The sequence below is a fragment of the Chroicocephalus ridibundus genome, chromosome 2 (genome assembly GCF_963924245.1).
Source record: "Chroicocephalus ridibundus chromosome 2, bChrRid1.1, whole genome shotgun sequence".
Lineage (NCBI taxonomy): Eukaryota > Metazoa > Chordata > Aves > Charadriiformes > Laridae > Chroicocephalus > Chroicocephalus ridibundus.
In genome coordinates, this window is record NC_086285.1 from 97,386,135 (window position 1) to 97,502,076 (window position 115,942).

A 115,942-nucleotide genomic window follows, 5' to 3' on the forward strand; every position below is an offset into this window, starting at 1 on the left:
TTAATCAATTCACGTACATCAAAGCCACAACAGAAAACAGCAGCTAGAAAATTCTTCCTGTTTTCACTGAACTTGAAACAAGGCTTCTGCTCTGAAACAACCCAGATCTCCTCATCGTGCAGCCAAGGCAACTACAAAACTTATTCTCAAATTCTTTGGTCTGAATATTTCCAATGCTGAAGTTGCCGCAGCAATGAGGGCTGGGCTCCTTTCCCACTTCCTGGGGACTGGACACGGACTCAACAGTTTTTCTTGGACCACTTCACAGGATAGGTGCCTCCCTTTGCCAAAGTTCAGTTTGTAGGAAAGGCATATTTCTCGAATTTAAAGGAAGCAGTGGTGAAGTCTCTTAAAACACTGGTTTAACCTCCTTTCTATCAGCAGTTCACTTTCAGCACGTAAACTATACATGGACAACTGGTTATAGCCCCAGAGACAGGGAAGTAACATAGCAGAGTATCTGAACAGTAAAGATTTATGATCAACTTTGAAATGCACAGTGAAAAGATGAGAGGCAACAGACAAGTTGCAGGAAAGGAAATTCTGATTTGGTATTGGGGGGGGGGTGGCGCGGGGCGAAAAATACAGCTTCACCATGAGAGGTGTCCAACACAAACAGGTTGGCCAGAACATTGTATTCTGCAGTATCTCCTTCTCTGGAGATATTCAAAACCCACCTGGATGTGCTCCTGTCCAACCTGCTCTAGATGACCCTGCTTTAGCAGGGGGGTTGGACTAGATGACGTCCAAAAGGTCCCTTCCAACCCCTACCATTCTGTGATACAGAGAACTTGACCGGACAAGGCCCTGAGCAACCTGTTCTAACTTTGAAGTCTGCCCTGCTTTTGCAGGGGTTTGGACAAAATGACTGGCAGAGGTCTGTCCCAATCCAAGTGGTAAAGCAAAAGTGGGAATGTCAGAAACTTGTGACTGAACCAGTATCCTTAACTACTGAGAAAGAAGTCCAACCTATTTCAGACAGCAAAATAACCCAAACTAGGTGACTTCAACAGCACACAAGGAAAGAAAGCAAAAATCTCCAAATTCAACCTAGTGCAAACGGAACAAAGAATTCCTTCTATAGTCCTGTGTTATAAGCCAAATGTTCAGAAGACTAAAATGCCACTGAGGATCACTTCCTGAAAACATTTACTTAATGCACTATTAGAATGCATAATGGATAACATAGAAAAAAAGCACATCTCTAATGGCAATATATGAACTCATCAGTACCTTAAACACCATTATCCAATCTTTGAAAGAATAAAAAAAGATGACTCAGAGAAAGGTGATAACAGTGAGACAGAACTCCACAAGAGAAGAAACCAAAAAACTTTTTTGAAGAATACAAATACAAAGCATGAGTAATACCAAGGTTATTCGAGAACTCCTGAAGATATCCACCTACTGAAAGCAAGCTGGTGCATTTAAAACTGAACAAAAGGAAGTGCTTCTGTGTGACTTACTAGTTGCTTCAGAGGCAAGGAAACCAGTAATGCTCATTTCAGAGGCAGGTTACTGTCTATGCCCTGACCCAGTGCTATGGCAATTGCTTGCTTTATTGTCAGAAGTAGCAGCTTGCTTTCATCTCAGAGTTCAGTTTTGATACGAAGGAGCATCACCTGGTTGAATGGCTCGGCATGGTAAGGATCAGATGATTTTGAAATCAGCATGAAACGCAAGCAGAATGCCACAAATGCAGTCCCCAAGATTCAAAAAAAGAAGCAAACAACGTAGTGACTTAGTTTTCATCTCCATGTCATAATTTCTAATTTCTAGACAACCTATTAGCTCTGTGCCAATTTTGCTTTCTACGTTAAAAACTTTTATTACACAAAAAAGTACTATTTTGTTATTCAAAGTACTGTACACCACGTACATCACCTTCACATATCACAACTATGTCAAGCTGAACAATTCTCAATTGTTAGTGTTTAGAGCAAGGCACAAACTTGGAAACTATTTGCTTCAAGACGATTGTAAAACATGTTCTTACAGACCTGAGAGCGAACAACATGCTGACATTGTGCAAGTTTGATCATTTTAACTTGACATATTCCTGCCTTACCCTAAACCTCTAGTATTACAGTTAAGTTTAAATAAGATGCTATTAAGAAGCTATTAAAATCTATTCTGTAACAATTACATTTTCCCACACTTCTTCATTTGAAAGCACGGAGGCATTGTTAATGTGGTGAAGGAAAGCTTTGAGAAACTATTTCTCAGTCAACCTTCCTTGCACACTTGCACCTCTTTCCTTAGCTTGAAGGGATAATACGGCAGAATAAATCTGCAAAGGTTTTTCTCATCTCTCTGAATGTGTTACCTTACTTGAACAAATGCAGCAACTAAGAAGCATTCTCCAGAGTAAGAATTTGAAAGACTATCTTACCTTTGCTGCTAACTTGTAACATACAGATTCTCCCTTTTGCTTACAGTACATATCTCAGCTTAGGAGCACTGCTGTGATAAAATGAAAAGTGACTAAGCCCTTTTGTATAGTACTACCATAAAAATAAAGCTACTAAAACACAACTTAATTTCATACTGATAAAACAATCTGGCAGATTGAGATAAAAACATTCACAGTTGTACATACACACAGATAACTGGTTTATGTCTTTCAGTACCTAAACAGACTGAGGATGTCAGACCTGGCACAGCGTAGTTACCCAAAGTTCATACCACAATATGTAATATACTTCAACTCCGTTAAAAGGCACTGCTGTTTCTCAATAAATGTCTTCACGCAGGCAAATGAGAAGAGACAGAGAACAGAACACCGTGTCCTTAGAGCATGCATAGGAAATTTATGCTAAACACATTGAGCATAGGACAGAAGAAGGACAAAAAGAGAATTTACCAATTCTCTTCAAAATGCAACTACTAATTTTTTTTCACTTACGCTGCTTGAATTTGCTATCAATGTCAAATAAGGCAGAAGTGGTCTTCCCCCCCTCCCCCATCTCCTACAGTTGATCTGAACAATGCAGCCATAAATGCAGAGGCACTGGAGAGCAGAGTGGGATTTCTAGTAGAAATTATTCATATGCCTAATAACACAGCTATGGTACCCAGTAAGAAAAACACAATGGTTTGGGGTTTTTTCAGAACAGGTTAAATAAAGATAGCTACAGAGGTTCTAAAAACTCCAGCTGAAGACTTCAGTATGGGACAGCAGGTTAGATGGAAAGGAATTAAGTATGCTTGTAACTCAAAGGACAGAGTCAACTAATATTCCTATTCAAAGCTGGGGCATAGAAGAATTATGCCTGTAAGTGGAGGACCACCACCGTGAGACTACAGCTAAACCAAGGCGCCGAAGAAGCTCACTCAGAACAGGGAGCTCTGAGAACAGCCCCCAACACTTGTGATAGGCAAGGGAAGCTAGAAGAAAACCATGTGGGGAAGCTACTCTGTGGCCACTTTTGAAAGATGCCTAACAGAGAAGGCACATTACCAGAGGGACAAGGAATCTTTGCAGAAGCCCTCTGTTGCCCACCAACGCAGCCTGTACAGCTGCTGAGCACGTGCCGTGGCCAGATGGGCAAGCTAAGAACAGCCCACTGCCAGCCAACCAGCACCAGTTACCCCACCATGGGACTGGCTGAGCTACGGGGGTTCGAGCCAAATGCCTGGGGGCTGCAGGCACTCTCCAGCCTGCCGCTTCCCCTCCCCACATTCAGCAGGGGAAGGGGCTACCTTTGCAGGTAAAGGTCAATACGGCACAGGCTGGAAACCAGATTGCTACTTTCCGAAGCCGACAACTTGATATGTGGGTTTTTAGTTGTGTGATGATTTTTACTGCAGTTTTATGTGACCAACATACGAAGTGACTGGTTGAATTAAGAAGGGTCACAATCATAGTAACGCTGAGGCCTGCCTACAGGTTTAGTTACATTATGGCACAGCACTTAAGTTTTGCTAACAAGATATCACAGCAGTAAGCATAAAAGGTATAGAGTGAAAAAAGTATTTGTGTGTGGTCAGTGATGTGCCATATACTTCTGAAGTCTGAAACACTAAATAAGAAATTTTGAAAGCTTACAGGAATTTTACACTGCATTTCTGATGCTCCTGCTTCCACAAAAGGTTACCCACCTCTGATTTAGAGCCTCTTTGCCGGCAATGTTTTTAAAGGGATGTATTTTGAATTTGGGAAATTGTTTCTGAACTAACACATAACATCACTGTTATAAACCACCCTCTGCTGCTCCCCCGACCCCACCCCAAAGTGCTATTTTGCTAAGATAAACTAACATAAAATCCAAAACACGACCCAAACCATCATTCACTGGTACATAGCAGAAAAATAAAAATGGCGTTTCGGTGGCTAATATGCAGTATCAGACAACCACAAACAGTACTTCAGAAACCGTATAAAAGCAGGAGGGACCACAGAATATCTGAGGAGCAAGAAAACGTATCAATTACAAACGATGACATTGTCACCTGTCCCATCCTCTTCACTGACCGTACCAAAGGAATAAGTCTTCTCACATAACCACTAAGACAGATTGGGTTTTAAGTCATCCTGGCATCCTTCAATATCTTACTGAAATTTGTACCATACCATTACTTTCATAAATCCACTTTGACCTCATAAGATTTGCAGGGCTATCCAAAAAGAGGGGCCAATGACAGACAGCTAGATATTTAGATGCTTTATGTGATATTAATCCCACATCATCTCATCCTACGTATTTTTAAAGCAGCAACATAATACTGAAATTTGTTAACGTTTCCCCTGCTTTGTGTATGAAAACTCTTGTGTACTGCTGCAGAAATAACGGAGATAACACTGACTAAGCAACTTGGAATAGCAAGTCTAAAATGGCCATAACAGCCAAATATAATTCCACACAACTTTTGCATGAGTCTAGGTTTAATTTGCTTTACAGGACAGTTGGCCAAACAGTGACATTTATCATAAAAATATCCTTTCCATTAAGCAAATCTCATTTTTCTTTCCAAAAGAAAATTCAATGTATACTCTGAGCGTTCAGTGGCTCATTTTCAAGATCAGCCCACACAGATTTTTCTTAACAAAACAAAGCAATTCAGTTAAAAAATGCAGACCAATGCAATGACATAGTCATACTGCTTTTGGCTATGTTAACTTTAAAAACCATGCCAATTTAGCTATTTTTCTTTAGGTTTTATTAGAAAAAAAAAAAGCAGCAGATCAACATTACAATTCAGAGTCTAATCTAAATATGCACTTGACAATGAAGCACATCTGAATATGAAGTGAAAAAGGATTCCAGAAAACCTTCAGTTTTGCCAATCTCCTGCTACCCAAATCACGTATCTTTTCTTCTGGCTTTCTGATGACTGAAATCAAACAAGGAACAAAAGATTTATTGCTATGAAAATAAAACTGTAGTACAGTAGTATGAGTCTTGGGTGCTAAGCGTATTCCGTCAAGTTAACTTAATTTCAAAGTGTACTTAAATCTTTTGTTTGGCCACAAAAGTCCATAAGCTGACTGACCCAAGTATAAACCGAAATGGCAGGTCTGGACAGAAAAAAAAAAGTTAGACAGCATGTTAACCTCCAGTTTTCAGACAGTAATAAAGAGATACAATTCCAACAGCCAAGAAATTAAAATAAAAAAAATGAAAAAAGTTGATCTGACATCCAAGGACTAAGTTTATTCTTATACTCATTTCGTTTGCGCCCAAAATAATTTTAGACCCACCAGAAAAAAAAAAAAGTATTTATGGACTATCACACAATTGAAAAAGAGAAACAATTGCCTTTTGACTTGGTTATTTTCCCCCACTGAGGTATAAAATCTACATATAAATTTGATACTTCACTATAACAAATTGTACTTCTCATAGTTCTGATTTAGTTTCCATTAAACCCTGTTTACTTTTTGTTTTTAAACCACAGAATTCTTATTTTGTGTTACTGAATCTGGTTTCCAGCTCTCTCTCATTTATTTGTGGATCTATATTTAGTAGCCTGGTTACCACTGCTAACCAGGAAAAAAAAAATAATTCTTGGAACTTTCTTCATTACAACAGCACTTTCAGCAGAGGTTCCTGATGTGCAAGCAAACTACAACGATATGCAGCTCTTCAGAGAGACTATTTCACTGATTATGTTTCCACTGTCCAAACGTTCTCTAAATTATTTGCTGGAAGAAACTCTTTCGATCTTGTAAACATCAGTGGGCGCAGTTTCACTAGTATGTGTGGTAGTTTCACATCCTTATAGAGGAAGGCTGGTTCGCAGCTACTGAGAAGCTGCAGGAGTTCTAACAGCTGACGAACTGTGGATTCTGCCGAGCAGAAGTTTCTTCTGTTGCTACTTAACAGTGTAGCCAAAGTATCAGCCGAGGTAGCCCAGTCAATCCTTGCTTTTCTTTAGAACCTCTCAGAATATTTCTGGAAGGGTGACATTGCGAAGCAGCCACTGCTGGGAGCGGCTGCCGTTGCAGTCTCTGATGCTGGGTACCTGGCTGTCCTCTTCGGTGGCTTTGTCCAGGCACTGGTTACTGTTCACATGCAACAGGGTTAATTTCTTGAAAACAAAATAGAAAGAAATTAGTTTTTACAAAAATCACCAGGCATACGCTAACCAAAAAGTTTTAGTGGCCATTAAAATTGTTCCATAGGTAAGTACAAACTGGACAAGACCCCCTTGATTACTGACTCCAGATCCCCATCCTAAAGAACACTTAAAATGTGCTACTAAATACTGAAAACATTGCTTCACAAAAACCAAAACAGTCAGAACTTTTACATATTAAAAATAATAATAAAAAAACAGTGATACGACTTTTTAATAGCTAAATATCTACGTGTTCTCTTTATAAAATACTCATCATTATTATACTGGCAAGATTCTTCTTCCACAAATTGCCTTGCAACTGTCTTTCGCAATAACTGATTTTAAATTAACAAGCTTGAGAACTATTTTTTTCGAACTAGCCGTGCCATAAGTCAGAGTTCTTGGCTACACTACTCCATCACAAAGTTGTTTTTAGAACTTGCAAATCAAATTAATAATGAATGGATCAGTGGTCAATGATTTCTAGATCTGGCAGTTCAACATATGAGCTTCAAAATAAATTTGAACATTATGTACAAGAAAAAGAATGATTAAAATAAAACTGTTCTAGGCATCTCTACCTTAAACATACCACAATTAGAAATGTAAAATATTCCTTATAAATTTGTGATGATGATTTCTTAATCAGAAAATTGTTTCCTTTTAACCTTGTGCAAGGTAAGACACCAGGTGCAGAATTTGTCACAAGATCATTAACATTATCTTTTACTGGTCCAGTAGATACCTGGAATACTTTTCCATTGTTGATCTCATTGTAACACGACACTACACTAGCAGACTATCCTTCTCCAGAGGATCCAAAAGCACATTGAAAATATTCTTTTAAAAGCTCCTGCAAAACTCACGAGGTAATTAAAATCAATACAGGTGTCCATTGAGTCACTGCACCATGAATTAATAACAGAGGGAACATAATCCTGACTTTGTTTCCTGTTTTGACTGTCAAATAGTAGTCCCACACTGGAATTTGTTGCTCTGTAGGCTCACGTAAAAACCCAAGTTGTCTCATTTTAATGTCACAAGTCATTAGAAGACTTACCACTGGATCATATTCCCAAAGTTGGTTTCCTTTTAGATGGTGGCACTTGAGCATCGTTACTGGGCCATTAAGTTTGGATACATCTAAACACAAATCATCTGTTCGAATTTCTTTGTTGGCAGTGTATGAGAAGACCTTGAAAGAAAAAGAATGAGAGGTATTGAAAAAAAAGTTTAACTAAAAGATTAATTTCTGGGGCAAGGGGAAGGGGGAACGTTTGTGCATTACTTCATTAATACCCACTAATTTTTTTTTCTTCTTCCCTTCAGCATGTATAAAAAGATTAATTTTTTTAAAGGAAATATAAACACTATATGAACAATTTCTTCACTTAAAATTGACATTTTTTGAATTGCAGACTGCTTCCTGCATAGAAACAGGTAATCTCTGTATATTGGAAAACAATTCATCAAGAATTACTAACAAAGTAGAACAAAAAAACAGATGTAAACTGAATTCCAGAACTAAACTGCAACGACTTTACTGCAACGAGGCCTCAAAAACATACAAATGACAAACCACCACCAAATCTTCTAATGCATTTCTTCTTACAGGCATCTTCTTAAATGAGGGTTTCCTAAACTCTACAACTTAAGTATATTTTAAAGATAACTACTGAAAGAAACGAATAATTGTCCTGATGAGAAACAGTGTTCCAAATAATTCAATACTTTAAGATCATTTAAAAAAAAAAGTCACCTGATTGCCACCCATTCCATGGCAGTTAAAGATTCCAACTTTCTCGTTTTCTTTTCTTGCCATGTTATCCAGACATTGGTTTGTCTCCACGTTTCTTATCTGGGAGTGAAAAAGAGCACATCACCAAAGGCTGTTACGTTTAGAAGAGAATTAGGTCCACATCAAACCACACTGGGACCAGTTCTCTCTGTTATAGACCAGAAGTTATGTGAAAGAAGTGTAAAATATAGGAATCATACTACAGTGAGACACCACTGTCCAAGACTCAAGCTCCCAAGCAAATGTTCAAGTCACCATGTTACAGAACCATGTTTGTTTCTTTGCTTTCTTTCAGGGATCTTTCCATCTTGGGGATTTCTTTTTGCTCAAAGATTCAGCTACAACAGAATGGACACAATTGAGTCTCCAGCCCAAAACCTCCAGAAGTTTTAAAGCACTCTCCTAGGCACAGTGGGTTTAATTCCCTTCAAAATCACGGGTGACTGGGTTCAGTTTCCTCACTTCTTGAGTTACAGCTTTAATCCCTGTGTTACTATACAGTAAGTGGGTATGAATATCGAGTCTCCTGATAGTCATGCAGCAGCATGAATGAATGCCTGCTCCATTTTGTTAAAAGGATTTCTTTTAAAAAATAAACAGTACAAAATCACCCAACAGCAAGCTCAATATGTGTCTCAACATGACTTGTAGGGGAAAGTAGGGGCCTACTTATTTAGGATAGCGTCCACTTATGAAACTTTGAAGAAAAAAAAAAAAACAAAACAAAACAGAGAAATGCCCAGCAAGGCTTAGGGATTACTGAAATTTGCTGGTCATTGATGAGGGTTCTGAAGGTAAATTTCAGAGCAGTTTTTAAGCAAAGTCCTTGTTTGTCCCGCTCTAGTTTAAGCAAAACTCTGCTCATACTCTACATAGAGAACATTATACAGAAAGTCATTCTTAACTATGTGTTTCTGAAGGAATATTTCTAAAGCCCTTTCATGTGACATTTAGTACTATAGTAAAAAAGGGAAGACATTCAAATTACAGTACTGTACACTAAAGTTCAGTTTTCTGTCCCACTGAGAAGCCAGATGTATCATTTTTCAGGAACACAGGTGCAAGATATTGAACTTTGCTGGAGATAACTTGTTTGCACTACTCAGTTCAGAATACAAACAACTGGCTGCACAATGTACTTTACACAGGGTAGATAAATACATAGGGTAAAATCTTACCTCTCCCAGAGAAAAATAATGGCGTGGAATTTGGGAATCAGGATAAACATTCTCCAGGTACCAGGAGAAAGGCTTGCACTGGAGCTTGCGTCTTAGTCCAAGTCGTGTTGATATGTCCCCATAATCGACTTTAGTAACTCCTGTAGAAAAAAGTTTTATTCCATGGCTGCTTATAAACGCTATATAATTCCACTTAATAAAAAAGTCACCAGCATAACACACTGCTTGCATGAAAGGCTTTCTCTTTAGAAATTCATCTGTACACAAAGCATTATTTTTTTTCATATAGCATTATGCTGTTTATATTCTCAGAGAGGACATACCAGTCACTACCTGTGACTTTTTTTTCCCCAGGTAATTATACCAAAGATGGAATCACTACATCTGTGCTACACATAAGAATTTCTTACCTGTGGTTTGTGGAACAATTTGAATGCAGTTGCTTGCTAAATTATCAGAGGAGAATGGCTGAAACTGTAATAGTCAATAATGCTATTCTATCCCCAGTGGCAACTGGGGTGCATATCTATGCAGCATAACATAGCAGTCTCCTTCTGTGCAGATAGGAGAATTCCATTTAAATTTAATTCTGTAAGACAGGTACCACCTGCTGGACCCTTTATCATCTAACAGCACAAAGAAACAGCCAGAAAGCAGCCTTCATACAGGGAACTAATCCTTTAATAATTCAGTATTTGTTCAATATAACTGCAGCATTTGCAGGAAGTATGTTCACCATTAGGACTGTTATCTTTTTTTGTGGTATTTTGCTCGCCTTTTTTCTCCTTTGCTCCTCATTTATCAAAGTGCTCATTCTTCCTGTATCTTCCCACTCCTTTATGGTTGTTTTAACTCCTTCTAAAAATTAATTTGTGCAAGTGCCATCTGCAGATGGGTCAAGGAAGGTATGCATGATCAGTAGCTATTTTTGCCTCACCAGAATTAAGCACTACTGTTATTAATATTCCAATAATATTAATTAAGGGTAGGATAATCTCTATTTTTCAGCATCACATTCTTTTTGTATTTTCCATGCTACACTCCATACCACACAGGCCAAAAGTAATACACTACAAAAAAACCCAAACCAAATAAAAACCCAAACCACAAAAGAACAAAACCAAGTCCTAGCAATTTAAATTCCCCCCACAGACCATAAATATGGCTCAACTGGCTGCCACTATAGACCTCCAGCTGCATACATTTTTCAGAAGTCTCTCCCATTTAAGGACTGTGAATTACCTCTAAAATTGTTGACTTTTTGGAAGTTTGAGGCATTTCTAAGTTGGCATGCTGTGTTATTAAATCGACCTGCCAGCAGATGGTGTATTTCAGACAGATATCTGCATAATTGCAGATAAATGTTTCTAAATATCAATAAAAAACATTAGTAATTTCAATACTCCAGAAAGAAAAATGCTAGACAGGCTTTTAGGCTTTAAAAACAAACAAACAAAAACAAAAAAAACCCCAAACAACCAAACACAAACAAAACATCTAAAGACTTTTTACCAGTATAGTTCTCTGGCATTTTTCTTAAGGGAATGAAAGTAAAGAAAAGCTTGTTTTGCAACGAAATTTTGAATAGTGTTAATGAAATTTAAAAACCTCTTGGAATAGAATCCCAGAAAACTTCAGTCTGGGCTTTACAGTCACAAAATAAATCCCAAAACCAAAAAACACAAGACCAAAAAAAAAAACAAACCCCAAAACACTGCCCTATTTCACCAAAGCAAATATTTGCTCTACACCACAAGTACTCCTCTCTCAAAAGATGATGAAGTAATAAGAGAAAGACTGTACCAACCACAGTTAAGTATGGACTTCTTAATTTTTCAGTGATGAAAATGCAGCTGATGGATGAAAGGATGAAACAGTTATCATGCCATCCTCACAAGAACCTGACGGCACTCAGAACTCATTCATGAGAATTTGCTACACTGACCTTCACAAAACAACACTATTAAGGCTTTGTCACATCACTGAATGGCAATAAGAATTAAAGTCACAACCACAAAGAATTAAATGCAAAGTGACACTTAATAGCATACAAGTGTGCTGTTTCTTAAAGCAGTTTTAAATGTCACCAGAAAAAAAAAAAGTGCCAGTGATTTTCCCTCCGTTACAGTGAAATAAAAAGCGTGTATTATGTTCCATTTAACCATTTTCAGTCTGAAAGAGTTTTTAAAAAAATCCTCTCTGAAGTTAGGTCTGCACCAAACTGTGTACTGGGACACAGACTACCATTAGCATCAGGTTACCAGATGGACTGAAGTGCAGAACCAGTATAGCTGTCTTAGGGGTGTCCTCTAACAAGGCGGAATTACTCTGTTTCCCAGGTTCCTAGTACCTTACCTATATTACTCAAAATTAGCTTGAATGTTCCTATACATTTGTACTATACAGTGCAGTGGCAGCTACTTATGGGTAACAGTTCTTTGGGGGGGAAAAATGGAAGCAAATTAGGAAAATGGCAAAATATGAGGCATATCAAAAATTATGTACATGTCTAAATCATTATTTCCTCCTATTTTTTTTATACACATAACAGTGACATATACCTTCCAGTGTTTTTGTACTTGTTTTTAAAGAGGCTCAGCTAAGAAAACAAAAGACAAACCAAACCACAAACCCAGAATTAGATCAAATCTTCCTCCAAGGAGACAATTATGCCAGACTTTATAGCTATGTGCAACATGAGGAGGACGATCATGTCCACTAGTTGTTCTTTCAAATATTTGGGTCTGGTTCATTAAAAAAAAAAAATAATCAGAAATAGTATTCACAGTACTTGCCACTGTTGTCTTTACTTGACCATGCAATATATTTTTTCCTCAACCCCTAATTACATTAAAAGTTTGAACGTCCCTGATGATTCCATTTGTCACACAACTTGTTTGCTGTGGGACAACCGTATGTCTTTTCCACACATATACTTAAAGACATACTAAAATATAAACGTTGATAAGGCAAGAAACACCATATTTTTTCTGTCACACCCTGACCAGTTCTTTCATACAAACATAATAGTGATCTTAGCTCTAGCTTATGCTGTCACTATTCTTGAAGAAGTTTGGTATGCCGTACCAAACTACTCTGACTAGTAACATATAATGGCCTTTCCTTATACCTTTACAAAAACATACATATAATGATGTCTATCAGTAGAATACTCCTTCAGTTTAATTTTCTTTGCAACCTTATATTTAAGCTTCCCATCAGCCATGTTGCAACAGTTCTGACACCCTCAACATTTCAAAAGAGCTGAATATTCGCTTGCCAAGCTCCATGTGTGGCAATATACTTACGCTAAACTGCTTTGAAAAAAAAAGTATGATGTTTTCATCATGATTATAAATTGCTCAATCATTTTCAAAAGCACAGTATGAAAACCGTTTCATCTAAAACTAGTCTTCTGTTAAAAATCATAGAACTTGTTTTTATTTAGTATTAGGAAACTCGATAACCAATAATAATTTAAAACCAATTTGAGTAGCTGCATTATTTGGATTCTCAATTAAAGTTAATAGGGAATACTAGCTGAAAACAAGAATATGTGTAATTGCTCAGTACATACTTTGAGCACAGGCTTAGCTACATTGCAAGATCTACCATTGTGGATTCAGCCCCTTCTCTGTCCTCCCCATCACCCATAAATAAAAATGTTATCCATGTACATACCATACCTTGACTTACCATGCTTGGCTTGAGACAAGCACATACAGTGATTAGAAAACTAGGCCTACTGATCCAGTTTTCAGGATAACACGTCTATGTCTATGTCTAGATGGCTTTTGCTCAAGTAATTTTGCAGTGCTGTCTGTTCAAGCCTTCTGCCTGTCCGCTCAGCCCCAGTGGAATGGAAGATACCTTCTGGGCAAACTTTTGGTCAACAACAAAATTAATTTCTGCACAAGCTAGATGAGGTTCTACCCAAGCTCAACGGAGCTGCATTTTGGGATGCTTTCAGCTCCCCATCTGGGATGCGAGAGACTGCTGAATGACAAGGATGCACGCTGGATAAGGAGCAGGGGGCCAGGTGTAGGAGCTGGAACCCAGACTCACAAGCAGCATGGGGAAACCACACGGTCTGAAAGTATCCATTTCCTTTAGATTAAGGATACCAACAAGTTCTGCAACTGTCAGTTTATCATTAATTAGCAGTTAGGAGAAAGTTAGGGGGAGGTAGCTGTGGTCAGCCAGACAAATGCTTTGCAGCTGCTGCTGTGAGAAGGGGCAGTTTTCCCTTGCTCAGCTTCAGATTCCTGCTGCACCTCCTGTGCTGACACAGGTGTTAACTTAACCAGTAGAGAGTCAGCCCACCAAATAATCCTGACAAGTTTGGCAAGTCAAGTCAGTTGACAGAGATGAACAATCAATAAACTGGGGAGGCGAAGCCCTATCACCTGCCATGAAAAGCAAGGCACTCTTCTCACAGCAAGCTGTTTGACTGGCATTGCCATCCCATGAAACCTTACGTTGGACAATCTAGTCCTGGTATTTTAGACTGGAGAAAGGGACGAAAGGCCAGCACTAGAAATAAAGAAGCGGCAGAGTCCGCAGAACAGAATGACCGGAGCCAAGAATGAGACTATTCACCTGCACATGCTGGATCCGTTTTCTGAAAGCCTAAGAGAAAACGGCCCGGGAAACAGTACCCTGCTGTAATGCATGTCTGTGAGGAAAACCATCGGCTAATGAGAAAAAGACTACAGCCAGTGCCATTACTGCCACGGAGAATAGCTGGTGCACGCAATGAGATAGGCTTGATTTTGGCTAGAGCAGCAGCCGCTGCAACACTTTCCTGCCCGATCTCTGCACCTAACCACTTCCAAGCAGAGAGATGGCTTCTAAAATGCACGAAAGCTTAAAACAGACAAGTAACAATTTCTACTAGGCTGTACTTATTAAAGAAAAAAGGATTACAGGCTTACTTTTCAAGAGGGCAGCTTTCCATTTAACTACATTACATCAATAGTAAAAGTCTCTTGAGTTCCTATCATTCGAGCAGTAAGCCTTTTTTTCCAGACAACACAGATTACATGAAGTGAGAAAGCTACTTAGGAATCTTAGGTTTGCTTTCCTGGACCAATCCCTCTGTGATTCACTATCTTAGGGGAGCACAAGAAAAAGCATATAAAGGAGGAAACAAATTTCTTGTTAGCTAGGCTCAATGATGCCTGTCAGTATATTACCTCCTTCAAAATCCAATTTTCTCATCCGTGTCAACTAATGAGGAAAAAAAAATAATCAACAGGTGCACAGGATTGCCTGTTTTCCTTGCTCATCTGCACCCGGGCTTGCAAACCAGCATCAGCTTAAAAATTCTCACCTCGCTCCTTGCGAGAACTCATGGCACTGTCACTATAATATTAAAAGTACACATTGTACTAGCACAGAGTTTGACAGGCGGCATACTCCAGTCTGCTAGAGGGTCACTGCCACCGTCATTCTCCAAGAACTAAACATTTAAGTTTTGATATTAGAAGGATACCTGGAAAAGCGAAGAATGGCTAAATGAGCCAACATAGCAGAGATTCACTGAGGTCCTAAGACAACAATTGGCCAGAAAAATTACTGAAATTTACATTGATGTTATTTGCTGTCAACAGGTAAAATCAGGGTCTGCAAAACTCAGGTAAGATTGGTGATACCAAAATAACAACAGTAAGGTTCCCAAAATAGTAACCCTTTCTGGTTAATACCTACTGGCTCTCACAACTTAAATGGATCTGGGAGACGAGAGGTATGAGCAGCACCACGTACATTTCTGTGTTCAGGAATATGTGTAATACCTGTGTTCTCTGAACAATAGGTATTATATCATAGCTAAGAATGAACAACAGTACTAACCACTCTCTTCACAGCCCCAGGCAACAAACCGATTTCAGAATAACCCAAAACTTATTCAGGTACTATATGATCCTATTCTTGAAACACCTGGAAATTCTAGTATAAAACCTTAGCGCAGTGTCAATACAGATATGGGTACACAAATGAGATTGTGTGCCAGTCAGCAGGTGCAGATGCTCTAAGAGGAGCTTGGCAAGAACACATCCCTATCCACCAATCATCCAGGCTATTAGCATACAAATTATGCAGACATGCATCTTTTGAAAGGAAAGAAGATGTACAATGCAGTTACAGATAATTGCTCAAGTTACTTTCACCATTTCAAGTTTTTTAGGGTATTCTATTTTAAATTAAATTTCTTTCATTTATTTTCTCCAGCAGGAGAATGCATGCATATTCCACAATACTGCAAAGCTATGAAAACGTTCCTACCAAAACAACAATCCTACAAAATTCAAACACTATAGCTCCTTTTGTAGCTTACAGTTACCACACGAAATGGAAGATTTCCATTTCATGGAAGAAATGGAAGAAAAAGAAGATTATATATGAAGTAACAGAGCCTTATGATGGTGTTCATTAATTTACATTTATTTTTAAGAATTAGGTTTGGTTTTTGTTTTTTTTTTTTTTTTTACAGTCAGGTGTTCCAGCTACTTAGTACGTTTTAAAATCTGTCTCGACAGGTATGCATAAGAGGAATCTTAACCAAAAATGATTGTGCCTATTTATATACAGATTTCTGAATGATATATCTATACATGTCATGTTTGAATTCATAGTGCTTCATTAATAACAACACAGGGCAGTAACCATAAGCTGTTAAGCTTTTGATTTCACCTAAAAAGCTTTGAGTAGTAGCAAGAATTATTTTTCTTTAGTTAAAAAAACCCTACATAGCCTTATTTGAGTAATGCACTCTCTTAAGAGCAAAAAAACCCACCATAAATCCACAGTCATTTGTTCTTACAAGTATTCTTAAAACCTGTAATCTAAAATTTGACACTGTTCAGAGTCATACTATAATGTATTACAACTTTTAAATTTCAATACGAATGCAGGCTTAACAAGCAAGTCATAAGGAAATATTAGTTTTATAGATAAGTCTTTGGAAAAGCAGATGTGGCATACAGAACTACCACTTAGTATTTAAACTGGATGTCTCTAATGTCTCAAGTATTTAGAGAGGATGTCCATCGCTACCCAAAGTTTCTCTCTTGTTTGGTTTTGTTTTTAAAACAAAAAAAATATCTGGTAGTAGAAAGCAATAATTCAGTGTTTCCCAGGCTTCATTTCTTTTCCTGAATTATTTTTTTTTTCAGAAAGTTTGAGCTCATAGGAAATTGCTCTCATATTTTACATTCTCCTGTTTTGTTAACATGCATTTTAAGAAACATAATAAATACCATTACAGTCAAGTATATTGGCAATTTGCCCCCATATAGTGAAGTGCAAACACTACCAAGCCAAAAGATGTTCCCTTTTGCCACTCCTGCTATACAGGCTTTCATTTAAATTACTTCTGACCTATTCAACCTGGAATGCCTCAACACCGAAGCCAGAGGCCAAACTCCACACATTATGAGATGTATTTGGATGGCCAGTTTTCAGCACTACAGCTGAGCACTTGGACATTTAACTGAGCTTTAATTCTCTTGCACATGAAGATCATTCATAAATCATGTTCACATTTTAAAAAAGAGAAAAAAAGAAAGAAAAAAGACTTCAGGGCACATCTCCGGCTAACAAAATTATTTTTCAATTAAGACTTTCCTTTTTGTACATTTTATGTGAGCTTTGTCTGACAAACTACAAAGCAATAGCATTTGTATTTAAATACTCACGTTCTTTCCCAGCAGTAATAAAATTTTAATTCTTAATAGGTATTTCTTATAACCAAAGGCTTGCTCACCTGGGGAAATGATGTAAAAAAAGTTTTTGAATTCATCCATCCAGACTTCTGCAAGCCGCCTGTTGTTTTTGTTGATTATCTGCCCTGTACCTCCTGGAAAAGTGTATGGTGTTGCTTTTCTGAACACATGCCCGACATGTGAACAAGTTACAATTTCCAAAGTGCCACCACACTGCCAAATCTGAAAGAGACGGAACAATTATTGCATAGCTTCAAGTCGTTAAAAAAAAGTTTAAAAATGTTAATCACTTGCTTCTGTTCAAGTTGGAGAAACAACATTAGTTGAGGTCTAGAACAAATACGTGGAAGACAAATGTATGCCTGTTTCCTGCCCAACAGATAACGATGTTCACAAGCCTGAGTAAGGTAGTATAAGAAAGAGTAAGCCAGGCCTCACAGCAATAAAGCATCAGCAAGAGACTGCTTTAGAGAACTGGACAGGCTGACAGCGAAGGAAGGAAAAGGATCATACGAATCACAGGTAAGTAACGGGTGGTGATCGGTCCATAAAAATCCGTTATAAAGTAGAACCTCCATGCAAAAACACCCATTCACTTCCCAAGTAAAGTTTCTGAAAATACTTTCAATTTTATTTTGGAACTCTGAAAATGGCAGATTCAGAAAGCTAAACTACTTCAGAAGTATCCACCTATATGCTCTGAGATAACTAAAACAAAAGGAAATAGTGCTATTTGGTAGGAATGAAAGTGAGAAGAGTGCTGGTTAGGTCCACATCCAAATGAACCCATGCAATCATTGAGCTGGAAAACAGCAAGAAGAGAGAGTTTGTAACAGAGGTGCTCACATTTCACTGACACATGAAACCACAAGCTGATGACATCACCCTTAACTTATGCTCCCCAATTAGCTTTTCTAACTGAACTCCTTTTAGCACACACGCATTCACTCTTCAGAATGACCATCCCAATCTCTCAACCACAAGGCTCTGCCAACTATTCACCACGCGCTTTTCACTGACACATACAGTCTTTGCCTATCTCCATTGGAAGAACGTGACAGCAAGCAAAGTGCTAACTGCAACAGGAGAGGACACCGACACAGGCAGCAGATCCGTATTTCACAGAACTCAGGATGCACTGTCCTGAGTAATAAAACACTGAAGAGAGAAGAGTTTTACCTACCCTGAAAGAAATTTCTAAGTTTTCTCCACCCCAAATATCCATTCCAGCATCGTATGTTCCAATTTCCTGAAAGTAATCTCTGTCTATTGAAAAAAGACCTCCTGCCATGGTAGGTGTCCTGGAAAGAAAAAAATAAGACAAAAATTAAGCGCCAGTCACTATGGAAACATAATTAATTACATTTCACACTTAGACTGATAAAATGTCTTTTTATTTCCCACGTTCCTAACATGTTCCTTCTCAGCAGGCTTCCAACCAAATTCAGTTACCACTGATGTACTTGCTAGCTCAAAACTTTCCAGAGATGGAACCAGTTAGTGACTGTTCTCCTTATTTCCTCACTTCAAATTGGAATCTGGACAGAGAAAAGCCACTAGAAAGCTGCTGCCATTCCTGCAAAGATGACTTCTGCCTCCAGTGCTGGTAACTCATGAAAGAGAAGCCAGTTTCTTATAGGAAATTTACATTCCTAGCAACTATTCTTGAAAAAGTTATGGGAGGCCATGAAATGGCCTGTTTGCTTTCACTATTATTGCTTCATACAAGAAAACTTTACAGTCAGGGTTACACGCAGGTTTTCTTTACAAATTCCTTATTGGTATAAAAAAAAACCCAAACAACAACTTGTGTTAGTTTCTCCTAACTTTAGCAACATCCCCCTTTTTTTTTTTTAAGTCAACAAATATACAATAGGTAAATTATGTATTAGGCTGACAATATAACTTTGTAGTTCAAATATACAAATTATTTACATTTTTAGTATAAAAGATTTTCTATCATTAGTAAGGTTCCTGAAACACTTTGGGCTTTTAGTGAAAGACACTTGAAATACAAGCTAGTTCACAATCTAACTAAAAATTTATGTGGCCTTTTCCCCCCCTAAAAAAGAAATACAGGGGGGTGGAGAGGAACACAATTAGCCATATCCTGAGAAAACCTCTGGATGTCTTAAATGAAAAACAAATAATAAAAAAAAAAGAGTAAAGGCCCTATCCTCAACTTTACGGTAAGTAAATATCGACCACTTCTGAGAACAGTAAGGCCAGAAATGTAAGTTTGGAACTGTTAAGAAGTACACATTACACACAAGTTATCTGTGTTTCTTATTACCTTTGTCATAACATCTACATGATATCCAAGTAAAAAATTCTCTTCCCATCCACACACTTTGAAGACATTAAGTTTATATGTGTCTGCACCCAAGTATATACATACATGTCAAAAACTATACATCTTTTCAAAATATTTACTTTGTTAAAAGATAAAAATAAGGCTCAATAAAAAAAGATAAAAATGAGCTTAAATAAAAACCTGTGCATCAGTATAAGAACTAGTAAAAGCTAGGAATTAGCTTCTGTAATTGACAGTAGAACTTAAAAACATTTCTGAAGCGACAAGCTGATTGCTTCCTTCACTGCTACCAACAGTTTACAACACCCAGTCCACGTAAAAACTTTTACGCTGTTCCTTCAACCAGACAAAAATGATGCCACAAGACAATTCATTAATTACAAGATTAACCTAGAAAAGATATAAGTAAACATTGGGTGAACATCTTAACCAATTTAATAATTTCTTATTACCTAACAGGAAGGGTTCGATCTCCTTTCCGCCGATCCATCTCTCTCTGAGGAACAGGATACCAACGGAAATTCAACTTCCAGTTGAATCCACCATAGGTCATATCAGAACCTGCCATATATTCAAAGGTGTCATCGCTAATTACATCAATGATGGGACACACTACTGTTCTCCTAGAAAGAGGAAAGAACCAAAACCTATTAATTACAGTGTCAAAAAAGGTTGGGTTTGTTTGGTTGGGGTTTTCCCCATTTTGTTTTTTAACACATATGATTTAATTTTCAAATACCATCTCTTAACAACAGTACTCAATAGATTGCTACCATGAAACATATTCAGTTTTTCAGAATTTTCATATTCTGTTTTTTCATATTCAAATTGTGTTTTTCTGATGCAATTTTGGCAATACTAACTTTTTTTTTAAATAGTATTTGCATTACGAACAGTAATAAATATTCATCCGTCTGCAAATGGAAAAATTGATCATAGCTTTCTCAATGCTACACAGTGATTGTATAGAAAATATGAGCTTTCATTTCTAGTGAAGTGGTCAAAGTAACTCGCATGTTTTGAAATTAAAACCTGGTCATTAGCTCTGGGGAAGTATTCTTATATGCCCTAAGGACTAAGAAATGATAGTCATTGCCTCCAAAGTATAACTACTGCATCAAAGTCGACAGAGAGGGGCTTACTTGTCACTGTCCTGACATTAAGGCATAATACTCACAGAAACTAATTCTAATCATCTTAAAGATACTTAAGTAACTGTCCTCAAGCAGGCTTCCTCTCACAGAAAACTCTGTAAAAAGATTCAAGGGTTGCAACTAAATTCAAAGGACTTTGGGCCATTTGCACAAGTTGTAACAATTTATGTATCATAGTCCCACGAAAATGTGTATTAATGATAACTTAAACATTAGTATTATGTCGTAGCACATTTTTGAATAACGATTCTTTATTACTTGTGGCTATTTCATCATGTAATGCTGTATTTTGTAACATTAAATTTTAAAAGCGATTTTTATCTATAACCGTAAGAACATAACAGAGACCTGTAACACCATACTTAATATCTAGTCTATTTAATATGCTGTAGTTGCACAGTAGTGCAACAGAGTTACTGCTCAGATGTATGAATGTTTTATAAAGCAGACTATACTCTCACTTGTGGGTTTTTTTCTTTTTTACTCTCAAAACAATTTCCATCACACTATCATGGATATAAGTGTTGTGAATATTGACTTATGATAGAAATACAACCATATGTTATTGCACTGTAGATGAGCATGATTCCAGTAACTATTCTAAGTTTAGAAAATACAGCCCAGAAGACCAAGTCACAGCACAGAATTCCACAACACAGATACGTTACAAAATAAAGAAATCACATGGAGAAGCTGAAAACAGTAGGCCTGGCAGTTCTTGCTCCCAGTGTTGGTGTTACATGACATCAGGGCTCCATTTCTTCCTCAAGAATATCCTCCCAAATTCATGAAGGAGCGGGACAGCCTGCAGATGGAAGAACTCAAATCCCACTGCTCCTAACTCCATTCAGGTTCAGATCTCCGGCTATTTAACACATTATCCCATGCATCCTAATATAAGCTTCATTTTAAACTAAGTTTTACTTTTTAAAGGTTGTACTGAATTAGCCTTTTATCCTTACACAAATGAGGAGTACATAATTTATCCACCCCTTCAGAAAGTAGATATTTGCTTATAGGCTATATTGTAATACTTGGAACATTTCTTAATAACCAAAAAAACCAACATGGACCAATAGATGGGCAATTACCTGTCAGCTTTGATCCTTGCCAGCAGAGGTTCAAGCCAGCCGACTGTACATTCGCAATGAGCATCTAGGAAGGTGATGACCTGGCCTTTAGAAACAGCAGCCCCCTTTAATCTGGCTCTAATCAATCCAGAACGCTGCTCCATTCGAATCACATGAACAGGTACTTTTAATTTTTTCACATAATTCTCCAGCGGTCTTTTCAAGAAGTCTGCAAAGAATGATCAAAACCATGGAAACTGTCAGTTACAGGAGTTCAGCTTGTTTTTCTTCCCCCCCTCTTTTTTTTTTTTTCTTTAAGTGAAGAGACTTGAATTAAGAGACATTCCCTCATTTCTTTTCTATGCTTTTCCTACTTTCTCCGCTAGTTTCCTCTGCTGCTTATTCTACACTTCACAATATGCCCTTCCACATCTCCATGTGTTTCACTTGCCAGAGCAGGAAGTTCCTCCTCCTCTTCATTTCTTCATTATGGGAAACACAAAAATGCAGAGAGTGTAGAATGCTTAGACAGAAACCAGATGGGATGGGCAAGTTTTTATTATGGAGTAGATGCGACCCTTACTTTCAAAAACATATGCACATAAGTGTTCTTGGCCGTAACACTTCCCCACCAAGAAAATATAGAAAGTGATCCAACTAGCTTAACATAATGAATTACCTCCTACAGGAATGTAACTTACACATAATTTCTTTGCAAGCAGTTTAAAAAAAGATCAAATCCATTTTTCAATTGTATATTCTCTAGATTTTTCAGGCTAATATTTTTTGTATTAAATTATCACTATAACACCTAAAAACAAAAACAAAGACAAAATCAGCTATACATAAATGACTATCTGTAACACTACCACACCTCAGTTTACTAAGGAACAAATTATTCAAAATAGAACAGTCATAGCTGACTACCACATGCCTAGAGACTCAAAATTACTTGCATTACAAAGAGCTGCCAAATTAACAACTTCCCCATTGCCAGACACAGTTTTTGTCCATCATGAAAAATTAGGCTATGATGGATGATGATACAGGAAGAACAAAGAATTGAGGGAGAATGCCATTGACAATCACAGAAACAGACTCGGCAATAACTTGCAGATTTCAAGTCTGTAAAAAAGGCAAAATAGTCCTATAATACAGCTACAGAATATATTAGATTATGCACTCAAAACACATGGGAGCTGTACTACACCAGTGCAGAGCCTGTAGTAGGATTTAGCGTAAGTTAGTAAGTACCTCATACAAAAATAAGCGTGACACTGGGGGGGGGGGGGGGGGGGCGGTGGGGGAAGAGAACAGCATGAACTCTTAGTGGCTGTTTTGCAAATCTCAAGAGGCAGAGCTGACCGGAGGGTGATTACCATTCCTTACCACTGCTCCGGATGAATGAGTTTTAATTGCCTCCTCATTTTTTTCTGTGCATTGTTGGACTGTCACTAAAACCCACAGAAATAAATTCTGACACATCTTGAAAGCTGAACTGTGCTAGAAGAGCCTAAGAGTTTGATAGATCTTAAATATTTGTCTCCAGAGAAACTCAAAGTTAAGTCTTATTTTGCATATTAACAGAGACTCAAATGAATAAATGTTTATTAGTACAAAGCAAGTGTACATGCCTGAACATTTTGCAGCCCTTTTGGGGTAAAGCACAGAGATCATTTGGCTGACTGAGCCTGTAGCAAATATAATTTTATTTCTTCTCAAGTGTAGCTTTCCAAAGCTCCTAATTTAAAAAGAACTAGTATCATGGTAACGTTTGTAGTTTTCATCTGTATGGCTTCCACGACACACACAAAGAGAATACAACAGTGAAGCACTTCTGTCCATGCTAACCATCTCATGAGCAAGCCACACAAAGCAGCATGTTCCTCTGCACGTTTCAGGCGTAGTGCTGATAAGCCTTTAAAGTAGTTCTAACCACTTAAAGCTGAACGAATACGGGCTGTGACATTGGTCCTTGAATGCACAGTTACATTAACAGAATGGTAAAATTCTGCCAGGAGGAAGAGAGAAAAAGAGATTCAAGATTTCAATAATACAACTACAGCCAGTCAAGATCTAGCATAAAACAGGAAGTTACATTACAGAAAGTCATGGTCAACATATTGCATATAATAACGTCCTACCTACATTTTCTCTGTGAAGTATTTCAAGTTTCAATTTACCTTTTCAAGTACTTTTCAGGTTTTCTTCTCTAAGAAACACATCACAGAGATGTGTGCAGTTTTTTCACTATGGAGGGAACAGGGTTAAGCACAGTCCTCCTACCATGTTTAACCATGTCCATAAAAATATTCTTATGGACTACCACATTGTTGAAAACTTCAGAAGGGAGTATTCCCAGGAAGAAAACACTGTGCCAAACATTCAGTAACTGTGCCCTTAAAACATAACTAGAATTTCAGCAAAATAAGAAAAAAAGGTAAAGCTTGATGTCCCATCCCTCACAGAGGCACGGAAAATAACTCAGGCATCAAGATTCCTGGTGTTCCTCTGCTACCAGCAGTTAGCGTTAAATGCTGAAATCTAAGCCGTGTATTTTGCCTTTAGAGCACTGTCTCTTAGAGCAATACACATCCTTCACAATACACATCCTTCACAATACACATCCTTCACAATACACATCCTTCACAATACACATCCTTCACAATACACATCCTTCACAATACACATCCTTCACAATACACATCCTTCACAATACACATCCTTCACAAACCCCTCCTTTAGTTCAAGTAGCAAGAGTCTAGAGTTTTGGACTAGTCATCCATCCAGAAACTGGTGATGCCAGAATCAAGCTGTAGAGATGATTTTCTATACAAAACTTATGGGTCATATTTATACAAAATCCTATATTAAACACTCAAATGAACAGTTTTATGCATTACAGAGTCAGTTGTTTATGAGTGACCCAGGATGACAGCTGAGTAAGTTTTTAGCATTGCCTCATACACTTCATAGAGAGTGAGGTTTTGATAATATTAAAAAAAAAAACAACAAAACAAAAGACAAATACTTGGGAACAATAATAGTTCATGTATTTTCAGAGGTATAACTTTAGTTTCATTTAATTTTCTGCTGGATATTCCTTTCAAAGTTCTTCTGTATCAAAAGGACTACGGGATAGCTTAAAGAGCATTGTCTGTGGCAGTAGCAGAACTAAGACAGAAAAGCAAATAAATTAAGTTCAAGTAAGTGCATAAGTTGACACATACTTTGCCAATTCTATTACTGAGTTACCTTTATATGATTATAAATGAAAAACTAAGTTGCAAACCATTTTTTTTTTAAATTGAAATACGATAAAACACAGATTTATCACATATAAGAATGCAGACACAGTTTTAAGATGTATGACTACTTTTATAAGACATTATTGGCAGGAATTTAGTTTTGGTTACGTTGTTTTGTATCTGTATAACTAACTTCTGTGAGTGCATTCTAGCCTGATGCAATCTGCCTACCACGCTTGGCCATTCAGTGCTGACCTAGTTTTTAAGTACCGACTAATCCCTGTTAACTTTTTTTCCCCCCAATAGTTACCAAAGATCAATACTTAAAACACGCAATTCCGATCGGTAACTAGAGAGCAATGTTACAAATATGTCTTGTTCTCCAAAGGTTTTCTTTTCAGTGTAAATAAGCGCGTGATATTATGCAAATCCATTCTTCTAAGAGCGTGACACTAGCAGGTACAAAGTGTGCTTCAGGCAGACTGAATACTTACTTTATCCCAATTAAATTGACTCTGATGCTAGAATTCAAAATACACTACTCAAGCCGAACATTTTCTTTTTCTGGAAAAGTCTGCTGGTTTAGTTCAACACAAACAGAATGCTTAAGCAGCGTATGCTAAACCCTTCAAATTTTCAGGCACCATACCCTTCCGTTTTGTTTAATGTAAAAGCACACTTGCTGGAACCATAACAAGTTTTTGCAAAACAAAACACAAAAAAAATATCTTTCAGTAATTGTTGAAAATAACAACAAATAAAAGATGCCCGAGAGATCTGAAATGAAGATCACAGATTTCAAAACTAAATATTGGAACAGGTTCAATAACGCCACCAAAAAAAGTCTGAAATGCTGTATCTTTCAGCCTGGAATTAAGTTACCTTGCTTTTATTACCTAGCCCAAACCCAGTAACACAGAGAAGTTACATCGAGAAAGACACATGCTTTAACTGGACTGTAATTCCACTTCACAGTCAGGACATAAGTATTGCTATGTTAAAATTGATTTTTTTCTGAAAGAAATTGAAGAGGCAAAACATAAGAAATATTATGTTTATATTATTTTAATATTAGCTTGCTCTATTTCTAGGACATATTGAAAGCTGACCCGTCACAATTAATCATTAGTACTGATTTGAATTAGTGCCAAGGACTGTTTCAACAAATGAAACAGAGCGCACTTGCAATAAACTTAGTTTTCCTAGCAAGAGTCTGTGCACAAAAGCTGACTAACAAAAACGAATGTACTATCTCTGTTCCATTAAGGAAGTGTATACCTGCACAATAACCTAGAATAGGCACTCGGACTCCAAATATCAGCATCCATGTTAAAAAGAGGATTGTTCCCTGGGAACAACGCCAAGAGAGGTGAGCAGTTTCGTATGCATTAGAACCAAAAAAGAAAAATCTGGAATTTTTACATAAAGGTTGAAAAACTACAAGAAATTGTGGAGTGTAATTACAAATCCCCCAGAAGCAAAAACAGGGAAAATTTGATCTTGTGCCTTTCTAAAAGTAAAAGTTAATCACACCTCTCGTCTAACCTGGAACACATTTATGTGGTAGCCTTGCCCTTTGCATAGGCATTCCTCCTCTGCTGCCAGAGCATAACTGTATTTAAGGCCTCTGTCTCTTCTTCCAAATTGCACTGAAATTGGCTGAAGCAGGTAAAGTCAGTATCAGGTAAGAAAGTAAGAGCAAGCGAGCGTGCCCGAGAGAGGAAAGGAACACAGACTGATCCAAGTGCAAACACAACCCGAGTGCAGGAGCTATGCTTCCTTAGGAAAACAGGTTGCACTGTTGCTTCCTTAGGAAAACAGAGCTGATTTAGCCAACACAATCTTTCTGTAGGCCACGCAGCTACTCCACAGCCAGCTGTACTCTAGACCTACGTAGTTTGCAATAGGTCAGCTAGTATGCTAAGGCATCATACACACATGCAACCTGAAGAAACTCATTATATTTTCTACCACATTAGATACGAAGTGCAAAAATCCACTCCTAAAGTTCTTCAGCTACAAAAACTCCTGTTAACTATTGTAGTGGTTACTAACTATCATAAAACCCGCTGTTAACCATTGTAATCCATGCACCATAATGCTACTTAGACCATACAATCCAAAATCCAGTGTCTGTCTTCATACATAGATCTTCTTTGGACAGATCTTGTTGTTTGGACAACAGTCACCCGTCTTACTCTGAAGTTGGAATTACCATAAGCAGCATATGGTATGGATTTTGCAGCACTGGAATCAGAAGCATCGGGCTGAGATGTCAGCATGCTGGATGTAAAACCCTTGCATGACTAAAGCTTGGGATTTCCTGCGTATATAGATTCCTGCCTGCAACTGGTGGCTGCCAAGACTTTTTTCTAACGGCCTACTAGCTATTAGCCCTAGTGGAAAACTTTCAATGGAGAAATGATTCAATATAAAAATATAGAAGTGTTTTAAATGAAAAAAAAATAATAATACCCTCTCATCTCTGTTTACAAACACCAAAAAAATATCCCTGAAGTTAGATTAATAACCCATACCAGCAAGGAAGATTAAGCAACAAATAAGCCAAATACCAACTATTAACCAAAATGAAATATCAATTATTGTGTAGATTATTTTTATTTCTATTATACTATACTGTAGGTTACAAAAAATATTAAGAGAGTAAAATCTAGTTATTTTATTTTAAGCAAAAAAATCACCTTAAGTCTATTAATTGCATTACACATGGGAAGTTATCGTTCTGTAGCACTGGTTATTAAAAAGTGGAATCTCTTACAGCATAGACACTGAATTTCAACTTCCCAAGAATCAAAATTAATCCCTCTGAGCACCAAGTTTGATGGTGGTACTGATAGTAAATTTGGAAGTATGTGAGGAACAAAGCTGCCTATGCTATTATTCACCCGGCGGTTCAAGTTTTAAATGCCCTCAAGCTTTAGGAATGTGTTAAAGTTCTAAATGCAAAACATGAAAGCTGTAACAGGATAAACCCACTAGCAAACATAAACTCTACAACGTCAACAGAAAAGTAAACAGACAGACTGGCTTCCAGTGCAGAACGGCCCACCTGCATTTCAAACTGGGCACTGCTCATTGCTCTGCCTTGCCCTGGCCCAGCTGCTGTGTTTTGTTGAGGAGAGCTAAGCCAGTAGAACCTGAGTCTCGGTTTTTGAAGAAAAAAGAGCAGCCAGCTAAAGCACCGACGTCGTCATTACCTCTTTCACTGGCATCATCGACGAGGACGATTTCCTCCAGCATGTGTCGTGGTGACCGGTTTATCACACTGTGAACAGTTCGTAGAAGCGTGCTCCAAGCCTCATTGTGAAAAACAATGACAACGCTTGTTGTGGGAAGGTTGTCTGCGTACACCTTCGTTTTACACCTGTAACCAAAAAAAGGCAGGTATTTATGAAGGTCAAGCCTTCAGTTCGAACTGCAATTTTGCGATTTATTTCTGAAGTATCAAAACTAACATTCATGATGAATCAATTGTATACAAAGTATGACAAAGGAGGAAATGGTGCACAGATTTATATTTTTACTTAAAAACCACCCTGACTTCTATGTATACATCTATGTATCCCATCCTACCACTAAGAAAGCAGAACCTCAACCCAATAACCATCTCTAGAAATGAGAGAGACATCCATACTGCTAGCACACAGAGATGATAACAAATTAATTCTTTCCACTACCCCTGTTTTGTGATGAGTAGCGTGTCCAGATACAGTAATCCAAGCCCCTAATTTTGGCCTGCATTCCCCCAGAGGAATGGAAAATCCTCATGCTGTAATGGGGATTGAGGGAAAGCGAGAGACACACACACAAGATAAGAAATGGCAAACTTGAACTAGGAAGCAAATGCAATAAAAAAATACATATATAGAACAAACACAAATAATAACTAAAAGAGGCAAAGAGTTCTGGATACAGTTCACGTTTCATTACATGTATGCTACCTATAATACTGGTCAGTTAAGTATATTTCATAATTTAATGTGTTTATATCACACAAAGAGGGTGGTTTTCTCCTCATTGTATACGCGTTGGAAGTGCTATAAAGGTTCAAATTAAAATAGAATTATATTCACATTCCAAAGTTAGCATGGAAGACCACAGTTTAGTTCTCCTAATAGGATATATAGGACATTTATGCAAAATAGTACATACACTCCAAGTAACCCCACATGCAGCCAACATTTTACACTCTGCAATACTATTTTAAAGCAAGTGATATTTTCAGCATCTCCTAGAAAAATCAACATACTGTGCATAAAGTACTCCTAACAATTCTGAAAATACAATGCTACTCTAAAAAAGTAACCATGCAAATTTAAGTGTTCTCTGCACAGATCTGTTCCTCCTGCATATTCAAAGTCACACGCAGGAAGCTACATAAGATTTGATGGTACTAAATCCTTTAAGAAAGAATCAAAGCTAGAGATATATGCAGATCTCAAACACAAGGAAAACACTGAAGCAGAAAAAGAAACATATTCAATGGAGCTTCATTCCAACAAAAAGTTGTCATTAGATCCCAAATAATTGAGTCAACCCTAATGTAACCTGATCTAAATGCTATGAAAAGATGCTAACAGGTATTTGTGACTATCACCTTCACAGCAGTGGCCCTGTCTGAGGGCTTGAGAAGTACACAGTGCATATCCTCTACCATAAACATGTAAGAACAATACTGAAGGAACAACCTGCCGACACAGGATCATGGTGTCAACACCTACCCCCACCCTTTTTTCCCCCCGTTTGGAAAAACTGGTGACAGCTGGAACATCAGCCAAAACTGGGCTCCCAGCAGGAATATTTTATTTGCTGGATAACTTGGTTAACCAGAGCTCTTCTAAGCGAGAGCAGCTCTCGTAACACATAGAAATTTCAGCTCTGAAGTAGTGACAAAAGCCCAATGTGCACCAAGATCCCAGAAAAGAACAGTAAGTCCATGTACAATTGAAGAAATATCTGGAGGAGCTTCTGTGGAATCATGTTTCATTTATGAGAATTGAAGCACTAGGATCAAGCACTGTCTGTCTTCAATATTACACTTACTTATTATACAATTTTATTTAATTATTCACCACACAGAGGTGAACATCATAAAATCTTAAGGGAGAGCAGCCGTATACCCCTATGTTTTCCGATTTAATTAACATATTAAAAAAAATTGCAAAGCATGCCAACTGATAAAGTTATTTCTGTGGTATCACTTAAAAAATAAAATAGCTTTTCACAAAAATGCTACGAATTTCAGATGAAAAAATCATAAGCCAAATATTTTTTCCCCCATGTTTGTCACTTGTTTAAGCTATTTTGCTACTTTAAAACCAAATTCTCAATGTTTTATTCCTGTTGCTGCACTGCTCCCTAGATCAGAAAATAAGTGTCTGATTGTAGACTTTCAGCCACAGTGGTCATACAAATCCACCAATTGTTCCTCTATTTTTGGCAGAATATTTGTAAAAAAATATTGAGAAGCCTGTTAGCAGTTCTCTGTGAAAAGCAATAATGATATGCCATTCACCAGGAATATCTTGCTGGGATGACCACAGGATCCACTATTGTAACATGAAATATCTCATCTATAGCCTTGCCTCTTTTTATGGTTTTACAGAAGGTTTTATTTTACTGAGCTCAAATCAATTAATTGGTATAATAAAAGCCAGCCAAGTGATCAGGGACTATCATGTTTATAAACCATTACACAGTCCAAAGCATACATACATCAAAACATTTAAGATCCATCTTTGAAGAGGAACTTCTTAGCACTAAGAGCCAGGCATACAGGAGTTTTTTGTGACACACCCCCATCCCTCTTTTCACCTGCCTTTCTATATATACACTTTTTAGTACATTTGTACAAATTTTTGTGAATATATACAAACAAGAAACCCTGGTTTTAGTTTGGAAACACTGACATACACTCCTTCACCCACAGGAACATATTGCTGCAGAACAGAAGACAAATAAAATAGAACAGTTGACACCTGCAATTAGAGCATTAGCCTTCTATGTAAACCTCATGTTTTATCCTTACTAACAACATTTAATTTAAGAATCCTTTTTGTCTTTCTTTTTAAAACAAATTACCCGAGAAAGAGATTACCGCAGAATTTAAAATAAAGCATTCGTTTCAACCAAGAGTTATGCAACATTAGTAGCAGAATATAACCATGAGGGGAATGACACATAGGGTATGAATTAAGGACAATTTGAATTTTAATTCACTACTAATACATTATGTTCCTTTTGTTGGATCATGCCTCAAACAGTTTTAAAATTGAGTGCATAATATTAAGGAAGGCATACCATCTCCAGTAATTTAATGAAGACTTCAAACAGCAGCTGAGAATGTCTATTTCACATGGAATGCATCATCCTTTCCTCAATCTATGGTATTCACCATGCAAACTCTTGGCTAACGTGACTCCATATATTATTTAGATTGTGGAAACTCCCCAGAAATGTCAGACATTTTAAATGCAAGCAGAAACTTACTGCCCTCTTACCTAAAGATGCAGAAAAAGAATAGGCCAGATTGTTCAAATACGATCAAGACAAAAAGCTTAATTAGTCTACATGTACTCATTCCAATGCTTAAAACAGTAATGTTCTTTATTTCATAGCAAGACTCCTTCTCATGCACCAAAATTCACACCTTCAGCTGCATTATTCTTCCCTAATATTGATTTCTTGCTTTCATGTAATTAGGAAATAAAAAGGAAAATTAATTAGGAAATAAAATCAGTTATCCAAGATCTTTGATGCACCAGCAAAATCAAATTTCAGGAAAAAAAAAAAGTTTACAAGCTATACTTCTAATAGTTGTTTTACAAAGGAGCCATGGGACTCCCCTGGCCAGGCTGGATGGGTCTTTGGGCAGCCTGGTCTAGTGGGAGGTGTCCCTGCCCATGACAGGGGGTTGGAACTAGATGATCTTTAAGGTCAGTTCCAACCCAAACCATTCTATGATTCTGTCTATAAAGATGATCTATAAATACACGACTCTGCTCCGACCTCTATAAGATTATCATATACATTCTTCACAGAGTTTCATCTTTTTGCAATTTTGCATCGTATATTCAGAATATTTTGGTCCAGTCCCTTATAACTACATGGTTACTCAAAGGTCCATATCTCCCCAAGAGCACAAGGCCATGTAACAGGTTCAAATCCTTCATAACTTAAATTCAAGTTTAATGGACTAAAAGCAAAGGAAGGAGAACGGATCCTAGCATATATTTGCATAACATTGCTTAAGAACAGTGACAGCAAAATAAATACAGAATGCTGCCCCTAACACTCTGTAGCCTGATTTCAAAGTTTTAAGTCCATCACAAAAGTTTTTAAAATGGAAAGCCAAAAACAACTATGAGTTGTGTTATACTTCTCCATTATCACAATTTTTTGTGAAGGTGTTAATTGGGTCTTATATAGAAGCTCTGCAAGCTTGAGATAAGGTGATGTTAAAAAAAAAGATCTCAAAGAGAATTTTATTCAGTGGATTATGTATAGCTACTTGAAAACTACCTGATGCTACTTCAAATGCACCTGAAGAGCCCCTGAATAAACTGATTTCCTCTTTTCTCTTTCAACCCAGGGTACAAACAGTCCAGAGGAGACATTACAAAAATCAGAGACATCAAGTAAGGCAATTCTGTCCAAATAAAATTAAGCCATTAAATCTCGGAGTTTAATTGCTGCTTCAGCACAATCTTGCAAGGAAAGACGACAATTCTTCATTTTGTGCTTCCTACCACACCACAAACCATATACTCCCAACTCTCCTCCACATCTGGCAGAACTGGAAGCCTCTCTCTTCTCTCATGCCACTGAAGGAATGAGAAAAAAAAACGTACTTCACCACTGCAGGGACAGAAGAAATCTACCAGCTGATCTTACAAGAGCATTCATTTGAATTCCTCAGAAGGTAAAATTCTTCCGATACCTATCTGCTCTGCTCAGTGCCCAACTTGGAGATCAAAAAGGCTTATCCACTCTAGCCATTGGTACTTGAGATGCAGAGATGCCAGAAACTCAGGACACTGCCCTTCATTATCCTAATGCCACCTCTTTCAGTTTACTCTTGGGACTTTCACAAGCACTTCAAATATTACTTTAATAAAACGCAGTTGTGCAGCCACCTTATTACAGAATAGCACTTGGCATTCTATCAATACTAGGAAACTGTATTCATAGATCAATTTACTTGGAAATTATTCCTAAAACCCAAGATTGCGTGCTACACGTGTAATATTGTCACATCTTGAAAGACAAATATTTACAATGTTAGCAGTGATCTGTTTGCACACCCTTCAAAGTCATGCTAAATCATTTCTGAAAGTAATGTAATAAAACAGGATTTAATATCTTGATAGCTCTTAAATACTTTTGTTTCATAGACCAAACAATCACACCCCCAAAAAAAGCTACAAACAGGGTAGAGGTCTTGTAGGAAATCAATTGTACGCTACCATAACATTTATGCAGTGAGACACAATGAGGAATGCCCCATTCACTGAAGCAAAAAGTGGAAAAAAAAAAATTTAGGCCACTTTCTAGAAAGATGATGTCATAGTTATATACTGCATTAGAAATAAACGCTAAATTTCTAAATACTGCAGGGCAGATCTCTACCCTGTCTGATGCTGACAAGAGGTTATTCTCCACAGAGGAGCAATGACAGGACAAGTAACATCAGAACATTATTATTTTTTAAATATATAATTTTCAGAACAAGGCTGCTCATGCTTACCTAATCACAAAAATTAATAGACTCAGACACTACCTGAGCCATGATTTGCTACACCTGATATCAATTTTACTCCCAGATTCCACCAGCCTTTCATAGGAACAAGGCATAACCAATAATTTACAGTGGCTCAAAAACATTAACAGCAGTAAAACACACAGGCAATCCTTGTTTTCTAGGACAATGCACACAACCCAGAGCGCTCTGATAAAGGACAGAGATGGAACACAAGCAAAAGTGTCTCCTGTGCACGCAGCAGCTCAGCCAGGAAATCCCAGCGGAGCTCAGACCGGAGCTCGTATGTGCAGTGTGATAATGCAGTGCCAATGCATTATTGAAAGCTGTAGTAGCAACAGATTGGGGCAGGGAAACATATTTAGTCATCTTACAAATTTAGTACAATCTTTTATCTCGCGTACTACAAACAACAGTTATAAATAAAAGCTGCAGTTATAAATAAACTGCATCCCAGAACTTCAATTCAACAAAGGAATAATGCGAGTCTTGCTGAAAATCAGGTTAGAGATGAAGTTTTGAGGAAACACTACACAGCACAGCCCTCGTAATAAATCTGTTTAATATTACTGGTGCAGTACAAACACCATACTCTTCAGTATTAAAATATATTGGAGTCTCTGAGAAGTAAGCATTGGTATCCTTAGACTTGAAAATACACATTTATTTTCTATTGAGGTTACCAAAGTTAATGCCAGATCGATAGAGAAGAAAATCGGAAAATCTGAACTCCTCTCATGAAACCTCAGGCTTTAATTACGGCTATCTGATGAATATCGCCGCAGTGCCATAAAGTGGCAGTACTCCATTGTTTACCTGTCCATTTGCCGTAAGTTATAGCCTGCAATAAAGTTAATGTAACAAAGCAGAGGCACAGCTATACCCAACACGAAAACTCCTCTCTACTTAAATCATGGATGAAAACATGATTGAAGACTCAAGAGTCACCCTGAAGCTGCTGAGACTGACCTACATTTCCACCAGAGGATAACGCCCTGTAGCAGGGGTGGCAGCGAGAGTGTTCAAAACACTACGGCAAGAACCACCAGCACTCAAGTCAAGTGGTGTGTTTCTGGTAAACGCTGACTTAGTCTTTCCTGGATACGAGCAGCAGCCTCATAACATCATTATGAACAAGAGTGTTAACAAATCTGTTTCTGACATAAGTTTTTAGAATACCCCAAGCCCTCAAACTGGAGACAATTGAGCTGGGTAAAGATTTAATTTTCATACAGAAACAACACAGCTAAAAGGGCTGAAAGCAATACTTCAGAGAAAGATGGAATCACTGATTGTCATAACATGCCAAACCACTTTTCACTACACAGACTTTGCGAACAACCACAGTTTTAACTTGTGGCCACACAAAGAGAAAGCTCTGCAGATAAGGCTGAAACAAAACTTCACGCTACCCCTCAAGCTGCTGCTTCTAATCAAATCAGAACAATTTGGTTTAGAAAGAGGTCTTCATTTCTGTAATTCATCACAACTCCAATTAATCCTTCTGAACAGGTGACCTGAATGCAGGCAAATCCCTTTTTCTTATTTAAACATTTCCATCCAGCCTGCTTAATGTCTGCCTTCAATAGTATTACGTAATTTACCTGACATCAAGAGTATGAAATTTTCCTTTCTTCTGATCTCAAAGATTTGGATATAAGAAAGGTCGCATTATCTCATGAGTCAAGTGGAAATCTTCTTTAGACCCTGGAAACAAAATCCAAAATGGTCCTTAAAAACCATTGTGGTTACAGAATTCAAGCAGAATGTCACAAAAATAATTAGCCACAATTGACAACCTTCCTTATGCTGAAAGTGATCACAGGAAAGCATCTCTTGACAGAAGCGAAACCAAGTCTGTCCTCAAAGACTGAAATTGGACCTGAAGTTTTCTAGCCAAATTGTTTTCCATACTTCACCTATTAATTTGAATGAAGTTCAGGATATGGCCGCTCATCCAAAGTGGAAGACACTCATAACTAAGAATGACATTGCCAAGTGTTTTTGTGTATATATACAGACACACACACATATATATGTGTGCATGTATATATGTCTATATATATATATTTAAAAAAAAAAAAAACAGTTTACAGGAAGCAAGCTGATTTTTTCAGGTGACTTTTTTCCCCTCTAAACTTTCTCTAAGAAAGAGATTTATAGGTAGTTTCTTCCAGCTAACTCATTAAGTCAACATGAACATTTCCAAATGTTGATTCTACCAGTACCAAAAGGAGCCAGTACCAACAGGAGCCTAGCGTAACTGCTATAAACTCCACAACATTCATGTAAGTTAGATTTAGAAGAATGGCTTTTAACCCCGGGGAAAAAAAAAAAAAGTCTACTTCCTCCCAATTCTGAAAGTAAGCTTGGCAGCAGGAACTAAGCAGGGTAGTTTAAGTCAAAAAGCCTTCAATAATAACTTGAACTGACCACATTACTGTACTAGTTAAACATTATGGTCTTAGTTAGAGATCTGCATCTTGTTTTTCTATTAAGTGACTGAAGTCATAGTTAATATGAACTTAGATCCAGTCCACTCAAATATGTAGGGCCATCTGGATAAAAACTCTGATTATACCGTAACACTATCTATACCACTCAAAACTCAACATCCTGACCGCAGACAGTTTGAGAAAAGGATAGTTAAAAAAATCCCAAATGTTATGCAGAACTAACTGAGGTGTAATAAGATGTCTGATACCCTTAAATCTGGCAAAATTATACCAACTAAGGAACAAAAGACAAGGAAGATCTTTTATGCCAAGTTCTATGGAATCTGCAGCCTTGGAGAAAGGGTTGCTAAGGTATCCCAGAGCTATCCGCACTGTTCCTTGCTGCAGGTCTGCTTGGGGAAGCCCACCACCTTTCCAAGAAATCTCAACCTGCAAAATATGACACCTTCCTAGCGCTGCATCATAAGGTCCAGAGGGGACCAGAGCTTACATGAACAGCATCATTCCGTCCCACCTTTGCCTCCATTGCTTCCAGCCTTGGCCATTTGTGCCTGGAAGAGAAGAGCATTTTAAGATGCTCTTTAGTGTAAAAAAGTCAGAATTGGGTTTAAACTCTCACACCAGGGACCCAAACGTCTCCTTAAATTTTATATATTCCACAAATTATTAAATAACGACTACAGCCTGTAAAGCTCAGCCTTCGAACACAGTACTCATTCTTAATTTTACAAAGCAGCTTCCAAATTACCTCAAACAGCTTTGAGAGCAAAGACAAGTCATATGACACATACAAATTTCATGCATTTAACCACACCGCTTTCCAGTCTGAAACACATAGGCATAGCTAAACACCTATTTTAGTCATTGACACCTATTTTATTTATTGCCTCCCTCATCTTCAGCAAAATCAAGACAAGACTCTAGTGTTCCTAATCGCTCATCTTTTACTCTTTGCTGTCATGTCAAGCCCACAGCTGCATATTTTCCTGGCAACTGTGAATCAACTCCCACTGTGATGACTGATTCACAGACCAGAATAAGTCGTGCTTACGAGAATTATTCTATTAACAACTAAAAACCAATCTGTTACCCTCAGCTGCATGTTCCCCCATAACAATATCCCTCCAGAGGTCATGGTACTGTTTGTTATATTAGTTATGCTAACCTGCCCCAATCCAGATTCAGGAAAGTATCCAGGCTAAACAAATTACTTCTGGTTTAGTTTTTTCTGTTAAGCAAATAATTTGGTTGGGATAATGAGAAATAGAATAACATTCCTGCTTACAGTCAACAAAATGACTAGCAATTCATGCATGTGTCAATGATTTTAAAGGCATCTATGTGCCTCAATAATTTTGTGCCAAATAATAAAAATAAATATAAACTTGTTAGTACAACTGGGGCGCAGCTCAGCAGAACACAGATTTCAACTTCTGTAGATGTCTCATACTGAGGAGCTCCCTGAGCTGGAGAAGTGCCTAAAAGTTACTAAAACAGCTCACATTTTTGTTCTTCTAGTAAGGAAACAAAATTTCTTGGCCAAAACATAAATGTGATGCCCAGAGTGGGTCATCTATAGAGATTAACCTAAGAGCACCTGGAGACAGAAGTGCAAGAGAGAACACGTAACCCATGAAGGTACCTGCTGCCTTAAGGACCGAGCAGGTACACAAACGTGTCTGCCTTCGCACAGATGATGGTGGTTTGGCAGAGCTAGAAATGAATGTGAAGGATAATGTAGGCTACTCAAAAAGCTGCTCTCCAGCTGACAGGTTATGCCATTCCCCATTAAATACATGTGGCAAATTGGTCCTGGCACACCTAATTCCACCAGCTTTTCAATCATAGAATCATTTAGGTTGGAAAAGACCCTTGGGATCATCGACTCCAACCATCAACTCCACTCTACAAAGTTCTCCCTTACACCATATCCCCCAACACCACATCTAAACGACTCTTAAACACATTCAGGGATGGTGACTCCACCACCTCTCTGGGGAGCCTATTCCAGTGTCTGACCACTCTTTCTGTGAAGAATTTTTTCCTAATGTCCAGCCTAAACCTACCCTCTTGCAGCTTAAAGCCATTTCCTCTTGTCCTATCACTAATTACCTGTGAGAAGAGACCAGCACCAACCTCTCTACAATGTCCTCTCAAGTAGTTGTAGAGAGTGATGAGGTCTCCCCTCAGCCTCCTCTTCCTCAAACTAAACAGTCCCAGCTCCTTCAATCGCTCCTCATAAGATTTATTCTCTAGGCCCTTCACCAGCTTCGTTGCCCTCCTCTGCACTCGCTCCAGCACCTCGATATCTCTCTCATATTGAGGTGCCCAGAACTGGACACAATACTCAAGGTGTGGCCTCACCAGGGCTGAGTACAGGGGGACAATCACCTCCCCTACTTCTGCTGGTCACAGTATTTCTAACACAAGCCAGGATGCCATTGGCCCTCTTGGCCACCTGGGCACACTGCTGGCTCATGTTCAGCCGCTTGTCAATTAGAACCCCCAGGTCCTTTTCTGCCAGGCAGCTCTCCAGCCACACTTCCCCAAGCCTGTAGCGATGCATGGGGTTGTTGTGGCCCAAGTGCAGGACCCGGCACTTGGCCTTGTTGAAGCACATTCCATTAGCACTGGCCCATCAGTCCAATCTATCTAAGTCTCTCTGTAGAGCCTCCCTATCCTCACGCAGATCAACACTCCCGCTTAAATAATTAACCCTTAGGCAAAACTTTTAGAGACCTCTGTATTTCAGAAGAACTGACATGCTGGAGAATTACAGGACTTGAAATAGTCGCATTTTCCCCACCACCACATTAAAGGAAGCAACCCATAAAACCTGTGAAGAAAATAATTACATGGTTGAACAGCTAAGTGTGCCTTTGAACATATCCGCTTTTTCAAAACCTTGATTGAAAGTGCTACTGGCAGCTGTGCTGTAAGAACATAAATGTGGTAAGGAATGATTAGAAGTTACCCATTCTCCTTCTCCCCAAACTATTTCCATATTAGCAGGGATATAGATAGAACAAGTTATAACAGAAGCAACTCCACTAACACAGCAGAAAGTGTTTCTGACAACGTGAGTACATTGACTAATCAGCTAAATACTTTCATAAGACATACATACAACACCAGAACATATTTATAGCTTTCACAATTCTGACAAAGGCTACAGTATTCTTGGAAAGTAATATTAATCCACACATACAGATTAAGATCGCCTTGCATTGTAAACACATTATTGTTCTCAAATTTGCTGGGGAAATGTTAACACACTCCCCAACTTCTTAATTAGTGTGACCTTATAAAGTACACACTGAAAAGATGACAAAAGGAGGAGCTTTTCGGGGACCATTTTTCTCTCAATCTACTAAAAACGCACACAGCAAATAAATGTTAAAGATGTTGGCAGCAATTTACAAAAACAGAAAATCCAACTCTGCCCTGAGACCTTAGCTAAAATCTTATTTTAAGATTCCACTTTCACACGTATAGTATTGTGATAGTATTTGTGTCCATACAAATGGAAAAGAAACTACAAATGGAAGAGAAACAAACACAACATTACTAAATTTATAATTCATATTTTACTGCGTAACACAGTAACTGCAAAGCATGTCCACGTGTCCCAGACAAAAAATTCCTATAGCTCAACTCGTTTTTAAAATTATAACTTAATTTGTCTGCAAAAGCTTGAGTGATGCTTAGGTATTTGGATACACAAATTTATTTTCTTATTTTTGTACTTACACCATAAAAATGGTAGAACATATACATGCAAGCTTTCCAATACGAATGCTGATAAACATATGATGTTATTTAGTTTCTTCCATACTTCCTGTGTCTTAATGAAAAATTACTCATCTTTACCTTCCAAATAACCAACTGTTGTAACTATCATTTCCCCAAAGTTTTGTTAATTCCTTCCATTTAGCTCTTCCAGAAAAAATATACAGAAATCACCCCAAATTAGCATCCCAGCTTTGACAGAAGTCTCCAATGAAACTCATGATTTTCCTCACAGCTAAAACAAGTTAAAAATGCTACTGACAAGTTCTTAACCAGTGGAAGTCAGCACTTTACAGTAAGGCAGTTTCTTATTCTAGAGACAGTGCGATAAACAGGGCAGACACTACATACAAACCTGCACGAATGCCAAGAGATCCCATTACCAAGTTACAACCACAATCCGAGCAATAACATGAGAGGAAAGGGTATAACCCCCCCCCCCAAAACAACATCCGTCAGTTTTGGCAGAAAACCCTGCAAGTTCCTGATTTGTATTCTTCCACTATGCTGAGAAACAGGTAAGTAGTGACTATAAAATCTGACTAATAATATATATGAAAATCAATTGAAAAGTTACATTAATTCAATCTTATGGAATCATATTTTGAAGAATATATGGCTCAATTATTAAGAACACCAGCACTACCAGGAACTTATGCTACATAGAATCACATTCATTACAAAAGATTAAGGTACCAACAAACCAGCTCTTTATCACGCATTAAAAAATGAAAAGTGGACACAGCTTCATCTCATTCTTCTAATTTTACCTTCTGAGGTAAGAAATGAAAATAAATTAATCCAACAGCTAGGCCTTGTGCATACAGAAGCAACAGCAGGGCTTCTAAAGAAATGGGGTTTCTATAGCATCTGATTCTTGCAAGAGAATGCAGATAATTGATTGGAAAAATCTTGTTTCATGAGCTTTATTTAACTTGAGAGTCCCTTTCAAAACAAGAGGGGTTGGGGGTGGAGAGAATCATCAGCTACCCTGCCAGAGTAGCCCCAGGAGAGTAAAGCAATCTTAGTTGTATTTAAAACAAGGCTACAATTTTCTTTCTAATTACTTATGACTCAGCTATGAAAGGATCAATATTTCAGAGGCAAGATCAAAACCAAACCGGATGGATATTAGAAAACATTATAATGCAATCTAAATAAGGTTTTGCACATTTCATGAGGTAAGAAATTTTAAGTATTTCTTTCTCATCATCAAATCTTTTCTATTTCATATAATGCAGAATTTTAGTCTGCCTCATTACAAGCAGCACATGAATTTTTCAAATAAGTAATTTTTTCCTGAAATGCCAACTTAACTTTGTTCTCCCTCAAACAAATTAATTTCTATTCCCCGAACAAGCTCTATATTTGTAATCAGATTCAAAGTTAAATAACACTGAAGAAAACTTGTTTCTGCTGTTCAATCTTGTTTGTAAAATAAGTACCATATATAGAGGTAATCCTCCTACTTTTTGCTTCAACAGTAATATCTTACAGAACTGAACTCTTGTTTTGAATCACTCTTTGTACATTTTTCATTTGAGTACATTTTAATACAATATAAAGCACTTACCCTTCTAACCTGACATCAGGTAAAGATCTGTTGAGTGCAATCATTTCACTTGCCATTAAATTAAATTGATTTATTTTAAACATTTCTTTCATTTTTTCTTGCTCCTCTTTTGGAATGACCACAGGCTTCCCCATCTCTCCAGGTCCTTCATGTGGTTTTTGTATAGGTTCTGGAACTAAGAATAAATAAAATGTTGGTAACTACTTTTATGCTTGCTTTTGTTTGTTTATACTTTATTTTACACTGTAGAAGTGTTCCTGTTTAAAACACAGTTCTAAACACACCAAGTTTTGGAAGTGACAACTAATCGTCATATTTGGGAGTTTAACAGAAGTAGTTATGCGCTGCTCTTGGATACCACAACTCATTTGAAAGAACAGTAAGAGTTTAGAGCTATCCATCATCATGTCCAAATCAGCTTTACTGTTAAAGTTCTGGATCAAGAAACATTTATATCCCAGATTGTTCTTGCACACACAAGCTTTTCAGGAAAAGTTGAATTTTCTTTTACAGGGATTTTAGTAAAGATTAAAGTAAAATTGTAACTTTACATTTATTTCAACATGTTTATTTTAAACAGAACGACACTGGCATTCACATTTTAGAAATAATTTCTCTCGGTTTTACTAGCATTATTTTTAGTCAACACAATTACATTTTGGAGTTCAACGTTAGTACTCGAAACGGAACGGAAACAGTAACACTTGACATGTTTAAACCAAAGAAATCTTATATATCAAACTGATGAGGGAGAGAGGGAGGAGAAAAGGAATCCAGATTCTTGAATTATTTGGTTTTTTTAAACAAAAGAAATGAAAAACCAAACCATAAAAAAAACCTGTTAACATTTTTCTTTACAAATGCTCATTTACTTTTCTCCTGGACTGAAATGTTTTAAATGCTCATACACTGAATTTGAAATATATTACTACTTTACAAATTCAGTACAAATTGTAATTAAAAAATAGTAATTTAAGATCCAAACAGAGGAACAGGAAGTATTTTAAAATAAAGACACCAAAGCCTTCAATAATAAGCCTAGCTTCAAGTTGTCTTTAATTTGCATCTCGGACAGCACTGTATAGTTAGAGCTCATGCCGCGTGCAAATAGCCATTTAAAGAATAATTATTTTTTTAAAAAAAAAAAAACAAACCAAAAACCCAAGCCTTCTGTCCTTGCTGAAACACAGACTTAAAATATATACTTATTAGTAAGTGAAACATTTTCCTCATTTGCATTTAGCACTAATCGGTTACAAGCACAACGTGTTCCTTGAGAAACTTTCATTTTCAAGTCCCTGAAGCAACTGCGCCAGTTGCATTAACACAGTAACGTTTAGCAGAGAAAATCCTCCCACCACAGAGAAGCTCTCTTTTTACCAAACTCCCCTTTACGGCAAGTTGAGCTCTGTAACAGTAAGAGTTGCCAGCCAGTCACTCACGCGCTGAAAACTGATCGAATTAGTATGTCCAAGCAGATCCTGAGCAGACTGATTTACGCACGTGTTGGTTTTAACCCTGGGCTAAAGTGAGCACGCCGCTTGTCTTGCATCTTTGCCTCCTCAGAAAGTACGGCTGAACTCACATTAAAACCCGCTGATTTGCAGTTGCACAAGAAAAAAAGTTTAATCTTTTAAACTAGAATTTGTGCCTTTTGAGGGGTAAACAACAAAAAATTACGGTATATAATAAGACAATTATTTGGGCTTAATAATATATATTCAGCTTTGTTTCATTATGTAGGCTATCATAACTGTTTTTATTAAGTGTATAGCAATTTGTATAGAGTTTCACTTGAACAGTCAATCATTTTCTTCCCAACATACCAAAAATGATTAACCAGAAGCTATCAGAATATAGCTATATGCTAAAAAATTGTTCCCCATTTTTTCCAGCATTCTCAACAGCGAATATCTTGACCTGCCGTATTTGCTATTTAGAATAATAAATAATTTCCAATTTCATTTATACATCCAGTTTTTTCTTAACTTTGACTAAACCAGTTAAACCAAATAGTTAAATTAACTGAAAACTCATCTTTCCCATTTGAACATCTTGCTGTTAGATGCTAGTTTAGCACATCAGTGAGTTGGATCCAGGTGTACAAATTCCACAAAGTCATCAGTTGAATTTTTAAATTTCATTAGTAAATGTATAGTACTTGATTACAAATTTTACCTAAGTACTCCCTTCTCCTGCAAAAAAAAAAATAAAAATCCAGCAATAGCTAACTAGATCCACAGATATTTTACGGAACTGACTGAATGCAAAGACAGGCAAGCTTGGTGTGCAAGCACAGAGATGACTTTCCAAGAAGAGTTAACCATTTTCTCTCACAGTTTTCTGCATTTACAGTAATCTGTTTTCCCACAAAAGCATATAGTTTTCCTATCAACACAAACCAACAACATTCTTCCAAAATGACTAATACACATTGTTAAAAATTCAAACTGCGGTGCTCTTTTGTCAGTTAACTATGAAAAAAAAATTTCCTTTGAAGGACTGTAAACATGTACTGATGACATACTTCTAACAAACAGTAATTTAATTTACAGATGCAAGTTTCAGAGCTAAATGAACGACTTAATCATCACCTGATCCAATGGGAAATCTAGTAATGTTTTTGCAGACATTTCTCATTTTATCAGTAAACCATTAGTTTCAAAGAGGGCTTGATCTCTTCCAGAATCTTCGTTAAGAGTCAGGAACTCTTTATGGACTACGGCCCTCAAATTCCTTTGTACTAGGCAATATGCCTGATAAAAACCAGATATTTCAAAATCTAAGACCATCTAAAGCCAGAAAGAGGGGTGGATTATTCCCTGACACATCTTTAGGGGCCACAACGATGGTAAACTGACCAAAACACCAAGTCCAGTAACCTTTAGAGGAACTACCACAATTACAAGGAAGTTGTTTTGACAGGTAAAAGTTCAGAGTTCTTAGACACACCTCAGTCTTAATAGAACAAGACTGATTTATGATGAACCATTCATATTTTCAAAAATTAACTCTGTATTTTGTGTCTTCAACCTGCTCACTTTTCTTCTTATGGATTTTTTATGCAGATGAGAATATTCAGAACTGAGTCACAACTTAAATATTCCACCTTTACTAAAGAGTTCAAAATTCAAAACAGAAGGTCTTGATTGGTACTTCACAAAAATGACTGTTCCTAGTTTAAATTTGTCATTGCCCCAAGAAAAGAATGTAAATAGCAAGTAGCTGAGATCACAAGACTCTTATAAAACCAAACTGAGTACTGAAAGATTTTTTTTTTAATTTTTTTTTTTGCAGGGCATCTAATCATTACACAAGTGGAACGGCCCTTCAGGGGAAAAGGATGAGTTTGGAAGTTTATTTAGAAACTGCATCAAGTGCAAAAGCTGGAAGTTCCTTTGCAGTCATACCTATACGAAGACTATAACTGTAAGGAAGGACTCATTTGATCTTCATTTAAGTCAAGACGACAGAGCTAACATACAGGATTCTTGCAGAAACAAGAGCGTTACGCAAAAAAATCTTTACTAGTAAAACCACAGTACTACCTGGATTTTTTTTGTTTACAGGAATGGTCCCTTTTTGTAGTGTTAAAGAAAGGGTTCAAGACATTCTCTAAGTCTAGAGCTTATTTACAATAATCAGTAAATTTTATTCCAGGCTGTGAAATCTAAATTGCAACGCTGGATCCCCATCTGGAAACAACAGTGCTCAACTAGATACCCTACGCATTTCAGGTTTGGAAAAGACTACTACATAACATGGATGATGCTTAAGTGATTTTCTTTCTAACTCATAACAACCTTTAAACTTACAGCAACAGCCTTCCACCATCAACTATTACTCTTTGTGAATTTGACTGCTGAACCATCAGTAATTACAAAAGGGGAACCACCACCCAGAAGATGTGCTAATCGAAAGAACAACTGTGACAGTTTGGGTAAGGGATGTACACCATCCAGGTCAGATGGAGAGCTCAGAATAGGTGAAAATCTCAGAGCTGAGCACTGAGGAGAGCTTCCCCCTGACCTACTCCCCCCTCTCTGGAGCAGTCATGATGGGGAGAAGAGCAGCAGTATCAGCCAGGACAAGCACAGGCTCCTTCCCAGCTCCCACAGATGGATGCTGGAATCAACACTGCTATTTGTTCTGACCCCACTTCCCCTGGCTACCTCCTGAAGCTACTGCTGTCGTCTTCTGCCATGGTGGAGGGGGTAGAGCAAAGGCTTAAGCCTACGTCCAAATCATCCCACGCAATTACAGTCACTGGATTCCAACTATCCCTCTCCTAGTATCATTTTAGTTCCTCAGTCCCGTACAACGAAAACACCATGCCAGGCCCCCTTTTCCTAAATATCTCCACGCCAGCTCTCTTACTCACAGCCTGGCAAGTGCCTGTCCCTTTACCACTTCACCTCTTGTCCCCTCATCTCCACACTCACATCATTTTAACTACCAACCCTCAATCTCTACGACAGCAGACACAAAGACCTTTATCCCACTCATCTTACAGCTCACCATCATCATGTACACAGAATTTTCTACAGATTCACATTCCTTTATTATTTTCTTTATTATTTCTTATTTTGAGCAATTTGTAAAAAATAACAGCCATATACATACAATATTAGACACATAAGCTGAAGCTCACGATTTAAGATGCTAGTATCTTACACCATCAATATCAAGAAGAAAGATTTTTTCCCAAAGGCAATTTAGACCATGGCTCAGTCTCATTTTGAAAAAGAACTTCTAACTTCATGAAAGCCTAAACGGTCCAAAATTATCCTCAAAATCATTTGCTCCTGCTGAAATATCTAAAGACTAATTTTTCTAACTAGGCAAGCACAGCCTAAAATAAACTTACAAATTCTTCAGAAAAAAACTTACTCATATGTCAAGTAGGTTCATTAAACACCATGGAATTCTTCCACAAATTGCAAAGAGAAGCTATATACTAGAGTGACACGGACAGAGACCATTAAATTCAGAACGCTTACATAATTTATGCTGAATCGAGAAAACTAAATCAATTATGGAAATGAACAGGGGGTAAAAAAATGAAGTGAAAAAGCAGATTTTGAAAAAATAGCCTCGGTGTTATCTGAGGAGATTCTAGGCATTCTGAGTGGGAATAAATCCACTACAGACTCCAAATCACTAAACTACCGGAACAAGTAAGAATATCTAAGATCAGGCATGCAACTAGGAAGTGTCAGCTGTGCACAAGGAATTGTCAAATGTCAGCTATGGTTCCTACCACACATATTTCTGCACATACCTTACTACAAGTCAGTTGTTTAACAACAAAAACAAACAAACAAGAAAAATGTACAAAACCACATACAAAGTTTTGGTTGGTTGGTTTGTTTACAATCCAATAAGATATTAAAAAGATATCAGGAATTTTAACACACACAGGTTAGGGAAAGGCCAGAATGAAAACTGTACTCAAGTAAAACTAATATTGCATAGGGAAAGTCATAATACTAGTCTAAAAAAAAAAAAAATGCAAATTTTCCCTCATATGAAGGATTCCCCCAATGATTTTATGTGTAAAGTCATCAGAACTTTCAAAATCAACAACACATATCAAACCAAGTTTGATATTTGATTTCAATTGCTGTTTGCCAACAGCAAATTAAAAAAATAATCATGTAGAAACTTCATGGGAATCCAAAAAGTGGATCCATTCCTTGTAACCACAATATTAGTCATCATATTATCCTCAAAAAAATTTCCCAACTTTTGAAGACAGAAAAAAAAGACTGAGTTCCTATAAAAGACATACTTAATTCATAATTGATACATAATTCATTTTCTCGTCACTTTCTCTTCCACTTATTGAAAGAGAAACACAAAAGATGAAATGCAACTGAAAATGTAAGTCCCTTCTGCAAAACTCGGGTGAATTAGAACCTCTCTAAAATGTCTGCGTGCAGTTGTGAAAGCAACAGTTCAGAAGTACTAAGCACAGAATTTCTACATTCCTATACGTTGTTGTTCCCTGTGGAGATTCGAGGACCTGTTTTCATCATGGGGAGAAAAAAAGCAAACCAAAACTAACATTTCCTAAATATCTCCCCAGTGTTATCCTCTAACAGAGCACTATTGGTCTTAAAACATTTCATAAAATTTCCCAGGGAGGGTCAAAGTTGTCCACACCAGATGTCAACAGGTGAAAAAGTTTTTTGTGATGGAAACCATTCATGCATCTTGAGTACAGTTGGTTGATCAGATTTAACATCGAGCATTATTCCATAAGTTTCCTATAGCAGCAGTGAAACACACAGACACAGCCTTTCCAGTGGGTGAGACACCATACAACAAAATTAGATGTTTCACAAATGAACTGGAGGCAGCAGCTGCCTGCAGTTCTAAATGCCTGTGCTGAGACATTGCAGGGACGAGAACTCGCCTTGCACCAAGCCTTCCCTCCCATCTGATCAACTAACATGACCTCCTGAAAAGAAAGTTAGCAACAGGAATGGTACTGGCTTTCAAAAAAACCACACTGAGCTCATCTATCTGGTACCCAAAAACTAAGATGGCAGTAACGAAACTGAAAGCTTACCTGAAGAGCTTTAGTATTAAATAATACAGCTCTCGCTTCAAAGAAAAAGTTTCATACATAAGCACGTGCATATATGTATATACACCCACCCCACCCCCCATATTTGTCACTTTTGCATCCAAGTTTATTCTACTTATTTTCACAAATTTGTTTTCATCACAACATGCACCGTCCCTTATTGCTATGGTCACTGGCCGAATTTTGGCTTAGGTGGGGTTTTGGCTTTTGTTGTTTTTTGGTTGGTTGGTTTTTGTTTGATTGTTTTTGGGGGAGGTAGTTTGGTTTGTTGGGTTGTTTTTTTTTTTGTTTTGGGTTTGGTTTTTTTTTGGCAGAGGCAGGGGGACAAATAAGCTTGGTTGTTGGTTTGGTTTGTTCTACCACCAAGTCTAGTGAAATTAACAGTGCCTTTGCTTCCTCACTAGTGGAAACTTAGAACATGCTTTAGGCTATATTAACATAGCTTACAGTCCTGAACTGCTTGTTGTGTAGCTTTATTATTTTTCATATACATTAGTGCTTAAAATTCTACATCTTAAGTAAGCATTTAAGTCTACAACACACATCTCAGGCAACGTGCTTATTCCCTAGTCATTCAAAGAAACATTGAACATTCTGCATCATCTAAATGCTGATGCAATGCTATATTGTTGGGTGGAAAGAAAAAAAAAATCAAATGTTTAAAAGGAGTGCAGTTTTAGATGTGTATTAAAGATTACTCAGGCAGAAAACTTACCATCTCCAGCAGGGAGGCCTCGTTCTTTTTTCTCGTCACATTTGTTGCATTCACTGAAGTACAGCAATAGAAACATATCCAGAAGGACCCAAACCAAAGAGGTGGCAAGGACCACCTTGCAATATGCAAATTTTTTCATGGCACTTTAAGTCAAATACAAAAATAAAAAAAAGTATAAATAAAAACATCAACAGGTTTCTTTAATCCAGTTTGAGAGACCCCGTTCTATATCTGGAAAAAAAAAAGAAAAAGAAAAAAGTCACATAAAGTTACCTAAGGACAGCAGCTAAAAGCAGAAATTTTAACTACATTTTAAAGGTAACAGTTTAATTACCAAATGCTGTACGTATCAAAATGAATGCTCTATGCATTCCAATGAGACTAAGGGAACAGGATCAACTAAAGCAGCATTACTCCAGTCTTTCAATACGTTAACACTCATCACCAGAAATGATAAAATGAGTGCTCTGCAGAGCCACTGGAGAAGAGGGTAAGCACATCTAATGAAATTAAAAGGAACTCTGGACCCTCTGGAAATCAGAGCAAGGTAAATGAATGAAAAACAGGAACACCTCAGGAAGCAAGGTATCAATCTGTGCTGCGTGAAGCCCAAGGCTAACATTCCTCACGCTCCCGCCAGGTAGCACATGCCAATTGTCTGGGCCCATCAGCAGGAATGCTAGTCTACAAATGCCTGTATTTTACATAAAGTCCAACAGCACGTTACACCTTTGTCACAAAGGCAAATGCTTTGCTTTCAACAAACCAAAAATAAACATCCATTTTGGTAAAGTTAAACAGTAAGCAAAGTGAAGAAAGTACACACGAGCCACTGCGATCACTTACTAGGCATTCAAAGCTAAAGGTTCTCAACTAATAATTTGGATGCGTAAAGTGATTTTAACAGTTTAACGCTGGATTATAGAGCAAACTTTTCGATATTTTTCAACACATAAACATTAAAATTTTAGAATGCCAACCTTTGAAATTCTCTTTTATCCTACTCAAATTACAAGCAAATTTTGTTACAAGGACTGTTTATTTCCATGACTGACAATTGGGTAGGGCAGAATCAAGAACAGCTTTGGGTTTGGTCACTTACACTAAAATATGAATATTTTTGTTTATTTTTTTTTTTACCAGCAAGTTCCCCACCAGTGCACACATTTTTAAACGCAAAGTACTCCTTAAATATTTCCCAGTGAGAACAGCTTACTATTTAAAACCAGAATTGCAGATATTCTTAACTTATAAAATAAATGGAAAATAAGACACTTCAAAAACCCACTAGAATTTTAAAATTGACATACACAGTTTTTCTTACATGCTTTCAGCCTAAATTGAAGAACTTATTGGAAAGGAGAACTTTAATTGTAAGCCATGATTATGAAAAAAACTCACAAAAACACCTGTATCATTAAGACTACCCGTCCTTTAGTATTGCATTGTCATAATTTGATTCGTGCCCTTCCCCACCCACTCCCTGCCTTTTTGAGGCAAAATACTATGAAATCCCTCTTCTAAATTATTTCTTACGGGCAGCAAAGGCATTCGTGTCTCCACGCATCCCTAGACACTTAAGTGGCATAGGTTTGGATGGCATAGCAATGTAGGAGCCCGTGGCCTACCACCTCTGCAGGATTAGAAGGGCGTATATCCCTCTGCGTCTTGCATAGGTGTGCATCAAATGCCAAGAAAGTTTTGTTTGGGATAATCTCAGTTTGCATCTATACAGTTTTGACATACATGGATGACTATATAAAACAAAGAAGTACAAAAGTATCTGTAGTTAACAATTAGATGATAAAATACCAGGTGAAATTACCAAAATGAGACATTAAGTGAGGTATGTTAAGAAAAAAATCCTAGGGGTTGGTTGTTTTCTTTTTTAAAATAGACAGAAGGATGAGCCTGAATCCTTCTGAACTCCAACTGATCTTGGAGTTGCATTATAAAGCTCTCTAAAACCATCAGCTTAGTGATCAGCAGCAAAGAAAAATAATTTGTTACAGAATACTAAGAGAAGAACAGAAACCAAACCATCACTATGCCATTACACAGTATCCGCTTTCTCATCTTGAGAGCTGCATGAACATCCAGTCTTGTCATTTCAATAAGGATATAAAAAGGATTAGAAAGGACAAGTGAGAAGGGCAAAAGGAATAGCTTCATTATGAGATATAAGTGAAGAAAGTAGCATTCTTTTTGGCTGGAAAAGATGTAACCTCAATCAAGTGGCACGTCTATAAAATCGAAAGCTGCATGGAGATGGTAAATAGAGAACAACTGTTGCCTGTTACTCCTACTTCTTGTATTGTCAGAAATCAAGTGAGTTTAGCAGCAAGAGGTTGAAAGCCAAAAGGAAGGTACTCCCCACAATGTGTAGTTACGCAGGGGAACTGCCTGCCACAGTACGTTGCCAGTGCTGCAAATCTGTTCATCAGGTAATAAATACCAAGTCCTCGCCCCCTACTTCAGACAGTCCCTGACTGTGACCCTCAAGTCACCGCATGCTAGGAGAGTACAGCGAGGAAGTGTCATTATGTTCTCTTCCCTAGATATACACTATCAAGCACTAGCAGAAACAAATACTGCATACAGACAAAATCTGTCTGACATGGTACAACTGCACTTAAATTCTCCATACGAGAGGTTTCTTCTTTTGCTCTAATTTGAGACACCATAGAAGTGATCTGACAAAGAATCAAGTCATGCCACCACCCTGCTTGTACTTAAAGAAAACAAATGCTAATTAAAAATAACATGTTTTAAAAGAAAACTAAAGTCTTACAATATCAGACTTCTTGAAGTTCAGACTCATGAGATATTAGGCTATAAAAGAAAGCGTAAAACACACAGAAACACAGTGCTTAGGGGTCCTCAAATTAGCATGACACCAGGAGGAGAACCGCTATCTAGACTTTTTGTCCATAAAAATACCAACCATATGAAGTGTTTTAAAATGCACAGGCTGGCACTGTATCTGCTTCTAATGCAAGAAAATTCCATTGAGAGTTCAGTGAAATGTCAAAGAGACACTTTGTGAACCCTTTGAATCCTTTGAGGGTTCAGGGCAGCGATCACGAGACAGCAATGCAAAGTTCAGCGCACACCAGGCACCATCAATAAGACCCTTCACTGTACCTTTACACAAAGGCTCTCACACCCTTGGGCAGTTTACCATATCTCATGAATTAAAACCAGTGGTAAAAATACAGCATGACAGCACTTCCACTGTCTGCTTACCAGCAGAATTCAGGTAGCCCAGCAGTGAAGCAGAGGGACCCAGAAACTCTGTTGAAGCAATTGCTCTTAGAATACCAGAGCCTTGACCCAGATAGACCTCTGGAAGAGGGCTCCACCACCCAGGGCTTGGGCTGTAAGACATGCTGGGTACCCCTCTCTGGTGCTGGAACAATGGTGGTGGCCTCACCCATGGGAGAGGTGCTGCTTCTTCAGTGGAAGGAGCTACAGGACAAAGTGGGCAGACTGGTACACCGTGAGCAAGGGTACACAGTAAGTAGACAGCTCTTCACAGAGACCTTGCAGCGCCACAAGTCCCAGCCCTATGATGCACAGAAAAAGAGACACCTAGGAATTGCAGTCTGAGTGGATGGAGATTCCTAAGATGGGGGCTGAGTGAGGGACAAATCCAGAAAATTAGTGACTTGTGGCAACAGAAGGAAAGCCTGCAGACACGCATTTCCAGAACAGTTATACTGCCTGGGATGCTGTTGAAAGACTGATGAGTCTGCCCAGGTTCAGCTCTTAGACAACCACCCTTTGGCTATTCATTCATGTATGAATCCATGATACTGCCGGGTGTGAACCTGAGCATATGTGCAGTGACTGGAGATTCAGGCAGGAGTGCACACAGCCTACCAACACCTGGCTGCATGGATGGTGTCAAAAGGCAGGTTTCTAAGACCATAGGACCTGCTTTGAGGAATGAGGGGCTGCTGGCCAGGATCTGTGGGACAAAGTGAGGCAAGCAGCATCATGGAGAGATTCTTGCACTACTTCTGCAAAATACACAGAGGGTGGAAGCAAAGCTACTTTGGAGGAATATAGAAACATCTCCTGAGCACGTGGGGAGATACTCAGGGAACCCTGGAATTCAAGTTTGGAAGACCACTGCTCAGTGGGACAGCAGACCTGGTGACAATGGGTGTGGAAAAGCCTGAGATATTCAGTACCTCTTTTGCTTCCTTTTTTTATTGGGTGCCCCAGATCAGAGTCTGGTGGCAGAATCTACGGGAGTGAAACTCTATAGGCAGTACAGATGGATTGAGTCAGGGATCTCTTAAACCACTTGGACGTGTGCAACTCCATGGCACCAGATGGGAGGCATCTGAGGGTGCTGAAGGAGCAGACTGATCTGATTGCAAGGTCATTCTCTATCATCTCTGAAAGGTCATGGTGATCCAGGGAGTTGCCTTGGGATTAGGAAAAAAAGCCATCATCAAGAAGGAAAAGGAGGACCTGGAGAACCATCTGCTAGTCAGTCTCACCTCGGTCCCTGTGAAGATTATGGAAAAATCCTCCTGGAACCTACATCCACACACATTAAAAAAAAAAAAAAAAAAAAAAGGAGGCAACTGGGAACAGACAGTACAGATTCATCAAAGGGCATATGATACTTGACCAACCTGGCAGCTTGCTTTAAGGGGCAAGATCTGGTTTAGCGAGCAAGAGAAGAGCAGTGAAAGTTGTTTATCTTGACTTTAACAGGGACTGTGACAGTCTTCCAGAGTGAGAGTGACAAGTGCTCACTGTGAGAAGTGAGCAAGACGTGACCTGAAGAAGTGGGCTACCAGGTGGGTGGACTGCTGGCTAGACCCCCAGGCTCTATGGGTTTTGACCAGAAGTACAAAGTGCAGCTGACAGACATTCACCAGTAGTGTCCTCCAGAGGTCAAAATTGGAGCTGATACCGGTTAGTGTCTTTACTGAGAACCTGGGGGATGGGACCGAATGCACAGTCAGCAAGGTTGTGGGTGATACCCCACCGGGGGTGGAGCATGCAGACAATACCCTGAAACAGTAGTCTGGAACAGCCCTGGGTGGCCAATCCAAGGGGCATCCAAAGGCCAGAAAAGCAGGCAGGTTGAAAATCTCAAGTTCAATAAATGCAAGTACAAAGTCCTGTACCCAGCATGGAATAGCCTTATCCATATAAACTGGGTATCAATAGGCTAGGAAGCTGCTCTGCAGAAAGAAACCTTTGGAGCCTGATAGCAACTTTCACATGAATCAGCACTGTGTGTCCTTATGGCAAAAAGTCAACTACACCTACAAACAAGTCTAGTAACCACAGCAATAATCCCCAAATGCACAGGTTTAATAATTGCCTTTGCTAAGGAGTACTGTAATAAAACTGAAGATTTTTGCACAACCAGGTATTTTTCCTCCCTTCAAAATACTGGATAATGGATAACAAAACCTTTATACCATGGAAGTAAAAGGAGTACTAAAAACACCTTGGAAAGAGTAGAAACTGAGGCTGTAACTTATCAAGAATAAAGTGAAAGGAAGAAAAATGGGTACATTCGAGTCTTGTTACTTCTGAAGGTCAAGTGGTTTTCTTTTCCCCTCTGACAAAATCCATGATACACTTGACACTATAGCAAAAGGTCATCTTTAAAATTACTGCTCATATAAAGTGCATTGTTTCATTTTACCACCTCTTTTACGAACACAGTTGGCACAGGAAAGAATGCTTACTCTTTTCAGTATGACACATGACTATTCAGTCATTTTTATCTCCGGCCCAACTTCATCTTTGTTTACGCTAGTGATCAGTCTTCAATATGACTATGTGACAGATTTGACAAAGGACTTCATTGCTGTTACTCAACTAAATCAGGATTCTACACTGGATGTGGCACCTAAACAGACAAAGCAGATGTAAAGTTTGTTTTCAAAACTTTCAGATATGAATAAACAGTAGTTGGCACAAAGTAGGAGCTCATCAAAATCTGACACAACATTTGCTATTTCTAAGCTATTAATATCAATTTAAACCAAATAGAAAGTGATTAACTGAACAGCATCTAAGGAAAGATTGATGGCCTACACAAAATTCAATTTTCAGCTTCTCAGTCTATTTAGTAATGAGGGAGAAAAGACTGGTATACTCTAGGTAACATATTAGGCATACATATGGATTTTTGAGCAAACTTCTGAAAAATGAACCAAGCGCAAACTGTCAACACGAGCATTGTCTAAAACTCCATATATCTGAACTGTTAATGAGGCCTATCCAGTTGAGTGTGTCTTTAATTTGAAAAGAGAAGTGATACCAACGCTAGACTCAGGTTTCAGAACTACTTTTGCTACTGTGCTGTATTTTTTTTTTCTTTTTACTGGCCCACGCTCTGTTAAGTTGTTTTGAGTGCTTGTTTGCAGAGAGCTCATTACCATCAGTTCATCAGGAAATAGGCCAGTTTGAGGATAAACAAAGTGTTACCTAGTTTCAACATTATAAAAGCAACGGTAAAAAAATATTCAAATCAGAGGGTCAACCCATCACCTGTAGAAAACAGGTGAATTGCATGTCATCTTTACAGAAACATAAACACAGCTGGTAAACTTCATCAGGCAAAAAACATGCAGGCCCTTGAGTATGCCAGTGCTCTCTTCTGCTCAGAAGTTAACACAGAGAGAAGTACTCTTCATTGGGCTACACTTGTTTGACAGATTTTGAAAGCCATTCTGTCTATTCAAAAGTCATCTGTTCAGTACAATTCAGCAACAGTAAGTTCTGAACGAGCGATGAGAGAAAACAGATCATACTAGTCCGAGCAGTATGAGAGCACTTCATTAAAAGCAAACTTACTCGTCAGTAAAATCAATTTCCATTCTTCTTGCTCCGTGCAGGAAGACTACACTTTTAATTCATCAGAAGGGAATTTTCAATTCATAAGTCAATTTTTTAAATTCAAAAAAACCTATCAATTATTTCTATGAACCTGGTAGGCCTTGAAACGAAGGAAGAATAAAACAGAAACATAGTGGCAACGACTACGCTTGAAAAAACAAGGATGAACTTAATAGACAAAGGCAGAAGTTAGGAGTTCATAAAGGCTTTCCTACAGATAAATTAGAAAGCATAAATATGCTAATAAAAGTAGAAGCTCTTGTGAGATGAAAATCTGGCTCATCACATAGAAAAGCAATGACAAAAATGGAAGAACAGATACGTACTCCATCCACAATTTTGTCAAACTGTTTATAACTGTGTGGAACTTAGTCACTGTGCACTTGAACCTCTTATTCTCCTGATTTACTTATCTAAGTAGTCTTTACTTAACCTCTGAACTTCTATGATTAATTCTAATTACTTCTACATATATATAGTAAGGAAGTAACATTTCTAAACTGAGTAGAAACATTTTCAAAACCAATCTCAACCAGTTACTGCAAGAAAATTAATTTAAAAAGACATTGCTATTTGGTACTTTTCAGAAACATCTTAACTATAGTAATTTAATTTCTGAAAACAGTTTATCATTTTGCAAATTAGAGTGCTTCACAGTTTCTCAAATGAGTTTGTAAGCAGCATGTACTATTTTGATTAAATCTCCTCAAAATTTACCAAGAAAACAAGCAAGCATTCGGTCAACACTTTCAAGCAGTTCCCACTACTACACAGTCTTCCCTGATTCTCTTGCTAATCAGCGCTATTCAAATAAAAATGATCATTTGCAGATTAACAACTACCTACTATGGCCCAAATGTTAATTATACTAGAAATATAGTTTACCTTCATTTAAGAATGATTAAATATGTGAAAATTAATTGCAACAGGGTCAAGGAAACAGAAATGATCAACCCCAAGATGAAATAAAACCAACTGAGATTACCTACTCTGGCAAAACCAGGATGGCCCATATAATCCATTCTGTAGCACCCAGAAAGAACTGCCGTGTGAAATTTCAGAGTGCGATAGCAGAAAAGTCTAGTAATTTACTAGGCATACTACCTGTAACAGGTATAAATGCAAGGATGCTCAGAAGGACATCAAGTTGTCCAGACATACATGGTTATTTTTAATATATTAAAGTATATTAATACTGCATTAACATAGCGTACATCAATGAAGTTATTAATAGTATATAAATACAGACTGAGTGAATGATCAGGGATATAAGTAGATCAGAAGTTGAATAAAAAGCAACACAATTTTGATAAAATTAGAACAGTGTAAATTTCATTCAATCTACAACTGCCTTCAAAGTTACTGCAGTCAGCTAGTGCAAAACATTTTAAATGCAGGTCCCACAAGGAAAATTGTTATTTAAGATGAGGAAGATCAAGATTAATACAAAATTAATGTGGATAAACAAGATGATTACAAGAAAGGCTGTAAAGGCTTATTAAAAAAAAAAAAACTTAGTAGGCTGACAAGAATGCACCTTTGATAATCTGGCAATTATTTTCCTTGGTAATCTTGGTGCAAATTTAGATGGGTGATCTTGAGACCTGTTGCCGTCAAGAAGGAAGAAGTGATAAAGTAGGAAGAAAGACGGTTTTGTGGACTGGAATAACAGAATCGAGACAATATTTAATAAAATACATTCAATAATATGCATTGGAGTGTGTAACTTTGCTATCAGCTGAAGAGTTTCAATAAAGCAATGCCACTGTCACCCAGTCATGGCCAATAAGATTTTTGGATGCATCATTTAAGTATTTTCCTTAGATATAAAAACAGACACCATTGTACAATGCACCAGCATCCCACAAGGGAAAGGAAGAGCTATGCATTTGGCAAAGATGATGTTTCAAAGTTAATCCCTGTGGATTTATAAGAGCCCACTGCAGGGGACTGGACGCAGTGATTCAAGCAGCCCTTTCAACTCCCACTCTTCCAGCCTGGAATTCATACGAGAGTAATGAACACAAAGGAAAAGGTCTAAATTAATTGCTTCCAGAGGCAAATACAGATGCCAGATCTTTGTCATAAAACTTCTCCATACCAGCTCAGTATTGGGGAGGGGGTCGGTGCTTTTAAGCTGGTCTTTCAGAAGAAAAAAAACCCAAATATCCACATACAGGAATTCCCCTAATGCCAAATTCTCCCAATAAATTGTTTTTGAGAACAAAATAAAATATTATTTACAGAACTCCTCAAATGAAAGTCTTTGAAAGGCTTTCTTAAGTTACTACTTCTCCCCAGTCATAGCCAATACATTTGAGACTGACTTTAAGAAAGCCCTATCTTGCTTGCAGGAAGAAACTGCAACGGGCAAGGTTTCAAAGGACCGGATGAACAATACTTTAATCAAATAATAAGGGTTCAAAACCAATTTAATCCACAGATTTTTGGATTCACATTCTTTTTTACAACAATTTTTGCTATACAAGAATAAATAGATCCAGGAGGGAGACAAAAAATTCCCTATCAGAGTATCACTGAAAATATTACAAGAGTTCAAGAGGATAGCTAATATTTGGAAACCAAGAATAAAAGCACAAAGACTACTGCTGTCGCATAAACAGCGAAGATTCACTAGATTCCCATGACTTTATAGTAGCTTTCAAAAGGCTGAGGCAACAATTTAATTTTTCTGTCTGCTCTCCAGGTTGAATAAAAATTATCTAAAAATAGACAGATTTATTCAGGGACCCTACAGACATTTCCATTCTCTCAGCTTCTTTAAGATTTAAACTATACTTCTATTATGTCCAGTGAACAATTAGGGTACCTGACTTAGTATTACCAGTCCTATACAAAAAGACCTATACATCTTCTTTGAACGCTGCTTCCAATATTAGGAGTATATCATTAGTTCAATTTAATTAACAAAATGAATACACGGATATATAGTACATTGAAGCTCATAGCAGTAGGTTTTTGCGTAGGCATCCTGTTATTGGGTATTACGGTACTGGCAGGTAAGTTCAAACCACTGTTATTCAAGTCTTTTCCTTCTTACATCAAACAGCAGATATTGCCTCTCCTGACAGCTACAGAATAGGCGATCCTTTTAGGAAAGCAGATTTATATGTTGATAGACAGTTATTCCTTTTCCTGAAACAACTGCAGTCTTAAATTGGGCTACTGACACCTCAGATGCTGATGGAGAGCAAACATTCCTCTCCAAAGCCACAGCTACTTCACACACACACTCTGGGAGGGCTACTGAGCGTGCTTGACTTAAGAGTAATAGCCAGCTAGAGAACACAGAGAGTATTTTCATCAGCAAGTATCACAGGCAGCACGAAGACAATGAGCAATTCACGAGTGAAAAGCTTTTGTTATTAACAGCAGCAAGAGAGGATTTTAATGTCAGTGCTAGCAATGTATCAGGCTCATAAATCCCTGACATACGATAATTAATGCCTGAAGATGCCTCAGTAAGATCTCTTTGAGCCTTCTGCTACCCTTCACAGGGGCCTGAGGTGGGATTTTCTTCGGTTTTTCTTTTTGGAAGATTCACAGTTGGTGACACAGCACTTAGCTTTTTCAGTACAGGAACACTCCTGCCCATCAGTATCCCAGAGCTATAAACTGACACCAATCTTTAATAAATGCCTGAAGAGCTGCGCTAGCTGGTCTTCCAATCCCAACACTACAGGGCTGGAAAAGGAAAATCTGGGTCACATCAGCACAGGTGCTCTAGGTGAAGACCTCCATTTCCTCAAGAAAAACAATTTTGTCATGTGAGCTACAGACCTTGCAAGTTCACCATTACTCAGATGAAACAATTTGTTAAAACTAAGTAATTTTAGCTTCCCTAATGCTGGTCATGCAGCTAAATGCTGGTTCCAAGGCTATTTTAAGAAATAAAAAGCTGAACTACACAAAATTTCTATTACAACGGGATAGCTTCACAGCAGTCAAGATTAGGCTATTAGTATACTATTTGCTGTCTGCAACAAAAACCTGTAAACACCTCCACATGTTTTAGATATTCAGGCTTATGACACGATGTAACACAGCATGAAGACTTCTAGCCAAAAGCAGCATCACTTGGCCTTACAAGGCATATGTTCACTGAGACCAAATGCATGCAAGCAGTCAAGAATTTCTAATAATCAAGAAGTCACACATTCTAAAGACTATTTTAAATCATCTGACAAGTCCAAGATGAGCTATAAGTAGAACAGGCGAGCTGACAGGACTTCTTTTAAACTTAAAATTCCTGCTGAAAAAAAAATTAGATTTACTATTGTGAGCAATCTTCTTTAAGAAATCATATGCACTAGATTAGACTACGTGGAAGTAAAAACACAGTAAGCTGTTCCATATTCTCAATGCTCATATTTTCCATCTTCCTTTATTATGTTTCTGCATAGTCCAGAAAATCAAATTTACTTGCAAAAATTTTTAAAAGTTCTACATTAAAATGTGAAACTGCAAACTCAGTTTTTACCCAGCTGAGACTGAACTAAAATGAATCCTATCCTTATCAATAGATCACTCTTTATACAGATGTGTCAAATACTCAGTAGAATTTTCTGCAGATGATACTTTTTCCTGTCTGCACATGTCAACAGTTAAAAACGTCAGGTTGCATTTGCTTTTGAAGTACTTTGAGGAAATAAGCAGATTCTTCTTGAAAACAGTGGTGGACACAGACAAAGGGGGTTGGAATTTACTCTCTATTCTGCTATTAAGATAGAAGAGAAGAGAACTAGCAACTCCGGTGTCAGTATTAAAGAATCACAAATTTCAAGGAGAAATCTTTGACTACTTAAAGGTCAGAAGAATTCAGCTTCACTAGCTACACATTTTTCATAGACAAAGACATAAGCAGACTACGAACAATCAAATGAATAATTCCTTTACAAGGCAATCTTGAAACCTTCATACATTAGGAGAAATTGTGAAATCTAGCAAGCTAAGTCTCAAATGTTCTAAAATATTCAACCTCCATAAAGCTTCTGATTATTCTTTAGATATGTATCAAAGCCAAAAGCTAGAGTGGTATAAAATTGTTCATTAATTCTTCAAACACTTTTAAAGACGGCAGAAAATTACACAGGCAAATAGTCATCATTAAGGATGAATCACTAATGGGCAAGAATTTGAATTAAAGAAAAGCAGAGTCAGCTAATTAGGAAAAAGATTATAAAGGAGATTTCTGCAAACATAGGGTAAATTGCAGTGAACAGATTCAACCACGCTTATGTGAATAACTGCAGAAACCTCTAATCCTGAATACTTTCTATTGTAGATTACAAATCCAGAAGGGGAACTTGACGAATACCAAATACATTCAAAGAACATTTTTTTCTCTACCTTCATTATATGTGGAAAACATTAAAAAAATGTAAGTGTTCTACAAAAAAAAGCTTTGAAAACAATACAAGTAAAGAAAAATTGATGTTACATGCTGGGGCCATAGGGTGTTTATGCTAGAAAAGCTAGCTGAATTCTGACTAGAATAACTACAGAACCTGCTGACAAATCAAATACAGGCAGGTATCAAATTAAAAAGTGATGAATAGGAAAATGCATGTGAATAAACATGAAGACTTAAAGAATTAGGAAATATAATTTGACAAAATAAGGATGACAATCACTTAACTCATGGTGGGTTAAGTTATCTCAAGTAAAATGACGAGTGGTAAAGAATTCAAAGGTTTTGTTAACAGGTTTTCTTCTCATCCCTTTAATCTGTGATGACTGACAGTACAAGAGAATTTACAGAACTATCAGTACTGTCTATTTTGAACAGCTGCAAAGGGGACAGCTGTTTTGGGACATTCTCACAACAAAAGTCTACCCTCCCTTTCCTTTTCATTGTGTCTTCCTCTCTGATATTCAAGCAAGCAAACTATCCTTAACTCTCAGACAGGCAGCAGCTCTGACCAGTTCTGTTCCATACACTCCTTCCCCCACTGCTCTTACATCTACATCTCCTAGCTTGCCACCATACCAACAAAAATGAAGATAACAGGTGAAGCGGAGCCAGGATGAAAAAGTGCTTTTCTGTTGCTGCTTGAATCAAGACTTCATAATAAAAGGAGGAGGAAGGAGGAGAAGTTAAGACCCCACCTGCCTAAGAAATATACAGCTGCCCATATGTTCCAAAAAAAACGGAAGCACACAGTATTCACCTATCCACCAAATATGTCTTTCTGTAACTGTAAAAGTAAACAACTATGAATGGTGGACATAAGCCTAGAAATTTTAATTGACCGTAGACATACACCTAGCCCATTATAGGTTATCAGCAGGCAGAGCTTCCACATTCCACTAAGGGGAGGGGAAAGAATTCAGTTTGACCCACCCAGGTCATATGCCAGTCCTAATGCAAATAAATGAAACGGTCTTTACATTAGCAGTCCCTAGAAATATGAATACATGAAAAAGCTAGATTGGTAAACACCAAAAAAAAACAACCACAAAGCACAACTGAATAGTCATGAAAAACTGGCAGAAATTTGATGGCAAACAAAAAAAAACCCCAATATATGATCATCCAGCAGAATAAAATCACTTTTAATTGCAGAATACTGAGACTATATAGAAAAAAAACCCAAAGACTAAAAAGGACAAGAAATCCAGTCTATTAATTTTGTTGTGAACAGCTTTGTCCTCTCCTCCCCTGCCCCAAACTAGATATACTAGAAAACCTTATAAAAAAATATTTAGAAACCAAGACTTCATTTGCTAGTGTTTACAAACAAACAGAACACTTGCTACATTGAAGCCTTTTCTCAGACCCATCTCCAATACTATGGTAAATATTTTAAACCTCTTTATATTCACTAGAGTAGTATTTTCAAACAATTAAGCAAAAAAAAAAATCCACTAGGTAAACTTGGTTTGCTGAAACTTAAAAATACAAAGTATGAACGCTGAGACAACAAGGACTTTGCATTTAAATCCAGCCAAGTGTAACAAAGAACATCTTGGTTTTATACTTTTTCAGAATGAGCTTTCATTTGCACTCTGGACACACCATTATAAGAAGTATACCATTATTAATGTGAGAAAATGTAACAAGAAAGAAAAACGGTCTATATCAAACAGGTGGATATAAATTTAAAGAAGCTCTTGGGTAGCCCTGTCAAGTCACTGTAATCACAGCACTTGTGCAGGAAATTCCAGTTTGGATTTCCAAAGGTTAAACAGAACCACTGAGCATGCTTCCCAACTTTCAAATTCATCGAAAAATTAAAAAAACTGACATTCAAGTTCACATTTGATCAAAAGTACTAGTGTGGAAACGGTAAATTGAGTTCTGCAGAAAACAGCAATCCGGCTTTGTTAATGGCTTCAAAAATCTGTACTTTTTTTAAACAAAAACAAACCTATCATGTTTTGAGTTCCTTTGTAAAAGGAAGTGCTAGAAAAAACAAAAATCAATAAATCTGAAAAAAATCAGTTTTCACTTAGATCATGGAAGTATTTAAACAAAGTCATTTTCACAGGAAAACACTACATTTTCAGCATGCTGTAATAAATGCTTTTCCAAAGTGGCTGGATTTTATTTCTTAACTCTCTAGTAGAAAAATGGTAGATTCGCTCACTTGTTAAATTTCAAGACTACGGTCTTACAGCTAATGATTCCATCTGGCTTAACTTGCAAGTTTTCATCCTAATATGAGAAAGGCTTGACAAATTTAAATAAAGTGGCCATATCAAGATAAAGGTATTGCATCAGTAAGGGGGAAAGAGTAAATAAAATTTAGAATGTGTTATTTGTTGCACTGTGCAGTGGTCCAGAGAAATCTGAAGAGTGTGATACATAATTTAAGGCAGAAAGATTATTTCTTGAAAGAGTTCACTTTTAAGAGTTCACTTTTTTTTCCAGTTACCTAGAAGACTGATACTAACAAATTTCTGCACAGTGCCATAGAGAAAACAATCAGTATAACAATAGGTATGGCAGATATGTATTAAACTTCACTAAATTACTTAAGTTTCCTCGCATACTCATGTGCTTATTACTTTGCCATTTTTTTTTGCAGAAGTTGTCAGGCACTTTGTAAAAAACAGCTAATGTATTTAATTTGACGTATCACTTTTCAAGGTATAGAGCTGGTAGCAACTTAAGCTTTTTTTTACAATTCAAAATTCATACCTGACTAGAAGCCAAGAGAGAAACAGGTCACCATAAAAAAAGTTAATGCGTCAGAAAACATTAAGAAAGGAAATATGATGTAACTGTTTTGTGAATTCAGCTATACATGAATTGAAGACCTCGACATTTGAGTAATACAATCACTTTTTAAAATTTAAATTAAAACAGATACTTTAAAAATCTCATTTAGAATTCTGTGCTTCAATTAATTTAAAATTCCTTTTCAGTAACTTTTCTGAATTATTTTCATCTTCTTGTAAGATACTGGAATCTTTACAACGAGAGAGAGCAGATATGCTTGAAAAGCCATACTACGTGCTTGAAGTTCCACCAACACACTACTGCGTGAGTAGTTGGTACTCCAGGTTCTCTCTCATTCCAACATGCCAGACTTCTGCTTTGCCAGCAAAAATTTACACAGCAATGAAGAAACTCAATCAGCGAGCTGATATAGCTGAAAAATAACCAAGAACAATTGTGGTTTTTCAGCTATACCAGTCTCCCAGTGCAGACACAGACCAAATCACATATCCCCCCTAAGAGCACTCAAATCTGTTACCTCATTAAACTCACCATTATAGTCAACCACCACAGAAGAAGTGGCTGGGTGAGGGTAAAAGAAATATCAGTGGACGTACAGCTTGAGAGGCCATAAGCAGTAAATCCAGAAATAAAAAGTTTGCTCTGCTTTTTTTTCTTACCCTAATTTTTTTATTCTGAGTAGCCTCTACTATATTATTTAACCGTATTGGGTAGTACTTTTGGGTATATTTTTCCCCTCTCCCCTAAACTGATGCTTGTTCAAGCTGTACTTTTTAAGCACTGAGTTTAAGAGTACATGACAGATTAAGATCTTTTGAAGTTGACTGGAAAAGGCTCCACTTAGACCTGAAACGGGCTTCTCTCTTTCCCCCCCCACTGAACCTGAACTTCAAACTTGTCCCCAGTGAGCTCTTCAGAACTCGGTCTGTGAAAACTAACCTTATGAAAGGTGCTAACGGGTTTGCAGGAAAGACAAAAAAAAAAAATCAAGGTGAAAAATAAGCACAAAATGTCAATACCAAGGATATCAGGCAGAGGACAACATTTAAAACACTCAATACAACTGAACTAGTTACGAAGGAAACAGACCTGTCCTACCACATCCATCTTGTCCTGTTAAACATCGGTTCTCCACCTTGTTTCAATCAAACTTAAAAAAACAAAAACAAACAGTAGCAAGTGGGAGGTGCACACAGAGAGAAGGCTTGACATGAACTTAGTTGTTAAACACCTCATTGGGCTGCCAGTGACTACACACTCGTAGTTTAATAAGTCATCTCTTGTCTGACAAGGATGCCTTAAGGGAACTGTGTTTACTGTAGAAACACAGAAAATGAAAAACAGGCTTTCTTAGTTCAGCTGGATGGAAAACTGATCTGAATTCCAGCTGATTGGCCTAGACCACTCTTTTCCAAATGATATTATACTGAGTAAAGGTAAGTTTAGGAGAACTAAAACTGGGGTGCTTTACCCACTTGGATATTGTACGTTCCAATATCCTGAGACAACCACAGTAACCGATAAGTTAGATCTCTAAAGAGATTCTTATGGACACCTGTTTAATAGCTGCAGACAACTGAACTGGCCCAGCGGGACCCTGAAGGAACAGAAGAAAAGGGAATATGCAATGACAATGTAGTAGCATACATGCAGTATCCAAGTGCTCCCTTTGCTCTAAGATACATCCAAAGCAGACAGACCTGACCAAAGCATCAAAAACCCCTGGATCACATTTTGTACTGACCTCCTCTGCAGGTTTACAGCCATCTGGATGGTCCACTAGCACTGGTGGCAAAATCCCAATACATTGCTGTAGAGTGCCTGTGGTAGGAACCATAGAGCAACAGACTGGCCTAGGCCATTCTGACATGAACGTAGAAGCACAAGAGGTCTTCCATCCACAAGGTCTTAAGGCTGTCCTAGAAGAAGAACAGAAATTCAAATAAGTTCCCCACTCAATTGTGGCAGAGCTTGAGGTGGAAGGGGAACGGGAAGAAAGTTTTCCAGCATTTAAGACTTCAAAATCCTGTGCAAGGGAGAAGGAGCCAAAAGACTGCTTCTAAAAAGAGGCAGTGAACTAAGCCTGTGAGGAAAACAACATATGCAGGGTAGAGTGGAGAGGTGGAACAAGTCATCAAAATTTTTTAGCCTTTCAGATGATATGATTTAAGTGGGAGGACTGCCTGTCCTCCCAAATAAGCATTTATCTATTTTTGAGTTCTATATATGTCGTCCTCTATCCAATCATGAACGCTTAGCACAACAAACTATGAATTGTTCTTGATAAGGCTAAAAAACAGCCTCCTCAATGGCACACATTCACATGAGCAGCTCCCCAGATGATCATTCTTCTGGACTAAGTTTTGCCATACATATCCTAGTTTATAGATGCAGGGATTTTTTCCACATTCTTTCATCTCTCGCCCACAAGTTAAACGTTAGCATCTATAATGACAGCTTTTGTAAAAAAAAAAAAAAAGTGTTATTAAACTAACACAGACCTGATGCCTAAGTAATGTTTTTTCACTTCTAAAAAAAAAAAGTGACACCTGAAAAATGATGCCTGAGCCTTTCCCAGTGTTATCTGTTAACATTTTAGCAATACTGAATGCATTCCTTCAAATCTCTTCCTCTACCCTGTTAATACAGCAGTTTCTGAAGGAAATTCTGAGCAGCTGAGAAATAAACAAAATATCTTAACAGACAAGAAAGCAGATTTTTTCAATTTTTAATGCAACTGCAACTTGCCTGCGCTTAAGTAATATTTGCCATATATTATGAGCTTATGTGTTGAATTTGCTGTATTATATACGAGGCTACCAAGTTAATTCAAGTTTATTGCTCTACCTGTTTAAACTGTTAGCTTTATATATTACCTGTCCAGACGAAAAATTATGTACAAGGGAGGAGAAAAAAATAAGATGCCAACACTATGGTAACATGACAGTATGGAGGAAATACTTGGTAAGGAAAGCTAAGATTGGCAGTGATAGAAAAGATGTTTATCAACTGCTTATTCTGAAACAAATTATTACTCCAGTACTGAGGCAGGTGAAGTAAGTATAATACTTGGCAGTTTCTCATATTTTTTTTCCGTAACAAAGTAGAAAGGGAAAATGCCTCAACTCTTAATTTTTTGTTCTCCATTTGAGGATAGATTACCAAAATACTGATGTAGGAATAGTAAGCAGTTCTGTATCCACAGAAGTGGCTTACAGGCTGAATTTTAGAAGAACTGGCTAAGGATCTCCCTGAAATAATACCTATTTTTGCCAAATCTAAAAAAAAAAAAAAAAAGGAAGGTTTCAAAGGGCCAGAAAAATACGGATTCACAAGATGACCCAAGACATACCCAGGAGGACACCTAAAATAAATCACGTGATTGTTACCTTTCTGAAAGTTAAATATTAAGAGATCATGACATAATTCTGAAGAGACCCAACCGCCTTTATCAAAGCAAATTAGTCACAACCTTCAAGAAGGTTAAACGCACAGTTTTCTATGATATATATGACTAGGCTCTACACATTGCACTGTGATATGCAATATGAAAAAAAAATCAGTGTTGCTTATGTTAAATTAGCTTTTTTTATATCACTTTTCTTCAGTAAAAATCAAGTGCCTTACAGGGGTGGAGAACATGACCCATTTTTAACAGATGGGGAAACTAGTCCATTACTGATGAAGTGGCTGGTAAATCTGGGAGCAAGTTTTTTTCTAACCGCTCAAGAGTTTTAACTGAAGTGTCTATCTATACATCTCTCTGGTTAGATGAAGATCCACCTTTTAGCAATTTTGCTAATTTATATAGTTCTTCAAAGGATCCTAAGATGACAAGCTTTTTGTTCAGTGCTGTCCAGACACTGGACAGAAAGAGCTCTTATAAAACATACAAACAAAAAGCAAACAATGAGAGCAAGACACAGAGAATGGTCCATGTGGCCATTAGTAAGCAAGGCACATCTACCAAGGGCAGATGTTCGCTTTTTTGTAGTGAGCTTCCACACACTTAAAAGCTTATCGTTTCCCTTGATCTTTTCTTTGGGTTACAAAAATGCCAATTCAATCATTCTTTCTACACGTACCATCTTTTATAAATTGCCAGCCATTACCATTACCCTCTGGAGGCAAATTAACTGTGCCTACATCTTTGTTGAAGTACAATGGCCGAAACTGATACAGTACTTTGACCTTACAACACAGAACAGAGCAGAAGGTTCAACTCTATGTCCTTCAGATTATACCAGCATCTATTCATGCTAATACACACCCCCCCCTCTTCTTTCTGAACAATGCTGCACTGTTAACTCTCATTTCATAATCCATGGTTTGCCCTAGATCGAGGTGGCAAATGGGGTGGCAGGAACAACTTCAACAGTTGCTCTCCATCTTTTACTTTTATGTTATTTTGACCTAAATGTAAAGCATTTCACTTATTCTTCTACATCACTATTCTTTCAGGCCATCTTTCCAACGTTCAGGATTCTTCTGAATCCCAGTTTTGCATACCTGCATTTATTTCCAAGCGCATCTTATCTTCATATTTCATAACCATATGGTATTCCATTACCCAGTTCATGAACAAGAACAATAAGCTGAAACAGCTGCACAAAATCCCATACAATATGCTTTCCCTTGCTGAAAGTGAACTACTGAAAAATAAAACTCTGGCTACTGTTAACCTAATGATTTTACACACATCCTAAAATAGCTTTTTTTATCTAGGCCGTGTTTCCTTAGCTTGCTCTGTAAGAGTATCACATATGGCTTTCTCCAGTCCACAAGCTTCCTGTTGTAGAGGAAGTTAGATTGGCTTGATTGTGCGTTTCTGATCTTCACAATAAGCCTTCCAAATTTGCTTCCCTAAAATGCATGTTCAAAGAGCAGACTGTCTTACCTGTCACTACATCCCTCCAGTGTGTTTCTACTCTAGCTGTATTTTCCATTATATCTTGGCAGGAACACAAATTAAGGCACAGTATTCACACAGAACTGGCTGGTGATTTTCTTATGGTTCTGACTAAAAACAAAGGTCATTTTAGCCAGAAACAGGCAAAAACCAACCCAAACAAACAATGTGAAGAGGATGCACCGTGCCCTTTCATTTTCTTAGAGTGAATCTTAAGTAACCCCCAAAAAGTAACAACCTACACGCTGCTGATGTGGACAGGCAAGTGGGTTAGGAGACCTGGACCAATAACAGGATATGTAGGTGAACAAAAACAAGAAAGCATCTGCTGCAATAGCATTTATGACTACTTAGATTAAGGCTACCAGTAGCCATTAGCTTTCAGTGCTCCATACAATGTTACGATACTACACAATTTAAATTGAAGACTACTTCGGCTTTAAACTCTATATACAAACAGCCTACAGACTTCAAATGAAATTGTTGGAGCTAGGATTTTGGAATTTGGAATCCACGCAGCTTCTGTTAATAAGAAGTTCTCACATCAACTTCAAATATTTCACAGGATGAAAGTTAGATAAGGATGATTCTAGGCACAGATCTCCCTTGCCAATAATTTTTACTGTCCTGTTTTATACTCCATTACCACCAGCTAAATGTTCTGTCATCACATGCAGCAGACCCTCTGCACAGTGTGTGCTGTAGCTTTTGCAAGTGGTACCTAATAACAAAGACAGGTTTTTTTGGAAAATTGACTTCTCAGGGGAATCCAATACTCTGAGCTTTTATTTAAACCTGAACAAATTTTAGCCCGCCACTCTGGTATGCTGACCAGATTCACAGACACAATGTTTGCAGACTGCAAAATGTAACTGTCTTGTATTCAAGTAAGTGTCTATACTGAACAATTTCAATATTTGCATTCCTATTATTCAAAGAACTTCCTTCTGACACATCTAATGTTAATAACAGCAACAATCATGCAGAGCTTCTTATGCACAATGAAATATCTATTCCTAATTGTCACTTTTTATCCCACTTACCACTTTCACCTCTTCCTAAACATAATATGGATTGACTGTATGATTTTTTTTCAGTCATGCATTATCTTCCCAGTCTGTACAGTCGATTTCTGTTTACTCAGTGACACACCTCCATACACAGGCAATCATACAGCTGCCAACGGTACGTAGCCAACACCATTTCATCAGCTCAGTGAAGTGGTATGACCCTATACATGGTCAGAAACGTCAGAGCAAGGGAGTGAAGAAGAAAGAGTGAAAAGGAAAGAAAATTACTAGCCTGCCATGAAACTCCAGAGAAAACAGAGTTATAACACCGAGAAAACCACATCTTCTACCTGTTGGTCTTGAAGTGACCAACAATACATATAAAAAAGAGCATACAACAAAGCCACCACAGTTTTATTCCATAAGTCTCCATGGCTTTATCTTATACAGAAAGACAGCAAGGGAAATAATCATTTGAATAAGTCTTTGTTAATGGAGACAATCCAAAGTTTTTTTCCTGCATGCAATTTGTCAGAAAAAAAATAAGATTCATGGGCATAATTTATAAAACAATCAGCAAAACACAGGTATATGTTCGACAGGTGTAATGCACATACTGCTATCATACTGTCTCCCCAAAACTTATAAAAAATTGTCAAGGTAACAGTTATTTCAATCCACCTGACACCTAAAGTGTGTGCCCTTACGTTTATTTGCCTTCATCAATAGTTCAAGCAACAATTCTGGCAAGTGCAGCCATGCAAACAATGCAACCTTCCTCTCACAGACCTCCTGCCACCTTCTGGGGACACTGGCTTAACTCAACACAAGCCAACACTCGCAGTGTGTAAAAGGGACCAAGAGTGGTTGAACCCATGGTTTGGTGGGTGTGTTTTTTGGTTTGGTTTTTTTTTTTGGTTTTTGGTGTTTTTTTTTTTCCAAGACAAAAAAAAAAAGCTAATTTTCTGCTTTGCTGAGTACTGCGCTGCTGGAAAGCACAAGGAAAAAAAATACAAATACAAGACAATCTACTGCTCTGAACAGCAAAACGTCTCTACTATCATATTCAGCATCATTACTAAATCTCTTTGGACTGTAAGGAATATCTTTTTCATAATTCATTCAAACCATACCTACACAGAATTGCACAACTTGAAAAAGATAAAAGCCATCTTTCATAACCTTACTACTGCTCCCTAGAAAGACAAAAAACAAACTACAGTTCCGTAAAGCCGATGGAAGTCTTTCTTAACTATCACGATTTAAAAACATTAGTAAAGCAAACAGCAAAACCAGTTTATCTTGATAGCGTTAATGTACATCAGCCCTAAGTATGAGCATGGAGCATCAATGGTCCAGGCATGCTCGCCTTCAGTGGGACTATCAACAAAGAGTTGTGTGTTGACTGCTGCGAGCTGGCAGACACCCTCTGCACCTTCTCTTCAGCCACCAGGAAACACTACCCTCATTGTTTCACAAGTATGCAAAGTAACCAGCACGGATTCATATGGAGGATGTGAGCCATGCTGCAAAATGCATTAGACACCTCTCAGCTCCTTCAGTTAACAAAGCATTCACTATGAAGGAACCCAGAAGTCAAGAAAATAAGATGTAGTGTCAACTACAAGTTTTCCGCTCATTTTGTTTGTTTGTAAAGAGTGGGTAGTTTTTCAGTAATATTTCTATTGTAACAGGCTATTGAAAACTTAAAGACTGAGCTGTACGTCCCCCTCAAAATCTCCATCTTCCTATCCTATTCCACAGTAGTTTCCAATCCCAGTCTTGTCTTCTCTCCCCCTACTTGTGAGAGCTCAGGTTGGACCAGCAGCAGATGCACAATCCTTGACATTACAGACAACGCATCTCCTCTACACAAACCACTGACTTTGGACCTCACTGACAACTCTTCACCACAAGTCATGTGAAGGTCAGGAGACATCAGATAATTATTGCTTACTGTAACAGCTCAAATAGTTATCTTCCTCAAAAAATGTGTGTATGGCAACAGCCTTAAACCAAGCAGCAGCAACTAGGCAGAGTCACCAACTCCCTCCAGTGTGCCAAATGGCATTAACCCAGCCATCTATGTAGATGCGTACGTATAGAAAGTGGATTTCTCCATTTAGTTGTTATGGATATGGCTCAACTTCCACTTTCAGAGTAGTGTTGTTTGCTAGAAAAAGTGTACATGATGTACATAATGTACATGTACATTAACACTGGCAACAAACATAGGATCCCTTTAACCGAGAAAGACAATGCTTTCTATTTAACCTTTTCTAGTCTTCCCTGACTCATCAGAAAAAAGTTCCCAGACCTACTGATGAAAAAAATCCTATTTAATTAGGAATACGAAATAGTTAAATACATAACTATATTAAAAATCAACCACAGCTGCCCTCAAATGTTCAGTAAAATTGTACGCCCTATGGTACAATGCTTTCTTCAACATTGAGCAGAGTGCTTCAGGAAAGCTACCTGCTATATTCTCAGGTATCATCTCAATTGAATAATTTGTAACCTCTTGCTTTCTGTCTGATAAAAAACAAAACACCAAAACCAACCAACCAAACAAAAAAAAACCCAAAACAAAACAAAACCAACAAAAAAACAAAACAGTAGGAAAGCTTACAAGGGGAGGGTGTGGGAGAACAGAGTTTAGGAAAAAAAAAATGTACTTGAGTTATTGTCATACCCATTTTCTCCATTTCCACTGATAACTTTTAATGGAACTACAGAGAGTGAGATGATAACAAATATTTCCCATTACCTCTGAGATGATCAGAGGGATGCAAAATTATGGACATTCAAATATACTGCTTTAATCGTGCTTAAAAGATCACAACCTCAGCCTTACGAGGGACAAGAAATCAGTTTGCAAGTGGCAATAGGCAACTGTGGAAGAATAAAATTATAGCAATCTGTCCTATACGTAGAGAAATGGAACTACAGAATTGTTCTAACCAAAGGCTTAGCTGTTTTGGAGGTCACACACGGTATTATAGTGTGCACTAAAGCATATTACTTACAGTGAGAAAAGTGGGAGGGGGAGGTATCTAAGCAAGATCCTAAGACTTACCATCCACAACTGGCAGTACTTGAAATAAATCAACTGATACATTTGCAAAAGCAAATGTCAAATTTACACAATGCTTCTCAACATTTACAAAGAGTCTCAATGATGTAATATTTTCTCATGAAGATAATAAACAAAGTGTGAAGTGGTAGAAAGTCCCCAAAGTAAAACCGCTGCTCTACACATCTAATTATGTCTGTTTAGACACTGAGAAATCATTTCTTCCAGCACTCCGGCATAAGAGACAGTCTACTGTCTATGCAGCTCTGTACCTTCATTGCGCAGAAATATAAATACTGGAGTCCTTACTCTAAACCAAATAATTTATGGCTGTACACAGAGCTAAAAAAGGCTGTTTACATATTTACTAACTTAGGAAACAAATGTAACCATAAAAAAACCTCACAAATCAAATAGGAGGTATTCTTTTGCAAGATGTAATTAGCACTTGTTAATCAAAGAGGAAAATGAGAAAATTGCATTCTTGTCCACAAGCTTTTATGAAGCCCTATATTACCACCCATTACAACACTAGTCCCCCAATAAGTAACAGAAATATTAGAGACAGCTGTTTAAGAGGTGAACGAGCATATCATAACTCCAAAGTCTAAAATAACACACCGCTTATTAGGAGGACTTTAACTCAAGGAACAGGAAGCTTACAGCACATAAAAGTAAACCTTTAGGAAAAAAAAAAAAACAACAAAAAAAAACCAAAAAAAAACAACTTAGCCTAGAGCACAGAAGTAATACATAGAACCTCCCCTAAGAAAAAAGCCTGGCCTGGGGACTCAGTTCTTTGAAAATATTAATGCTCCATTTAAAACAAAAATTTTGTGGCGAGGGAAAGAAATGGCAGTGAAGAGGGAATGGTTTGCTGCCTTCTGCCAGATTTAAAGCATTTCAGTAAGACTGTCTGTCAGTGTCAACAGGAGAATATGTACCCTAAAACAACAAACTGCTTGAGCGAGCATATGTCTTCATACACAAATACTAACCCTCCCACAGAAATTCTAGTTTCGGATATCTTCATCTGCCTCCAGGCAAAGCTCTGCTGCTTGCAACAGTATCTGAAATTTGGCTGAGCTGACAAATGACTATCATGTCTCATTTGCAAGAGCAGGAAGATCGCTTTAAACAAAAAAAATTCTTCTAAGTAGAAACAGGCAGGCAAACATTTTCTGGCTTCAGGTGAGATAATGGTCCCTATTTCAGGAAGTTTTGTTTACCACAAAGGAACACAGGAAACATTACGTTATCAAGTTTCCAAAACAATGGATTGAGTTAGTAATACCAATCCTAAATTCTTTCTTGTCCCTTTCTGTAAAATCAGTAACAGGGAGTTGAAACAGAATACTGAGACCTATTAACGCTGTCATAACAAGGATGAGGAAACTACAACAATAAACCAATGAATTAACTTTTCTAAAAAAAGCACTGCTGTTTTAATGCAGCCTTTGGCAATGCAGCAATCCAACAAACAGTTTCCAGAAAAGTGCTGCAAATCTTAAGGTTTCTTCCTAGAAACACCCTGTTTCACTTAGTTTACTAATTGCTGAGCCACTCAGCTATTTGCAGTGCCTTTCCTTTTACAAGCACAAACCCAGAAGATAGTTCAGTACGCAGGAGACAAGATATGCAGTTTACATACACATCATGTCTAAAAATCAAGAAAAAAAGTCAAGAATGCTGAAAATCGGCACTGCAGCACAAGGAATGCACAATACTGTCCCCCAGTCCCTAAGCATTTGCTTCTATCCCCACACTCCTTTCTGACATCACCACATTTGGGTACAGGTTAGAGCTAATTTAGCACAGAAATGCACTGCAATCCAGAAAATTTTGCAATCTATTTCACAATACGTGCCTAAGAAAGGGAAAGAATGACCTGGAAAGACCGTTTACTTCAGCCGCAGTGGCAGACCAGCGTGCTCACAAAGCTAACCACCTAATTCTTAAATTTTGAGACCTGCTGTTGTTGTTACACTAGATCTCAACAGGCCCATTATGTGGAAATTACGTCTTCTATTTTCTCTAATTGTTTGTTTTTCAGTTATTCTGTATCTGTTTTCTGTCTCAATTTAAACACCTCTTTAGCAGCTGCTGTGGACCAGGAACATTGTGAATTACATCATAACATCACGAGAGAAGGATTATTAATGTGATACCTGGCAGGCTGCTTCAGGGTCTGAGAAGCTTTCACTATTGGGAATTTCCATCAGCTATTCAGATTAAATTCAACCATTTAGCATTTTCAGTAACTGTAAATACATCAGCTGTATAAACTGTTGCTTCCCTAAACCACCTGGCTACTTCAGGGTTGAGGATTATTTCTTGTTTGAATATTCTAGAAAGGGATAAAACAGGAATCTTCCATATAGAAGCTCATCCTGGTGTACACCAAAAGTTAGGTAGCAATACGAAAGCATTCAGAATGCTTTCAGAATGCATCCAGAAGTTCCTAATCAACCCCTAAAAACAAAGCTACTAAACATAAAATAGTGTAACAAGTAGGCTAGGTACTCGCTATTTTGAAAGGAAGGTCTGGATATAGACACTATGATTTACAGCAGAATATAATCTGAACATCTTAATTGATAGCAGGTATGCTATACTATAGGACACTTCAGCAAGCACCAAAACGAAAGAAGGCATCTTTTAAAAATACAGTTAAATAAGAAGTAATGAAAACATGAATGTGCTACTTTTGTTCAATCTACACTGAATTATTCTTATTCCTTTAGAATGATGGGAAAAATCTTTGCAAAGTACTGTACTGTCTTAAACCACTTAACCCAAAATGTTTAACTTTACCTCAAGACAAGGATGCAGGAAGCTCTCAACACCTTTGCACACCTCATGATACGCCAAAACAAAGCCTCCCAACTCATTCAGCTTTCAGCTCAACTGTTTGACAAAGTCATTCCCTTTGCAAACCACTTCTTACCATTGGCTCATGTGGAAAGTATCAACTAACTTTTTTGGTGTACATTAGGAAATGTACTATGTTTTTTAAAGCCTCAAATCCAATTCATCATTAGTAACTAAACTAGAGAAGCCGTACCAGCTGAAAAAGCATTTTTAAGTTCTTCCTCTGCAACTGAAAACTTAGGGCTTCCCATTAACTCCCTGTGAGGCTCCCATTAAAACAGAAGACCATACATTTGTAAAAATACCTAAGCTGTATTTCCATTGTATGATACATGAACATTTGGATTCAAATTACTTGGATATAAAATTAATAAGAACCAACTTATAAGTAGCCACTCAAGTGCTTCATCAGCTTCAAAAGAACAGCAAATGCTGAGAACAGTTATTTGCTTTGCAAGCTGAAGTGTTGCACAGACCAAGTATACTCAAACCACTGATTTGTCAGCATTGCCCTTAGATTTGCACCAAAAAAGCGTTCCACACTTCCAGAAACTAAGTTCTAAATAAACTCTAAATAAAAAGATGATGACTTAAATATGATCCTTTCAGCAAAAGCCTTATCAACTTTCCATATTCGTGGAAAACTTATATACAGAAGGGAAAAGTAAATTTGATTTGCAGTACCATAACAACAATATCCTGCTTACTCATCAAGAATGAATATTGCAAAAAGTTCACAAAAGACTAAAAGTTCAGTGCTGCCTTCAGCACATGCACGTAAAAAACTACAAGAATACAGACAGCAGGTAAATTTAACTTCTTATATAACTATCTTGTCTGTCTGGTTTGGACTACCTTGTGATGTTTTGCTCAAGAGACATCATGTCTTATCAAAATCCATCAACTGTCTTGTCTAACTTCTCAACAATTATTACAACACACCCCAGGGCTATAACGGTGCGCCCTATGCTGTAAATGAAAGCAGACAATACAAAAATGTTCCTTTTTTTTTTTTTTAGGTTTGTGTTTCCAGAAAGCACAAGCAAATATAAAAAGGAAACTAAGTCCTATGTCAAGGGTAAATGTTATTCTTGACAGAGTCAAGAGGGGCTGGAAGGAAGAAGCTGAAACTGAAATTGGCTAAACACGGTAATCATGCTACTCAAAATTTTCACCTGCCAACAGGTAGATTCTCCCAGGTCAACATTTCTGCATTCTCTTAATGGTTCTGGATTTGCAAACTCTCTCTTAGTACGTAGCTTGCTACATAACTGCAACCATCACTATTTGACAAAAGAACTAGGGAGATACTATTTAGCCATTTAAATATTTTTGTTATTTTCTAGACCAAGGCGCATTTTATTCTCTCTTGCCAACTCTTCTGTTCCCCCCCCCGGCTGGTTTTCATTTGCTCAATTCCTGTTTGCCTATACTTGGAGCCCCCAGCACATGCCTTTAGGGAAAGTATTGACTAGGAGACTTCCCAGTGCTGTTTGTAGCTGTGGTCAATTAAAAAGTTGGGAAGGGGAATGTCATTGCTTCCTTCAGACCGCCCAGTGCAGCTGTCCTGGGAAGGCTGGACATCACAGCTTTAGTCTGATCAACAGGATCTTGTAGCAGAGTTCTTATTTCAAAGCTGTTCAGATGTTACCAAAGACTCTAATTCTGACCCACCCTCAACTACTTTTAATCATTAAAAGATGCTTGGTAACATGGCTTATGCCACCCAGTCCCAATTTTCCTCAGTCTCAAACATTTGCTCTTTGAGGCAATCTACTACTTTTTAAACAGCCTTCAACAAAGCAATGTCTCGTTACCAGATTTTATTGTTTTTAAGCAGAGGTCTAGCCTTTGACCATTTACCGCTTATATACTTACTGAAATAATTACAAGCTGAGGAACTCATAGTACAGTATTTTAACACTGTGACTCAGTCATATCCTTAAAAAGCTTTGAAAAGAACGTCAATGACCTAGCAACATTAGCAGAAGGAAAGGAAGTTTGGATGTAACAGAATGTATTATATTACATATAGTTTGCAAATTTTCATTTATACGCTAAAAAAAAAAGCAATCCCTGTTAGGCAGATCAACATAAACACATAATTCAGATACCATTAGCAACAAATGAAAAATAGTTAAAATACACCTAAAGACAACCTATGCTTTTTCCTATGATTTACTCATTTGAAGGCTTGAAACAACCAACTCTTTTGATGATTATCTTTATGATGCCAAGAATGTTGTTATGGTGTTATGTATTACATGTAGAAATAGAGAATTCAGGCAAAACACAGGAGTGGAAGTATAGACAACAACAATGTTAAAAATATGTCCACACTTACATTAACTTTTCATTTTTTAGTAACAATGAAGTCCTTAAAATCATATAATTTAGTGGCATCCAAATAGGAAAGTGAGAGATTATCATAAGTGGTCATACTATTAATTTGTAGTATAAGGTGGTAAGTCTTTCCTAATAGCTTCTGGGACGCTACAGTGTAGAACACATGTCCACTAAAGAAACTAGGTCACGACTAAATACCCAACAACTGAATTTGAAGAAAGTCTGAGCAGACAGTTGCTTTATTAATTTTCTCATACCACCCTTCTGTCCAAGTAGCTGTCACAGTTAAGAAATAAACCTCGGTTTTCCCAATAGACAAAGGTATCCAGTTTAATTTCAGTGTAGAAAATACTGGCAGGAAGACAGTGAATTGAGCTTCTTTATCCTTTTTCCTCCTAGTAGTCAAAGTAAATAAACCAGGTTATCACACTCCATAATTACATCAGTCTACATACTTTACATGTATGAACAATACAATAATCTTCTCTTTATCTTGTCTGCAGTCTGCTTTCCTGCTGTTCTCTTTGGTTTTTCAAGAGAACAGGAGACAGCATACCTACAAAACAGACACTTTATAAGGTAATTATTTCTCCTATGAGCAGATTTCAAACTATTCTCATTTAAAAAAAAAAGACAAAACAAAAAAACCCCCTACATTCAGCAAATTCACATTTAAAAGTTCATAAGTGAACTGTGGAAACTTTGTATCAGGGAGAAGAAACATGACCAGCTACTCATTACTGAACCCAAGGTGGTTTAACTTTTTGCCCTATGTTCTTCTAAAAAAAAAAAAAAAAAAAACTACGCTGTAGCAGCAGCTGGCTACTTTTTTATAGTTTAAAAGGCCCAGCTGCAGCAGGAGCAGCAGCACACTGAAAAATACCTGATGGCATTTCCATCCTTAGAAAAATAAATTACAGCCTATCTGCAATAAGCCCTTGCTAAAAACCAAGATATCCTGCCATGTGGAAAGCAGAACTTGTGGCCCGATCTCCCATAGATTTCAGTGAACAGCAATAACCTCAGCGCCTTGCTGCTCTTGCCCCTTTCGAGCTCTCCTTTAGTCCTACACCCCCACAACATCCATTCCCCACATGATACTATTATATCTTCCCCATGTCTCCTAATTACCAGACCAGCAAGAGATACCACATGCCAGGGCTTGTTCCAAGGTTGAGGTATGCCATCTGGTCAGTCAGAAACATGGCTCACTGCTGAGCTGGCAGGCTAGAAAAAGAGCAGGCAACCCTTGAGCTCTTGGGTTGTCTGCCTTCTTCCTCAGCATCAGTTTTCTACAAACTTGTGACAACTTAATATTTCGAGGGCTTTTGCACGTGGACTGTATGACTAAAAGCAGCCTACAAACTGGGGGGGAGGTGGGGGACATGCGGGGGAAGAGCGATGGAGGGCTGAAGGTGAACAGCGCAGGAGATCAAACTGTGTCAAAAGGCAACTCTTCCGCTCCTGCCAAAGTGATTTTTTGATGCTTGGCTGGGGCAGGCATTCACCCAAACACACTATTAGCTTTTATAACTCAGACTACCACAGGGCATGATGTTACCATATTTGATACACAACGAGAAAAAAGACAAACTGCAGGCAGAGAACAGAACGCCAGCCAGCAGCGGTATGGCCGGGGAAATGCCCCTTCTGTCAACTGAAGACTGGACATTTGATCCATACAGATGCGGCCAAAGCAAGTGCAATCAAGTTTTTCCAGACGTCCTTCAAACTTTTTGTGTATTAAAGTTGTGTCTTTAACTTCCCTCTCTCCTGAAAGATCCATGTAAAAATATTTATTTATAACTCTATTAAGCATTCTTTTTGAAGATGAACAGAAAACAGTATTTCTTCCATTACATTCTTTTACAGTAGATACAAAGAGTCTCAGGCATATACACTGTTTTAAGATAGAAGTCTCTTAAAAATTCTCTAGTCTATATATATTCAACTTTATAAGCTTGCAGTTTATGTTCCTCCGTAAGCATACAAGCTTTTATAAATAAATACTTTTTTTTTTTTCTTATATCTGAAGCAAATCCCTTTTGGAAAAGGAAGATAATTCTTCAATAACTGTTTGCATAAGACTGGCTAAACTTTCTCCTTCTTGTATCTGAAAGGGACTGCTCAGCCCATGACAATGTCCATGATGCCAAAGCGGCAGCAGTTCCAGCCACCACCAAATAGTCCAGCTAATCCCTTTTCCCCCAAACCAGAAGACTCAGACTTGGAACCCTCTAAATACAGTGTGTGTCACTCAGGCCACTGTGTTCATTTCCTCTTCAATATGCCCAGCCATAAATAGATTTCAATTTACTTCAAAGATGCCAGTCGTCACTTTGCTCTTAAATAAGTATTGTCTCCCTCTCCTGACATATCCTAGTTTACCTTTTATGGAACGGTTTCATACATTGTTAAAACGCAAAGGAACTCAGTAAGTTATTCAAAATACATTGAAATATCTCTAGTAAATTAAATTATGTCAAGAACTCACACGCAACGGAAAATACAAGACCTCACACCTTTTCCGAATACTCCAAGCTCCAGTACAGTAAAATGAACATTCTCAGTAAGCTCACTTGGAGGTAATTTTCTTTTCTGAAATACTTGAGTTACACTAAAAAGAGTTATGATTTTCTGGAAAAGGCTGAGCTTCACTTTCAGACAGCCAGGTCTCTTAGACACGTCAAAGTAGGTATCAAAAAACTCAAATGGCTAGCAATATCTATTATTTTGACTTTTTAAGATGCATTTATCTGCTCCCATTCTTGAATCATTAAATTAATGATAGACCCAACCACTCGTTACATACCCAAACAAATGGAAGAAATGGAGAAATCCCAAATTATGGAAATCTGTTAAACTAGTGTGCTACAACAGTAATTGATAAGAGCTATTTTAAACTAACAATTAGCCAGCATGTTGCAAGTGACAGATACAGAAGCAAACAGTCTCTTAGAATAACAAGAAATTGTTCTTATTTCTGCTCTGTAGAAATAAACTCTACAGCTCATCCCTGCAGACGGAAGCAGTAGTGATTCATAATTTCATTAGCCTCCACAACAAAAGATGGTTTGATTATAAGAAAGATGGTATCAAATATTTTTACAGCCTCGGAATTGAAAATTTAGCTACGAGGATCCCAAGGTCAAACATTCGATTTGGAAATCGGTGCCTGACTTGCATGCTATTTAAGTCTGGGCTCTTCTGAATAGAAATGGCAATAAAGCAAGCCTGCTCATTTTAAAAACCATCCCATTGTGGACTCTTTGTTTAAAAATGCTAGTGATCCAAACTAGTGGATTAGTGCAAACTAGTGACTGCAACTCAGTGCTCTGCAACGCTACTGCGAATAACACGAGGTATGCTATAAAAAAAATAAAAGGCATTGTTTCCTGGCAGAAGCTGAGATATTTTATGAAGTTTTCAACAAAGAGGAAAATGTGGTTAAAAGAGTCCTTAGATGTCTTTCAAATACACATAACACTCATGAAATATAGAGAACCATTGTTTCAGCTCTAAGAAGTTCTCAGTGTGTTTGGGAAAGCACAATTTTGGGGAAAAAAAGGAATAGTCATGATAGTCAAAAACTGCATAAGAAAGCTTTGATATAATCCAAAGCAAGAAAATTACATATTATTGTACTTCTGTGAATCAGATCACAGCTGAGATTGGGACAATTGGTTTCTTGCACACAGCAGATGTCAAGCATTAACTGGTTGAAGAAGAGTGATTAGTTTTCCTGGACACGGAAAGACAAAATAAAATGTGCGATTTGACAACTCTGCAAAATCCAAAAGGAACTAAAAGAAAGAAACATAAAGAAGGAAGGAAAGAAAACAAATCATTCCCAGAAACAAGGGTCATCTTTTCCGGGTTTTATAGGTTTTCTGTTTAAAGATGTAACAAGTTCAATATACAAGATTACTTGGTTTCTTTTGGGCATTGGTTATCTTACATTTTTGAAACTTAACTACTGCAGATATAACATTTTTATGATTTAGAACAGCAGTGCCAAATTAGATATATAGCCTGACAAGCATATTTTGATAGAGAAAAAAGTCTTGTGCTGAGTCCGCATTCACATGGTAAACATTGCTTCAAAGCATTTTAACCAGTTCTGGTTACTCAGTAGACTCCTAGAATTGCTCATATTTTTTAAACACCTTTTTTCATTCAGTCAGATGAAACCACAGCAGAATAATGCGAACAAGATTATGAAATAGTACTTGAATTTGTAATAAAAAAAAAAGCCTTCAACTTTTAACAACTGTACCATATGCCTTTTAAATATAAGTGATGATTTTTCAGATGCTTTTCTCAGAGTAATTCTGATTCCGCTGTACTGCATTTAGGTGTCTTTCTTCCAACTACTTTTACAAGAGTTGATGGATTGTTTAGTATTTTCTGCAGGAGTCTGCAAGTGTCCGCATGGTCGTGGTACCAATTTTTGCCTCATTCTTTAACATTCTGTACAACAAAGTAGTATTTCAACTACAAACATACAAATTATTTTAGACTTGATAAAATAGTAATGCAGCTCTCAGCAATTCAATGAATCTATTCACAGACGAACATCAAATACAGATTTTAGAGCATGTAAAACCTATAACAAACACTATTATTTTTTAAAGCTTACTACCAATACTTTTTAAGCTCTCAGCACATTAGAGTTATTTTGAAGGCCAGATTATTGACCGTTTACTTCTGGAACTCTACATAGCTGAAGCAGTCCTTGAGGCTGATGTTGATCTACACACTTTGGAAATATTTTAGTCCAATGTTCATAAAATCTGTGATGCCACACGTTAAAACTGATTTGAAGCTAAAAAAATATTTTTGATGAGTACGCCATCTTAACTTATCAGCAGCTGCCCCATTCTGTTCTGCTTCGGCAGGGAACTTGAGCTTTTACAAAGAATAAAGAATTCCTGTGCATCCTTCCTATCACATTATTTTCACTATTCACTTTGGTGCCCAAATAAACCAGAGTAGAAGTTAAAAAAAAAAAAAAAAGGACCACTGAGCAGCTTGGAGTTGTTTTCCCAGAGTTATCTTAGACCACATTTCCAAAACATTACCAGTCTGTAGTCTGTTCTTCACAGAGACCAGATACTTAAATTAAAGCTAAGTCTCAAGCAAATGCAAGGTTAACTTACTGGACTTTCCTATCCTATCAGCAACCCTTTTTATACACAAACAGCATTGGTGCAAGGAATAAGTCATGATAAGAACTAAAGGCCTTTCAACGTCTGTGAGAAAATACAAAGGCTGTGTAATTTTTAATCTCCATTAAGGCTCCTGTAGTTGGTAGTGCGCTTTCCTGCTCCCTGAAGTTACTGAACGACTTTGTATTTTTCATGCTGTTTCTCAGACTTTCAATTCAGAATAATAAACCACAAAATCAAATACTTAGAAATGTCAGCCTGAAAAAGGACTTCAATTTTATAACCCCTCTGTGTAGGCAGAGGGTCTTAAGGGGTGAGTTTGATTTTTCTTGAAATATATATTACAAATAAATGTATTTAAACTGTAGTACCTCTGCTGCACTTTAGGAAGCTTAATATTTGTAATATGATGTGTACATGTCTGCACTATCTCCAGAATTTGAAAACGGAAAATAAAATACGTTTACTAAACCATTACTAACTTAAGTCCTATATTTCTTGAACTTCTGATCAGTGATAAAATTGCAAGATTATATTGGAAAAGGTGTGAACAAAGTCACACACTGCTTGCAGGAGTGGGTTTTTTTGGCTCTTCTAAGTATATCCGTTATTCTAAGTATCTCTTTTTGAGCAGGACCGCACTGGTGTGCTGTCTTCAACCATTTTTCAAAAGATAAAGATGGCAGACTTTCATTTCATTCACATGATACTATAGACAGTAGAGTTTAAAACCACAAAGTGGTCTTAAAAAGAATTCTGTGCAAATACATCCTTAACTTCTTTATGACAGTCACTAACTCACAAACTGGACGTTCAAATTGGTAGTCCAATCAGCAGAAACTGAAGTAATTTCTTTCAGAAGTACTGTCTGGAGACAATAGTCAAAGCTCAGTTTTGCATCTAGAATTAGGATTCGGCTTCTGTGTTTGAAAAGTGTATCAATCCCAATTACCCTGAGTACACAATGAATGAAAATTAAATAAATCCATTACTTTAATTTTAACTTAAACGAGTCCTTAAAGATACTTAAAAAATGCCCCATTGGTGAACATGCTCTCTTCGATGTATTTAATGCAGAAGCACAAAGAAGAGGATATGCACATAAGGCCCAGGTTGTTCTTAATGCTAAATTATTCATAATGGTAATCAAACTGACACATGTCATGTACAGTGAAAGCACAACTCTGACCAATCCTATTTTTTCATCTCCAACTAATTTGCACTTGGACCATATGAAGATTCAGAAGCCTACTGTAGTTGGAGGGCTTAGGGGTGTTAAAAAAAAAAAAAGCATCACCTAGCAAAGGTAAGAACTGACCACAAGAAATTACACCTGCCTGTCACCCACTTTTGGCTGGGGTAAGAGGCAGCTTCAGGCTTGGTCTTAGTCCTTTCTCATACCGGCCACTCTAGTTAAACTCATTTTAGAATACTGTTGTGGGGACAACTCATTAAGACCAGTACTAGATACCTCTTTCTCTTTACAGAGGTCCATGGTCATTTCATCAATTTTTCATTCTGCTTTTTAGTCAGCTTCTTCATTCAGATATGCAATGAGCGCTTGCACATCTCTCTCTACACACTCACGATTGATTCCAACCCATTACCAATATTCCCATCCCCTGGTTTGTTCCTCACAGAACACTCCAAAAAAAAGAAAAACAACCACAATTTGTTTCCCTCTCCCTGTAAGCATCCTGGCATTATCACTTCCCTTTTAATTTTCAGTGTAATTCTGGTTATCATTCACAATTTGTACTAAAGCATTGCTAGCATACAGAGCGCAGGCTTAAATGGCACGGAAAAAGATAAGATAATGATGACCCATGGCTACAGAAAAGTAAACGTATTCCAACTTGAGTTCTTCAGGCTCTGTTGGCCTTCCTCATGTTGTGCCTGTAAAATGAGGCTAGTATTCCTGTATCCTGGAGAACTACTTAATGTGAGATATTTATGCACTCTGGTATTATCATAATTCCTGTGGCTGATGGGAAACACCAGCAGAAGCTCCGGAGTCTATCCTGATGCACCATAAAATAAAAAAAAAAGTCAAAGAACACAACATACCCTCTCACTTGCCTGTAACAAGTTTTTACAGGCAACTTGGATGTTGAATATTCTCCTGATTCAATTGTTCCGCATAACTGGGATGACAAATTTTGTCATATGACTTCACTTACACATCAGGAATTCTCTTATATGAAGAAATATTGGAACTCAACTGAAAATAGTACCACACCCCATTACAAAGAAATATTATTTGTACAAAAAATGCTACAAGTTTATCTACGGTAAGAAATCCCACCAAAAAAAAAATTCCCGGAGATTCTACCACTTGCACAGCTTAACCAATACTAGCACTAGTGAAAATAAAGTAGGCTTTCCAAAACATTTACAATATTACACTGGCTTGCAATTTACAGGACAAAGTTTTAAAAAGCAAGACAAGCGTTACAGAACAAAAGAGCAGTTCACATGTTCTGCCTCCAAAGGATGCTAAAGCTCTTTCAGCCAGACAGCAGAACACTGAACTGGCTTATCTTTTGGATAAGTTTTCTAACAGAGTAAAGTTTCTGAAAATTGATACCAGCATGGCACAAAAAAAAAAAAAGCATGAAAACACTTCCCTCCTTAACTAGGGATGAATTTCACAGCAGCTGTACATCAGCTGGTCTCACAGTCTGAACTTCCACAGTGGCAAACTGCTGCTGCTTTATTCTGTTCTTCGCTAGCAGTAACTTAACACAGGAGAACACACACAAATGTCTTAAGAAACACCAGATTATGCAGAATAGTGCTCAATATCCCTACCTGTATCTCTCTCAAATGCTGGAAAAATCTGATAATAAAGGATAAATCAACAAGCTGAAACTATCAATGAGAATTGCAATGGTCATTGGACATTGATTCCAGTGAAAAGGCAGCATTATAAAACACTAACTATTGAGGATAACTTTTTAATTCCACAGAACTCAAGCTGACCACTCCAATACCAAAACCAAGTACCTTGGAAAAAAAAAAATAAAGTTTTGAAGCCACTTCACAAACAAGTACCATACCATAGTTACGCGCCACATAAGGGCAGAAGAGAAGAAGAAAAAAAATATTTTTTTTTTAATGATTGAAATGCTTACGGATGACAGAAGCAAGGGTGGTAAGCGATATCAAGAGGCAATCCGTGGAAATCACCTTGCCAAGAGTACCTTTCCTTAACTGACCAGGTCTCCAAGCACATTTGCTTTCAGTGACAACTGAGGTTATCAGCTAAACACAGCTTCCTAATGTTGACTGCTCAGTTCCATTAGCCCTTCAAACAAAGACACAAGGAATCAAAATCATATTTCCTACAAGAAACTACAAACCACCACTCAGTAGTGGTGTAAAGCCCTGCATAGTCCAGGGCTTTAGAACTCAAAGGAGTTCCCTTTGTTGAATTATAGCCACACCTGTATGTGAATCTCATGGTAAGAACACCTCAGTGAGTTGGGAGTTACTACAACAGTACATGTGCAAAATATTTATGCAGTGCTCAAAGTCACAAGCTTCTAATTTAACCGATAGTAAATGCCCCTTAAGAGGCTTCGTATTTCATAGTGTAAAACCATATCTAAGCAATCAAAAAGTGAATAATAGAGCAGTTAGCCAGCTCTTTAATACATTAGCTAAAAGTATATCAATTCCATTGATTTTTATGATGGGCTGATTTCACATAATGGACTAAGCACACTAGAAAGACTGTAAAAGGGAAAAAATGCTTTGCCAGAATTAGTAGAAGACGGTGTCAAAATGCTTTTATGACTGACAGGAATACAGTTAAAACATTTTATTTGGAGATGTTAAATTTAGAATACTACTGTCAAGAATAGATTTGGTGCTAAAAGTTGAGTAAAAGCCATGATTACAACACTGCAGATACATTTTTCAGATTTCAGTTATATTTCGCTTTAAATATTTTTATTCCCAGCTAAGAAACAGGAAGCTTAGACTATGAATATGCAGTCAAACTTCAACACGGCAAAAGGTTAGCAGCAGGATGCTTCATGGATCCATAAAGCAAGCAACATTTAAAGGCACTAATTAATGATCTGGAAAAAAAAAGTAGAAAAGTTAACAGTTATGTAGGTTAGTCAAGTAGAGAATACCAAAAATGTAACCAACTGGGAGCTAATCAACCATGATGTACAGGTAACAGTGGCAGATAAAATCCAGTGTCAATAAATGCAGAAGTGTCACTGAAAGTTAAAGACAGAATTACTAGTATGATCAGCAACCTTCTAAATTAAGTAGACCTAGTATAAACAAGAGGATTACAATCATCCCTGTGGAACTCAAGGAAGATCTCTGTTCAGTATGAGAACGTAGCTGTTGAAAATTAAAAGTACCAGGATTCAAAAGCAGCAGTGGCAAACACTAGCAAAACCGTATAAAAACAGTGCTTCGTTCTTAATCATTACCCGAAAAAGGCTGCTGTGGTATTAGATTAGGTGGAAAATTAGAAATGAATACAGCTAATACAAAGAATCACAAAACAAAACATTAAAAAATACAGTTATAAGTAGACTAAACAACGTAAATAGAATGGAAATAATTTACACCTCAAAAATTAAGACAACTGCTCAGTGAATGTGGGAGTATCTATTTCAGAGGTATGCTTTTTTGATACAATGCACAATTAAATATTCAAAGTAATGCACATTTATAATAAAGAATCTGTCAACAGCCAAAGAAGGGCAAAAAACTGGACTGGGATGAGGAGCATCACATTTAAGAATCCAAGTCTACTTCTATTAAGTATTGGTGTAAGACCATAACAGAATTACTCAGCATCTGCCTCCTGTAACACTTCTTGTATCTGCCATAGGCTATTCATCTAGATGAACTCCAAATGAGTTCCACTGCCACAATTTCAATGCTAAAATCACCACGTTGGCCCTGCAAGGGCAGGGGGGACGTGCACAGAAAACAAACTTCCAAGCAAACTTCAAAACTCAAGATCCTGAAGAGCACTAGAATGCAAAACATACACTATAACTTGGCCTGAAGGACAGCGCTACAGACTTTTCAGATTTTGGTTAATAATTTAAGACAAATAAAAGAACTCCGAAGCTCTTGATATAGCAATTGGTTTACAAGTATAAAACTGCACCATTCTCAAAAGCACCACTCCAATTTCTAAAAGGTGTTTTAACACTCTTATACACACAAAAAAAAAGTTCTATTTCAATTTGTAGGCCAGTCCTTTTCCTTGTGAGCACTGAAGGCTCCCAATACAGGTCAATGTGCATCTACAGATGGTTCCTGCACTGCCACATAGAAGACACTTAAAGAAACAGACTGGGGAGGACTGCACAGCCAAAAACCACAGCATTTTTGCCCTGTGAATCAAACTTTTGTGACAGGTGGATAGTCTGCGACTCATCATGTGCACACACAGGAAAAAGCACTAAAAATATAAAATGCAAGATCTGTCAAGAATCTCTTGCCTCTTGAACTAAACATAATGTAAATTGCATTCAAATGATTTAAGTATTTGGAAGTACCCTATTTTTAGATGAGTGTCCCTTGAGCTACTTTTTGTCCTCATCCCAAAGACAAACATCACGCTCTTTCTGTGATAGAAGAAAGAAAAATATTTAACAAGTTTACAGCTAATACATATTTTACCAACATGTACACAACAAAGAAAGGATAGGTGGGTACTATTTTGCTAAAGCAGTGGTTTGCCATTGACATTTATTCTAAATTACCTGCATTCTTTCTCTGTATAGTGTATTCCTAAACTATTTGAACAAATTCAGTTTGAGGTGGGGGGAGGAGGGGGAGATTTTTGTGTAAAGTGAAACAGTACCACCTCACCACTAGGCTATGCAAGGACTATCACATGGTATTTTTAATACAGTTCCATTACTTTTATTAGCATCTTCGAATTGCCCTATTCCTGCAGGAACAAGGTAGACGAGAACAAGGTATCCTCATTCACGCAGCTTACAATTCTGAAAAGCCAGGCAGCATCCAATAATATAGTCCAAGGGTTATCATTATCACCTTGATCTCAAAAGTGGCCTGAATGTCGTGTCCTTGCCAGGTACCATTTGTATAATTTTTCTGAAGCTGACCACGCTGACACAATCTCCCTATCGACCATCTTTTGAGGAATATTTATCTCTGATGCGCATCCATGTTTTACAGATAAGGTAAGCCTGATAAAATGCAGCAAATTCAAAGTGGTAGTGATCACTTAAAAAAGGCCAACATCACAGGAGGACAAGGACAACATTCCAAGTCACAGAAAACGATGAAATTGGCACTAGAAAGTTAAGTGCTTTCTCCAATATAAGCAATCCTTTGTATTTACAAGAAAAATGAGTTCTGTGGTGTTCCAAGTGTTCAGAGTAGCATGATCTTCACTGCTTTTGCAAAGGAGCTAAGTCAAGAGTAGCAGTGCATAAAAATACATGGTTAGTTACATAGTTTTGGTTTGTACAGCTGTTGGCTATGTTCATTTACAGTTCATATAGTGCCAACATCACTTTATATAAACAGAAGAGGCTGGTTCACTCCTGTTCATCGCCATAAAAGTTATTTCTCTCAGCAGCTGCTGCACAAAAATCGGTTTCTATTTCAGTATCTCACCCTGTTAAGTTTACAAAGCAGCAGTTTCTCGAGACTGCTAAAAACAAGCAGGACCTAAAGAAACTTGGCCGGACTTAATAATAAACGGGGGTGGGGGGGTGGAGAAGGACACACACTTCTGCTTTCTTGGAGTGGAAGGAGGTAGTAACCCTCTGCTAACACGGGTAAAGTCACATGAAAACTAAGTTGCTTTAGGCAACTACTCGGAATCAGAGCCGGAGCTCCCCGACCCTCTTCAGCTTTATGAATTAAAAGGGAATAAAATAAGGCTGATCCGGATTCCAGCAGATAAGAGGAAAGTCTCAAATATTAGCCACGTGTTACGTAATAACCATTAACCGATCGAACTGGACGTGACAGCGGCGGAGAGGCAGAGCCGGGGATGCCGCCCCGCTGCCCGCCCCCCCCCACACACACACGGGCGCTCCCGGAGGCTGCCGACACCCAGCAGCTGCCCGACCCCCTGCAAGCAGCAACCGGGCGGCCCCGGCCAACCCCTTTCCCCGGCACAGAGCAACTCGGGGAGCGGCTGGAAGGCAGCGCGCAGGCTGTGTCTGCCCGTCCTTCCCTCCTTCTGTCCGTCCGTCCCCGCTCCCCGCCGAGCGGGCACCGCGGCGGGGCCGCCCCGCTCCTCCGGCCGCCCGGCGGGGAGGAAGCGGCGATCGGCCGAGGCGGCGGCCGGAGGGGCGAAGGGAGGCGCGGGGGGAGAAGCCCGTCGCTGCCTGAACTTGGCGCTTCCCCTTCCCCGAGCCCCGGGGCGGGAGCGAGGAGGGGGAGCGGGGGGGAAGCGGAACCCGAGGCGCCCGGAGCCAGCACTCACCTCGGCCCTCTCTGTCGCTGCGGGGCGGCCGACCGTCGGGGGGAGGCAATGGGCGCCGCCGGCCCCGCCGCTGCTGCGCCTGTCACCGGGAGCCCGGAGGAGGAGAGTCCCGCCGGGTAAAACCTCCGGGCGGCGGCGGGGACGGGGACGAGCCGCCCACCGCCCGCTCGTCGCGGCGGCCGCTGCCTCGCACCAACTTGAGGCGCGGCCGCCGTCGCCGTTGCGCAGCCGGGCTGCCGCCGCCGCCTCTTACAGCCGCGGGGGAACCGCCGCCTCCCGCTCGCCGCCACCGGGGAAGGACCGCTGCCGCCCCGGCCCCCCTCTTCCTGCGGCTGCCGGGCGCAGCGACGCGGTCACACTGAGCCCGGCGGAGGAACCACCACCGCCGCCGCCGCCGCCGCCTCCTTCCTCAGCGCCGCGGAGCCCACAGCTGCAGCCCCCCGGCGGCGCCCGCTCCGCATGCCCCGTCCTCCGCACGCTGCCGCTGCTGCCGGCGGCGGCGCCCCGGCTGCCGCCCGCACGCACGCACGCTCTCCCCGCTGCCGCCCAAGCCCTTCCTCAGCGCCGCGTCCCCATCACCGGCGCGGGGGCGGCGGCGGCGGCGGCGGCACGGGGGGCGGGCGCAAGGGAAAGGGGCGGTGACCGCCCCGGCGCGCGCCAACACGTCCCCCGCGCTCGGCCCCGCCCCCTGGGCGGAGCCCGCGCGCCCCCCGCCCCGCCGGTACCCCGGATGTGCGGGGAGAGGTGGGGGGGTGACCGGTACCCCGGGGGTGCCGGTACCCCGGGGAGGGTTATGGCTACTCCCTCCCCCCCCCCTCCCCGGTACATCAAAGCTGGCGGGCGCTGGTGGCCTCGGTCCCCGCCTTGTTCCCGGGAGGTGGGGGGACACCGGTACCCCGGGGGTGCCCGTGTCCTGGGGCGGGCGGGCGGGCGTATTCCCGCCACTGCTTCCCACCCCTCACCACCCCCCGCCCCGGTGCATCAAAGCTGGCGGGCGCTGGTGGCCTCGCTCCCCGCCTGTCCCCGGGGTGGGGGCAGTTCTTTTTGGCCGGTTGTAGTCAAGCAGGCGGGCGGCAGCGCGGCGTGTCGCCGCTGGTCTGTCCCCACCCCACCCCACCCCACCCCAAGCCCCGCGGGTGTGGGGCGCCGGTGGCCGTGGGTGGCGGCGAGCAGGGCTTGCGGCTCCGCGGGGTGTTGCGGGGTGTGGGGTGAGCGAGCAGGTGCGGAGTGCGCCCGTGTCACCCGTCCGCGCCGCGCCCCGTTGGGTGTTGCCTTAAATGTAGGTCTGGTCCAGGAGGAACGTGCAAGGGCTGCGTGAGGTACCAAACTGTCCTTCCTGCGCCCTGTGATGGGGGCCACCAGCAGCAAGCAGGTCCCAGCTCCTTGCTGGGACACGGATGGCTTCGGCGTAGCTTGTGTAGGACCAGCATGGCGCGCCAGCAGCGACTTGAGGAGCCGGGGCTGAAGGAAACGTTAGAATCGGAATCATAGAATTGCCTAGGTTGGAAAAGGTCTTTCAGATCATCAAGTCCAATCATCAACCTAACACTGACAAAACCATCACTGAATCATGTCCCTAAGCACCACATCTACCCATGTTTTAAACACCTCCAGGGACACTGATTCCACAGCTTCCCTGGGCAGCCTGTTCCAATGCTCAATAACCCTTTCGGTGTAGAAATTTTTCCTAATATCCAGCCTAAACCTCCCCTGGCATAACTTGAGGCCGTTTCCTCTTGTCCTGTCACTTGTTACTTGGGAGAAGGAACTGACCCCCACCTCGCTACAACCTCCTTTCAGGTTGCTTTGGTTCATTAGGCTGTAACAAGCCTCCCCTCAGCGGCCGCCCCTGAGCAAGGCAGCGGGCCATGGGTTACGGGGCCCATCGCAACCATCAAGATGCCAGACGTGTGCCCTGTAACAATGTTTGTGTACTAAGATTGCTCAATACAGCCAGCAAAATTACTTCAAAACCCCCACAAAATATATTTTGACACCTGAATTCTGGGAAGGGTTTTATCTTTCCCTACTCTTAAATTCAGCTTTTTAAAGTTTACAGATCAAAGTTTGTATGGCCTCTTTAAAAAGTCTAACTAGCAAAGTTTCAGCGAAGAAAACACTGGGTTTCCTTGACGAGTGAATCTTAAGTCTCCGAAATGATGTATAACTTTAAAGAGGTATTTGTTTACAGAACCCAAAAACCATGCTGTGCTCATTATAAGCATATTTAACAAGTTCCTTGGCAGAAACCCTATATTCTAAATGGAACTTAAACAGGGAAAGGAAAAAAAAAACCAACCACAACAACAAAAAAACCAAACCAAAACAAAGTGTCCAGACAAAGTTAGGTGAGTGCCGAACACCGTCATACTGATGCCCCACAATTCTGTGGGGAATTTTGCTGGTGCTTCCATTTATTTCTCTCTTTAAAGATCTTGCCGTTCAGACGCTGACTGGTTCTAGTCCTTTACCCACGATGTGTTTGCAGCTGCCACTAGCCCTGTGGTATTTTTTGTTTTGTCTAACCCCAAGATTGATTTTTTTTTTACTCTCTTTGCCACATATGCAGGTGCTCCTTGCTCTTGTCTCCCTTGAAAGTAACTTAGGCCTTTTTTAAAGGCACTTAGGTTTCCCAGCCATTTGCTTGGGACACTTTTTTCTTCAGACAAAACCGCTGAGTTCAGAATCCTTCTGTGCCCCCCCCCCCCCCCCCCCAGATCTGTTGAGGAGGAGTACTTCGTTCGCAAGGTGGAGAGCATAGAGAACCCCGTCTCTCCGTGTATTTTGGTGTATGCGCCTTTTGACAGCCGTATACTTGCCGACTTTTGCAAGTGTTAAAGAAGATATTTGAGGCCCAGCCTCTCCAGGCAGGAGAGGGCAGGCAGCGGGACGGCGCCTGCACTTGCACTCCGGCTGCCTGGTCCCCCCTCACTGGGGAGAGTCCGAAGTGGAGGATGGATTCCTGAGGAGAGGAGACATCCTAGCTGGGGTAAGCTGAGGATTAGACTAAAAGTGGCTTTGACTAACGTTGACCGAAATAGCTTGAATAAAAAAAAAGAAGTTTTGAAAAATGCTTAAAATTGTAGTCAGGTGACAGAGTAAACATACATGTAAAAATACCAAGGTAGCCAAGGCATAAACAGTAGGACAAGGAGGCATTCTTCGCCCAGCGCAGGACTTGCGCATATGTTCACTTTCAATCAGCTGAATGGGATTCCTTGTGCGCTTAAACAACTTAAATGTTTGGGCTTTGCTGTATTGCTCAGCCGACGCATTCACCGGGGACTGCGTACTACGACAGGCAGGTTCCCTGTCAGAGGTAACGCACGCCCTTGCCAGAACTATAGAGCTGCCTTCATTTAGCATTTATAGGCTGGGGATTTAATATGTGCGTGTTTATACACAGATAATATAAGAAGTATCAGTCTCTCCTATGCCAAAAATGTGCATTTTCAGTTTACACTAAAAAGTTTTATCAAGAATGATCTATTGTATGCACACAGTTTACCATATGCAAGCAGCTTAACACGTGTTCCGTTATGATTGATGATGCCATAGGATGTATCCCAAATCCCTCTCGTGGAACGTCTTTATGACACCTCGATTATCTATTCTATTGCATTGCAACCGAGTCCAGGAAACTCACTTAGCAAAAATGTTAGCAATTTCACAAAAAGAAGTCAGTGTGAGACATCTAGATACAGCCAAAGACACTTTAAGAAGTGATATGAATTCACTAAACCTTGTAGATAAAAAGATGTAATTTTGGAGAAAGTGTACATTCAAAAATGTAGTCTATAATTTAAGGACTAAGTTTATGGCATTTGTATTAAGAGAAGTATATTGAGATTCAGGTTTATGGGTTGTGGAGCATTACTAAGTCAACTTTGTAAAATTATTATTGGAGGGATCTTTTAAAATTTGTACATCTCCACATCATAAGAACAAATAAACAGATTTTTAAAATCTTTGTGATGGTTTGTAATTATAGTCAAGGCTATCCTTCTGATTTCATGAGACTCTCAAATTACTCTAACATACATACTACAGAATGCCTGGAAGGGAGAGGGGAAAAAAAAAAAAAAAAAGGCTTTTTCTTGCTTTGATTACATGTTTACTCAACCTGTGCCACTCCTCTGATGTGCTCAGAACGCCCCAAAATACCAGGTCTGGGGCAGGCAGCTAGTACACTGCAGAGGGGAACCCCCTCTGCAATTTGTGCTGTAGCAGGCACTAATGGGCACAGTTGCCTGCGTAGGTCTCCATCCTACACATGTGGTCCACCTACAGCTGCAGGAAGGTGAACTGACCAAGACAAATCCCAACGCCGCCAGACTCGGCACTCAGAAGCTCAGGCTACCTGCAAGGTAAACACAGGCACCAGGGGCCAGACCCCCCAGACGGGGTATGTGTAACCGTAATTCATGTCGGCAGCATGGCTCAGCGTCGTGAGGACAACAGCCAGGAGCAGCCTTGCCAAAGAATCTTCGCGGAACTGGGATTAAAATGTTCCCCAGCTGAAGCAGGTCACTGTGTCTGGGTTTGGCAATTCGCGGCATCGGAATCTGAAGCAGTGTCCCATCTAAACCAAATGCAAACAAGCAGTACCTTAATGGAGGTCATTTTGCACTCACTCAGTGTTTAAATGGTGTTTTTAAAAGAAAAACTTAGAAAGAAGAAGTATATTTACATGCTAGATAGAATCTGTTTTGTAAAAAGAAACACGTAAATACTGTCTTCATGTCAACTTTGGGGAAGTGTTTGTCCCACTAGAGCTAATTGCCAATGAAGAAATTGGCATTTATTCTTGACGTTGCTACAAAGGGCATCATAAACTAACTTTATTATAGCAAATGTTGAACTGTATTTGCATTATTTCCATCACATTGTCTTTGTTTTACAAGCTGTCTGCAATAGCTGTTCTTGGAAGGTCTCCAACAAAGCATTCTCTTTGGGGCTACTAACTGCAAATAAGATTAAAGCTTAATATGTCTGGTAATCAGTTTTCTTTTAAAGAGTGCAATTTGATTTCTTATGGTCAGCTGGGATCCCACGTATCCTCATCTCTTCTGTTTTTCAGCTTGCTGCTCTCAATAACCCAAAAAGGCAATTTGCCAACAGATGTCCTTTCACCACTTTTCCTGAACTGGAGTGTCATCTGAGAGGTAGTCATACACAGCTTCTACTCCAGAATCCGAGACTTCTGTCTATTAAATACAACTTCTCTTTTTTTCCCCCCCTCCAGTCTGGGCAAGAGCAAAGCGTTTATGTCCTCCGTTTGTTCCCAGTGACATGCAACGAATAAAGATGGGTAAAGCTCGTTTGCTCAAACCAAGCAAACAGGGACGGGTAATCTCTTTGCTCCTCACCTGTACCACTGATTTGCTCCAACAGAGCTGCAGCTGTACTGGGTGAATTTTTCTTGATAACAATAAAAATACCCTTTTAGGAAAATGGTAAGTAAGAAAGAGAGCGCACCACGAGAACTTGTCTGTCTTTCGTGAACCCCATCCCACCCTCCGCAGGTGATCTGATCTCACCTCACTTCTAAGGGTGGGAGGAGGGAACAGCTGGGATCTGTGCTGGTAGCCCAGAGGGGAGGATGCTCCCTGAGCCCATGAGGGCACAGCTCTTGTCCGCTTTGCTCGGGAGGAGCAAGCGGGAGAACAGGTCTCCTTTGCCCCATTCCTTCCCCTGTACTGGACTGGAACTAGGATGCTGTCCTGTATCTGAGGAGAAAGTTAAGGACAGAAAAACAGTGAGACTGGACCTGCCAAACTGTCCTGGGTAAGCCTAGCCCTACAGATATCATGTTAGTTTGACAACCTAACAAACAATGAATCATTTGGTACCACCTGCAAGCTGAATAGCAGCTACACTGTGCTGCTGCCATCTACGCTGCATCTTGTACCACGGAAGGGTCAGGAGTTGCAGGAGACCGTGAATCATTAAAGGAAAGGAAAGTGTTTGGTAAAAGAGAATGCAACTCTTGCACTTTCTTTTTTTCAATATTCCTGAAATTCATCCTGACTGATACTATATTTTTCCTATGGGGCCTACTGAAGCAAACCATGAGAGGCTAACATTTTCAGAGTGTTAGCTCCTCAACAGGAGCTAGTTTCTCAAATCCCTGTCCTTAATTTTTACTTCTGTGTTAAGTTTTGAGAAAACCCATAACGATTTATTATCGTTTAGACAATTATTCTATCACCCAATGACCCCCTTCCACCCGGAAAAGAGAATTGGGGAAAGCAAGGAAACACACAGTTCGAAATATAAATAGATTTAATAGGATAAGACTAAATAATTAACAATGATACTAAAGAACCAGTATTAATCCCGATACTAATATAAGATATACAAGAATTATAATCAGCCAATTCTATCATCAGGACGCTGTGCACTCCTGGCAGCGGACAGTAAACGTGGGACACTGTGAGCGCTATGGCTTCGGGGGAAAGCGAAGGGCTCAGGGGTCCGGCACTGGGGCGAGGAGTTTCTCTGGACTGCCACCATCAAGGAAGAGAGACATTACACAGCAAACTTTCTAATTTATATCAAATGCGACGTTCATGGTATGAAATAATCCTGTTGGCCAGCCTGCGTCAAATGCCCAGACTTTGCTCCTCCTCATCCCTGTACCTGGCAAGGCTCGAAAACACTGAGACCTTGAATCCCACATAGCCTAGCTGCCTATAAAGTAGATATTTTCACGAATCCAAACACTAGAGTCTTCCAAAAGTGGAGTTTTCCACAGCATTAGAAGAGAAATTAGTCCTGTGTTGCTCAACCCAGGACATTCAGTTAATTCGCCTGTTGAAAATAAGCTTTAGGACACCATGAGAACATATCAGTATATTTGTCAGTTTGGTTGTCAGAGATGATTTAAACCAAGTTTGCCAATGGAGGAGGTTGCTTCTGGATATAAACATTTCAAAGAATGTAAACACCAGTCTTCGAAACGTTTTTAAAAGGTTTTGGCAGGTATGAAAGTGCTTCCATTTCCATCTACATTAAACCTGGAGCATATTCATCATTCTTCCATAGCCTGTTGTTATTCCATATGTCATCATTTGTTTTGATACTTTTTCCCTGAGATCTGTTACAGCAAAAGAGAAGAGTGCTGTGTTTCTAGGATATTTCTGGCACAGGAACGACATGCTTCAATATATTACAAAACATTTAATCCAGCGAGAATATCCACAACTACAAAATGTGGCTGTTTAAACCAGAAAAGAAAAATAACTATTACATTTCATTCAAAAATACACATGTGACCTAAAGGACCGAGATTTATCACAAACAGCTCTAGCCTTTGCAAAGTGAAAGTGGCTGGCCCTATTCTGGAAGAAATATGAATGAGCTTTCTCCCAGGAAAAACAGAAGTGGCCCGAGGGCAACATAAAGGTATAGTAAACCTCTAAAAGATGAAGTCTCTATTTTATTTTTACCAGAGTAGCTTTATGTTACGGATAAACAAAGACAAGATATAACTTTACGTATCCATTTGAAAGTTCATAAGCCTGGTTAAAGCAACTTTTCTCAAGCAGTCTTAAAAACAACAGTAAAACTAGCAACTAATACATTTGCCTGATATAGTGTTGTGTCTACACGACAGTAAGGCCTGTCTAACACCATTCGTTCTCCCTGCAGATGGGATCCCAGCGTTCCTATTTCATCAGGATGTTTTTGTCACCGACTTAAAAACAATAAGTGATTAAAGCAAGAGCAGATACTAAATGTTTTCACATAAAAGCCTGTCACAGATTTCTCACCCAAATGCTTCCATCTATCCTTCACTATTTACCGTCGCTGTTAACACAGTGGGTCAGCAATATAATTTTTTGCCAAATATGAAACAAGGCAATTTTGTAGGGGATGCTGGAGGCCACTTGGAAACCAACTGCTTGAAGGAGGAGGTACCTTCTGAAAAAGGACTGTAAAATCAGACTGAGGGCTTCAACTTTGTACCTCAATGGCTTCTTCAATAAACAGGCTCTGTTTATCACACGCAGAAGAGCAAAGGAGAGGAAGTGGACTTCCCACAGACAGGTCTGCAAAATGAAGGTACCGTCTGCTCCACACATCATAGATTAACCACAATAAAAAGTCTGAATTCGTCAGCGCAGAGATATGCTGCATCGTTAAATTATGCCTTCGGTGACAATTGAACAGTTCGCCTGCAGCAGGTTTCTAGTAGAGGCAATGACTGGAACTTAACAAACAGTTGTGTTAGCAAAGCACTATTTGCTATATAGAGCTTGTGAAGCACAAGCAGCAGAAGAAAGCGGGAACATTTCTTTTTAGTCAGAAGCATTAGAAGAAATTACTGACAGGTAAAGGAAGTGGACTGATGTGGTAAAAATACACTGCTTACCACTTACTTTTCAGGTAGGACAAGCCCTTAATAAATATTTGGTAGGTTTTCCCATTAGTCTCATGTTCCTACCATAAAGTGTGCATTGATTAGCATTCCCACATTTCCAGTCACAGGACTCCACCCATAATCTAGATTCCAGTTTTATTGCCCAATTAAGGTTTTTAAATGGTAAACACCCACCGCAATTCAAGGATTTAATTACATTTACCATTTGCCTAAATGACATTGCAAATGAGCTATGCCTGCACGAATGGATGGTTTGGGTCAGACCAAAGGTCTGTCTAGCTTCATATCCTCTCTCTGACACCTACCAAAGTGGGTACTCAGGAAAAGTTTAAAAGGGCCACTACAAACACATGGCACCTCCTCAGCTTCCAGCTGACCTTGGGTTTAGTTTCTCTTTTCAATACAAAGGTGATTTGCAGCTCACATTTTCTATAACCTGCAGAGGTCCGCAGAGGCAATAATTCTGTAGATCATCCTCAACTAGGCCTCCAGTTAAGAGTGTGTTTAATTGGAATGTACTGGCAAGACTACATTGCTGCAGGTGAGCGTTGTAGACATGCGAGCTGCTGGCAAAAGCAAAAGGCAAGTATTACCTCTATGTCTTAATTCAGCTTTTCCTTTGTCATCTGGCCCAGACCGTAGGAATTCACTTTCCCTAGGGTTTTGATTTCTGGAACCGATGGACGACATGTGTGTGGGGTCAAATAATTTATCCAAAGAATAAAGAGGCTTTTCTGTAAAACCAAGGAATAATCCACCACTCAGACTTCTTTGTTAACAATTTTCAAGTATTAGCAAACTGTCTAACATTCTTACAGCTCTGTTCTTGTTCTTAAATCCTTCTACCCTGCAATCTCAAGGTATATGCAAGCATAAAATATTTTACCCAGGGTACAGTAGAGTAATAAGGACATTCTAACAAGTTTTCTTCTGTCTTCCTGTGTAGCGATGACCTTTGATACTAATATATTCACCGCTTTCCTTCCAGGGTTGCCCCGATTTTAGACAAGGTGGATAAAAATCACTCTGTCTGGAACTGTTTTAACGCTTACTGCCCGATTCCTAAATCCTGCACTGGAACTGAGAACACTGTGGTTGAGCATGAGCCCAGCATGGAGGGATTAGAGAAAAAAAAATATCCAGCACCTCAAGGTAGTACTTGGCAGCTGCCGTTTCAGCCCTAGAGCTACAGCAGCTGCCACAGCCAAAGCAGCACTGCTTGGAACGGGCAAAATAAGGAAGATCTGCCTGAGCTGTTGATCTACTTCTCCTCCCCACCTTGTGGCTTGCCTGCATTTTTTAACTCTTCCTTTACACAGTGCAAATAGTTCTACCTGGAGAGTAATCTTGCGGATCCAGGAGAAAGACGATGTTTTCATCCCTATTACAGCCACAGAAACCTCCCCTCCCTTCCCCCCAGCCCCACCCCAACATTATGTTGTTAATTTAAAAATAAACCACATTATTATTTTTTTACATATATGCTCAGAAATCCTAGCAGAGGTGGATAGTACACAAAGATTATTTCATCAAATGTAAAAAGCACAGAGACTGTGCAAGCAATGAGCTATATGCTTTGGAAAAGATGAGAAAAAGCTGGAACATACAGTCTAGAACCAGCGCAGCAGCACTAAAGTAAATTCACATATTTAATTTTATATGAATCTGTTTTCATACCTTTCTTTTCCTCTAGTCTTTTCTAAGAAAAGGTTTAACTCTCCAGAGTGCCATTTCCGAGATGGTTTCCCATAATGCAAAAGGGAAAAGTCTATGAGCTTTCCAGCGTAAGCGAGCAGCCGATGTGCGTGAACAGAGCACTCAGTAAGCAGGTATTTCAGAGAGCTTAGATAAAGTGCTTAATACAATGCCCAAATACCACAACTCCCAGGGGGATCTTGAAGCCTGCTATGGAAAAGAGCCGATGGAAGAAAGTCAAAGACAGCCCAGGAATGTGACGTTTCCTTTTTGAACCTTTGTGTGAACCCGTCAGTCTGACGAAGTCAACTGCAAGAGGCAGCGTGTGCCAGTGGGGCATGGAAGGTAACAGCACTTGCTCGGGGTTATAACCTGCATTCCAGTAGCCCCGTGCTAATTCTGGGGCATTTCCACAGAGTCTTGGCTAATCATTTGCGTCAGAGCCAAGAGTAAGCACAGTATCATCATTTCCAAAATATTATTTTAAAGTCACACCTTTGCAGCTAAACAAAGTCTTTGTCTAATTATCTGAATGTACACAAGATCTGAGTGATATTAAATACTGGGAACACTGGCACTTCGGTTAGCACAAGCCTTAGGTTAGTGAACATGTTGTACACCCACCACATTTTTCACCTGAGCTTCTGACAGCTTTTGCTGACACAGCTGTCTCAGTCCCATTCTTGTTAGACAAACGGCTACACTTACACCAAGGCCAGCAGATGCCACACGAATCCTAACTAAACTTCACGTGACCCTACAACGCAGGTAAGGTTACCCCTGCTTTTTGAGAGGCAAACTGGGGTCTTGCCCGAGGTCACAAAGCAAGTCAGAGTGCCAGAAGGATTTAAGGTCTTACCTCCTCTCCCATTCCTGTGCTTCACTATTAAGCCATGCTCCTATCTAGTTACACGCGTCTCACTTTTCACTACAGTGTATCACTGTAGTGAACAGTTTTAGCAGTAAAACTTGCGTTATGATTTGAAATACCCTTCTTTGGATAAAGAGGCAGCTTTGGATAAAGAGAAAAGTAATTTCTTCAAAGAGACACTCCTGTCTTGCAAAGCAAGTGTTAAATCTCTCTAGCTGAAAGACTATTTATGGTCTGCACAGTTATTCTTTCAGGGTATGACATCATCCCTATCACATACATCGCTCAGAACACAGTAAATTATTCTCCCTGAAAATTCCTTTCATTACTCTCAGATTGTTAAACATCACCTAGTGGCAAATTGGTAACTGATGTCTGTTGTCTGCAATTGATTTGCATGCTTATTTCTTTTGTTACACACTGGGGTCTCTTACCTTTTGTGTCTACAATAGCACTAAAGATGTAAATATTTTAGGATGCAGGGAATAAATTACGCTAGTTTGTTTGCTTTTTTCTAAACCTGCATTTATTTACTTTTTAAAATCGGCTTTCTGTATTGCAAACCATACTCATTCACAGTTACGCATCCCCTGGTATTACTGCAGCTGCGAAATACAATTTTCTACCTAACCTTTGATGTGGGACTTCAGCCTTGTGTGCAGCCAACTTCCGCCAATAGCCACTCTCTCTGACTTTGTAAAGGAGCAACCTTTGGAAGCCAACGCTGTTTTATTCATTCCATATCCCTACTGCAACTAGTTGAACAGTATCAGTACGATCTGATGCCTCTGAAAGCAAAAGGTTTAATCAGAGCCCCTCATTCAGTCTTTGGGAGTATTCTTCAGAAAGACAATACAGGCTTAAAATTGATTTCTTGCAGGACCTCCAAGTGGCTGCTGTAAAGAATAAGGAGATGGCACTGGTACGAGTCCCACGAGGAGAATCACTTTAGCCTGAAGAATGCTGGAATTCCCAAAAGCTGAACAGTGATGAAAGCAATTACCTGAAAACATAGGCAATGTTTTGATGTTTTTGCTGTTGCCTTTCCTTCCTGGCATTTGGAGTTGTTTTTCTCTTAGTTCCATCAGTGAAGCCAGCATCTGCAGTTTGCTGCTGTCTACTCAGCTAAGCAAGTGGCAAGCTGGTTCATCGGCAAAGTTGCACTTTTTGTTGTGGTGGATCCGGCCCTTAATCTGAACAGTACTGTCTGTAATCAATCAAATAACCTCCAGGGCATTTCTCTTGTATATGGCAAGAGTTATTTACTTCCATATAAATCATGCTTTTTTGGCATGAAGCACACTTCTAACACCCAAACAGCGATGAACATCTTTGTCACACACCCAAACAGAGGAGGAAATGCCTCCCTTTCTGAATTTCTTCTAGGTATACTGTCAATCAACCACAATTTACATTTCTATTAAATTGGCAGATTTTCCTTCCCTCATATGTCCAATATATTTTTTTGTTTGGGCTCTCATAGTTGCTCACCTTGTTACATCCCAAACAATAGGCCCTGAAGTTTTGAATGAATCCTTTATTAGGATTGTTGTTCTAGAGGCACTTCCCTGGAAAGTTGACTGAATTTTTAGATGAATACAGACACAGAGGTGAAGAAAGGAAACATACAAAACTGATTATTTTTCTATTGGAAAACTAGTTTTCCTGCTGTTCTAGACAGATGGAGAGGAAAAAGATAGTACTTAATGAGGTGGGACATATTGTACTTCTTGACAGCACTGCTGAGCCAGAATACCATTTTTTAACATGAAAACCAATGCAGCAGATAATGTGCCTTGCAAACACAGCTTTAAAGTGAAAACCAATACACAAATCAACTCATCTCACCTAATTTTCTCATTGCAATGATAGACTAGTTTGGTTTTATTGCCTACATTTGTATTTATTACTGCTCCCTCTCCCTCCCTTTTCCTACCTCTTTTTTTCTCAAAAGAGAAAATACAGATGCTAGCAGAGTAGCCCTCAAGATAAAAAAGAAAAAAAAATGCAAAACCATGCACAATTTTCCATGAATCCTTTCAAAACATGCTGCTAAAAGAATATGGTCATGCGCTATAAACCTCATACCGAGCTCTGGTCAGTGTGGAACATTGTTTTACACCACGAGAATAGAAATGCTGTCCTAACTAAATAAAAACTAAAAAACTAAAAATCATCTGGAAAGAAAAAAAAAAAGGGGAAAAAAATGGCAGTTACCTAAAATGAGCTTGTGCTTTACGTATAACTTATTAATAGATATATAGTCAGACCATATCAATTCTACTGAGCAATTCCAGCCTGCAGGAAGCTTATTTTAGGCATGGGATTTGGGAAGCTCATTTTGAGCTTTGGAAAAGGCTCATCCAGAGCTGGTGCACTGGAAGAATACTGTTGACTGCAATGGATTTCAGAGGACCCCAATGGGTAACGGTTGGATACCTTTGGCTGTCAGCATCGGCGTTAACAAAAGCTGTGGTTTTCTATGCTTACTCACAGCTACACAGAAGCCATAGAAGCCAGAGTTACCTTGACTATTAGTGTTCATCAGCAGGTTGGAGTGTTTACTACCTGCGATGTACAATCCTTTCTCTCTCAGAAGTCCCAAAGGCTGTAAGACTCTCTTTCCAATTAAGGCCAAATCAGGCAACCCTTGGCAACAGCACTAGAAAACGTAGGTAGCTTTTGAAATTTCCCAAAGCCAACTCAGATTCTTCAAATGTAATTTTGAAATAATTCTAATTTAATTGTTGTCTTTTGCCTCAGAGTTTTTGTGCCTAAGTGTTTGAATTATCATTTTCAAGCCAAAACCTAAAAGCATTTAGCTGTAAGTAACAGTAGATGTTAATGTAAAAGCTAATGGAGATTTTGCTATCACTGAATAAGGCACAAAGGAAAGTAAGAGCCCCATAGAATTTACCATCTAAGGGCTCATTAAATTCAGCGGGACTACTTCCAAGATTAAATGAACACTTCTGAGCTAAGTATTTCTGAGATCAGTTTCATTTTGCAGACATAAGATACAAAATTGCCCCTTGAGACTGGGAGAATAATTCTGCATAACAGGAGGCATGTATTCACCCTTACTAAATAGCAAAACTTTAAGGATAGTAGGAGAGCCCTCTGGAGTGCTTTTTACATACGCTCACTCACACACACACTTCTATATATGTATATCAAAGTCTTATCTTTACATGTATATGTGTCTGTGTATGTGACTTCCAGTTATATAAATACATATTAAAGTCTCTCTATATTCATATGTATATTAAAATCCAATCTATCACTGCTGACTAGCATATATTGTAATATGAGAATACATGCGCTAACAAAGCAAGGGGCCGTTAGAAGACAGAAAGTCTTTCATACAGGTTGCAACTGCATTCTCATAAGACATTAGAGATCCCAATTCCAATCTTAGAGCCACATAATCTACTCGAGTATCATAGAATCATTGAATGTGTTGGGTTGGAAGGGACCTTTAAAGGTCATCTAGTCCAACCCCCCTGCAGTAAGCAGGGACATCTTTAACTAGATCAGAGTGAAGCAACTTCTCTTTCTGGAGGAATTCTAGTTCCCACTATGGTCAATGGAGAGTTTTTCTCTGCTTCCAAGAGGAATCAGCCCAGGCCTTGCTTCATCCAAACAGAAATCATTCAGACAAGACTATAGCGTCCCTGCTGATAAAGGAGTTGGGTCTTGTAATTACACATTTTAAAGTGCTGGATAATTCATAATCACCAATGAAGAAGAAAAAAAACAACCAAACAACAAACCCAACCCCCCAACCAAACCTGTTTCTTAAATGGATTGTTTCAGATGTAGCGAAATTCCCTCTTTCCAACCTACTGTACATTTTAAAATAACCAGTTAAGAGCTTTACAAAAGCACGAAAGTGGATATTGACCACTGCTTTGGGATTAGACGGGTGAACAGTCTGGCAAGATATAGGGAATTAAACCTATAAATTACAAGGGATTATTATCTGCAGGAAAACCCCTACATCTCACCACGCCATTCAAACAAGTTTCTGATATTAATATTGAGCGCCTACCACGTTTGGTTTTTCATTTGTTTTAACACTAAATTGGGATTTATGCAAACATTCCTAAAATAGGATGAACCTATTATATCTTTTTAAGTAGGAGACTGAAAACTGCCTACACGCCCACAAAATCATCTTTGTTCCATCAGTTAAAATTACATCCCATATTGCTCTCATTTAATCAAAAGCCAATCTTTTTAAGTTATTAAAAAGAACTGGCTTCTTAGCATTAGCTAATACCATCATTAAAAAAATAAACAAAAAAAATGAATAGCTCATCCAAAAATTTAGGCAAGTTTGAAAAGGAAAAAAATATTTTAATATAATTGGAATAGACTCCTTTCTCAAATATTGGCAATTTTTAACAAGCATTGGCACAGCGCACATTAAGAAAATCACTTAAGATTTCATGATGGTAAAAGTAAGATAGCATCAATATTTTAGATTTTGTAATATCTGTTTACAGTCAAGATTTTTTTTCTGAAGTGCTATAAATTGGCAATTGTTTATCTACAGTAATGGACCCAATTACTGCTTCCCCAGATTATGCAATGAGCATATTCAGTAACTGAGATAATTAAGCAATAAACATATACTTTGAGCTACAGCAAAGCCTTGCCAGCATTAATTCTGCTAAATCAGAAGACATGCACACATTGCAATGTCATTTATTTGCACTTCATTTTTAAGTACTTTGTCCTCCGCTGTTCACTTCTGTAATGCTAATGTACTATTGCTTTGAAAATAATTAAAATTATGGTCTGACCACATGCAGCTTGAAGAAATATGCGTGTGACCTTCAACACTACACAGAAACACATGCATGTCAGGCCACAAGGTTATGCAGCATTAGCTAAACCACTACACGCAAACTTACACACATTACAAGGTTAATATGCTAATCAAAATTTTGAAAGACATATTTTGATTGCACAAAGATGTGTACACCACAGGCTTACATTACAGATATTTAATTTTTTTAAAAAAACTCCCTCAAAATCTCTCTTCAAACACCATCATTTGTTCTCAGCCTTGAAACCTTTCAGGAATATTGTTAATTTCCATTAGTTTTTCATGCTTTTTTTTTGTGGGTCCAACACTTAAGTTGCCTCTGAAGGCCTAAGCCTCCTTAACTTTACTAAAGTCTGTGGGAGAACAAAAATGCTTCGCACCATCAAACTTGCATTATCTAGCATCTCTTAGAACTCACTAATTGGAAGAGACAGAACGTCACTGCAGATTAATGCACCTTCTTTCACTTTGAGCACCTGAGTTGAATCTAATCTGCACAAAAGAGACTAAAAATCAATCTAATCTGACAGTGGTGGAATTATTAAGTATAATTATAGGCATTCTCAGATCCCTAGCTGGAGAAGACAGATTCCTTGGAACCTTTCAGGAGAGGAATTTAAATATTTGTAGGGTTTTATTTTTAAACGAAAACCATACAGAAAACATTTTCTTTCAATCATAAAAGATGAAAGGTGATAAAGATAATATCTTCTGTTCATACCGGCCCTCAATATTTGCTACAGGAAACAACACACCCCCATGCCAGAAGTGTGTTGGAGGAAGGAAGGAATTGGGGGAAGGGAAAAACCTTGAAAAGTACTCAGATGAAACATTTTTAATTACACAAAAATGTGCATTACATTTTTAATGATGGGCTCCTCTCCATTAAAGGAGCAGGGATCTTAGCTTGCTCATACAATGAAATAATTAGCAAAATCCCTCATTTGCAAAGAGATGTATAAATCCACCTAATGCAAGCAAATAAGCTCAGTTCTTTTGCCAAACTCAGAGCAAAGGACATGACCAGGGGAGAATAACCCTGACTTGAAGCTACTTTTTCATCTTCCTGTCACTCAAGTTTGCTGAGCTGTATTCAACTACAAATTAGGGAATAAAAAGGACACCACAACAGGCTGACACACTTATTTTTTGTCAATATTCTCAGCAATATTATAACACTAAGCAGTGCTGAAAACGAATCTAGTTTGTTTAAGTACTAATCATGCCTACTGAAAAGCTTCACATGCATTCACAAATCTTTTTACTGTATAACTTGACATACTCAACAGCACACTGTTAACAAGGCTCTTCATCAAAATCTTTCTTCAAGCAGTAAAATGCACCCATTTATAATTCCAGTATTCCAAAAATGAAGACACAGATGATGAAGTCATTGTATTCTGAGCATTAAAAAGCCGAGCAAGTCTATGCATCAGAACCAGGAACGTAATACTGTGATTAAGCTAACAAATTTGTATTTTATGAAAAGAATAGTTTCCCATGTAAAAGAGAATCCCATTGTTTGCTGCTTTTGACATATTTTTATGTCCATAAGCACACAGAGAGTGGAAATCCAGTTCACACAATCCATCTGAATTTCTAGAAGGCTTAAGGAACCTAAGCATCTACCAAAAAATAACAAAGGTTCTGGCACAGATAGAGAACTTGTCAAAAAATAGGATATAATCACCTAAAAGAGTTAGGGAATTAAATAGTACTCACAGGGATCTGTCCTGAAACTTGTGCTGCTCATTGTATTTATAAGCAAGCTAGAAATGGGGTGTAGCAAGGAGGCAAAAGTTGCTGATGCTACTTCATTATTTAGGGTAGTGAAGGTGAGGGCTCATAATGAAGAGCTACATAAAGACCTTATGTGACTTAGAAATTAGGCAATAAACCAGCACAGGAAATTCAATATAGATAAACGTAAAAAGACACACAGGAGAATAAAGCTGTCCAAATTTCAAATATATAATGAGTCGACCAATATTACTCAGGAAGAGAGACCTTGAGGTCATGGCAGACAGATTATGGAAACATAAGCTAAGTGCTCAACAGCAGTCAAAACAAGAAAAATAATTATTGTGAAAGGAATTGAGAATAGAACAGAGAACATCTCTTTGCAACCTACAGAGTGCATGCATCTCAAATACTGTGTGCAGTTAGCTCCAGTCATCTCCAAGAATATACAGTAGAGGTGAAAGTGTTCTAAACGGGGCAACAAGGAGAATTCAAGCATCATCTTCCACATAAGAAATAGCTAATTAAGCTAGAACTCTTGAATCTAGAAACAGAAACGTTTAACACTGAAAAAGGTAAAGGTCTATAAAGTCTTTAGTGGCAATGGAGAAGGTGAGTCTTTAATGTATTGACAAAAAAAAAGAGCCAAAAAGCACCAAATGAAGCTAGAAGGGAGTCAGGTTCAAAACGAAGAGAAAGAGGTGGGTCTTCACACACGTGAGTCAGCTGCAAGAACTTCTAGTTGTGGGATACCATGAACACCAACGGCTCAGACTTGTTCAAGGGGCACCAGACAAATTCACAGAACTAGAATCTACCAAAAGCTACTAAATACAGAGAAACCATCTACAGAACAAGTATCATCCTGTGTAGTTGCCCTGTTTGTGCAGTCTTCCCCACACATCTGCTTTCAGCTCCCACTGAGGATGGTGTACTGGGTTAAACAGTCTGACCCCGTACGGCCAGTCTCACATTCTCACTTCTCTGTGTGAATGCACATGCCTTTTATGAATAACGACGGAATTGACAGAATCTCAGAAAACAGAACTGGAAAAATTCTTGAGAGGTCATCTAATCTACTCTCCTGTCTCTTGGTAGAATCAGATGTGCGTGATCTTTTGTGGCAGACGTCTAACCTGTTTTTCAAAACCTTCAAAAGCAAGTTATTCTAGTGCAAAGTTGGCCTTCTCTGGAAAAAAGCTCTTTGTAATAAAACCTGAATCTTCCTGGCTGCAAAGTTAAACCCTTTGTTTCTTCATTGTTACAGACACAGAGAGAGATGGTCCCTCCCCCCTAGCAGTGGCCTTTCATATCCTTGGACTTATCTACCAAAACCTAGAAAGAAAACCCAAGCCCTCTCAATTCCCCTCCCCCAATACCAAAATTCCTCTACATATTACCCACTTGAGTGCATCACAGAAAGTAACAAAAATATTCTTCTAGTAGGGTCATTACTAGTTCAAAAAACCCTGTGCGGAGTATGATTAGTGTATAAAGAATGGCCTGTACTGCTCAGGAAATTGAGTTCATCTACAATGGGCACAGAGAACAGTTCTTCCTTTTCTGCAGAAACCTGCTCCGTCCCCCTTTCTCCTCCTTATGCCACACACGTAACCCAAACTCTCAATCACTCTTCACAGATCACGCTTCCTAGACCTCAGAGCATCCTCTCATTCTCTTCAAGAAAGACAGGAAAGATCTGGGGAGAGTGCAGAAGTGTAATGCCCAAAGCTAGAGATAGCATTCAAATTGAGCCTAACCAAAGCTTTGACAAGTGAAAGGATTACAGCATGTGCCTCGCAGGCTTCCTGCTTGTGTGACGTGTGTGTTTCAAGGCACTGCAATACCACTGATTCATATCCAGCTCATAACTCACCCGGGATCTGCAATGCCTTCTACTGCAACTGGTATCCACTCATTTTTACCCCAGCCCCTGATTTATGTTGTTCCAATCATTTTTCATTTTTTTTTCAGTCTTGTAGAACACTTTTCCCCCCAAAAGAGAAGATCTTTTCACAAAAATTACACTGATGCTTAGCAGTATCAACCTGCTTCTCTTGGTCACCTCACATGGTCCCTACAGATTCCCCAGGGTCAACTGACCAGACTCTTACAGGTGACTGGCTGTAAAAATAAAGTATGAATTTGTGCTTGTCTGTGCTGATTTATTTATATTAAAAACCAAGCAAACAACAACTACCTTTTCTCTAAATTATAATTCTGTCTTCCAACTACCGTCTTCTCTTGGTGTGGTATCATCTGCAAATTTAGTTAGGGATGGGTTTTTTTGTCTATCCCATCATCTGGTTTGCACAGCAGCAATTCAGCAAAGGCTCTCACAGACGTTGGCTAAGACACTAGGTGCGATTTGACTAGTTCAGCACCCACCAGAGTGGTTTATCTAGCACCTCAATCCTTAGTTTGCATTTAAAAAAAAAAAAAAAAAGTGAGACTGACAAATAACCAAAGTCAAGATGTTATCAAGCAGATGTCACGTATTGGTTGCACTTTGCATCTTCACCTTCTGTTCTTTTTTTTTTTTTTTTTTTGCATGGAGAAAATAATACAGAGCAAAGCAGATAACATTCACAGGTGGCCCACTAACTCTTAGAGATACTGCTGGCAATATCAACTTACTTAAATTTATATCCTAATTACAATAAAAATACCACAACCTTAATCTACAAGCAAATGCAAAATTACTATAGAACAAAGTGCTATAGCACTAGAGGACTTGCTCTAACAAGCAGAGGTGCATGAGCTAATCCCTGTGAGCAATTTATTCACTGACTTCAACCCCTGTTCTGTTAATGAATTAAATGGGACATTTTTATTTCTTTGAATTCATTCTTTATTTAGATTTATTAATAAATTAATTATATGACCATGCTTAGTCTCCAGATTGCTCGCAAACTATTTGCCATCCCACCAAGATCTTGTGTTCATAAATCAGGTTACTTACTCAACTAATCCACATTTTTTCCAGTCTACAAACCTACAGCATTTTCAAGGTGGGTATTGCATTAAAGATTATGCAAATGTGTATCATGACATTTTTATCTTTCTCAGCTGTGCATTTTGGAAATCAAGAACTTGTTCACATGAATAACTGCAGAAAATATTCATCAGAATTTGAATGCAAACTAAATAGGGAAATTCTTAACCCATTTTGACTTTCAGAAAGATTAGATTAAATCTAATATGATAAATTAATTCATAGATCTTTTGAGACAGTGGGTAAATATGATAAATATTGGATATAAATAATTACCCGGGATATACAGGGGATCCATTACCCACACAATGGCATTACTTCCTTCCAGAGTGTATGCAAACAGAATAATGTTTAAAATCAAAGTCAAATACTACATGTCATAATTTTTTTCCATATAGAACTCTATTTTACCATAGAGTATTTAATCTGTATTTAACATAACATTTTGGATTAGATTTCTCTTGCCTACACAGTATTTTGGTTAAATGTGCCAGACACAGCATGCACACAATTTTTGGTGAGAAGTCCACATTTCAGGTGACACTACTGATAAATTTTAAGTGTGCTGCCAGCATAACTTTACCAAGTTAGTAGCAAAAAGTTCAAATATAGTACAACTAAAACACAAACAGAACATCACTTTGACTCCTCTCTTACTGCTCATTTCTGATGTGTCAAATTGATCACATTTTAAAATAAACTTCGAGAAGGAAGGCTACAAAAAATGGCACAAAAGGCATTTCTAAAGACCTTGCTTCTCTTTTTGTGTTAAGAAGAATATAAAAATGGCTTTTTCAAAACTTCTAACAGGAAGATTGCATTGAAAGTTAGATATTTGATGTGTGCAGTAAAAAGGCCTTTAATATTACAAAAGTACTCTCCTTAATCCAAAGTTCAAATACCTATTTTAAAGGCATTTAGCATTATATTTAAACAAAGCTACTGCAATGCCTGCAGCTGCAAATTGCAGGGAACAAATGCAAATCACAAGAGTTCACACTGCAGGCTCTGAAAAGTCATCAAAGCCTCCAAGTACTTTTAAAGAATAACATACAAAATGCCACCAGACCTCACAAGCTACCCTGCAGGAATCCATTGCTTTTCACCTGATAGAGCGGTGAAGCTAAGAACTTCAATCCTTTCTTTTACTAGAAACTCTATAAAAATGCAAATGACACCCAGTAGACACATACACAAATAAAAGAAAAAAAAAAGTTGTGGTTTTTTTTTTAAATAAAACTTAAGTCTTTTTAAAGAGTTTAAAACTTAAAAATTATAGCACAAATTTTATCTGTGTGATGCTGCTAAAGATGGATAAATTAACAGAAAAGTTGTCTAATACTGGAAATTGTAATGGCACAAATTACTAGTAACCATCACTAGGAGTTACTTCTCAACTGCTACAACCTCCTACATTGAGTTCAACCTACCATCCTACCTATTAACCTACCTACCATCTACTTTGCATATATGAAAACAAATGCAGAAAGAGGTTATGCAAGAATTTTAAAACCTTCATTTTAATTCAGTGATATACAGAAGGATTATGTATATTCTCTCACACCATGTTAGATACCTAACAATCATATAAACTTCAATATGGCCAATGAGTAAAGCCACAGACAATTTCGTTTTTAACCCCTCCATTTTTCTGGTAGTACAGAAGTAAGAATAGTGGGAATGTTGAAAGTTAAACATCCAGGTGGGATGTAAATTAGGTACTGAAAGAGATTTAATTTCAAAGCTTGGAACAGTAAAAAATCACAGTTGCAGAGACTGGCCTTTTTCTTTTGATGGAGCAGAAGAGTACCAAGGCCTTTGCTCCCACACATGAACATGGCAGTCGGAGGATGTCCCACCACCACTAGTCCCTCTGCTGGGCTAGTTCACCTGTACTGGTAGGAAGGGAGCTGGCATAACTCTATACTCACTAGGAAGCCGTTCCTGGGGCTGGGGCAGGGAGCAGCTCTGACAGAGCATATGCTGCCCCAATCACTTCCGCCTGCGGATCTTCTCCATCTGCTGCCCCTGCACTTCCAGATACACATTACTGACATTCGTAATGGTAGGTCATCCTTCTCCATTTCAGGTCAGTCCTTGCTGTCTTGGCAGCTGATGTCATGCCTCACAGCCCACAGCAGACTCGCCTGCAAGGCAGGGTCCTTCCAGGACCCCCACGGCTCACGGGTGCAGCCTGTGGAAGGGCAGAGCGTGGCTACCAGGGGCCTCGCTCTCTCTACTCTGCTTTATCCTAGCTCATGCTAAAGATCTTTCTGCTGGTTTTCCAAATGTTTTCTTCTTTCATAGCTTTCTTCCTCTATTAAGAAAAAAAAATTAATCTTAAATTATCCTCATCATGAGGTACCCGCCACCCTTCATGTGCCTCAACAGCTTCACGCTGGATTAATCCCTGCTGCGCTGACTATCATTAGTGGTCAATTTTCACCCAGTCAAAGGGTGAAAAAAACACCCAAACAACAAAATCAAACCCCCACCTCACAAACCTGGAATAGGAGCCTGAGATCATCTTCCCTGTTTCAGGAAGCTCCTACATTTTTCCTCACATATTATCAAGAAAAGTACAAGGAACCTTTCCAGTTCATTGAGGCTATTACTAACAGGCAGGTGGATGACTGCTCACATCAAAGAGCATGCAGGGTTATTGCTGAGCTGTATTTAATTTTCTTATTAGTGAGGCAGCATATAAAAAATAGACCTTGCAGTACTAGTGAGGGAAACGGTATTCACCTCGAGCTGGGTTCAAAATGAACAGCAGGATGAGCCACGTCACACCAAGCCAGACTAGCAATTGCAATTTGCACTTCTTCAGGCGAGCCCTCGTCCATATGACAAAGCAACTGCTCATTTAAGTCTGTAACCGGAACCTAGCAAGATACATATTGCACTTATTCACCAGAACACCACCTCTTAATTTTCAGCAGGGCTGGGTGTGGACAGCCACTCAAGGAGAAGGGAGAAAGCAGCCTTGCAACTCCACAGTCCTTCCCACATCCTAATTCTATTACTCATCCCCTGCGGACACTCTCAACGTTTACATTGCCATTATTGCTATTTTCCAATGAGTTGTAGGCCTTCTGGGACTGCGAAGCATTTGGTACAGTGTAAAATTACATTGTACTTAATACTGCTGCGATACACGTGGGACTTCTGGCTTTGTTTTTAGTAAACGGATTGATAAAAATGGGCACAGATAAGAAAATGCCTGGCTAAGTGCTATTTAAAAACTTTCACTGATGCAGCACGTTAATTCTCTGCGTGATTCACATGCAACATCTACTCTGCAGTAGCATTAAAGATGCTCCTCTCAGTAAAAACTTTCCTATGATAAGGTATGCTTGCTTTTTAATTGGGCACGCCTGGGAGCTAAGCACACAGCGTGTGTGTGGGAAAGAGATGGGACCCAGCCCTGGGAACGAAAAAAGTCTGACTAAGACAAGATCAACGATTTGAGCACACAGCAAAGCAGATCTGGCTTTGTCAGGGGACATGATTCCCCTGCCATTCCCAGTGCCCCTGCTTATTTAAACTCAGGTCATTATCTTGAGCATGCAATGGGAGGCTGTCATCTGAAGTGAGAAGAAATACATACTGCATAGCATACATCAGCCTAAAACAATCACTAAGGGCAAAGACAATCACGTTTACCAGCCTCCTCTGCAGTGCTGCTGGGCAGCCTGTACGCCCAGACAGAAAGATAGCAACTACGGTTGGGAAGAAGATGGGGCTTGGACGTTTGTACAAGGCCTTGCTTATACCTCTGAAAAGCAAATCTTGTCCTGCTTTTCTGCCACATACACAGGTGCCTGGAACACAGCCTGGAAGTCCAGGCTTTTGTCCTCAACTCTCTTTCAGGCCACCTTCAAAGCTTTTGTTTTACACAGCACAGCCTGGCACCCCTACTGTGACCAAGCTCAGTCCTCATTACAGCACCGTCTATAAATGTGACCTAATTTTTATGCCTGAATATCAACTTCTTGGACCTCTGCCTCTCCACAAGGCATGTGCTAGGGCAGGATCCCATACAGCTGCAGCTAGAAACCTAGTAGTCAGGCATTACATAGAGGTAACTCAAACAAATATGGTAATAATTTGACCGGTATGTTGAATGTAGGTGCATGCAAGCATAAAGAAGCTAAAAACAGTTTTACCAGCCATCAAGCAGCCTGAGAACTTTTTGCAACTCCGTTATTACCACCAGCCAGTTTGCTGGGGTAGGGTACGAAACAGCACAGACAGTAAGAGGACGGCGACAACACTCTGGAGCCCAGTCCGAATCACCACAAATCTATTCTAAAGCAGTGCAAAATTACTCCGGATTCCAATGAGAGGAAAAATTGCTGGACCAGTTCCCTAGCCATGTCAAAACAGGGCAGAAGCAACCAAATCTGTAACAGTATTAATTACCCAGGAAGACATTCACTAGCAGTTATCTGTAGCCATATTTTGAAATCTTTAATGACAACTGTAATTACTTGCAACTTGCATTTAAAAAGATTATACAGTTTAAGCGTGGACAATATCACAGAACACT

General features: G+C 38.8%; 1 protein-coding gene across 2 annotated transcripts; it reads right to left on the minus strand.

Annotated features, from left to right (window-relative positions):
- Nucleotides 1–5,634: 5,634 nt before the first annotated feature.
- Nucleotides 5,635–91,461, minus strand: GALNT1 (polypeptide N-acetylgalactosaminyltransferase 1). 2 transcript variants are annotated; one of them, XM_063326266.1, is made up of 13 exons: nt 90,870–91,461; nt 65,781–65,950; nt 48,952–49,182; nt 41,645–41,819; nt 28,266–28,432; nt 21,821–22,028; nt 20,028–20,198; nt 18,445–18,562; nt 17,303–17,483; nt 9,538–9,677; nt 8,321–8,419; nt 7,622–7,756; nt 5,635–6,531 (listed from the first exon to the last, which is right to left on the minus strand). In XM_063326266.1, the coding sequence occupies exons 3-13, from the start codon at nt 49,088–49,090 to the stop codon at nt 6,385–6,387; spliced, it is 1,680 nt and encodes a 559-aa protein (XP_063182336.1). In that variant the 5' UTR covers nt 49,091–49,182; nt 65,781–65,950; nt 90,870–91,461; the 3' UTR covers nt 5,635–6,384. The 2 variants fall into 2 exon arrangements, with proteins under 2 accessions (XP_063182336.1, XP_063182335.1); XM_063326265.1 differs by having other exon boundaries at nt 65,781–65,955.
- Nucleotides 91,462–115,942: the final 24,481 nt, after the last annotated feature.

Excerpts from the sequence above, each read along its gene's own strand:
- GALNT1 (XM_063326266.1), bottom strand. The coding sequence starts at position 49,090 with ATGAAAAAATTTGCATATTGCAAGGTGGTCCTTGCCACCTCTTTGGTT. Across the intron at positions 28,433-41,644 it reads CCTGATGTCAGGTTAGAAGG|GTGTAAAACGAAGGTGTACG; the intron begins GTAAGTGCTTTA and ends TTTTGGTTACAG. Across the intron at positions 7,757-8,320 it reads ATGGAATGGGTGGCAATCAG|GTCTTCTCATACACTGCCAA; the intron begins GTGACTTTTTTT and ends TTTTCTTTCAAG.